The sequence below is a fragment of the Sminthopsis crassicaudata genome, chromosome 1, assembly GCF_048593235.1.
Source record: "Sminthopsis crassicaudata isolate SCR6 chromosome 1, ASM4859323v1, whole genome shotgun sequence".
Lineage (NCBI taxonomy): Eukaryota > Metazoa > Chordata > Mammalia > Dasyuromorphia > Dasyuridae > Sminthopsis > Sminthopsis crassicaudata.
In genome coordinates this window covers 52,727,905-52,871,136 of record NC_133617.1, presented here as the reverse complement: position 1 = coordinate 52,871,136, position 143,232 = coordinate 52,727,905, and the positions used below count along the sequence as shown (strand labels likewise).

At 47.0% G+C, this 143,232-nt stretch overlaps 1 protein-coding gene across 10 annotated transcripts; it reads left to right on the top strand.

The window, feature by feature from the left end:
- Window positions 1-33,222: 33,222 nt before the first annotated feature.
- TCF3 (transcription factor 3) lies at window positions 33,223-124,315 on the top strand. 10 transcript variants are annotated; one of them, XM_074303550.1, is made up of 20 exons: window positions 33,223-33,360; window positions 37,609-37,728; window positions 48,261-48,333; window positions 78,200-78,276; window positions 78,911-78,992; window positions 92,030-92,097; window positions 95,789-95,918; window positions 102,146-102,195; window positions 105,909-106,011; window positions 106,329-106,471; window positions 106,651-106,777; window positions 107,563-107,621; window positions 108,925-109,003; window positions 111,153-111,226; window positions 111,378-111,560; window positions 111,883-112,006; window positions 113,268-113,415; window positions 113,867-114,105; window positions 119,001-119,145; window positions 123,730-124,315. In XM_074303550.1, exons 2-19 carry the CDS (start codon window positions 37,657-37,659, stop codon window positions 119,141-119,143), a joined length of 1,974 nt encoding a protein of 657 aa, XP_074159651.1. In that variant the 5' UTR covers window positions 33,223-33,360; window positions 37,609-37,656; the 3' UTR covers window positions 119,144-119,145; window positions 123,730-124,315. The 10 variants fall into 10 exon arrangements, with proteins under 10 accessions (XP_074159651.1, XP_074159644.1, XP_074159663.1 ...); XM_074303543.1 differs by lacking the exon at window positions 33,223-33,360 and adding an exon at window positions 33,726-34,267; XM_074303562.1 differs by lacking the exons at window positions 33,223-33,360; window positions 113,867-114,105 and adding exons at window positions 34,166-34,267; window positions 116,734-116,960.
- The last annotated feature ends 18,917 nt before the right edge of the window (window positions 124,316-143,232 follow it).

Below are 143,232 nucleotides of genomic sequence, written 5' to 3'. Positions count from 1 at the left end.
TATATATAATTTTATTATTTATTAAAGAGGAAAGCAAATTTGCATACCAATGAGATGGATGTGCTTGTTTATTTTTACATGAAGAATTAACTCTTGGCAGAATATCTGATAACTTTTTCTGTTGCCAAATTTTTTGCAACCCCCACATTCAGTCACAACCCACAGTTTAAGAATCTTTGCATGAGGGAAATCATTTTTTCGCTGTCCTGGAAAGAACACTGGATCTAGAGTGAAAAGATCTGAGTTAAAATCTCAGTTCTGCTACTTACCACCTGTGTGACCTTTGGTATGTTAATTGCCTTCCCTAGGCATGTTTCCTCAATATGTAAAATAAGTGTTGGAGGAATGGTTGCCATTCACTCAAAGGACCTTCCCAGCTCTAAATTCTTTGATCCTATGAGGCATCATATGGGACACTAATTTCCTGGAGATCACACATCAAGTAAATGTTCAGATTTGGGGAGTCCATGTTTTATGGTCTTCCCAATATCCTATATCAAGGGTCAAGTAAGAAGTCCTATATTGTGAGATGTGAGAAGGTAATCTGCAAGTATGGATGACTTATTTATGCTAGAACATTCTATTCACTGGGATCCTTTAGGGTTTAGTAAAGTTATAAAGGAGGAGGAATGCTTCACCCAGAGTCCTGTCAGTTATAGATTTAGCCTCCAGGAACCACTGCTAGGCTCACAAGAGTTGGGATACTGAATACATTCTCTGTTAAATTAAGTTGAGTCTTGGGGAGCTGGATCTCTAATGAAAGAAGAGGCTAGGCTCCCGTTCTCCCACTCTTTGGTTTATTAAAAACATTTATTTATAGCGTAGGTTATCATTCGCATCTAGGATTCTGCCTCACAAAAAAAAGTTCTCAGTATCTGATCTAAATCAATTATGTGATAGGTATTTATTCTTATACACACACACACACACACACGCAAACACACACAAAATATAAAAGATTCACAAGATACATTGACAGAATAACTTAAAACATGATTCAATAACTTAACTTTTAACTGCTGTGATGATCTCCTGAGAGTCTGATACTTCAACTTCATCAGATTTTTCTTGTGTAGCATGAAATTTGTGGAAATAGAGAGAGAGGAATTGCACATGTTTAACATATATAGGATCACCCAACTCACTTCCAGTTGATCAATGATGGACAGAAATAACTACACCCAGAGAAGGAACACTGGGAAGTGAATGTAAACTGTTAGCACTACTGTCTATCTACCCAGGTTACTTATACCTTTGGAATCCAATACTTAATGTGCAACAAGAAAATTGGATTTACACACATATATTGTATCTAGGTTTTATTGTAACACATGTAAAATGTATGGAATTACCTGTCATCGGGGGGGAGGGAGTGGAGAGAGGGAGGGGATAATTTGGAAAAATGAATACAAGGGATAATATTATTTAAAAAAAACAAAAACATATAGGATCACTTGCCAATTGGGTGGGGGGAAGGGAGGAAAAAATTAGAACTCAGGGTTTTGTTGGGGTGAATGTCGAAAATTATCCATGTATATATTTTGAAAATAAAAAGCTATATTTAAAAAAAAAACTTCATCAGAACATAAAGCATTTTCAGGAATGTTCGTTATTTTCTGTTTTGTCATGGTACCGAATGATCTAGATAACACAAATAATATGTCTGCTGGTAAAACAGCCAGGCTTGGGCCAGTTCCCTTGTGGGGTATCTATCCTCCCCAAGGGCATTAGAAGGGTTGCTAAGGATTTCTCCCCTGCTGCTATTCAGCTTTGACCCCAATAGGAACCAGGACTCCCAAACCTCTTGAACTTACAAGGCTGCCTCCAAACTGACACAGCTCTATATGAGCAGATAGCAATTTACCTAAACTGTACCTAAGGAGACAGAGCAAACACAAAAGAGGATAGATAAAGCAGTTAATACTATGGACATAAATTCACCTAGTTAGGTCCCCCTGCACTAGCTGGACATAGTTGCCAAGAGGCTGAGTTGGATAAAGGCCGGCCTTTCATCACTCTTCCCTGGAAGTCTGAGTTCTGGGTTATCACCTGGAGAGTCAAAGAATTGGACACCAAGTGGGATGCTATCATTCAACTGGCACTGCTCCCATCCCCTGTTGTTGTCATAGGATGAACCTAGAAGAAGTGATTAAATAATTTTTTTTAAAAAAGCAGGATATCTGAGCTTTTCTGATTCAGCATTTAATCTTAGGTAGATTCCTTTCCCTCCCTGGGCCTTGGTTTCTCCATCCATACAAATGAATTGACTAATAGAGCATAAATTTAGAGCTGGAGGTTATCTCTATTAGTGTCTATCTCCATACTAGACTGAGTTCCTTAAGGTTAGGGACTGGAGCTTGGCTAAAATTTGCATTTCCCTCAGAGTATAATTCTCTGCAGGTAAGCATGATAATGATAATAATAATGACAAATAGAATTTATATAGAACTTTAAAGTCTGCTAAGTGCTTTACAAATATTCTCTTATTTGATCTTAGCAATTATCTTAGAATAAAGATGACAGTATAATTCCCATTTTATGAACAAGGAAATTGAGGCAACTGAGTTGCTTAGGATCATTTAGCTAATAAAAGTCTAAGGTGAGATTTAGACTGAAGTTTTTCTGATTCTTAACCACCACCATCCTTCTTCCCTCCCCGGGGCACTTTAAGGTTGTAAGGAGATGACATGTACAAGCAATTTGAAGAGGACAAAATGTCATTTCCCTGTAAATGAATTCATAAAAATACCTCAAGAAGTACAAAGCCCTGCCCCTATCAGTGCAAAGTGCCCCTATTATTATTTCAAGAATTACAAAGCAGCATGTAGATACAAAAGAATTATTCCTATTATAATTTTGGAGGGAAAAAAAAAAAACTTTGGAAAGCGTAGGTGCTTTCGGAAAGCAATGTGTAAATGTAAATACATTTTTAGTTCATTGTCTATATGTAAAAAGGGTTATTATGATGATGTCTACATGGCAGCTAGGTGATTCAGGGGATATAGCACTGAGCTTGGAGTCAGGAAGATCTAACTTCAGATTTGGCTTCAGACACTTACTGTGTGACTCTGGGCAAGTCATTGAACTTGTTTACCTCAGTTTCCACAACTATAAAATGGATATAATAATAGCACCTTCCTCCTAGGATTTTCATGAAGATTAAATGAGATAATATTTGTAAATTCCTTTGCAAAAGAAATGCTAACTATTATTATGATAATGATTTTAAGAAATACAAAGGGTCATACAATTATAAAGGGATTGTCCTGGGATGTGGTTATAATGCTGGTCTTGGAGTTGTAGTCCTGGCTTCCAATCCCCTGACAGGGTTTGGGGGAAAAACTATCTATTAACAAAAACTGCTGGGAAAGAATCTGGCATACACTAAGCACAGACCAATGTCTCACATTATCAATATAAGCTCAAAATTAATACATGATTTATGCATAAAAGGTGATGTCATAAGCAAATTTAGGGGAATATGGAAAAGAAATACCTGTCAAGCCAACGGATAAGGAAAGATTTTATGATTAAAAGAAGAGAGAAGGGGGATAACAGGACACAAAATGGATAATTTTTTTTATAATTTTTTTTCACAGTATATATGCATGAGTAATTTTTTATAATATTATCCCTTGTATTCATTTTTCCAAATTATCCCCTCCCTCCCTCTACTCCTTCCCCTTGATGACAGGCAATCCCATACATTTTACATGTGTTACAATATAACCTAGATACAATATATGTGTGTAAATACCATTTTCTTGTTGCACATTAAGTATTAGATTCCGAAGGTATAAGTAACCTGGGCAGATAGACAGTAGTGCTAAACAGTTTACATTCACTTCCCAGTGTTCCTTCTCTGGGTGTAGTTGTTTCTGTCCATCATTTATCCACTGAAAGTGAGTTGGATCTTCTTTATGTTGAAGATATCCACTTCTATCAGCATACATCCTCATACAGTATCATTGTTGAAGTGTATAATGATCTTCTGGTTCTGCTCGTTTCACTCAGCATCAGTTGATGTAAGTCTCTCCAAGCCTCTCTGTATTCCTCCTGCTGGTCATTTCTTAGAGAGCAATAATATTCCATAACATTCAAAATGGATAATTTTGATTACGTAAAAGTAGAAAGGTTTTACACAAACATAAAACCAAAATTAGAAGGAAAGCAGGAAACTTGGGGAGAAATTTTTACAAATATAGAGGTAATTGAATCAAATTTATCAAAATAAATGATCCCCAATTGAAAAATGGTCTAGTGATATAAATAGGTAGTTTTCAGGGAAAAAAAATCAAAGCTATTTATAATTATATAAAAATGCTTTTAATTAATAGAAAAGTAAATTAAGATAACTCTGAAGTTCTTACATGAACTGATGGTGAGTGAAATGAGCAGGACCAGGAGATCATTATATACTTCAACAACAATACTATATGATGAACAATTCTGATGGACGAGGCCATTTTCAACAATGAGATGAACCAAATCAGTTCCAATAGGGCAGTAATAAACTGAACCAGCTACGCCCAGCAAAAGAACTCTGGGAGACAACTATGAACCACTACATAGAATTCCCAATCCCTCTATTTTACAATATATATATATTGTATTTAACTTATACTTTAACATATGTAACATGTATTAGTCAACCTGCCATCTGGGGGGGGGAAGGAGGAGAAAAATTAGAACAAAAGGTTTGGCAATTGTCAATGCTATAAAATTACCCATGCATATATCTGGTAAATAAAAACTATATTTAAAAAAAGATAACTCTGAGGTAACATCTCACATATATCATGATTAACATGATAGAAAAGGAAAATGACAAATACTAGAAGGAATGTAGAAAAATAGATACAGTAATATACAGTTGTGAATTAATTCAACCATTCTGAAGAACAATTTGGAACTATATCCAACGTACTATAAAATTGTGCACACTTTTTGACCTAGCAATATCACTGCTTAGTCTGTATTCCACAAAGAGGTTAAAAAAAAAAAGGAAAATGGCCTCTATGTACAAAAATATTTATAGCAGTTCTTTAATAATGGCAAAGAATAGAAAATTGAGAGGATGCCCATCAATTGGGGGTTGGATAAACAAGTTGTGGTATATGGTTGTGAAGGAATACTATTGTGTTATAATCAAGGATAGAGATGGTTTCAGAAAAACTTGGGAAGATTCCTGTAAACTGACATAAAATGAGAAAAGTAGAACCAGAAGAATATTGTATATAGTAAAAGTAATATTGTAAAGAGGATGAAGCATGAATGACTTAATTACTCTAATCAGTACAGTTTTAAAGGACTCATGATGAAAAGTACTATCTGCCTCCAGAAAAGTAATGAACTCTGAGTGCAGATTGAAGCATATTTTTTAAACTTTCTTTATTTTCTTGCTTTTTTTTTTTTTTGCCACATGGCTAATATGAAAATGTGTTTTGCATGACTTCACATATGAAATGGGTATCATATTGCTTGCCTTCTCAAAGGGTGGGGGAGGGGATGGAGGGAGGGAGAGAAATTGGAACTCAAAATTTTAAAAATGAATGTTAAGAAAAAAATTTTTTAACTTGGCACTATCCCAGAAAAGAAAAGAAAAGGCCTGGATGAGAGCTCTGTGAATGAAGAGATATATACAAATAGGGTCATCATGATGAAAGCCCTAGATATAGTATGGGGCAAGGGGTGGATGATGGAGAACCCCAGGTTAAATATGATTTAATTTAATTCAATAAATATTTATTAACTACTTAGTTTCAAAGACTGTTAAAAACAACAACAACAACAAAAGTTCGGAGAGCTTTTAGTCTAACTCTTTATTTGACAAAAGAAGGAACTGGGGTCCAGAAAGGGAAAATTTTTTGCTCTTGTAGTTTAGGGGCAGAACCACTTCTTAGGCCCATTATGTAAACATGTTACTTTCCTAATCTGAGGCTCAGTTTCCCATCTGTTCATGTTCTACAGTCCCTATGATCACTGACATCCTGTGTTCTAAGGGTCCTCCCAGCTTTGATCTCTTGCATTCTAAGGACCCTCCCAGCTGTTATATTCCATGTTCTAAGGGCTCTTCTAGCCCTGACATTTTATCTTCTAAGGGCCCTCCCAGCTTTGACATTCTCTATTCTAAGGGCTTCCACAGCCCTGACATCCTGTGTTCTAAGAGCCCTTTTGGCCCTAGCATTCTATGTTCTAAGGGCCTTCCCAGCTCTGACATCTCTAAGAGCCCTCCCATCCCTGAAATCCTATGTTCTAAGGGCCTTCCCACCTCTGACACCCTAAGGCCCTCCTAGCTCTGATATCTTAGTGTTCCTGGTTATTCTATGTTCAGTTTTCCCCAGAAGAATCTAAAAAACATGAGGGGAAGAAGAGCTGGTCAGTGTTTAGACCCCAAACTGGGACCCTGGAGAAGGGAAGAGTTTGCTGGTGCAGGGCTTTTCTGATCCTCCCCTTTTCTCTCTCCTTTGTCCCAACTGAGGTGAGCTAGGCAATGGAGTTTATGCAGCCTAATTATAACCTGAGTACTGTGTGGTTAGCTCCCCACCCACAGGACCCAGCCCACTGCATGGGGGGAAGTGAGAGGGAGCATGGTTGGGGGGCATGGTTGGGGGGCATCTGGAGGGGGAACATGTTCCAGGGTAGGGGGAAACTCCTTTGTGCTTCTATGTAAATCATTTCTAGTTTCAGGACCTCAGTTTCCTTCTCTGTAAAAATGACAAGGATGCGGAAAGATGGTGTTTGAGGTCCCCATGATCCATAGAGGAGGGACCATCCATGCTGAAAGTTTCTCAAGCTAATGCTCCAAGGCACTGACTGTGCTCACCACTCCTTAGCACTGTCTGGGCTCCCCAGAAGCTAAGAGTTATAGTGGAAAGGCCTTTCGATTTGAGATTGATAATCCTAAATTTGAATCTTTGCTCTGTTGATTACTCATAGTGCAACCTTGGACAGATGATTTATTTTGTCTGGGTAACAGTTTCTTCATTTATAAATTTATGAGATCAGACCAAAGGAGTTCTACAGAATTTTCCAGCACTAAATTCTGTGATCATAGGGAAAGCTTTCCCAGGAATCTTTGGGGCAAAACCCAGACTTTTCAGTCTGATAGCTAACTCATTCCCTGATCTGGCCCAAATCTACCCTTTCAGTTTCTTCTGATTCCCTGTATCAGAGCCTCTTAACCTGGGTTCTGTGAACTGTTTTGGTGTTTGGTTTTTTTTTAATATTTTGAAAACTGTATTTCATCATAATTGGTTTACTTTGTATTTCTATATATTTGATTTTCTGCATTTTAAACATTTATTCTCAGAAAGAGTCCATAGATTTTACCAGACTGCTGAAGAGTTTCAGGGCACAAGAATGTTAAAAACAAACAAACAAACAAAAAACCTCCTGCTAAAATGACCTCTATTCTAGCCCCTTTAAATCCCTCCATAACTCCCTGCTCCTGGTCACTAGCCTTTGGTCCAGTACTGCAACATTGTATGGGCCAGATCAGATGAAACACCCTGCTCAATAGAACCAACCATGTTTTCCCCCTCCCTCTGAGTTGTACTCCTCCTCCTCCAACTCTTTCAGGAAGCCTTCCCTTGCTTCCCAGTCCCTACGAATCATTTCCATGGCTCCTGGGGAACAGCACTGTTCTTACACCCTTTGCCTCCCAATCTTTTGGTCATAGGGTTGAGTACAAGTGATAGGAGAGGGACTAAGGCTTGACAAGGGATACAGAATATGCTTCTGGGATAGTGCTGGATCATGCCATGGCTCATGAGAAGGCTTCCTAGTGGGAAGCTAAGCTAGACCTTTGAGCCCCAATAAAATGGAAGCTCCTTGAGAGTAAGAACTGATCCACTTTTGCTGTCTCTCTAGTGCCTGGTACAATACCTGGCATGCATTTGTTATTGTTGTTTAGTAATGTCCATCTCTTTATGACCCCTGGACTATACTGCCCATGGAGTTTTCTTGTCGAAAATACTGGAGTGATTTGCCATTTTCTTCTCCATTGAATTAAGACAAACCGATGTTAAGTGACAAAAGACATTTTCCCTCTCAGTTTTCCCAGATGTCAAATGGGAGAGATTAAACTGGATGATCAATCAACCAACCAAAAAGCATTTATTAAGCACCTACTATGTGCTTGGCAGAGGTATTGGCAATTCAGACAAAGAATGAAGAATCTCTGCTTTCAAAGGACTTGCTTTGTTCCTATGCCCATTTCCCCTCTGATTAGTGGATATTCTTACCCAGTAGATTTTCAAGAAATATTTTCTAGGGATTCTCATAATTCTCATAATTTTGTCTTTTTTTTTTTTTTTAAATTTTAGGCTGGGATTAAGTGACTTGCCCAGGGTCACACAGCTAGGAAGTGTTAAGTGTCTGAGGCCACATTTGAACTCTGGTCCTCCTGAATTCAAGGCTGGTGCTCTATCCACTGCGCCCCCTAAATTTTGTCTTCTTAATCCCTATCCCTTTTGCTTCCTAAAACAATAGCAAAAACAGCCCCAAAGAGGGTAGAAGGAAATCCCAAAAGTTGCTAACAAAATACGTCACTTCTTCCCCCCAAGCCATCCCCAAACAGAGAGATCATCTACAGATCTGAAACTCTCTGTGAACTTTTCTCCCCAGTAGAGAGGGGGTGGGGGATGTCCTCTCAGTGGAAACATTCACACCCACACTGCAGCCCTCATTTAGGGAGGTCCCCTTCAAGGGCATAGAGTCAATTCTCCCATAAGGACGAAAATACAGACAAGGAGGAAAATCACTGCATCTCAAAGATGGAAGATCCACTGGGTCTATCCAGTACAAACTGCATCTGAATGTGCAGTATCTCTGACAAAAGATTATTTATCCCTGCTTGTTGAACCTCCAGGAATGGAAAATTCACTCCCTTTCAGAGCAGCCTAAATATCAGGAGATATTAGGAGAAATCCTAATCTCCTTATTTTACAAGAGATAACTTTTTTTCCTAGCTCTAATTATTAGGCAAGTTGTTTTGTTTTGTTTTGTTTTGTTTTTAAACATCAGACTTACATCCATCCTTCCACAATTTCCACTCATTGCTCCTAGCATCACTCTCTGAGGATAAGCAGAAAAAGTCATTGTTGTCACTGTATAAATTGTCCCACTGATTCTTTTCAGTTCTATATATGATAAATCTCTTCAAATACTTGAGGACCCCTATCATGCCCCCACTGTCTCCTCCAGGCTTTAGTTCCTTTCAGTGATCATAGGATTATGAGGACTTCAAGAGACCCTAGGGGCCATCAAGTCCAGCCCTCATCATTATAGATGGGAAAACTGAGGCAAACAGGGTGAAACAACTTGCCCAGCTCCATACAGCTAATAAATATCCAAGGCGGCATTTGAACTCAGGTCTTCCTGCCTCCAGGGCCAACGTTCTATGCATTGTATCACTTAGCTGCTATTCTCTAGACATTTGTAAATGTCTTTCCTACAGGTATACCCAGAATAGAGTACAGCATTCTGGATGCCATTTGCACAGGGACGAAAACAGTGAGATTATTACCTCCCACTCTCTACCTTCAGGCTTCTTCTACTCATGAGGTTCAAATGTCTATAGCATTTCAGACCTGGAAAATATATGCAGATTGGCATCTGTTCTGCCATTTTTAAGCTCTAAGTGTGTCCTGGGACACTAAGAAGGACTTGCCTAAAATCTCATGATTAGTAGATATCAGAGGCTGCATGTGAATCGATCTTCTTGACTCTAAGGCTGACTTTTTCCATTCTATCCACATAGCTCTAATGAAAGGGCCATGGGATATAGACTAGAGAGTGTCAGATCCTGGAGGGACATTGAAACATAGAATGCTAGAGCTAAAAATATACAGACAGAGCATCAGAGCTCAAATGGTCAAAGGATTATAAAGTCATAAATTTAGACATGGAAATTATTATCTCTAAATTCCTTATCTTACAGGTGAGGAAACTGAGGCTCAAAGAACAGATTGGACTTTCCCTGCCGCACCCAACAAGTCAGGGTCAAAGCATGGTCTAGAACTCAGATCTTTGCTCCCAACCTGGTGCTCACCTGTCTGTACTTGAGCCTTATTCAAGCTTTGTCTACCAGGTCACTGCCATCCAATTAATGTCTTCCTTGGAGAAACAGGAGGGCAGAAGTGCCTGGTATGAGATTCGGAGTGGCCTGCCTCCATTCTTCCTGTTAAGCCACAGTAGTACTGCCAAGTGCCTCCTGGACCAGACTCCCTTCAACCTCCCAATCCTCTTCCAAGATCCCCCCAACTTTGGAGATTTTTCCAAGAGAACATTGACCTGACCAGCTGGAGGTCTCTCCCATAAGCCCCGGGGGGTTCCCCAGTACAGTCCCTGCCCCTAAAGAAGGTCAGTCAGGTAGAGAAGGTTTCAGCCTACAGGAAGCTCTAAGTCAATTTTTCTCACTCACTGGGAGGAAGACAGAAAATGAGTTCATCTCAGTGGAAAGCCACACATGCACATACCCCAACATTCAGGCATACATTTAGTCATTTGCATACTCCTCCACCAACACACATACCCCCCAAAACAAATGCAGATACCCACAAACATAGATTAGTCAACATTCTTTCACATCATACTCATATATTTATACACATCATCATGGTCATAATAACTAGCATTTATATATTGTCTAAAGGTTTGCAAAACACTTTATGTATATAATTTCTTTTTAAATTAGTTTTTTAATCCCCAAAATTTTACTTTCTCTCTCTCTTACCCTCTTCTCAAAAGAAAAAGGAAATTCCTATTACAATCATGTATAGTCAACAAACGAATTCCCACATTAGCATGTCCCAAAAAATAAAATAAAATTATGCCTCAATCTTGTATCCTGAGTCTATTTCTTCCTATCAGGAGATGAATATGTGTTTCATCATGAATATGTGTTTCATCTAGCTATTGCTAGATCAGAGTTCCCAAATCTTTCATAGCTGTTTGCAATGAAGGCTATTAAAATACTATCATTATTATATAAATTGTTTTCCTGATCTGCTCACCTTACTCTGCATCAGTTCATACATGTATCTTTAGTTTTCTTTGAAACCATCATTTCTTATAGAACAACAGTATTCTTTCATATTGATGTGTCATAGCTTGTTCAGTCATTCCCCAATTTATAGTCATATCCCTAAATTTCTAATTCTTTATCTCAGAAAAATTCCTGTTATTTTTGTATATCCTTAGAATTTGTTTTATTTAGAAGTGATCCTTCCTTAAACTTCCCTCCCTCTTATTCCCCCTTCTTCCCTTTCCTTCCTATTTCACCATTGATGGAAATATATTTCAATACTAATTTCTGTGTGAATTCTTCTGTTCTTTGACCAGTTCAGATGAGAATGAGGTTTAAGTATTATCTACTTCCCTAATCTCTTTCTTCTTATTCATATAGACTTCTATTTGTGCCCCTCGATTCTGTGAGATCATTTTCCCCTAACCGTCTCCCTTTCCCCCCTAGCTTTTCCTCCTCCCCTCCCTTTCCAGTCTTCTTTTAAAATCAAATCATTAAACCAGTTGCAGACTTTTTGTCAAACTGGACTCTCTCTATGACCCTTGATGATACCAGATTTCAGAGGAGATGTATATAATCTTCCAAACCTGTCCATAAGCTTTCAGTGCCTCCAGAGTACCCTGATGAAAGGTGCCCTAACTCAGAGCAAAGCCTGATTGATGATCCCATGGCCTGAGCTCTGCAAATTCTTGACCTGGATTTCAGTCCGAGCAATCTACCTAGGCACTTTCTCCTGATTGGAGCTTCAATATTTTTCTCCCCTAACTCTCACCTTTTTCTAACTTTCCTTTTACCATCAAGAGTACTACACCTTCTCAAGAACTCAAAGCACAAAATGTAGGTGTTATCCTTGACTTCTCATTTTTTCTCTCACTCCCCTTTCTATCTAATCATTGTCAAATTTTGTCATTTCCACCCTCATATCTTCTCTGTCTCTGTCTCTCTGTCTGTCTCTGTCTCTGTCTCCTCCTCCTCTTCTCTTCCTCCTCCTCCTCCTCCTCCTTCTCTCTCTCTGTCTCTGTCTCTCTCTCTCCCTCTCTCTGTCTCTCTCTTCCCCCCTCACTGTATGCAAATATATGATAGATATGTATATCTATCTATCTATCTATATATATATATATAGATATATATATATACACACACATACCTATCTATATCAATGTGTATATCCCATCTCTATTAACGGAGTGCAACCACTCGGATCCAATTCCTCATCTCCCCATGCCTGAATTATTGCAAAAGCCGCTGGTGGGTTTACCTGCTCCAAGTCTCTTCCTACTCTATTCCATCAGCTGTCAAATTTATCTTTCTAAAGCACAGGTCTGCTCATGTCAGCCCACCCCCCATTCAATAAACTCCTTCATTTCCCTGTTACCTCCAAGAGCAAATGTAAAATCCTCTGTATGATTTTTAAAGCTCTTTAATACCCTTTAATAGGCCTTTAATACCCTGCTCCTCTCTTACCTTGCCAGATTTCTCCCACCTTCTTCTTGGGATGCAGGGACGCAAACCTCTTCGATGTTCCTCACATAAAACACACTATCTCCAACTCTGAATAGTTTCCCTGCCCCTCCCCCATTCCTGGAATGTTCTCCCTCCTCATCTTCACTTCCTGGCTTCCCTGAAAAATCTCTCTTTCTGTGAGAAGCTTTTCCCAGTTCTAAGTGACACAGGAATTCGAATATCCGGTCGGGAGTCAGAAAGATCTAAGGTCGAATTCTGTCATGGCCACTTACTAAGTCAGTCATTTAACCTCTACCTACCTCATTTTCCTCAGTTGCAAAATGGGAATAACCTCTAGGGTTGCTAAGAGAATCAAATGACATAATTGTAAAATGCCAGTATCTGTGTACATCGTAGGCCCTATATAAATGTTAGCTATTATTATTACTATAGCCCTTTCCATAGTGCCTGGAACACGGTAGACACTATATTCATTCCCCTTTTCCTTAAACCCAGTCCCTTCCCTCTGAAACTACCCCCAATTTGTCCTATATATATCTTGTTTGTATGGTTTGTATATTATCTCTCTCATTGAACTGTGAGCTCCTTGGACAGGAGCTGGTTTTTGGCCTTTCTTTGTATCCCATGCTTAGCTCTGTGTCTGGCACATGGGAGGAGCTTAATGGATGTTAGCAGATTGATGGTAAGTGTAGTGCTTCTACTCTTCACCCCATCAGACATGGAGAAAGCTTGGATAGTTCAGAATTACAGAATCATAGGCTTTCCTTTGGTCTGGGATTCCTGCCCTGGTTATTCCTCTGTGGGCTTTCGATTGGACTGGAAACTAGAAACCGGAAGCCTTGCTCCACTCTTGGGGTCCAAGCCACACAGCTGCAGCTTGCTCCTGAACTTGTTTCTTCCTTGATACTCTTTTCCCACAGCCATCACCCCCACTTCAAGTCTTCATTATCTTCTCTACCAGTCTAGCAAAACAGCTTCATTATAGTTCTTCCTGCCTCCTCCTCTCTCCTCCCTAATCCAATCAGGCAGAACAATCTTTCTCACTTACAACCTAGTCTCGTTCTCCTCTGCTCAGAAATCTTCAGTGGCTCCTTACTGCCTCCTGAGTAAAGTTCAGACTTCTTTGCCTGCCATTTAAGGTCCTCTGAAATCTGACATTACTCTTCCTTTTCAGTCTTATCTCCCTTCACATCCTTCCACACACTGTTCACTCCAATCAGTTTTTATAATTCTCTCTCCCTATCTTCCAAAAAAGTTGATTCCCATGAGTGTAAACTGTTTGCACTATTGTCTTTTTTCCCAGGTTATTATTACCTTCTGAATCCAATTCTTCCTGTGCAACAAGAAATTCGGTTCTGCACACATATATTGTATCTAGGATATACTATAACACATTTAACATGTATGGGACTGCCTATCATCTAGGGGAGGGGGTAGAGGGAAGGAGGGGAAAATTCGGAACAGAAGGGAGTGCAAGGGATAATGTTGTAAAAAAAAAAATTACCCATGCATACATTCTATCAAAAAAAAATTATAATTATAAAATTTATAAAAATTTTTTTAAATATATCATATAATGATCAACTAGCTCTTCTCAACAGTACAGTGATCTAAAACAATTTCAATAGTCTTGGGATGGAAAATGCCATCTGCATCCTAGGAGAGAACTATGGAGATTGAATAAAGATTGAAGTACAAAAAAAAAAAAAAAAAAAGTTGATTCCCTAACTAAATCTTCCCCCTTAAATATCACATAACAATTTATTTAAGCTCTGTAATATATTTATCCAAGTTATATTGCACATGATTGTTATGTCCACTAGTGTTTATTTCCATATTAGATGGAAAGCTCCTTAAGTCAAGGGACCACAAATTATTTGAATTTTGCATTTCCCTAGAGAGTATAATACTCTGCAGCGGTAGGATAGGTACTTAATAACAATAACAGCTAACACTTGCACTTTAAAATTCACAAAACAATTTACAAATATTCTCTCATTTGATCCTCACAACCACCCTGTGAGATAGATGTTATTATCTCCATTTTGCAGTTAAGAAAACTGAGGCAGGCAGAGATTGAGTGATTTGTCTAGGGTCACATGGCTAGTAAGAGTTCGAGGCTATCTTTGAACTCAAGTCTTCCTGACTCTATCTAGGTTTGGTCCTTCATCTATCCACTGTGCGACCCAGATGCCTCTAAATAATAAACCTTTCTTGACAGGTGCTAATTAATTCTAAGATTCTTAATTTGAAGGTTCTTTGGTTTCATGATTTTGAGATCCTAAATCTGGGCTTCTATGAAAGGTTCACAGTATTCTTGCCCTCTTCTGCCTCTCCTTCATGGGTATGAAGGCCCTTCTGGAATCTCTGGCAAGGACCCCAGATCTTTCCATCCCAGCTCGATCCCAGGGGCCACTGGATTCAGCAGGGTAGGAGAAAGGGTAAAGAAGAAGAGCAAAGTCAGACACACAGGAAGAATCCCAGGGGAGCCCTCCCACTCAACTTGGACACAGTTTATTAAAATTAATCATTTCTCCAGCATTTGTTGTTGGTCAAGGGACTCTTCCCATTTCAGGGATAAAGGGGATCCAAGTTCCAGGCTGCTTCCTCCATACTCCCAAATGTTATACCGGAGAGAATAGTGCCCAAGTCCTCAGGGGTTCCATCCTCACTTTCACTTAGGTAACTCAGCTAGCCCTTCTAAATGCACAATTCAGCCAAGTTTCTACCCATGACCCAACCTCACAGTCCCCAAGGCTCATAATGAATTTACAATCCATACAGGGAGTATACATGTGAGCAAGACAATTCACTTAAGAAAATAATTCATAATTTTGAATTACATACAAGGATTGGTTAGAGTACAGGAATCCATCCAGAGAAGGGAGAGAGCCTTGAAGGTGATCAGAGTTAGGAAATAGGTGGGAACTTGAGCTGGATCTAGAAAGGTGAAGAAAAAAACATTTGGAAGAAAAATCACAAACTAAGGTGCAGATGGGGTAGTTAGATGAGAAGAGAGATGAGAGAAGTGGTTCAGCTGCAGCTGTAGGCGTGGGTAGAAGTGCAGGGCAAGTGGAGTTTGGAGCCAAATTACAGAGAATTTTGAATATCACTGCTGTTTAATTTCTCTGAGCCTCAATTGTCCCATCTGTGAAATGGATAGATAGAACTAAGCAGTAGAACTAAGCAGTCTCTAACATCCCTCCAAACTCCATGTAGGTTCTAGGTTTTAATGGCCCTTTCAACTGTGGCATTTTATGTTTTATATTCTAAGGTACCTCTCAGTGCTGACATTCTATGTTTTAAGGCTTGATGTTTTATGCTGATGTTATATAAGATCCCTTCCAACTCTTATAGTCTATTTTCTGTGTTCTAAGGTGCTCTCCCCAGCTATAACATTCTATGTTCTAAGGTCACTTCTAGCTCTGACATTCCAAGTACTTAGTTCTGAGGTCCCTCCTGGCTCCAGTGTGTGCCTTCATCCTATAGATGCTGGGAGCTACTGAAAGTTCTTGAGAAAGACACCGAATGTTCAAAGGATTCACCTGAGAGAGTTATAGGCTCTTCTTTCATCCTCGGCAATTCTCTCTGGCTTTGGCCCTATCTCTGTGTGCCTCTCTCATCTTTCAATCTCCCTCTGTTATTTCTCTGTCTCTCTCTCTCTCTGAGTGTGTCTCTCATCTCTGTCTTCCTCCCTCATCTCTCTGTCTCTATCTCCCTATCTCCATCTCTATTGTCTCTTTCTGTCTCTTGTCTCCCTTCCTCATCTCTCTCTGTCTCTGTCTCTATTTCTGTTGCATCTCTCATCTCCCAGCCTCCTTCCCTCCCCTCTTTGTCTCTATCTCCTTGTCTCCATCTCTGAGTGTCTCTTTCTGTCTCTCATCTCCCAGCCTCCCTCCCTCATCTCTCTCTCTCTGTCTCTGTCTCTGTCTCTGTGTGTCTCTTTCCCTGGCCCCTCTCCTCCCTCCCTACCCCACATGTGACTTGCCCAGTTCTGTCTCTATTCCCCTCGGTCCCCACCCCCAGGCTCATATTTGGTTTCTGTTTCCTGGCTAAAGTACTATCCCAGCTGTGATGGTTTGGAATGTGTGGATTTCAGAGAGGGAACGAGGAGGGCAGCCAGGGTGAGGTACGGCCCTGCTGGCCCTCAATGCCATCCTCTCCCCTCCCCCCTTTCCCCCTGGGCCTCCATCCTCCACCCCCTCCTCAGGACACTGGAGGAAGGTCTCTTGGCTTCCAGAGTTTGAAGGAACGGGATTCTCTCAAATTACAAAGACTCCAAGGTCCTCCTCCCCTGCCCCCTCCTCTCTCCAAAACACAGCTGTCTGTTTCCCCTTGCCCAGGGCCCCCATCCATGAGGCAACTTCTGGGGTCCTGCTCCCAAGCCTGAGACACAGGTCTGTGCACCTACCTGCCTGCCACCCCCACCCACCTACTGTTGCTCACCCGGACCACTGGTTCAGGTATGAGCCTGCTGTGGTTCCCACCCAGAATCCCAGACTAAAGGGCCCACTCTGTTCCTCACACATGTGGAAATCACTGCCCCTTACAAGCCTGGAAACCCAGCTAGCCATAAGGCCGTTCCTGCTTGCCCACAAGGGATCCCATCCCAGTACCGGCCTGCCATGGCTGCCACACACGGACGAACACCAGCACAGGCTCTGCAGCTCAAGGTTCTCCCTTAGATCCCGGCTGCTCTTTAGTCCTCGGTTGACCTGCGGCGAATCATGTCATCTCTGAAGCTGCTACCTTCTGTTGCTTGAGCCCACAAAAATACAGCAAAATCAACAACTCAGGTCATTCCCACTGGGAAACACTTTCTCTCCTCCCTGCTGGTGAAATGGGGAAAGACACTCATGGCCACTGTGCCCCACGTGCTCCCTCCTTACTTTCTTCCTTAAGACTCAGCTAAGAAGCTGCCTCCTCAGTGAAGCCTTCCCAGATCAACACACACACACACCGCATAACCTAAACACACATAAACATACACATATACCCCCCCATACACACTAGACATCCTACACACTCTCACATATTCCCTCTCACACACATCCACTACACACCCTCCACATACACAATACACCTACACTCCCACCCACTCTACCCACCCAAATCCTACACCCACACACATACATACCTCACACACACATTCCCTACACACACATACACACACACCCATCCCTACACTCCCAAACAGCCACACATATACCTACACATGCACACACACACACACACACACACACACATATAACTTCCTTAGCAATAAACTTTCTCTCTCTTCTGGATTATTTTGTATCCAATTTATTAATATGTACCTTGTATCCTCCCCAGGAAAAAATAAGTCTTCTAGGGCAGGGATATTTCTATTTTTTACTTTGTATCTCCTAAACCCTCCTCTGGAGACCAGCTCTTCTCCTCAAACTACAGAGTCTTTGCTACCTTTAATCCTGTTTTTTGAAATTCTCATTAGTTATAAATTATAACCTGTTTAGCACACTGCCTGACACATAACAGGCACTTAATAAATGCTTCTGGACTGGCTGCTCATACCTACCACAGGCCTCTGACCATTCTCAATGCTTCCTTCAGAGACCATTGTTTCATCTTAGAGTAGAACGTTAGTATTAAAAAGATAAACCTTTGCTTTCATGGGAAACTTGGAGTCATTAAAGGAGCCTTTTAGTTTCCCATAGGGAATCCAGATCACTCTCCTCCTATTAAATTCCAGGAACAACTCGTTATCTTTCTAGGCTGCCTTTTCCAGATATTCCAACTAATAGACAAATTCTATCCAAATGCATGTATCAGTGCATCTGGATATTGAATAACCTTCATCTACTTGGTCTTTCCTATGTGAATGGTCAGGTGAGGGATGACTTGTAGACATGCATAGTGCTCTAGCGGCACCCTGGTTATGTCGACAGAAAATGAAGCCTTCCCAGATCACAACACACACACACACACACACACACACACACACACACACACACACACACACATCATGTCTAGTGCATCCTGTGCACTAAACTGATGGAAGGCCCTGGACAAAAATCATACAGCATGAACAAGTATGGATGGATCATGATAAATGTCACTGGAGGGAACTTCCAAAAGAATGAGATCACAGCTCCATTTAAATATTCCCAAGCACATAACCCAGATATTTGGATGTGTCTGTGATTTCATCAATGGGACCACTCCCTCCAATAATTTCCAGTTGCTTGGCAGTTCTCTTTAACAAGAGATCCTTATCCAGCCATCTCTGCCCACCCTATGTGGATCTCATCCATGTGCTCTTGTGAATCCTCTCCTTGCTATTTCATGAATATCGGTGGGAAGACACATCTCAGTAATGATTGGCCCACCTCTTTCCAACTAGACATTTCTCTGACAACATCCTTTGCACTTTCTCCAAGATAATCAATTTCTTACTTTCAATACATTGCAGCATCTTCATGTGTACAATGTGTACCATACTATGATTTATTGGGTGAACCTCAATCAGTTCTTCAAAGAACATGAGCTTCTACAACTTGCAGCCCTAAAGCACTGAAAGAAGGATACTGATGTTTCAAAAACATTGGCCCTTTGTTTCAAAGAAAAGTATGAAGCAGGCACTTCATCAGTTTGCTAATAATAGACAATTGTTGATAAAAACACCAATCAACCCAGGCTTACCCTCTCTTCACCTGCAGAAATGCCTATTAACATTAGCTGTATTTCCCTACACAAGTCACTTAATCCCAATTGTCTCACCAAAAAATAACAACAAAAACAAAAAGAAAAAGAAATACCCACTAACCTATGACAAGAAAGGCAGCTAGGTGATCTAGTGAGGTTGATAGAGCTCTGCACCCAGATTTGGGAAGAACTGAGTTGCAATCCCACCTTGGATACTTCTTAATTGTGCAACTCTGGATAAATCATTTTTCCTGCCTCGGTTTCTTCAACAGTAAAAAATGAGGATAATAATAGCACCTCCCAATGTTGTTGTGAAAATCTAATGAGAGACGAAGTGCTTGGCACATTGTTATGTTCCTTAATAAATGTTTGTTTTCTTCTCTTCCCTTCTCCAATAATTGCTCACATAGAAGTACATACTGATTGTGCCTTATATACACACAGAAACATATATACTCACCTAGTGTCATTCTTAGATATGGTCACCCACAAATGCACCAAAATAAATATACAAAAACACAAATATATCTACCCATATAAATGAAAATGTACATTCACATACTCAGCCACATACATGTACATGCATGCATACACACAGTCACACACACAGAACACATACACACACACACACACACACACACACACACACACACACACACACACAGAGCTGGCCTGAGAAACACAAAGTCAGCCCTGGAACATTTCAGCAGCCTTAGCTTGGAATGTGTGACTCATTCAGTGACTGAATACAAATCTTCATTCTCCAACATATGCCCTGGCTCATCTCCCGGAGGGGCCACTGGGCACCCTCCCTCCTCCCGCCTCCACTGGCCGCCCTAGCCATTCAAAGCTTCCTCCTAATAATCATAACAGCGTTAGAAGGAGCACTGGTTAGAGAATGACAGGCTGTAGGAGTAAATCCTAGTTTAGTTATTTAGGTGCTGTGTGATCTGACACAAATCGCTCAGCCTCTCTGAGCCTTCTAGTTACAAAGAAGGTAGAGGGATCAGGCTAGATGAGTCTTATAATTCCTTCTGGCTTTAAACTTGGGCGCCTGTGGACCAATGAAGTGGCATTTATCTACAGCTTTAAAGTATTAAAAGCCCTTTATACACTTTATCTTTCTTGATCTTCAGAAGAATCCTGCCAGGTAGCCAAATTCTGGACCCCAAAAGCAGAGACAGTCTCTTGAACACACTGAAACTCTCTCTCCATCCCTGTAATTGACACCTGCAACAGCTCAAGATTCTGATACTTTGAGAGAGGTCCTTAAAGACCATTATTAAAAGATCAGAAGGGAGCTTTTGTTTTGTTGTTGGGATGGTGGGGGTTGAAGTTATTTTATTTATGTTTGACTCTCCTTAACCCCATTGGGTTTTTCTTGGTAGAGATACCAAAATGGTCTGCCATTTCCTTCTCCAGCTCATTTCACAGATGAAAAAATTGAGGCAAAGAGAATTAAGTGACTTGCCCAGAATCACATAGTAAGTATCTGAACTCATATTTGAACTCAGGAAGATGAGACCTGGATTCATTTATTCAGTCTGTATCTGGATCAGATATTGACCAGCTAGAGACTCAGTTTCTCCATCTATCAATAGGACCTAAAGGGAGCACCAACCTCACAAGACTGCTGTCAGAATCAAATAAAGTAAAGTACTATATAAATGTTAAGTATTATCATTATCATTAAAATAGGTGATTGATAAATGTGATGAATGAATGAACCACTCAGGCCACATACCTAGGCTGTAAGTAGTAGGAAATGGTAGCCTCTCTTCTTCCTGCTCCTTCATCACCTTCTAGTCATCTACAGCAAAACGTCCATAATTTTGACTCCAGTTATTTCACTGACCCTACCCAACCCAATAAAATTGTTCCTAAAGCAACCTAGGAATAGTAACTTTCAGGACAGATAAGGAAGATACTAATTATCAGGAGCCTCTATCCAGCCATCTGAGCATTTAGAGTTCCCATTACTATGGCCTTATAGAAGCCTCCCAACATTACTGTTTTGGAAGACAGATAGAAATCCTGTATCCAGTCATAATCTGCCCATTTTCGAGAAATGAACCTGGGCCTTGAAAGAGGGAAGATACTTGCCCAGGGATATAAAAATGTTTAGAGGAAAAGCTCAATTAGAAGGAATCTACATTCACTCTACCAGAAGTGCCAAAAACAGCCTGACCCAGATTAAAATGGAATCAGGAAATGTTTAACAAAATAAATACAAATGTAATACAACATAGCTAATATCAATCTGTGGTTTTTTCTAAGTCAATATGCAGCATAAGTAGTCTGCTTCTATTGGAGTTTGACATAGCTATGCTACAATAAATTTGGATTTGTTTCTGACCAAAGGCAGTGATCCTTCTTCCCCATAACAGCTAAGTTTATTCTAATGACATTTTTAGTAAATAGGAAGGTAACACAGTACGGTGGACAGAAGATCAGCCTTGGAGTCAGGAAGAAGGATCTGTGTTCAAATCCTACTCCCAGGTCTAATATGACCTGCTTATAAGGCTGCCTGCCTTCTCCAAGTAGGTTCCCAAACCCCTGAGGATGCTGGGCCTGACTGCTAATCTGCATTGTTTTAATAGGAACCAAAAAAAAAAAAAAAAAAGAATGAAAAGAAAAGAACATCACAGGCCATGTATTTCAACCCTCTGCAATCCAATCCAAAAGCAAATATTAAATGCCTACTGTGTGTGGGGCGCTGCGTAAGGGATAGGGTAAAAGGCTAAACAACTACAACAAACAAACTAGTCCCTGTTCTCCAAGATCTTCCAGCTCGCCTTGTACAGAGGAGGAAACTCAGGCTCAGAGAGGCAATAACTTGCTCATGATCACACAGAATTTTAGTGAAGAATCCACATCTCTGACCCTTTCTACTAGACTCAATTACTCAACAAGAAATTAGTAAACATCTACTGTACTCTAGGGACAAAACTGAAACAGTGACTACCTTCATAGAGTATATTTTTTAGTATAGGAGAACGACATATGCATTTGTGGTACTAGAAAGATAATAGGTAGGTGAGTGGATGGATGGATGGATGGGTGGGTGGGTGGATAGATAAATAAAAAATAGGCAGATGACTGATGTGGAAGGATAGAGAGATGATAGATAATAGGAAGGTTAATAAATTGAATAGATGGATAAATGGGTAGATAGATAATGCAAAGAGAGATAAAAGTAAGTGAATGAATGATATGGATAGAAAGAAGATAGATGACAATAGATAGATGATAGGTAAGAAGAATGGATGGATTGGTGAATGAATGGATAGGTAAGTATATAATAGATAAGTAGGTGGATGGATAAGTAGATGGATGAATACATATGGATGGAATGGATGATCAGTAATAGGTGGGTGAATGGATAGCTAATTAGCTAGATAGAAGGTCATTCTGGTGGGGAAGGCACTCGCATCTAAGGAAATAAGAAAAGGCTTCAAGTAGAAGGTGGCCTATGAGCTGAACTCTTGAAGGAAATAAGTTATAGTAATAAGAAGTTATATTAATAGGACATAACTTACCCCAATAGAAAGACTTGGGGACCTACAATGGGGATAAATAGCTCTCTCATTAGCAGGCAGTTAACATTAATAGAGAGGGAAGGCATTCTAAGCATAGAAGATGGCTAATGTGAAGGTAACAAAGAAAGAAAATGGAACTTCCAAATACAGGAAGGCCAGTTAGACAGTACCATAAAATAGGGAAGGGAATAATGTGTACCAATATATAATACTATACCAGGCTACCTTTCATGTCAAACCTTTCACACTGGGGAAAAAATAGGTTAAGATTCAAGTACCCAATTAAGCACCAAATAGTGTGTACAGACAGAGAAAGCTTACTATGGGCAGTCAAGGAGGGCTTCTCAGAGGAAATGGGAGAAGAAATGAAGGGAAGAGAAAAAACAAAGCTATATCTGGCCCAAGGCCACCAATCCCAAGCAGCCCAGCCCTTGGAGGCCATGCACAGGGAACTATGGAATCATGGGTCACCTGGTACAACCCACGTATAGTGGGAGCCTGAAACAGTGTGGGAAGCAGGCTTGAGCCAGCCAAGACTAACACCAGAAGCAACCTCAGCTTCATCCAGGCCATCAGAGTAATTAATTCTACAAATAACAATAACAGAAACAGAGAGCAATAATGACACTCTGTGTTTACAGAAACTGAGCTCCAGGAATGGAGTTGTATGCCCTTTGTATACAGAGATGACGCTACCAATCAGCAAGCCAGAGACCTGGATTATATCCCCAAAAGTGAGGAAAGGGGCCACGGAACCACATATGCTATCTCAGTCACCTCGTTCACATCCTTGCCAACACCTCTCCCAGTCATTTGAATTGTGATCTGTATCCTGGGAGAGCCAGGTCAGGGCTGAGTTTGGACTTGGGCAGTAGACTAAAACCCCATGATGGCCTTAGACTCAGCCAAGACCCCAGACTGATTCCTGACATCAGCACTGTACTAATCTCATACTAGGAGAGCCAGAAAGAGACTGAAGCTGGTTCTTTGCGATCCATCCTTTAACCTGTTTGCCACAGTTTCCTCACTTGTAAACTGGAGATAACAGCATTTAGCATATAAGGTTGTTGTGAAAATCAAATGAGGTACAGTATTTGTACAGTATTTGGCACATAATAGGGGCTTCAAAAATGCTTATTCCCTTCCCTCCCCCCATTCCTGCTGCAGAAACACCTGTACTTGCCTGTGGGTCTGAGAGTCATCTTCATGTTGGTCACAGTTGTTTTAACCCCAATCTAGCTTATTGTGTATAAGGCTCAAAACTTGAACAGGACATGAGTGAGTAGAGTGACCAAGGTGCTCCTGGTGCCCAGTTGCGTCACCATGGCAGGTGACATGGCCCCCAGCCCCCAACCCCTAAAGGACAAATATGACTCTCTAAAGGGTGTTTACATTGGGGACAGCTAAATGACACAGTGTAGTCCGAAAGACCTGAGTTCAAATCTGACCTCTGATATGGCTAGCTATGTGACCTTGGGCAAGTCACTTAACCCTAACTACCTCACCAAAATAATAATAGTAATAATAATTAAAAGAGTAGTTACATTTAGATTGGCACAGTCTCTGGGCTAGGCTTGGGTGGTCATACTCACGCCTTTGGGGCTAGGAAGAAGTGTTAGACCTGGAGGAAACTTGGCTTGGTTTGGTGGTCAGAAAAAGGGTGGCGGGAGGGGGGGGGGATCAGTCCAAGAGGAAGTCACTTAGGGCTATGTTGGCCCAAATAAGCCACTCCCCTTCTCTGTGCTTTTTGAACTTGGATAACCATTTTTGTTTGAAAGATAGGTAGAGATTCCTTGAAGCCTGGTTCCATCAAGCAGCCCACCCCTCCTTTCTCTGTGGGAGTGAGCAAGAAAAGTTCCTCATATCTCCTCATCTTAGTGGCTGGGGCTGAGCAGCTATAGCACTCCTGGAGATCTTGCCAAAGTCTGGAGGGATTGTACCAGGAACAATCACTCCCATATATGTGGCACTTTGAGATTTATAAAAAGCTTTCCTAACAACCTTATTAGGTATAATTTATCTGTTTTACAGATGAGAAAACTGAGGCTCAATGCAGGAAACTGATTTCCCCAGAGTCATACACTTCACATGTGTAGGAGCCAAGGATTGAATTCCATGTTTTTGACTGACTCCTAGATTAATCATAAGGGCAGGGACATCACCAATCAGTGGCAAAAGATAAATGAATTTAGAGCCAGAGGTATAAAGAAACATTTGGGTGAGTGTTGCTTTTTCTGGTCCAGAAGGGAATCCTGACTCCCAGCCATTCCCACCTCCCACCCATTCTCTCTCTCTTCACACAGCTCACAAGCAAAACAGTAACTTTAACCAAACTATCTTTCAGAAATCTTCCTCCAGATTTTTGCACTTGCTGTTTCATTCCTCTTTTCCTATTTCTGTTCCTTTACTTTCCTTCTATGCTTTCTTTCTCTCCACCCAGGCTCCCTGTAAATTAATTTCAGTCTGATCCTACTAAGGGTTCTGTGTTTCTGAGGCTCCCTGGAATAGAAGGAGAAGGGGTTGAAAGAAGGAGGAGATACTAAGCAGGAAATATGGAAGTTGGACCTCTGGTCACCATAAAAGGACCAAACTAAACAAAAGGGAGACCCCAATTCTGCTATACTGAATGACTATCTAAAGAGTATATCCTCTGGGGTATTGAGGGAAGAGACTACCTAGAGAGCCTGAGAACTGGGAGTGATGGAGTTATCAAATCATATGTTGTTAGACTCCCAAGATTCAAATTCCTCATTTTATATGTGGAGGAAACTGAAGCTTAGAAGAGTAAAAATCAGCGAAATGAAGCCACAAAATGAGTAAGTGGGATAAGTGTGTATTGGAGAGAACACAATCTTAGATCATATGATCATAGGACTTTAGAATTGGAAGGAACCTTCCAGCCACAATCCATTTTACAGATAGGGAAACTAAGATCCTACAGAAGAAATGTGAGTAATTAGCAGAGACAGGATTTGAACACAATTTGTCTTCTGACTACAAATTCAGTGCTCTTTGCCTGTCATCAATCCTATTTGAGTCCCACTGTCTTCTGGGTATCTGCCTACATCCCTGGAAGCAATCACCTTTCTCATTTTGTTGACTGCCTTACTGGGATCCAGGCTGGGTTTGGGCCAAGGGGCAGAGTAAGGTAACTGCAGTCATGGGCTTCTGACTCCTGGATCTTTTCCCTGAATTAGAAAAGGTCACTGAAATAGCCTCCTAGGCAGTTCATGGTAGTTATAGGACCATAGAGATCTCCCCATGCAACTCCTTCATTTTACTGATGGGGAAGCTGAGGCCCAGAATAAAGTTGCTCCAAGGGAACTCGGTTAATCAAGAACAGAGCTCTGGTCACTTCCTAACCCCTTATATTTCTACCACAAGCCCCCCAAGAGGTAGTACATACTTGGAGGAAAACTCTTGTCTCAAATGTGCCCATTTGGGGTTTTCTTGGCAAAGATATTAAAGTATTTTGCCATTTCCTTCTCCAGCTCATTTTACAGATGAGAAAATTGAGGCAAACAAATTTTGCACTCTATCAATTGACCACTTAGCTGCCCCAATTGACAGGCAGAATATTTACTGACAATAGAAGCCTCAAATACAAGGCCTTGGATCAAAATGAAATGAGGCGATATTCAGCAAAATAAAATGGATAATAACATTGTGTAACTAAGTCAATATGCCATCTGCAGGGATCTTACGTATGTACTGATGGCTTCTTTTCTGAGTTTAATACCACTGGAATAAATAGGCAGGGACTATGGTATAGAAAGTCTTTTGATTCATGCGTAAATTGGATTTAAGTGAGACAGGGCTGCCTGAAGTCATCAGCCTCACTCTCTCTTCTGAAGCCACCAGTGGCAGGACAGAGTCAAAATGCCTGGTGACGACTCAAGATGGAGTATCTCCAATGTCTAACCAAGCCCTAAATGCTCCACAGCACCCGCTTCCCCTATCTTTGTGGCCGCTAGAACAAATTGTTGTCCATGGGGGAAGCCTTTTCATGCCTGGAATAGACACCCCCCCAACTCACCCTAGGGTTTGAGACCCTTTGGTTACTCTCTTTGGTTCAGCCCCTCTGCCCAAACGGTTTACTGGGGCGTGGTCACTGTGTATGCTACAGCTTCTTGGAGCCACAGGTGAGAATTAGATGGATCAGATAGACATCAAAGGTGGAAAGCAGCCTTGTAAAAGACTTCACAGCCTTCACAAGAGAGGTACAAGTCTTCCCTGAAAGCACCCTACATCCCATAGAAAAAGAATACTTTGGAATGGAAGTTTGAATAGGTGGAGGCAATGCAGAAGACAAAGGCAGGATGGGATAGCTCAACCTAGTGTGGTACAAGCTAAGGCAGCACCACATAGGCAGAAGTAGAGTGGTAGAGGCAGAGGCAGAGACCAAAATGTTAGAAAAAGGTATTATGGTGTGGACAGGTATAGTGTGATGTGGATAAAGGCAGTGTGCTTGACACAGACAATGTCACATAGGGAGGAAGCTTATAGAGACTGCCTGGTATAGGCAGATACATTGTGATTTAGGCAGAGATAGATATGGACAGCTTGGTGGTGAAATGGATCAGGAAGACACGTTCCTGAGTTCAAATCCAGCTTCAGACACTTACTAGCTGTGTGTCTCTGCACAAGTCATTTAACCTTGCTTGCCTGAGTTTCCTCAACGATCAGGAAATAATAAACCACTACAGTGTCTTTGCCCAGAAAACTCCAGGAGTTTTCTCTAGGAGTCAGGAAGAGACTGAACAAAGCAGAGCGGCATAGACAGGCAGAGAAATGTAGGCACAGTTTGGTGCAGGTGAAAACGCCCTCCCTCTCACAGGGAGATCTGGTTTCTAAGCCCAGCTCTACCCTTAACCCTTTGTGTGACCTCCTTGGGCAAACCATTCTTGCTTTAGGCTTAGATTTCCTGGACAAGGGGCTTAAACTAGGTGATGATCCTAGCCTAAGAACCTAGCAAATAAAACACTGGAATCCTTCTTTACTCCCAAAGTCAAACCCACTCCATTTCCCTTGTGAGGATTTAGGGTGGAGTAGCCCGGTAGCAGTGACTCAGGGAAGAGTTGGGGGCCCTATCCTGGCACTGGAAAAACTGAGCTCCTGCTCAGGGGATCCTATTACATGAGGAATGGAAGTAGGGTATAAAAGGAAGTAGCTTCCTCCTTTTCACAAAAGAGAATCAACTCTGATGGCCATCCCTGTCTCTCTTCTGCTCCCCTCCAGTAACCAGCAGCTGTAATCAGGCTCAGTTCATGGACCCCAAGGAGTTGAAGTATATAATAAATTCAAGAGAGGCCTGTGACTGATCTTAGTGTTGTGCCATTCCAAAGCTATGATGCACCACCAGTCCCCAACAGAATTATGATCAGGGGTAACAGTGGTCAGGGATGTGAAGCCCTGAGCCTTAGCTTCAGAGCAGTTTGGACTGATAAACTTGAAAGTGACCTCCTTATTCAGTATTTGTTAAGCACTTATTTTGGAGGGGGGGGGCATTGCTGGGCACTGGACTAATGAAATGGAAGGTAAGAAACAAAAAACAAAAAAGACCTTGCTTAGAACTGGCCCTCAAGGAGCTTACATTCTAAAGGTGAATAAGAAGGTATATTGTGGACATGTCACCAGGGCAAGTTATGTAACATGAACATTCCCTGGTGGGATGTTTAGAGCATGTTTAGATTGCCTTTCATGCATGGAAGGCTCATCATCCCCCACCAGAATTGTGTTGATTGTCTCCTATGACTGACTTCCTTCTTTGACTTTTTTTCCCCACTGCTCCTTTTTGGACAATCTTTCTGTTGTGGTCTTTTAGTCAACTCTGTTATGCTCCATCCAGAGAGTAAAGATCTCAGTTTATCCAAAGTCATAGGAGAAAGATTCCAATTCATTACAGCCAGAAGGGGAAAATCCCAGTTCATTCACAGCTGGGATGCCATGAAGTAAACTGGTGAGAAGGGAAGGATTTCCTCCCCCTTCTCCCTCTCTTTTACTCCTAGCTCTGAAAAATGAGCCTGTCGAGAAGTGATATTTGTTTCTACGTTCTTTATTCCCCTCAATTTCGAGTGATCTTCATGGATTGGGAGTTTGAGCCATGAAGACTTTGGCCTAGACTTCAGATGAAAATGAGAACACAGCTACTCCAGCATGGAGACTCTGAGAAGCTTACTGGGACATGAGCCCTAATAGGGTTTTGGGGTTTTGTTTTAGTTTTAGTTTTTTTTTTTTAATACACATTGTTTTATGAATCATGTTGGGAGAGAAAAATCAGAGCAAATGGGGAAAAGCATGGGAGAGATTAAAAAAAAACAAAACAGAAAAAAGAAGTGAACATGGCATGTCTTGATTTACACTCAGTTTCCTTAGTCCTTTCTCTAGTTGCAAATGGCATTTTCTGTCCAAAGTCTATTGGACTACTTTGGATCACTGAAGCACTTGAGAAGAATTAAGCCTTTCATAGTTGATCATCGAACATTCTTGCTATTATTGTGTACAATGTATTCCTGGTTCTACTTGTTTTGCTCAACATCAGTTCATGTTAATCTTTCCAGGCCTTTCTATAATCAGCTTACTCATCATTTCTTATAGAACAATAATATTCTATTATCTTCATATATCAGAACTTGTTTAGCCATTGCCCAACTGACAGGCACCCGTTCCTTTTCCAATTCTTTGCTACCACAAAAATAGCTGCTATAGACATTTTTTGCACATGTGGGTCTTTTCAAAAAAAGGGCCTGCTTTATGATTTCCTTGGGATACAGACCCAGTAATGACACTATTGGATCAAAGGGTATGCACAGTTTTATAGCTTTTTTGGGCATAGTTCCATATTGTTTTCTAGAATGGTTAAATCATTTCACAACTCCACCAACAATGCCCTAAAAGAGTTTTTAGACTTGAACTGGGACTATGCTAAAATAAACTATGAGCCTAATTCCTTTTCCCTTCTCAGAGTCTATGGAGGTACAAAAGAGGAGGGGTCACCAACAAAATTCCATTTAAAAGCGCCTGTGGCCTCCTACAATAGAGGGAATAACATCAGCAGAGGCTAGAGCTAGCTAGCTAGCAACATGATAGATAGGTAGATAGATAGATAGATAGATAGATAGATAGATAGATAGATAGATAGATAGATAGATAGACAGATAAAGATGTAAATGTAAATCTCTTTGTATATACAAAGAAAATTAGGAAGGAGAAGGTTAAAGCTCCTGGGCAGGGGAATGAAGATGACCTGGAAAGGCCTCCTATAGAAGGTAAAATTTGAGTCTTGAAGGAAGCCAGAAAAACCAAAAATCAGAGACAAGAAAGGAGAATATTTCAAGCATGGGAGATACAAGGGATTACAAAGGCAAAATGTCAGGAGACAGAATGTTATATATACTAATATAATGTGAAGAACTACCAGCTGAGATTGTAGCTGACTTGGGAGCAGCCCACCCATACTGTCAGGGACACAGTTCTGAGTCTGGGGCCTGGTTGAAGGACATTGTATCATACCAGAACTGGAAGACATGTCAGAGATTATTCAGTTGAAATTTGGATGCTACCTCCTTTTTATGTAGGACAGCTAGATGGCACCATAGTGGATGTGCCTGGGTTGGAATCAGGAAGCCTCTTTCTGAGTTCAAATCTAACCTTCGATATTTACTATCTGTGTGAGTCTGGGTAAATCACTTTCACCGTATTTGCCTCATTTTCTTTATCTGTAAAATGATCTGGAGAAGGAAATGACAAATTGCTCCAGGATCTCTGCTAAGAAAACCTTAAATGGGGTCACGAAAAGTCAGACACAAGTGAACAATAACAAAAACGGTTTTTGTGAAGCCTTGTAGCTGCTTCCCATATTCTTATCTCTGCTACCCTCTCCCCATTCAGTTTCCCTACCATCATTCTCTTCCCTGTTTCCAACCTCCATTTTGAGAGAGTATAAGCTACTGGAGGGTAAGAACTGTTTCCTTTTTTCAACTTCATATCTCTAGCAAAGGCGTCTACCACAGGGCTTTACACATTTTGTTGTTGTTGTTCTCCAATTGTGTCTGATTCCTCCTGACCCCATTTGGGGGTTTTCTTGGCAAAGATATTGGAGTATTTTATGATGTCCTGATAGATGAGGAAACTGAGGCAAATAGGGTTAACTGGGGTTACCCAGGATCAAACAGATATTAAGTGTCTGAGACTGGATCTAAACTAATAAAGATAAATCTCCCTGATTTCAAGGCCAGTGCTTTATCTGCAAAATATATATATATTTAATAAGTATCTGCTTAATGGAATTGAATTTTACAAAGGAACAGAGAGAGAGGGGAGGGGAACTTGAGCAAGGTCACCCTGTATGATAGTGAGACAGCCAAGATCCTATCTACTGCCCCTCCTTTGCAATGCTGGGGCTTTAGGGGTGTCATTTTTGTCCAAAAAAGAAAACACATTTCCAAAGTCCAAAGATCTGATTGTTGATTCGAAGCAGATAGACAGCTAAATCTACTTTGTTGGGGTTTTTTGTCTCTCCTGTAGGGCGTTAGTTTGCTGAATAAAATGTATTTTTCTTAGCATCTCCAGTAGAGTCCCCAGAGAGAAACTATTAAACCTCCCAGTTCCCAGGAGTAGGAGGAGGCTAATAATGACGATAACAATAAATTACATTCATTTAAGATTTTATATTCAAATATGCAAACAGAGCCATGATCTTATAGATACCAGAGTTTCTGCCATTGACAGAGATTGCACCCTATCCACCAGCCCTATTGTAGTCTACCCTTTGACCATGTCCTCTGGAAAGTTCACCACGGGCCATCATTTATGGCAAATGCTGAAGATTTTCTCTGGTTTCTCCAGACATTTCAATGACTCTGTGATTTACAAAATGGGTTCACATAGACTAAGAGAATATTTCAATATGGCACATAGATTCAAAGCTGGGAAGAGCTATAGACAGGATGTCAGAGTTGGGAAGGCCCTTAGAACATTGGATGTCAGTTATCGGAGGGTCCTTCTAATACAGGATGTTAGAGCAAAGAGGGCTTTTAGATGGGGGGGGCTGTTTAATATCAGTACATAGATGTCAAAGATTATTTCATCTCATTTTGATTACACTAGTGAGGTAAGCAGGGTCACCATCTTGGGTAAGTTCCTTTCCTTCTCTGGTCCTCAGTTTCCCCATCTTTAAAAGTCAGACTGACGAATCACTGAGGTAATTTCCAGCTTTGGCATTGTATAATATAATTCTAGCTCTAATAATTCCTACTTTAAGTTCTAAGATTTCCTCTGGCATTGACATTTTATGCTCTAAGTTCTCTCCCAGTTATGACATTCTATTTATAACGTTCAGTAATTCATTCAATAAGCACAATCTATGTGCCAGGCATTGGGCTAAGATTTCATCCAATTCCAGCATTCTATATCCCGAGGTTCTTTTAAAATAGGGGCAACCTGGACACCTTAATCCATTGTGGAAAACACTTTGTAAACCTGAAAGTACAAATAAAATGTGCCCCGATTATTTTTCCTGCTCCGAAGTTTTAATTCCTCGATCTGGGAAGCTCCACAGGAGGCCAATCCCCACTTTAGATTCAAACAAAATTCAATTAACAAAGTTAGCCAGAGTTCCGGGATCACATGGGGGGAGGTAATGCCCTGGAAGAAGCCCTGGAGTGGAGGGCAGGACACTAGAGTCCTTATTCTGCCTTGGTCACTAACTCTCTCAGTGACCTGTGACCTCTGGCCCTCCCTGGGCCTCGCTCCTCTCCTCCTCCAATGGCTCCGGATCCCTCCCGGGGTTTAGGGAGTCCCCAGAGAGACAAACACAAAAGTAAAGTAGTTCTCGGAGGTTCATTCTCTTCCAACTAGCCGGTCTGCAACACCCACTCTCCCCAGGCAAATGGCTCCCCTTCCCTCCAGGGACACTTTGCAAATGAACCTAGGCCCTACCCCCTCCTCTAAGCAAAACCCAGAGCAAGGTAAAGCAGGCGACTCTGGAGTCTGGGTGCGGGAGGGAGACGAGAACCCAATAGCAGAAACAAAAAAGAAAAAAAAACCCAACCCACTAACCCACCCCCTAACCGCTTCTCGCGGCCTCTCGCTTCAGAAAGTCCGGCCTCCACAGTGGGCGCTGGGCAGAGCTGGGAGGGCGGAGCCCGGCCGGGCCGGGCCAGGGGAGGGGAGACGAGGGGAGGAGAAAAGAGGGGAGGGGAGAAAGGGAGGTGGAAAAGAGGAAAGGAGGCAGGACCCTGCAAAGGACTAGTCAATCGGCCTGCCAATCACGTTCGGCGCACCCTCTAGTTGGATGGTGCCCTGCGGGCTTATCATTCCATCTCCTGATCCTCCCTGTGTCGTCATGCCTCCTTCTTCCTCTCTCCCTCCCGCTTGCTAAATCCATACTCACACGTGCTCCTCCGCTAAGAAACATAGTCCTCTTCCCGCACTGCCTTCCCCCCCACACCCTGCCCCGGCCTTGCTCTCTTTTCCCCCTCCCGGGCCCCATAGAGTCTCTCCGGTGCTTCCCGGTCACCATCTCGATACTCTTTCCCCCCTTTCCCCTTCCAGGGAGCTCATGGCTGGAACGGGTTCAGAATCGGAGGGTCGGGGAACCAGCCGAATAACAGACACAAGGAGTTTTTAAAGAAGCCCAAAAGAGGGGTAGGGTGTCTTCTAAAAATCACTTATGGGTTGTTGTTGTTGGTTTGGGGGTTTTTTGCACTTGGGGGAGGGGAATTCTTCCTGCTCTTGCAGAATTCTCTCTCCTTTCCCGGGTAGATAGGGAAAGGACTCGTACCGCGCGCAGAGTTCGCGCCCTCCAAGGGCCCGGGGGCCGTCCACCCCGGAGCCCACTCTTAGTGCAGCCCGCCAGTCTGCTCGCGGGGCCGCTGGACAGCGACGGCGGAAGGATACGAAGGGGGTGGGAGGAGCGGGGGGGATCCGAGGCGGAGCGGTGACAATGTGGAAGGGGGAGGGGACGGAGACTGGGAGGGAGAGGTGGAGGTGGGGGCGGATGGGGGGTGGGGGGGGGGAAGGGTTGGAACATGTCTCCTGCCGCAGGAAGATGAAGTGGTTACAATTGTAGCGGAGCCCCGGGGTTCCGGAGGGCTCGGATGTGAGCGCGCGCCGGCGGCAGCGGCGGCGGCCAGGGCGGATACGTTGTAGCGGCGCTTGGAACGCGGCCCGGGAGCCCCGCGCGCCGCTGCCTCGCGGGGCCCAAGGCGCTCGCGAGCTACGGAGCAAGGGGGCGGCCGAGGGGCTGGGGGGGAAGGGGAACAGAGAAGGGGACGAAGCGCCCACGCGCGAGTCGTCGGAAAGCAGCCGGCCGCGGAGCCGCGGGGCGGCGGCGGGGGGCTCGGGGAAGCCCGCCCGGCCAGACCCCGCCGCTTTTGTCCACGCCGCCTCCGGGCCCGAGGAGCCGGGCTGGTGCAGGACCGGGCGGGCGGGCGGTGTTGGGGGGACGCCGCTGCCGCCGCCGCCTCCGTCTCCGCTGCTGTTTCATGCCCCCGACCCCCGCGACCCTGGCTCGAAGCTTCCCGCCCGCCGGATGCGATTTCTTACCGAGAAGGTAAACAGCCTGCGCCGGCTGGGGGGATGGGGGAACTGGCTGGAGATGGGGTGGGGGCGCGCCGCGCTGGGGGCTTCCTCGCCCCCCTCCCAAGGGCTTTGTGTAGACACCCCGGGCTGGAGCCGCGACAAAGTTGGGCTCAGTTCTGTTTCTAGGGGAGGAAGTTTGGGGGACGCATGGTGCTTTAGAGAGGTGAGGGGGGGTTGTGGGGCAGAACGCTCCCCCCTTCCCTGGGTCAGTCTTGCTGTCTGGTCCCCGTGGCTTCCTGGGGACTAGCTCTGGGGCACTGGTTGGGGGGAGGGGTGGAGGCGGCAGCTGGAGGGGACTCATTGTTCTGTTAGCCAAGTTTAAAGGGCCCGGAGGGAAAGGCTGGGTCTCTCCCCCCACCCTTTTTTATTTTTGAGGTGTGGAGGGAAAGAGTACTGGGTAGTCTGAAAGACCGATCCCCTGCCCCTTTTGCCCCGTGCTTCGCCCCCAAATGTGCTTACAGTTTGCTGAACTTTATAGACTGGGATGGGGGGTGATGGTAGGGGACGGGACGGGACGCTGCAACTTGGTCTGTTCTTCAAAGTTTGGTTGGCTTGGCTGGGGCTCGTGTTCTTTCTCCCTCGCCCTCCTCCCCTTCCCCCAGAGCCCCTAAGTGGGGCCTGCCCCTGGTGGAGTGAGTATGCAAGTGGGGCGGGGGGGGGGGGGAAGAGGCGGAATCCAAGAACTGGCATTTGCAGGCCCCGGCCCGGAGTTTGGGAACAGGCCGGGAAAGGGGGGGGCGGGGAAGCCCTTTTGTCTGAAGGCAAGAAGGTGCCTCTCCTAACTGGTGTCTCAGGTTGAAGTACATGGGGTGGGGGGTGAGAAGGGGGGGTGCGGGGGTGGGGAGGGGTACGGTGGAACATCTGCTCCGCGTTAACTCGGGGAAAGGCTTTCTCCGCTGGCATGCGGCGGCAAAACTGCTGTGAATGATTTCAGATTGAGGCATAACACGCCCCGGCCGCTCCGTGGGCTTCAAAGGGATCCCCACCGCCCGGGCTCCCCGTGCCCTGGCTGCGGGGAGGGTGGGGGCGAGGAGGGCGGAGGGAGGAAAGAGACTGGCAGCCGCTGTCTGAGCTCATCGATTTCACTTGTTTCCCCCCCTCCCCACTTTAGTTCCACCACCACCTCCGGGACCCCCCCTTTCCTTCGAGCTACTCCAAGTTAGCTACCTTTTGAGAGGGGGTTGGGGAGAAAAAAGTTATTCTCATTCATGAAGTTAGAGCTTTTTCTGGATTATGTGGAAAAGGTCATTTTCTCCTTTATATTTTGCTCCCGTGGTGGGGTGTTAATTTAAAAAGATATCTCTGGTGATTTTTTTCGGGGGGGGCCTGGTTTAGAGGCAATCCCCCCCAATTTTCATTTCCCTGAGCCTAAGAGTCAGGTGGATCGTTCTCCCCCCACACCACGCCCCCCTTCTCCGCCCCCACCCCTCACGCTACCCCCCCTCCTTCCCTTTCTTGTTTTTGAGCGGGTATCCGCCCCCGGGGGACCCTCGGAGAGAGTCGAGGACTGCCTGGCGAGGGAGGGGAGCAATTATTTCCTAAGTTACCTTAAATAAAAAATCTTTATTGGCTTTTGTTGTTTTCTAGGGGAGGCGCATATTCAACTCAACAAATATTTATTAAGCGCCGACTGTATGCTAGGTGCTGCTTTAGACTTACTTAAAATCCTCATGCGCCTTTTCCCCTCCCCCACCTAAGGGGGGGAGGAGCCGAGTTTTACTCGTTTGATTTTTTTTTTTTCAACTTTTTTTTTTTTCGGGATATGTGTGCGTGCGTGTGCGCGCGCTTGTGTGTTGTGCACTTCATTGAAATGCGTCCTGACATCTGGCGCTGGGGGCCGCTCCGAGAAGGGGGAGAAATTTTTATTTCTACCCCACCCCCCACATTTGAGTTCTGGCTATAGGTGTTAAGAGAGTTCCACTGCTCCTCTCTGTTCTCCCCACACCATCACCCCAGGGTCTGCCAGAGGAATACTGGAGTGGGAAGCAGCCTTAGTTGTCTTCTCTCCCTACCCCCCAATAATTCGGCTTCCCATTTCCAGAAGGAAAGCCTATGTCTACAATTCTTATTTTAGTTGGCCCTCTTTGCTTCTGGAATTTGGGGAATTAATTTAGTGGTGGCTGGGTGTCCCTGTATTGTTCAGTGCCTAGTGGGCTGCCCCTTTAAGAGGGGGAAGGGCCCGGCTGGCCCTTTAAGATCCCCCAAAGGCTATAACTGGCCCTACACCCTGGATGTCGAGTGGCCCATATTTTTCCTCCCTCTCCTTTTCTCATTGGTTGATTGTCTTCCCCCCCTTCACCCCCAGCAGAGCTGGGAGGCTGGCAGCCCCCAAAACAAACATCCGAGTGTGAACCTGAATGGGGAACTTGTTCGGCGCCCGGGGCGCCATGTGCACTGGCCCCCAGCCGGCCAGGGGCCCCTTTGAGATGGGGAAGGATTTGCCAGGGTTTTTAGCGTTTACAAAACATTCATCTGTCAACGCCCCCACCCTCCGGAGTTCAGCCTTCATTAAAAGCTCTCTGCTCTCTCTCTTTCTCTCCCTTCCCCCCCTTCCCCCTCTTTTTGTATCCCCCACTCCCTCGTCGATGTCTCTCCCCCCACTCTCTATCTTTTCCTCTGTATCTCTTCCTTTTCTGTGTCTCTTTTCTGTGGATTTTTGTCTCTCTAACCTCCCCCCTCCCCATAACACACACACATAACTTCTCTGGATTTGTGTTGCTTCCACGCGCTCCCCCAATTACCTGTGGGTCTGTGTCTCCCTCCTCCTTTTCTCTGTGGGTCTCTTTTCTTTTCCATTCTCTATGAGGTTCTCTTCCCCTCTCTTTTACTCTGTATATGTATCTTTCCCCTGTTCCTCAATGGGTCTTATCCCCCCCTCCCTTTTTTTCCCCCTATGGCTCTCTATCCTCCTCCTTTCTCTCTGAATTTGTCTCTCCCTCCCTCTTATCTCTGGGTGTGTATGTGTATCTGCCGTTCTCCTTGGCTCTCTTTCTCCCTCTTGTCTCTGGGTCTCTCATTTCTCCCCTCTTCTCTCCGTTCTCTCTCCCCTCTGTGTGTATGTCTCTCTCTTCCCTTCTGTGTGTGTTGTTCTCCTATCCTTCCCCCCTCCTCGTGTGTGGCCTTGATTCCCATTTCTGTCTCTGTGCATGTCATTCTCTCTCATACCCAATCTTTCTACCTCCTCTGTGTCTCTTAACTTCTCTCTCTCTTCCCCTTCACCTTACATTTGTGTACTTCTTTCCCCCTCATCTCATTCCTACCCAACACATGTGTATATCTCCTCCATTCCTTCCCCCCTCCCATCCCCCACAGTGTCTCCAGGCCCTCCGGAGCTGTTGCCGCTGTTGAGTCTGTGGGAGTATGAATCAGCAGCACAGGATGGCTGCAGTCGGGACAGACAAAGAACTCAGTGACTTGCTAGACTTCAGCATGGTAAGCAGTCTTTGGGGGCTGTTTTAAGGGCTGGAGGACCTGATTGTCCTGTGTCCCCTCCTCCCCCAACTTCTCAGGCTTCTGCTCCGGATCTGTGGAAGGGAAGGCCCCGAGGTTCTCACTGCCCCTTTTCACTTGTCAAAGGTAGAAACAGCCTCCTAATTCTGTACTCCCCCATCCCCTTGTTGGGAAGAAGGAAGAAATGGGGGCAAGTGGGTATGGCCTCCGTCAGTCCCCTATTTCCAGAGGGTCATGGGGAAGGGAAGATGCAGGGAATGAAAAGTCAACTTCTTGTGGAGAGAACTTAATTGGCCTCAACTCTGAACACATCACTCACTGGCCTCAATGCTGTTCTATCCAGTAAAGCCCTTAAGTGTCCTGTCCCCTGCAGGCCAAATATAGCTGAGTGTTTCTGTTCCCTCTCCTCAGAGGACACTCTTGACGGCCTCTTCTTGCCTTCCTCACCCACAGGCCTTCTGCAGACTACATTCACTTAAGGGTTCAAGAAGAAAAGTTCTTTATTCAAGAAACTCACATTCCTCCCTCAAACTTGCCTTGTCAGACTCCTCCAGATGCTATTAAACTTAGATCATGAGTAGATGAGTGTGTGTTCTGGGAGAGGAAGGATCCTCAGATATGGGAGAAACCTTAGAGAGATCTTCTAGTCTTTGTGTCCCTGTACCTCTTGGGAAACTCATGGATGGACTTCTCAGAATAAGGTTTTCAAAATGCAAAAATAAAGTACCTGGAATTATAATAGAAATCAGTTCTTCTAAAATACAGGTTATCCAAATTGTACTTTAAAAAAAAAAAAAAAAGTTTAGGGACACCGGGTCAATAACCTTAATTTTGGGGGGAAATGAGGCATAGAGAAAGGATCAGAGTCAGAACTGGGATCAAAACCCGTGTCTCTTCTCTGATTTCCCCAACCCACAAGGCTAGGCAGAGGCTGCCATTTCAAAAAGATAACATCTTCTGCATGAAGCTGTTCTCAGCCTCTCTTAATTCAGTGTCCTCCCTCTGTTGCTTATTTCCAGTATATCTGGCTTGCACAGAGCTGTTTCCTTGTTGTCTCCCCCTAGACTGAGAGCTCCTTTAGGACAGGGCCTGTCTTTTGCCTTTCTTGGTATTTCTAACACTTGATTCAATGTTTGGTGCACAACAATTGCCTAATCAGTGTTTATTGACAAATTGAGCAGTGTCTGAAAGGAGGCAAACCTAGTTGGAAGAGAGATGAGGTGGATGTTATGCTAGTGGGCTTTGATCTGAACTTAACTGCCATCTAATCCCCCAATCTTTTCTAGCCTCTTTCCCCCAGATTTTTATGATACTCTACTATCCCATTGATCCCTCCCACTGGCCACCACCTCATAGACGGCTGAGGGAAGCGTCAGGGAGACCTGGCTTAAGATCTTCATTTTTGGTATTTCCTTGCTCTGTGAACATGGGCAAATGACTTGTACTACCTTACCTTAGTTTCCCCATCTATAAAATAGGGCATAATAAACCCTAATTCACAGGGTTATTGGGAGATTTGAATGACAATTTCCATTATGAAGCTTTTGGAACATCTTAAAAACTATATAGATGAGGGAGCACTCAGATGATGCCATGGATAGAACACTGGCTCTGGAGTCAAGACGACCTGAGTTCAAATGTAGCCTCAAACACTAGCTATGTGATCCTAGACAAGCCATTTAACCCTGATTGCCTCTCCCCAAAAAAGCACACCATATAGATGTCAGGCATTTTTATTAGTAATAGTGCCAGTCAACTGACTTCAGCCCATCTGTAACAAAAGCAGTATGATGCTTGGAAAGATCACTGGAATCCAAAAATCAGGATTCAAATCCTACTTTCAGCTTACCCAGAGGACTTTGGACCAAGAGCTCACAATGGACAGAGCACTGGACCAGTCATCAGGTTGATCTAAATTGAATTTGTCCTCAGACTCTGAAATAGTGAGAACCTAGGCAAATTACTTCCTCTGTTTACCTTAATTTCCTAGCCTATAAAATGAAAAATAATAATAGCACCTACTTCCCAGAGACATCTGGGTGACACACTGGAAAAAATGTTGAGCCTAGAGTCAGAATCATCTTCCTGGGAGATCTTCAGTTCAAATTTGACCTCAGACTCTTATTGGCTGTATGATCCTGGGCTAGCCACTTCATCCTGTTTGCCTCAGCTTCCTTGTCTGTAAAATGATCTGGAAAAGGAAATGGCAAACCACTTTTTAATATCTTGCCCAGGAAGATCCCAAATGGGGTCATGAAGAGTCAGACATAATTGAAAATGACTGATGATCACCACCACCTCCTTTGGGAGGCTCAAGTGAGGTAATAAACATAAAATACTTGGCAAACTTTTGAAGGCTATATAAATGTTGCCTACTACTATATTCCTGGATCTAGGAACTTTCCTGAACCATGCTCTCCAAACTGCGCCCCCTTTTCTCTCTGCACAGGACTAAGGCAAGATCTGAACTTTGATCTTCTTGATTCTAGACTCAGTGAGTTGTTTTTTTTTTTCACTACATCAAGCTGCTACTCAAGGACTAATATTGGTATGGGTTGTCCCAGGCAGCTGGTAAAGGATCACAGAATAATCTGCCTGTTTACCAAGTAACATTTATTAAATGCCTACTATGTGCTAGACCAAGGGTTCTCAAATTACAGCACTTGGGCCAGATGCACCCGCTGAGGACTTTTATTTGGCCTTCCCATTTATGGCAAATGGGCTGAGGGGCGGAGACAGAGTGTGAGGTTTTGTTTTTACTATAGTCCGGCCCTCCCACAGTCTGAGGGACAGTGAACTGGCCCCCTGTTTAAAAAGTTTACGGACCACTGTGCTAGACACTCTGAAGCACAAAGCAAGCAAGAGCCAGTCCCTAACTTCAAGAAACTCTCAGTCCAATGGAAGAGACATTATAACCAATTGTGGATAAATAAGATACAATATAGACTAATAAATTGGAAATCATCAACAGAAGGAGGTAGTAAGGGGATCAGGAAAGGCTTCTTGCAGAAGGGAGCCAAGGAGGCCTGGAGGGGATGAGAGAAGGAGTGTTCCAGGCATGGAGGACAGCAAAATGTTGAGAGTTGAGAGATGCTGTATCTTGAGTAAAGACCAGCCAGCTAGTGTTATTGGATGGAAGAATGAATGCTAGGCAGAGGAAGGTGTTGGAAAGCTGAAAAGGTGGGAAAAGGGCCAGTTCTAGAGGGCTTTAAAGGGCAAGTAGAGGATTTCATGTTTGAACCTGGAAGCCAGAAAGGACCCCTAAAGTTGATCTTCTGACTGCCAGCTCAGGGTTCTTGCGTCTAAATCCCACTGCCCCTTTTTATACTGATTATCTCAGTATAACTTTGCCTCATTGTTTCTATAAGAAGTTGATCCAATGGGAGAAGTGAATAAAAGTACAAATTTTTATTAAGGAGGGCTTTTAAGTTTTCAAAACAAATGTATCCCATCTGATATCTTGATTAGTCCTAGAGAGTCCCTTGAAGAAGAGAGGGTTGTTTGTCCCCTTTAGAGATGAGAACAGAAATGACTTCTCTACAGATAAATAATGAATTGTTTCAGATCAGGGATCAGGACCCAGTACCCTAGCAATTCTGTTGCAGATAACATGGCATAAAGAATGGAAAGCTCAGCTGGGAATCAGAAAGACTTTTTCCTAGCTCTGACCCTAGGCAAGCCCTGTAACTTTTCTGAGCCTCAGTTCCTTATCTGAAATATTACAAGACCACAGAATGCATCATGTTCCAAGTTAGAAAGAAAAAGGAGCACAGAAACCATCTACTGTAGCCTTCCCATTTGCAGATGGGAAAACTTGAGTGTGAGAGAAGCTAGATAACTGGGCTCTCACCAGGCTTGTTGTTATGATTGCATGAGATAAATCATATAAAGTGATTTGCAAGGTAACTTAGGATAAAGTGCTAGACTTGGGAATCAGAAAGAACTTGGCCTCTGATACTATGTGGTGCTGATAAAGCATCTAAAGGTTTGCAAAGCATTGTACAAATATTATCTCATTTGAGCCTCATAACAACCCTAGGAGTTGGGTATTATTGTTATTCCATCTTATATATGAGGAAACTAAGGCCATCAGAGTTGAATTCCCTTGCCCAAGATCACTTAGCCACTAGGTTTCAAAGGCTGAATTTGAACTCAGATGTACTTGACTTCAGGCCCAAGACTCATTTCATTCACTAGGCCACTTACCTAGCTGCCAAAGGAAAATGGTGATACTTAGAAAACCTCCCCCTTGCTCCCCACAAAGTCCCAGGAGAGAATGAACACAAACCTCTCCAAGGCTTAACCATCAGCATTACTGAGGCATTCAGGGCAACTTGGTCATTCTTTGGTTGAGGAAACAAAGGAGTAATAATTGAACATGTAAAGCAAAGTCTTGCTTCCCAACTCGGGGTTCTTGCCTCTAAACCCCACTGCCTCTTTTTATGCTGGTTACCTCCACTATGCTTTATTGCTTTTATAAGAACCTCGAAGGCTTAGGTCATCTCCTTATTTTCATATCTTAGCACAGAGCTTACACATGGCTGATGCTCAAGCATTACTTTTTGAAAATTTACATTTTATAGAACAAGAGACTAATATTTGGGAAGGGTAAAACATGGAAGTGACTTGGCCAAGGTCACACAGCAAGTCAGTGGCAGAATTGGGAATAGAATCCAGGCCTCATTTCCCAGATTAAATCCAATTTAACCTAAAACACGGTTTAAAAAATCCATATAAACCACTCTCCTCTTCTCATAAAAAAAAAAAAAGACCTGCAGGGAGAACTAGCTCTACTTGGCCTCCGGAAAAGGCAAGCAGTATTTTTAAGGCAGTTTTTTTTTTTTTTTTTTTTTTTTTTTTTTTTTTTAATTTTTTTTTCTGTGCTTCAGTAATTTGGGTTTCTTTTCAGAGTTGTTTTGTCAAACTGAAATGTCCCTGGGCATCAGCCCATAACAAGCATGGGTGGCTGAGACCACAGGTTTGGAGCCCCTAACACTGGTCAGGTCCACTTCTTTTGCCCAGTTCTTCAAAACAATTGACCTAATTAATAAACCCCTCTGCCTGTTGGGTCAGGCCAGTAAAAGAAAGCTGGTGTGGATTCCTTGTCCTTGGTGAGTTAAAAACAGTGTAGTCTTATAGATTGTCAGAAACATGAGGGGAGCACAGAATGCATCATGTTCCAAGTTAGAAGGAAAAAGGAGCACAGAAACCATCTACTGTAGCCTTCCCATTTGCAGATGGGAAAACTTGAGTGTGAGAGAAGCTAGATAACTGGGCTCTCACCAGGCTTGTTGTTATGATTGCATGAGATAAATCATATAAAGTGATTTGCAAGGTAACTTAGGATAAAGTGCTAGACTTGGGAATCAGAAAGAAGTTGGCCTCTGATACTATGTGGCTCCAGGGAAATCACTTAACCTCTCTGATCCTCATTTTTAAAATGGTAATAATATGGTAACTATTCTTCTTAGTAACAAAACTGAGTCTTAGAAGACTATGTTGCTGACTCCCCTGGGGCTTAGGGTTTTTCCTGCTGAACCCAATTTCTAGTTATGTTATGATGTCAAAATTTGGGAGGTAAATATAGAGAGGTAGAGAGACAGACAGAGGTAAAGATGGCACTTAGCCCCATCCCTCTCCTCTTCTCTTCCTATACCCTAGAGCAGAGAAGGGGAAGGCTGGTAGGGGAGGGAGGTGGAGAGCTGTTTTTTGGTGTGTTTTTGTGTATATGTGCGCTCGAGAATGAGTGCGTGTGGCAGAAATGACACGTCAGCTGGGGGCCCCACAGCTCATCCCCTGCCACAAAGCTGAGAGGGAGAGGGGAAGGAAGAGCTCACGTGTCTGCCAGGAGGTTGGGGGAGGGATCCCAGAGTGGGGGGCCTGGGTGTCTTCCAGGACCGCCCCTAGGAGATGTGTGGGTGGGCAGAAGGTTATAAAACAGGTCTATAAATAGCAAGGGGGAGGAAGCCCCCAAAGCAGAAAGCAAAGCCAAAAAGAAGGGTTGTCAGTAAGACAAAACAGGAGACAGTGCTCAGTGAACTCAGGTTCATTCATTTGAGCTCCTTTTTGTGTCCTGACACCTCTGAGGCCCCAACTGCCAGACCTTTGCAGGGATGAAGTGGTCCACTGGGGACAGGCTTGACTTCAGAGTTAAGATTCCTCCTTCCAGTTGTGGCTCTACTATCTGCCTTGCCAAGTGACGCCCCTTCTCCAGCCTCATTTTCCCCATCTGTAAAACGGAGGCATAGTTAAGCTTCCTTCCAGTTTCAGCATTCTGTGGCTGAGCTATCCTAGACTGTAGGAAAATGGCTGATGCGCAGTAGTTTTGGTTTTGGTTTTGGTTTTTTAACTTTAGAGGGCTGTGCCCAAAATCATATGGAAAAGATAGTTGAGGAATCCCTGAACTGGAAGGCAGGAACCTTGATGGGAAATAACTTGATTAGTTTCCCACAGGGAGATAGTGATAGATTTAGAACCCAGGATGGCAGAGCTGGGAGGGCCCTTAGAACCCAGGAGCTGGAAAGAACATCAGAATAGTGAGTCAAGGGCAGGGGGAACCTGGGTCTATCAATTCTTGCTCTAGAACCCTTTTTTGTGCTATCCCTGAATCAGATAAGAATACCACTTATTTCATTTGGTCAGTCACTATTTCCTATTGTGCATAAGTCTATCCTGACAGTCCTGGGGGAGGATACCTCAATATGAAGCACTGTCCCTGCCCTCCCAGAGGGGAGCTTTAAGCTGAGTGGTTGGAGGAGTGATTAGAAATGTTTCAAGAAAAGAGCTCTCTCATCACGGGTCTGGGTTTTGCTAGAGAGGCCTGTAGGTGGTCAGATCCTGGTGGGTAGCTATAAAGCCAGAAAAGACTTGAGAGAGCATTGGGACCAGTGACTTTTCACCTTCTTTTGTGACCTGTACCCCATGGTTGTGAGCCTGATGAAACCTATAGATTGGATGCCTCAGAATAAGGTGCTTAAATGTATAAAATGAAATTCATAGGATTTAAAAAAATAAAAACCAAAACCAAGTATTTTGAAAGAGTTACCCCCCTCCAAAAAAAAATCCTACCATTTATAGAGCCCAGAATAAGAGCACCTGCTTTAGTCCACCCCCTTCTTCCCTTTATCTTTCATTTTATAGATTAGGACATTATGTCCAGGGTTGGGAAGGGATTTGTGAAAGATTCCCCCAGAGCCAGCATCGAGGCCAGAGTCAGACTGGAAGCTTCCTGCCTCCAAATTCTAGCACTCTTAACCACTGGACCACTCCTTGTTGTGTGATCCTGGGCAAATGACTTAACATTATCAAGTTTCTTTCATTTCCTGTAAAATAGGTGTTATGGGGAAAGTGCCTTGGGAAAACCTTAAAGCATTACAGAAAAATAATCCATGGGTCTTCTTGGAGGACTTGAAGTCATCTTTGAAGGCTGGGATAGAGACGGGCTGGAAGGTAGCCAATCCCAGCCAGGCTTCAAAGCAGGATGGTACCCTGAATAGCCCACAGAGGCTTGTGGGGCTTTACAGACTCCTAAAGAGAGGATGGAACCCAAGCATCTCCCTCTGCTAACCAGATCTTACAGGCTCACGATATCAAACTTCATCTCAGTTGCCCTTAGGAGAAAGAATGATGAGCATGGGGGTTAAAAAGAACTGGGTGCACATTCTGTCCCTGACATCGTGTAACTCCCTGCAATTCACTAGTCCTTTTCAGAGTTCTTTGTGAAATGAGAACAATAGAATGCCTTTATCAAGTACCTAAAACTCCTTAATGGTTAGATAGAGTCCATTGAATTAATCATGAGAATCACTTTGCTAGACTTTTTCTAATAAAAGTGGGAAAACCAAGGCTAGTCCTAGTGGGTCCAGGGCTGTCCATAGGGCTATTTTAGCTCTGCTTCTTACCGATACTGGCCATATGTGTGATCTTAGATAAATTATCCTTTTACTTCTACAAATTGTAGGCCTTTCTCCTGAATCTACAAGTTACAAAGAAAGGGACAATTTGGCTTTGACAGAGGGAAGTTTCTTTCCTTGATAGATCTTCCTATCCAGTGACAAACTAGGTCCAGACCCTCTCCCTTTTTCAGGAAGCAGAGTCCCCCTGTTTTCCAGCTGCTTTCAGGAAGAGGGTTCTCAGCCCCAGAGGGATAGACTGGTTTTTCTCTTTAGGATTTTTTTTTTAATCTTTTTTCAATCTTTGAGGAATTAAATACCCAGGCAGTTTTTTCAGGTAAGAAGACAGAATAAAGGGAACCAGACTAGTCCAGGTTTCATCTCTCTGCTAGGTTTCTATAGTAGCTTCCCATTTACCTCCCTAACTCTTCTGCCCAAATCCCTCTAGTGACTCTGAGAAGCCTCCAAGAGAAGGTGCAACATCTTTAGACTGGAGTTATTGGAGCTTATTTCCCTTCCCTTCCCTTCTCCATCTCCCCTACTTTAGTCCCAACCTCCTTTTCCAGTCATATCAGAAGACCTGGCTTCAAATCTCACCTGCAGCTCTATTGCTAGGATACCAGGTTCTTCCCTTCCCTGCAGCTGAGGTCCTTTCCAACTTGAGGTCCTCACTTCTTCCTTCCTCACTTCTTTATATGAACAAAAACTTGCATCTACCAGTCCAGTCTCCTCAATGCCCCTCCCTCCTCCATACACATATAATGAGGAAACTGAGGCTCAGGGAGATGGAAAGATTTTTGCCCAATGGCAAATGGGCAGGGAAGTAGATTGAAATCGTTCCTCACTGAACTATCCATTCCTTTCAGTGAAAAGTGCTGGGTGCTAAGAGAAATCTTAAAAATACGTAAAAATGACAGACTCAGAGTGGGAAGAGACCATCAGTGTCATCTGATTTAACAGGATTCCCTTCTCTTGTTTCCGATTTGCTTGAAAGATTTCTCCAGAGGAATCCTCACAAGGCCCAAGACAACCCATCCCAAGTTTGGATAGCTCTAAGTACTTGGTGGTTTTCCTACAAATAGAGCCTGGATATTCCTCTGTGGTTCCTGTCTATTTCTTTTACTTTCTGCCTTCTAGGGCCAAGCAAAACAAAAGGGATCCTTCTTTCTCATAGCAACCCTTCAGATATTCAAAAACTTCAAGGGCTGAATGTCCCCGTCTCCTTTAATTGGATCCTATGTGACATCATCTTCCCACTATCCTAGTTAGCCTCCTGGATGTATTCCACTTGGCTCATCTCCTTTCTGTATTTTGTTGTTCAGAACTGGGTCCGGTTTTCCAGGCAGAAGATTGAGGGCCTGGACAGCCCTCAGTCCTTTCTCAACCTGGTGTTTTTATCACAAAAACTGTATGATGGCCGTATCTGATGGTTGGTGCATGCTTGGAGACCACTAGCACTCCCTGATCTTTTTTAGGGGAACTATTTCTAGGCTATATCTTTCTTTTTGGGAGTGTGGCTAATTGATTGAATCTGGTTATAGGACTTTCCAGGTTTACCTTTTAAGTGTCACACAGCTAGGTAGCATAGTAGATAAAGCAATAGGCCCAGGATCAGGAAGACTTGAGTTCAAACTCAGCCTGGGTGACATTTGGCAAATCAGTTAACTTTAATGTGCCTTAGTTTTCTCATCTGTAAAATGGGGATCATCAAAATAGGACCTTAAGGTTGTAGAGAGGATCAAATGAGATATTTGTAAAAAGCACTTAGAACAGTGTCAGGCACATAGTGCATAATAAGTGCTTATAATATTTTTTATACACATTATTCCCATTATTGTTATAGATTAAAATGCTTAGATAACATATTGCTAAGAGCAGATAGTTTTGAAGCAATAGAGACTTCCTTTGAAATTGGAATTGACCCATTAATGACTTCTCTAGGTCCTATTATTCTGACTCTACCTCACTGATATTATTTAGTCCAAATCTGTCCATCTTGCCCATTAGTTGACTCAGGATTCATGATGCCTTGTTGAAGACCAGGAATGCTGTGATATTCCTCATTGGTCCAATAAACCTGTTCAGAAAAAAGGATATCACATTAGCCTGCCATGTCCTGTTCTTGATATACAGGAATTAAAGCCTCTTTACTGAGCATCTCGTTTTCCTCCAGTAGCTTTCCATGGCTCACATCTCTGAGCCAGGAGTGCAGGAGAAATTGAAGCCCCTTAAACTCAGCCATATTCCCCAGCATCTTTCACTTTATACAACCCTGGCCCTGGGAAAAAGACTCAAAGTCCTGGAACTAGTCCTGCTAGGACTGATTTTGCTAGGAAGCACCAGGCAAGTCTTTTCCTTGCTCTGGCTTCAGTTTTCCCACCTTTCAAATGAGAGGTTTAAATTCTAATTATCTGTAAGTATTTAGGGGCTTCAAGATTCAACATTATAGTTTTGTTTAAAGGTTCCACCCGAGGCTAAAAAAGTTTTTTGGATGTTTTACCTCTGATACCAAAAATTAGGTCCTGTCCTAATTGACAAAGTCTCACCCAAATTTTTTTCTTTTTTTCCCTCTCCATCCTCTATCTTTCTCTGTCCCTCTGTTTCTATCTCTCTATTTTCTAGATGTTCCCGCTGCCAGTAGCCAACGGAAAATCCAGGCCCACCACGTTGACCAGCACTCAATTTGGAGGCTCAGGTATCATGATTTTTTTTTTCCTTACTGTTCTGACAAATAATGAAATAAACCAAAATGTATGCTGTTCTCCCTTCCCCAACTTGGGCCTCTTGCTTGGAGTTAAGTAATGTCATCAGGTCTTGTCTTTTCCACCCTTTGGCCTCTATTTATCTGATGATTATCCCAGAAAGCCTGGGAGCTATCAACTCCTGATACCATTTTTTAACTTGAGGGGAGAAAAAGGAGAGATCAATGAAGAAGCAAAGTGAAAGCAAGGAAGCTTGTGGCTTCCCAATCAAGAAACTGGACCTTTCCTGGAAAATTGCTCCCCAGTTCAGTTTTGAATAAATGTTTCCCACTTGGTCCCCTGCTAAATGACCTTCAGATGTCTTTGCACAGGCTTTTCAAAAATTGCTCTTCAGAGTGGAGGGAGTTGACATGGAGGTTGGAGATTGTCCTAGGGACCTGTTTCTCGCTGCTCATAGATCAGGGATTTAATAGGAAAAGACACTAGTGGGATCTCTGAACCCCATTTTGTTTTGTTGCCATCATTATTGTGATAAGTTAAGGATCAAGATGATGAAGGCTGGAGTCCTGTGAAAGAATTGATTTCTCCCTACATTGTTTATAGATGGAGAAATGCCTATAATGTGTGGGCTTTGGGAGGTGGAGAATCTTGAGATGAAGAGTAGCTAATTCTACAGAGGATAGATAGACTTCAGAAGAAAAACACCTGGAAGTCGGACAAGGATGATGTAAAATCCTGTAGTAGATAAAGAAATTTGAATAGAGAAGCACTAAATAAGTAGAGTTGGCTAGAATTTCCTGTGGCCTGGGGGATTGGGGATAGAGATCTGGGGAGATCTAAGTGCACCTTAAGCCTAGAATGAGTCACTGTTAAGATATGTGTGCTTTAAATTTTTTTTATAAAACTAATATAATCTTAGGTTGAACCAGTAGGAATATAGTACATGTGAGGGATATCCTAAGCCTTGGTCAGACTTTCGGTGGAATATCATATTCAGGTTTAGACATCACACTTTAGAAGATATGTTGACAAGCTAGAGCTCATTGAACAGAGGAACTAATCACAGAGACACTGAAGCAGAATACTTATGTTCAAGGTTATTGTGTAAGAGATTCCTGAAGCAGGTAGGGAACTTGACAGAGCAACAGTAAGTGAACTTCAGTTTTCCCCAATAGCTAGAAGGTGATTAGGCTAGTTGATTTGATGTCCTAAGGACCCTCCCAGCTCTGACCTCCTGGGTTCTAAGGGCCCTCCCAGCTCTGACACTATGTGTTCTAAGGGCCCTCCCAGCCCTGACCTCCTGGGTTCTAAGGGCCCTCCCAGCTCTGACCTCCTGGGTTCTAGGGCCCTCCCAGCTCTGACCTCCTGAGTTCTAAGGGCCCTCCCAGCTCTGACCTCCTGGGTTCTAAGGCCCTCCCAGCTCTGACCTCCTGGGTTCTAAGGCCCTCCCAGCTCTGACCTCCTGGGTTCTAAGGCCCTCCCAGCTCTGACCTCCTGGGTTCTAAGGGCCCTCCCAGCTCTGACCTCCTGGGTTCTAAGGGCCCTCCCAGTCCTGACCTCCTGGGTTCTAAGGGCCCTCCCAGCCCTGATATCCTAGGTTCTAAGGGCCCTCCCAGCCCTGACCTCCTGGGTTCTAAGGGCCCTCCCAGCCCTGACCTCCTGGGTTCTAAGGGCCCTTCCAGCTCTGACCTCCTGGGTTCTAAGGGCCCTCCCAGCTCAGACATCTTGGGTTCTAAGGGCCCTCCCAGCCCTGACCTCCCGGGTTCTAAGGGCCCTCCCAGCTCTGACATCTTGGGTTCTAAGGACCCTCCCAGCTCTGACCTCCTGGGTTCTAGGGGCCCTTCCATCCTTGGCATCTTGTTCTAAGGGCCCTCCCAGCTCAGACATCTTGGGTTCTAAGGGCCCTCCTAGCTCAGACATCCTGGGTTCTAGGGGCCCTTGGCATCTTGTTCTAAGGGCCCTCCCAGCCCTGACCTCCTGGGTTCTAAGGGCCCTCCCAGCCCTGACCTCCTGGGTTCTAAGGGCCCTCCCAGCTCAGACATCTTGGGTTCTAAGGGCCCTCCCAGCTCAGACATCTTGGGTTCTAGGGGCCCTTGTCATCTTGTTCTAAGGGCCCTCCCTACTATAATATTTAGTGTTTAAGGCCCGTTCTAGGTCTGACATTCTATGTTTTAAGTTTCATTCCAATTCTGATACTAAGGGTTCTAAGCTTCTGGCTGTGGTAGGACACAGCTTTATCCTGCCCCTGTAATTGGTCTGGAGGGTTAAGTTGGCTGGATGGATTTGCTGTGCTGGTCCAGGCTGGGTGGAAGCTGTCGGGCCCCATTAGGAAACCATTAAGGCAACGTGTCCTCAGGGGAAGATGACCAGCTGGCCAGCCATTGGGAGAGTTGCACTTCAGCCTTGACTGCTAATAATTGATAATGTCCCTTTGGGAAGCCTAGCTTGCTACAAGAGAAACAGGACAGGATTGGAAGTCAAGACTTGAATTTGAATCCTTGTCCTGCTTCTTTTTTACCTGTGTAATTTTTAAACAAGCTGCTTGACCCCCTAATCTTCACTGTCCCATTTTTTTAAAGGTGAAATAAGTCCTCAGATCTTTGCAACTGGCTCACCCAGTCACATCAGTCTTGTGGCATAATTGTGATCATCCCCATTTTAGAGAAGAAGAAACTGATAGTCTCACCTCCCTAATCTGGTAGCTGTTGATTTGAGACTGCCATACTAACTGGGGAGGGAAGAGAGATCCCTAAGATCTTCTCTGAATCTTTTTTGTTCTTTGGGCTTATCTCATTCTCCCCATGGTAAATGATAACAGGATCCTCCCCTAGTCTTGACAGGTTTGAATTCTCAGATCCAAAGTCCTAAAATCAATCAGTGAACACTAAGAAAAGGAAGATGTTCCTATTCTTGAGGAGTTTATAGACTAACAGAGACAACTTGGAAGTCCCCAGAGGTGTAGGTTCTGTACAGTGTAAATGGGAGGTCATCTTAGTGGGGAAGGCGCCTGCTGAAGATGGCCTGAGACAGTCTGGTGCTCCAGGCCCATATGATCAGGCCGGTAACTTTTCCCTTTGCTGGGACTTCCTGTTGTATTTGCTCTGTTTCCTGAATTTCGCAGGGGTGTGTGATGAAGCGGTACGTGAAAGGCCTCCCTTTGATCAGGATGGGGCCTTTGGCTGAGTTCATAAAAATGCCTCTCTGTGGGCCTGCTCCCCACCAACTCTCACAGCTCCTCCCGGCAGGCCTCTTGTCCCCCCAAAGCCTTTTCCTCTTTATTCCCAGGGCCCTAGGTGGAAAATTTCTTGGCTTTGACACTTCCTGTAGACCTTTGTAAGAAGTCATAGAATGTCAGAGTCTGAAAAGGTTTAGAGCTGTGTAAGAGGAGCATAGATTTAGAGCTGGGAGACACCTTAAAGATAACTAAGAGGGGAAACTGAGGCCCAAAGACGGTTTTGACTTGTCCAAGATCTCATAGGTGGTGCAGAGTTGGGATGTAAACCAAGTTCTCTGTGCTTATTATTAAAAACAGGAATCCAAAAGCAGCAGCAGATTGAGTTGTTTATCCTCTTCTGTTTTCAGGGAAGGAAGGGTTAGGGAAATCACGGGCTGTTTGTGCTGCCTGGAGTAAGGGGTGTTCACCCTCTGCCAGGTAGTGTTCCTCCCTTCTCTTGAGCCTCTGCCAAAGTCTCTTAGCCAACCAGAGAAGCTCCGTCGTGCAGATGGAGATGAGGGAGTCATGGTGGCTGTCTTAGCAGCCCGTAGAAGAAGGGAGTTTCCCTCTGCATTTGGATATTGGCTAAAGGAAGAGAGGAGACTAGCCTTGGAGCTTCCCCTTGGGGTCAGGGCCTTCCATTTGCTGCTCCCCTTCCAACAGTCTGCACGGCCTCCAGTCTCAGCCAGTGGCTGCAGAAGCTCCATGATGGATGGTTCTGGGTGACATTTCCCTATCACCAGGGTAGCAAGGACGTATTTTGTTTAAGGGAGGGAAATGCAAGGCAGAGTGGGGTGGAATGGGAGAGCTCCAGGGCTACCCTGGGAGGGCTGCCATCAATCTTAGGCACAAAATACTGCTTTTCAAAATCATATCTTTTTTTACCACCACCCCCCCAAAGATACACGCACACACATACACACATTACCACTTCCCTGAAGCTGTAATCAAGCTATGAAAAGAATCTTTTTTAAGTCTTAGGGTCCTAGAATATCTGAATATTGGTGATTTTCTTAGAATGTTAAATAAGAATAATTTTAGAATATTAGTCTGCTCAGATTCTGCACTATTTTTATTTGGGAGGGGGGATTAGAAGAGGTAAAAGGTGTAAGGAAGGCTGCTAAGCAGGAGATGGGCTGCAGGTTGTTTGCATTTATCCCCTGGTCCCAGGTAATGCCTCTGTTTCTGTTCATTTTCATACTGACTTTTATACCTCTCCCCTTTAAGGTTTTTCCTCTAACCCCCAGGGTTCGTGGGCTTTTCTGGGTGCTGGGCCCCTTTGGCAGTCAGTCTGGGTTTCCCTATATACACAATGCCACAAAGGGCAGTTTTCCTCCTCAAGAGTTCAGTTTTTCTGACATCTATTTACTATCCTTTTAAGAACTACTTTAGAGCCAGGTAAACTGGGTAATGATCCGCATAAACCCCAGACCAGGTAAGAGCTCAGAACCAAAGGAATAATCTTAATAATCACAGCAACAGCTGCTTTTTGGTTCTTGGTGATCTCAGTTGATAATCCTGTAAAATTGGTTCAGTAGTAGGAAGTATTATCCCCATTTTACAGATAAACAAACCAAGGCCCAGGAGGGAAATGATGTGTACAAGATCACATGATTAATAAGTGACCAGGTAACAGTTCCTGGTGCTTGAACTATATGTTTTGGGCCATCATGTTCTTTCCACCGGACCCCTCAAGGCAGGAGAATTCAGAGAAGATTTAGAGGCTGAATTTCTCATGTTACCTGTTCCGTTGCGGACAGGGACTGTGCCTCAAAGGGCAGAGTTGTGCTTGTTGCCATTTTCTCCTGGCTCTGGTGGGGGTTGGACCAGGCCGGGCCATCAGTTCTAAGAGGAAATGCTAACTATTGTGTGTATATAATGACCGCTAACTGACTTGCCATTGACTCTGGGTTTGACTTATACTAAGTGACTGACCAAGTCACTTTCTCTGTCTGAGTCTCATGAAATGAGGGGAAATGGACTGCAGTTATCCCTTGGATATCTCAGGGAGTAGGGGTGTGGAGCCCTTTTGACTGGGAAATCTGCATAAGATTGTTTGGCCCTTCTTGTCAAAGAAGAAGTCTGAATTTTTTCTTTTTTTTTTAATGGGATGCTTACCTTATTCTAAAATTTAGGTTAATATTATATAATACTGTGCAGATCTTTTCTGAGTTTCTAAACGTTTATATGTTGTTTCTCTGGCCTTTGCATGTCGTTTGCAGCTTCCATAAAACTCTCCCCAAATTCCCATTTCATTTCTTGTGATAACTCGTGAGATATCAAAACCATGATGGGGAAAGTTGTGATTTGGAAGGGATAACTAACTGTTGTTGGCACAGATACTGTCTTCCAGTTCTGACATTAAAAGTTCTAAAGCCATTTCTGGTTCCAATATTCTGTGTTCTAAAGGCAAAAGTTGAAGTCTCAGCCCAAATCCTGGCATTGCAGCAAATTACAGAGGTCCTCCTTGGAGACTCAAAGGTGTCTCATAAAGTTCTTATTGTCTACTTTCTGAGGGCCCTCCCAGCTCTGACATCCCGGGTTCTAAGGGCCCTCCCAGCTCTGACATCCTGGGTTCTAAGGGCCCTCCCAGTCCTGACATCCCAGGTTCTAAGGGCCCTCCCAGCTCTGACCTCCTGGGTTCTAAGGGCCCTCCCAGTCCTGACATCCCAGGTTCTAAGGGCCCTCCCAGCTCTGACCTCCTGGGTTCTAAGGGCCCTCCCAGTCCTGACATCCCAGGTTCTAAGGGCCCTCCCAGCTCTGACCTCCTGGGTTCTAAGGGCCCTCCCAGCTCTGACCTCCCGGGTTCTAAGGGCCCTCTCAGCTCTGACCTCCCGGGTTCTAAGGGCCCTCTCAGCTCTGACCTCCTGGGTTCTAAGGACCCTCCCAGCTCTGACCTCCCAGGTTCTAAGGGCCCTCCCAGCCCTGACCTCCTGGGTTCTAAGGGCCCTCCCAGCTCTGACCTCCTGGGTTCTAAGGACCCTCCCAGCTCTGACCTCCTGGGTTCTAAGGGCCCTCTCAGCTCTGATCTCCCGAGTTCTAAGGGCCCTCTCATCCCTGACCTCCCGGGTTCTAAGGGCCCTCCCAGCTCTGACCTCCCGGGTTCTAAGGGCCCTCCCAGCTCTGACCTCCCGGGTTCTAAGGGCCCTCCCAGCTCTGACATCCTGGGTTCTAAGGGCCCTCCCAGCTCTGACATCCCGGGTTCTAAAAGCCCTCCCAGCCCTGACCTCCCGGGTTCTAAGGGCCCTCCCAGCTCTGACCTCCCGGGTTCTAAGGGCCCTCTCAGCCCTGACATTTTGGGTTCTAAGGCCAAGCAATGTTCCATCTGCTCCCAGAGTTCTTAAAACCCTATGATATAGACAGGGTTGGCTTTTGTTATTCCCACTTTACTGATTGAGAAACGGAGACCCAAAGGGTAAGCCACTTGCCAGGGCCACACAGAGTTCATAACAAAGCTGGAACTGGAATTGAAGTTTCCTGTCTCTTGGTAGAGGGCGTCACCCATTGTGGGCATTGTCTCCTGGGGCACCATGGAGACCTCTTCCTCACCCTCCCACTCTATTGCTGCTACCATAGTTTGATTCCAGAGATGGGAAGGAGAGGGAGGCTGAAACTGTATCTTTCTCCTTCCTCCCCCCTCCCAGATCTCTTTGAGAAAGAAGCTCCTTCTGTAGTGTCCTAATGTCCCTCCCTTCCCAAGACATCTCTGGGTCTGGCCCTTCCCCCCTGGGGATGGCACCTTATAAAATGTATTTTTCTTCTTCCCTCCTCCAACCTCTACTTCTCATTAATCCTGCCCTGGTAAATTGTTGCCCGAGGGAAACAGACTCCACCCATCCAAAGCAAGAGACAACTCTGGCTTTTTGTGTTCCTACAAGCCAGGCCTCCCACATCTGGGAGCAGCTGGGCCTGGTGGCTGCTCGGGGTGGGGCTCGCCCTGGGCCTCTGGCGGCCCCTTGGGTGAGAGCAGGGTTGCCTGTCCTTTGGGGTACATTCCCTTTGCAGAGCCCATACATAGCATAGCTCAAGGAAGAGATCCTTCCTCTGGGAAACCGGGTTACCCTGACTTACTTTGGCCTTACCTCTTCATCTCTCTAGAGGGACAGTGGAAAGAGTGTTGGGCTAATTATTTCACTTGGCTCCTTGATTTCCTCATCAATAACATGGAGATGATAATATTTACTGATTTGTTAGCTAGGTGAAATCAGCTTATCTCTAGTCTAGAGCCTAAATTTCCTCATCAGGTATTTGGTTGTTTTAAGAAAAATACTGGGTCATCCTTATAAAAATAGGAGCCATTACCTTCAGCAGACTCCCAAATCAGTTAAAATGGCCTCAGGCCTCTTGGGAAACCAGGGCATGTGTGAGGAGAATAAGGAAGGGGAATAAACATTTTTGAAGTGCCTTGTCATGTGCCAGGCCCTTTGCTAAGGACTTTTAACTCACTTGATTTGTGTAGTAGGTGTTACTATTATTCCCGTTTTACAGTTGAGAAAACTGAGGCAAATAAGTTGTTTGGCTATGGTCACACAACTAATAAATGCCTGAAGGCATCATTTGAACACAGGTCATCCTCTTACTTCTAACCACCTAAGGGATGTTCCAATTGTTTGGCACCTTTGTTACCGCACTAGTATTGATCTCCTTAGGTTTGTTGGTGTTCTGGGTCTGGGTTCCCCCTAAGGCTGGCCACGTGTTAGGAGATAGTATGGCATTGTGGGAAGAATATTGGGTTTGAAGTCAAGGGAGCTGGGTCCCAATCCAACCATTTTTACTCCCATCTGTACCATAGGTGATCTCAGATGTTTCAGTGATTGAGTCAGACCCTTTAGTTCCTGTTTTCAGCAAGGACTGATCTTTCTCTTCCTCCATCCCTTTGTCCCTTCCAGAGGCAACATCAACTGACCGCACCTCCCCTTTGGTGTTTGTCTTTTTTTTGCCGGCACCTCATCTCCTCTCTGAATACCCCAGAAAAGGGACACCAGATAGATCTCTCTCTCCATCTTTGCTCCTTTTCACAGACGAGGACATAGCTTACCCAAGCTCACTCATTGAGGATGGCAGAGCCAGTGCCACGCTATAGGTCTGATCTGTAGAACTAGCTTTGTAGATCTTCGTGGTCATTGAATCCCAAATCCTCCCATCATAGAAGCTCGACAGCCTGCAGCAGTCTGAGGTTTTCTTGGCAGAGATACTGGCGGGACTTGCCATTTCCTTCTCCAGTCCATTTTATAGATGAGGGCACTGAGGCAGACTGGGTGGAGTGACTTTTCCAGGGTGACACACCTAGTATGTGTTTAAGGCCAAACTGAACTCAGGAAGATGAGTCTTTCAGACTTTGGGCCCAGCATTCTATCCATTGTGCCACTTAAGCTGCCCCTCTGCCCCCAGAAATGGTGCATTTGTAAATTTCCCCTACTTCTCCATCCTCCCCTCAAACATTCTTCTGCTCTTTCTGGGAGTGATGTCCAAAAAAAAAATAAATAAAAAAAAATAAACCAGCTTGCCCTGATGTAAAGGTAGGAACTCTGTATCACTGAGGATGTTAGCACTGAAAGTCCACTCATTGAACACCCTAGGGGAAGATTTATGTGCTATAATTGGGAGTTTATTGGAAAGAAGGAAAGAACTTTGCTCTGTTGGCAGTCTTGAGAATTTGGTTTAAGAAAACTGTTTTAGGTCTGGAGGATATCTGGTTTTAAGGTTCTAAGATTTTAGGGTTTCTGAGGCACTGTAGGGATCTACAGGGATCTTGGAGTAAGGTTCTGGTGATGGTTCTAAGTAAGGTTTAATCTAAAACTTCATGATTCTGTGGCTTCTGGTCCCTTCCTCTTCATTTCACTGATCAGAGATCACCAAGATCTGCTGTTTCAAAGGCTGGTGAAAGCCCCCTTTCCATCAACATCTGCTCATAGTTGACCATAGTCACCTGTTGCACTCTGGCTGGCATTTGGCTTCTTTGTCATGGCAGTCCATTAGAGGATTGTTCTGACTCCCCCGGGACCCTTACCACCCCTTCACCTGAACACCCAGCCTCCTTTGGGAAGGGTCATGGATCCCTTTCTCAGAATGTTTTTTAATCCATAAAATAAAATCCATATGACTTCTGAGGAATCAGTTATATTGTAATACACTTCTCAGGTTCAGTATCCCACCTAAACGATAAGCAAAGAAAGTAGGACTTGAGAGGCTCCGTGATTTGGGTCCCAGAGCCACTAGATGTTCAACCCGAGTCCAGAATCCTGATCTCCTTTCTCTGCCTCCGAGTCTAGCTTATGAGGACCTGCGATGTGGGTTGTTCATAGGACAGTGGGAAGAGTCAGGCTGTGAGTTCTTCCAACTCAAACTTATGGGATTCTTGTGACTCAGGAGAGTCATAGAAGGTATATGATCAGGACGAGAAAATGACCTGAACTGCACTTGAGATAGTTCTGGTGGCTTTTTCAAGGAATTAATAGGAAGAGGCAGGAAGAGAAGAGCCAGATTTGGAAGTAGTTCCTCAAAACCAGTCCCTCCCAGCTTCCTCTAGCAACTCCCTCTTCCCTTTCCCTTTTGTTCAGTCCCCCCCTTTTTTCTATTGATGCCTTTTGGTTTTTTATGACACCCTAGTGTCCCCAGTATTCTATTCCATTCCCTCCAAGAGAGCATCCACATAACAAATAGTTGTTAAAGGGGAAAAAAGAGAAGGGGAAGAAGGGTAGAAATCGGGATGATTGATCATCAAAGAAGCCAGAAAATCTGTGCACTATACAACCCTGCACGGGGTGCAGTGGCAGTGACCTTTCCTAGCTCTTTGAATCCCTCCTTGCCATATTCTTCACCTTGGGTTGTCTTGGTGACTCTGTTTCCACAGCTGTGGTCACTGGGCCTGCTCTGCATCAGTTCATGGAGCTCTTTTCGGGTTTTTCACTCTTCATCCCATTAGTCATCTCTTAGAGAACAGTGTAGTCCATGACATTCTTAGACTAGTCATGTATTTAACCCTTCCCCCAATTGATGGACAGCCTTTTTTTTTTTTTTTTTTTAATATCCTTCCGCCTGTCCCAGGACTATTGCTTTGTGTATAGCCTTTTTTGGGTAACAGTTCCTGGGGCTGTGAGTCATGGGCAAATAGGGCCTGAGGCACTGGGGGGTGGCACTTAAGAGCTTTTAACTCAGCCCTAGTTTCTGAACCCATTGTTTCAACAGGATAATGGTATTACTTCCTGAGGCCAAGGCTGTCTCCCAGCCCCCTCTATTTAAAAAAAAAAACAAAAAAAAAAACACCCTTAACAACTTGCTTTTTCTTCCAAGTATCATATTATGATCAGAACCCTGGTGCCGGTGAGCTCCAGAACTACTGTGGGACTAGTTAGCTGGAAGGAGCGACAGGGGAAGAGCTGGTCTTCCAGCAGAAGTCCGGATTGGCAGGCAGGGCCAGAGGCTCAGGGAGCTTGCTGCTGCCTTTGTCACGCATTTCAGCCCTCATCTTCTACCCTCCCACTGGGCAGTGCCATGGAAATAGTGGCTGGAACCTCCTGCCCGAGGGAGCAACCGAGGTCCATCCTAGGAGCTGGTAAGCCCAGCACCCAGTGCTCAGGCTCCGAAAGAGAGGGGAGTACGGGCATGGACGGGGGAGGAGGTCTGGGTGGGTCTGGCAGGTGTCTTTCTCCACTGATGCCTCTTCATGCCCTGCTGTGTGCCCCGTGGCTGATAGTTGTATTGTGATTCCCTCCTGCTGCTTTTCACCTGTGTGGTCTGGGGGAAAGACTTCACCTCCAGAAGCCTCAGCTTCCTCATTTGTAGAGTTGGGGGTGCTTGCTAAATGACCTCTGAGGTCTTTTCCAGCTCTGAATCCTACAAGTAGTGGGATGGGCCACGTGGGACCAGCCATGCTTTCTCACCGGTCCTTCTGTGGACAGTGACTTAGTAAGTGTAAATGGTCTGGTCCCCTTGGAGGCTCTCGGGCGCTATGGTGATGGGAAGAAATATTCTCATTCAGTCATTCAGACAGCTAAATATTATGAAGTGCTAGTGTCCATGAGGGAGACAGAGAAGTGATATGTCCCTGCTCTTCAGGAGCCTCCAGTCTAGTCAGAGAGAAGGTGCATGAAGAAGCAACTCCAATGCAATCTGTGGATACAGAGGAGAGAGAGGTTGCTTCTGGCTGGGGGAAGAGGAGGAGCACTGGTGCTGACCTTCACTAGAGCTCATCTGGCCCAAGGGGGGCAGCCAGGGGGGGCTTGGCTCTCAGGCCTGGCTGGAGCACGTGCAATTCTAGAGCCTTGGATAAACCCCCAAAGAACCTGCTTTCTCCTACTGTGTAAATCTTCAAGCTCCCTCTAGACTTGGCTGGTGATTTTGAAGCTTGAAAAACAGAGACCCCGGGTAAGAAAGTGTCTGACCAGATTCATACAGCCAGGAAAGGGCAGAGCAGGAATTGAGACCTGATACTTCTGGCTACCAAAGCCAGCCTATTTTTCTGGGTGTCACCAGGTTAGAGAGGGGAAGGTAGCATTGGAGAGGGAACAGCATCATAGGAAAGTCTGGAGCCATAGGGAAGGATGTGGCTTCTTTCTCGACAGGTTGACACTGAATTTGGTTGTAATCTCTAGGTAGGGACATGATAGAATGGAGAAGCTTGTTTCCCTAATTGGAAGTAGTCTTCATGTCTGTCTGTCTGAAAAAAAGCTTCCAAAAAGCAAGGCACTGGGAGCTTCAAGCAAAGGACCGAACACAGTGGAGAATCTGCATTGTGATAGAGCCTTCCATTGTGTAATATGAGTGTTTTCCAGGGTTGGGTGTGGGCAGGTAGGGAGAGAGGTGGAAGCATTCTAGGGCCCCATTAAGGTGGAACTGAATAGTAAGGAGACAGCTCTGTGTGAATGGAAGTGGTGTGAGGAGGAGAGTGGAAGGCTTGGAGATGAGTAGGCAGGTGTGAAATGCAAGTCACTAGTACTAGATGCGATCGTGACCATGGGGAAAGCGCCTCTCTCCAGGCTGATATTTTTTCTAAGAAGGATGCCCTGTCATCTGCTGTTCACACGCGGTCTTCATGCTTCAGATTCTGGCAATTCCTTTAACTGCTTGTGGAAAGAACAATGGATTTGTGGAGATACCGTTACGATTTAAATGCTAAGTCTGCTCCCTGCTTCTTAGGTGGCTTTAGAGCGGTCCCTTTCCCAGCGCCTCAGTTTCCCCTGTTATGAAATGAAGGGGTCAGCCTGGATGACCTCTAAGGGCTTTTCAGCTCTCCTTCCTTCCTGTCCTTTTCCGAACTTATAGCTGTGACCAGGGAAAGCTGTCCAAAAGTGTCATGGGGTTGCCTTGGTGGATGCCCATTGCTGGAGATCTTTTGGCAAAGTGTGACTCCCCCTGAGTCACGGGATGCTTTAGAGAGGCTTCCTTATCAGCTATGGGTTGGCGTGGGTTTCCTACCACCAGATTCAGGGATGCCATGAACCCCCCCACCTCCCAGCGGGACATAGAGCCGAGGGCTCAAGGTCAATAATATTCTTTTGCCGTCCACGCTATAAGATGAGCCTCTGAGTCTTTCACCTGAGATGTTGGAGTCTTGCCTTTTCCAGCCTCTACAGCTCTCTTAGGGGTTACAGCCTGCCTGAGTGCCTGTACTTTTCCAGGTGGAGAGTTCACATAGCACTGAACTTGGGGAGTACTTGTTGTCTTTGTATCTCCGGGGTCAGAGCAGATCAACTAGGAGTGGGAGAGGCAAAAGTCCAGCACGTGACTACCTGACGGGGTCTCCCCATTCCAGGATCTCACCCAGGGAGCCATTCCTAGGGAGGGGTGAAAGCCCAGGACCGTGAGGAACTGGAGGGCATTGGAGGTGAAGAGAATCCTTAGCGTTGGAGATTTGTACAGGGCAGCAGTGTTCGTGGATGTCACTGAGGCAGGTGATTGAATCATACATCCACTGCCCTCTTGGAGATTTCAGGCCCATCTGGGCTGTTCTCTGAAGCCCTCCACAGTCTACTTTGGAGCTGAGACAGAACTTGAAGATTGTCCATTTTTCAGATGGAAAAATTGAGGTCCAGAGAATGAAAGGAGCTTTGATGGCATGATGCAGCCAGAAGCAGGACCAGGTTTCTCAGTGTGTACCAAGTGGGCCAGTCACTTGACTTCGGAAATGTTCTCTTAACTTCTTTTGTGGTCCTGATGGCAGTCCTAAGAAGCAGGTTACCAATTTCTAGATGGGGAAAGTGAGACCTAAAAAAAGGAAGTTACATGGTCTCACATTCAAACTAGAATCCATGTCTCTAGCCTCTCAAGTCAGGCCTCTTTCTTCCCATACCCAGGCCGTCCCCAGGGGCTTATTGATTCTGCCGAGACCCCAGGATGAGGAGAGCTGGGAACCTTTGTTTGGGAAAGATTGGGGTGGGAGCAAGAGAGAGAGCAAATGGAGCTCCCTTTGAAGTTTGTCCCCAACTCCCATCTGGGCTGGGCTAGGCTGGGCTTTGATGTGGAGAAGGATTCTGAGCATGGGGGTTGGGGGTGAGGGTCTTCAGAGCCGAGGCACAAAGCTCTGGGCTTCATAAATAATAAGGAAAAAAGGAGGGGATTCCCCAGTGAAGTTGAAGCCTCCCTGTGGGGGCTGGGGAAAGAGGCTCACCTCCAGCCTTTTGTTGTCTGCTTCCCTTCCCCCCCATCCCTCTGACCAGCCAGACACTGAAGATGGCAGAGCTCCTGGGACCTTAGTGTCCTGGAAGTAGGGCCTCGGATCTACTGTGTTGGAGCTGAGAGTACTTTATTCAGAGCCTAGAATATCAGACTGGGCAGGCCTTTAGATTTGTAATAAAAATTTTTGACCTCCTGTAAGTGTTCATATCCACAGCAGCTGTGACTACTCTAGCCAACAATGACCTCTTCCTCTCCAGTCCTGCTTAGTGCCTGACAAGGCAGGGCCCTGGTAGGTGTTCTGTAAGAAATGACTGAGGAGCTGTTGGGAAAGTTCTGGCCCTGGCTTTGTTCCTCTACAAAATGTGGGGCTGAGAGTCCCTGCTGTGGCACATCAGGAGGTGATGCTCAGAGGGAAGCATTTACGTTGGGGTAGTGTTTGTGTATTCTCTCGTCCCCGTTTCTGGAAAATTGGGGGGGGGTGGAGTGGGACAGAGGGTCTACCATTAGGACTCGTATCTAGTTGTTCTTCGTGAGTGGGGAGCTAAGTTATCCTATACTGTGGACATTATGATTCCTGCCTCCCTGCATCCCCAAGTCCTCATTTGGGCAGGGAATTGTGGGGCCCTAGAGAGCAGGTCTGGTTTCTCTGTTCCAGTCACATAAGGATTATTGGGGGATCGGGAGGCCAGTTAGTCCCTCCTCCATCATTTGCAAGCCCTGTTCAAGATTTTATATAATCAATGGCCTTCCTGATTCCAGAAGTGTTTGGCAGCCTCAGAAATAGGTCACATCTGTCCTTCACAAGCTGCTCGATGGCCAAATAATAGAGTTCAAGCCAGGCTGAGGAAAAGAGTGAAAAGCTCATGTGTGTCAAAGGGGACTTCTTGGCCACCCATGCACTTCTCCAGAGACAGACTGAGCCATGCCAGGGATGCTGGTGGGAGACAGGGGACGGGGAAGGTCTGTAGTTTGCAGGATGGACAAGTCTGGATGCTGGGTTTAGTCTGAGAAGTGATAGGACAAGTGAGGTATTTTTATTAGAAGGGATCACCTTCCCAGTTAGAATTTGGGGATGAAGTGTCCTCTTAAAGCTTAGAACAGTAGGCTCACGAGACTTAGAGCTGGTTAGGGCTTTATAAAAAGTTTGCCAAGGGGAAAACTGAAGTTCTCTGAGGGCCAGTGAGGGGCTGGGCCAGGGTTTGGCCCTTTCCTAGTCTAGGTTCTTCTTCTTACTTTACACTGGAACTCCATGAATCTCTCGATTAAGAATTACTTCCCCTCTCTGGGCCAAAATGTCCTTACCTATAAAATGTATTTGTCAGATACCATGATCTTTATTTCTAGTTCTATCTAACATTCTATGAATCTTTCAAACTAGCCTCAAAAGTGTAATCCAGTGTTGTAGAAAGAATTCTGAATTTGGCATCAGGTGGGGCTTGTTTAGTCTTTTTCAGACTGTCTAGTTGACTCCATTTGGGGTTTTCTTGGCCCAGGTACTGGAACGATTTGCCATCTCCTCTTCACCTCATTTTACAGATGAGGAAACTGAGGGAAGCAGGGTGAAGTGATTTCCCCAGCATCACACAGCTTGTCAGTGTCTGAGCGAGATTTGAACTCAGGAAGATGAGCCTTCCTGTTTCCAAACCCAGCTCTCTTCAGTGTTCCACTTTGCTGCCCTGAAAGTCAAGCCCTGGATTCAAAATCTGCCTCCTTAAGACCTTCCTTCTCTCTGAGCCTTGGGTTTTGTTTGTTTGTTTGTTTTTTCTATAAAATGAGAGGTTTGGATCATGTGCCCTTGGAGATCCCTGTCAGCTCTAGAGGTCTGGTCCCAAGAAATGTCTTAGTGACATCTAGCCAGCCTTCTGGCTTCCTTCAAGCAGGCAGGTAGCAAAAGAATTGTGTTTTTCTTAAAGCGGAGGGCCCCTTCCCCAAAGTACACTCCTCCCTTCTCCCTCTTCCCTCCTCACCCAAATACCCTCTACCCCACTGCGTTGACTGTGACCACTGAGACTAGGTTAGAGCAAGGCACAGCCCCTTGAAGGCTCAGCTGCAGCCACAGGAAGTTGTTCAGGAAAGCTCCCCCCCCCCACCTTGTGGGGGGCATAGGACAGGCTTGGCTGTCTTAGATGCTTTTTCCTGGGGAACTGACTCACCCTCCCAGTCTCTTGTGTTTAGCCTCTTATGTTCCTCTCCCTCCCATTCTTGTCCCTGGTGACAGCACCAATCCCTTGTTTACCTCTCTCTTATGCCCACCCCCAACCCCCATCATCCCCCTCTGCCTTCCGCCCAGCCCTCCCTTCCCAACAAGGCGGTGAGCTGTTTTTTCCTCTCCCTTGGAGGAAGTATACAATGGCACAATGAATTGTTGGGAATAATGAGACAATCTGATGGTGTGGAAATCCCCCTGCCTTCATCCCCACCTCCCAGATCCCCTTCCCCAAGTAAGTCACAAATATTTACCCAAGTAAACAGGAGGAGGTTATGAGGTAAGAGGCTGTATGAGCCAAGAGGCCTTCGATGGGGTGATGGGGACGCCTGGGCTGAAGCTCTCATTTGGGGGACCTTCCCAGAGACAGAGACACCCAAAGATACTGTTAGACTATCTTCTCCCACCCCAGAATTCTAAGCCCCCTCCCTCTCTCTCTCCAATGGCTCCTGGGGCAAAGGAAATATAGGGCATCACGAAGAGAGCCAGATCTGGAAGTCAGAACCTAATTCTGCAACTTTACCAGCAGAGACAGTGTGGCCTGGTGGGAAGAGTCCTGGACTTTTAGTCAAGAAATTTGTGTTTAAATCATGCCTCAGACATTTAGCCAGCTGTGTGATGCCAGGAAAATCATTCAATGACCTCAGTTTCCCCATCTATAAACGCCCTATGTACTTCACTAAAAGTTGTACTATATTACACTAGGTTAGTCATTCACATGCCTTTTAATATATAAATACCAGTTATTTTTACTGCATGTGTGACCTTATATGTCCCTTTGCTTCTGAGCAGACTAAAACCTCAGTTTCCTCCTCCAGATTCCTTTTCACCTCAGTTTCTTATGTGAAGGAGAAGGCAGCCCCCTTGGGTTTAGCCTCAACCAGCCAAAAACAGCTACTAGAAGGACCTCCCTGGGCTTCCCCTATAACCAGGTCAGAAGAAAGGAGGGAAAGTCCTTGGTCTTCCCTCAGGGGGCATGCCCTCAGCCAATCACAAACCTGGACCCAACTCTTGCTTCTCATCTAGGTGTGAGGTGTTGGGGAGGAGAGAGAAAAGCATTTGATCAGTGATTCCCACATCCCTGCATCCTTGCTTCCCCACTTTAGATATTTCTACACGGAATTGTGGGGTGCTAGAAAGAGAGGTTTGCTGATTCGGTTCAGGTCATTCAGTGAGTAGTGGGGGAGCTGGGAGGCTGGCTGGTTCCTCCTTTGTAACCTTCAGGGATATCCCATCCAAGAGAAGCTGCAGCCTCTGGCTGGTACCTGGCTTGCAGTACAGAGGTCTTAGGGCCTCTAAGAATTGGTAGCCATACTTTCCCAACTTCCTGGACAGGAAAGAGAATTCCTCTGTCATCATTTGGTCACAGTGAGATGGTCATCCAAGGCATTTTTTAGTGTGTCCTACGGGACTGAGAGAAGGCTGCAGAAAACTGTTGAGGAGAGAAGGCAGGCATGTGACCATGTAAAGGACCTGGGCCTAGAGTCCAGGGGACTGGGTTTGTAGCCCATCTTCTCATTGATTTGATTGGGTAACCTCGGACAGGACTCTTTCTGCTACTTTAATCCATTTCCACAACTGTGAAATACAAAGGAAGAAGACCTGCCTTCCAGGGTTGTGATGAGGCTCAAGTGAGAAAGTATCCTTACACCACCAAGTGTTACATGGCTATTCTTATCATTATTAGGTTCTAAGGGCCCTCCCAGCTCTGACCTCCTGGGTTCTAAGGGCCCTCCCAGCCCTGACCTCCCGGGTTCTAAGGGCCCTCCCAGCTCTGACCTCCTGGGTTCTAAGGGCCCTCCCAGCCCTGACATTCTCTGTCCTAAGATCCCTTCCAGCTTTGGTATCCTGTCCTAAGGTCCTTTCTGATGCTGACATTGTGGTTCTAAGGGCCCTCCCAAAGGATTACAGTGGGAGTGGGGGAGTTAGGACGTTTTATAAATGGTAAATGGGCACAGAAACTAGAGCTGCTGCTGTTTCCAAACTCATTTCCCAACCATGACTTCATTGACTCTTCACTTACAATATACTGGGGGGAAGGTGGGGCTTTTTAGACCTATTATATAGCCAAACAAACTGAGGCCCGGAGACTGGGGTTCTTGTTCTGGGATAGGTGGCCTGCCTAGGCTGGCAGCCTGTTACCTGTCTCCCTGGCGAAGGCCTCACTCCAAGCCGTGCCCTCAGCACCTAGGGGATCAGTGGGCCCCATGTGGGCCCACGCCCCACCCTCTCCCTCGTGCTGGGGCTACCCCACCCTCCTGGGCCCTGGGCCCCAGGCCACCTTGCCTCACCGGGCTGGGGTGGGGCAGGATGGCGGAATCCCAGAACAAAGCGGCTCATTCTCCAGGGGAGTGGGCTGGAGGCGGCTCTCCTCCTTCCCCAGGATTACTCAGAGGCAGCAAGGTACCCTGGATAGGACAGGGAGCTGAGGCCAGAGAGGGGGGAGTGATAACTCAGTGACATACATAGAAAGCCATCCGTCACTTAGAACCCCGCTCCTCCCCTTTCCCCTCCTCATCTTAACCATCCTGTCCTTGAGCCAACAACGACCACCGAGGTCATGGTGTAGACAAAGAAGTTGGGGGCCTGGTTCTGAATCCTGATGTGCCTTTGGGGGAGTTCCCCTCTTAAGGACTCAGGCTCTCTCCTCTGTAAAAGGGGGAGCTAGAGTAGGGTCTCCAGAGTCCTTCCAACTCTGAACCTTTGATCTTTGGCGACCTGAAGCCACCAGCTTTACAAGCTCTAGACTTTCTCCTTAGGGGTCCCTGAATGACCTCAGTTCCCATTCTAGCCCAAACTCTTACTCCAAAAAAGTGACCCAACAAAGCAGGGAACTCTTTTCTACTGATTAGTGAAGGGCTGGGGACCGAGGCCAAGAAGAGAAACCCCCCACCAAGTTTTTCCCACTTGCCTTCTGGGAAAAGGCAAATGAAGCTTTTTATATTCCTAAAGAGTGGGTGTTGTGACCTTGCTGGGAGGGGCCTCTAAGGATCAAATGTCCCAGTGAAAAGCACATAAAACAACATTAGAACTAGGAGACACTTAGAATCAGTCAACATTTATTAAGTACTTACAAGTGTGCCAGGCTCTGTGCTGAATATTGGCAATTCAAAAAGAAACAAAAGACAGAGCCTGCCCTCCTTGAGCTTAGTCTCTTGGGGAGATGACATGTAAACAAATGTATAGGAAGCGAGCTGTAAACAGAATAAACTGGAAATTAGTGGAAGGAAGGAGCTGAAGAATGGACTGGACTGGGGAGAGACTCCAAGCAGACAGACCCACTTGCAGACTGAGGCTCTGAACTATGGCAGGGTCAGAAGAGAGAGGGTTTGTGTTGGAGAGATGCACCAAGGACAAGGCCCCACAAGGCAGAACATTGGAGCTAGGTGGGCTTTGTGAGTGGGGAATGTTAGAGCTGGAAGGGACCTTGGAGCACAAGATTTTAAGGGCCTACCTAATACTCAATAAGATGGGAAAACCTGAAATCCAGCAAGGTGAGCAACTTGCCAGTCACACAGGTAGCAGGTGTTTTGGAGAGAGGCTGGAATACTTGGGTTCAAATCCCAACTGCCCGTGACCATCACTTAACTGTCCGAGCCTCATGCCCTTGTTTCTGAAAGGAGGGAGCTTGAGGTGTCTGTATCTGAGCTCTGCTTCTTTGGCCGGTAAGGATTTATCAATTACTCATCAGGGCCATTCACTCAGGTATTGGGTCATCATAGTCCATGTGAAGACTGATGTGTCTCCTTGTCATGTCTCGTGATTTTCTGTAAATCATCTGGTGTTCACATTCCTCATTTGTTCCTGATCACCTTTTGATATTCTAAGAAAATTCACCGTCCGCAGTTTTGGTTCATCGTTTGGCCGTTGGCGAGTATGTAGATTGTCACTGATTTGTTGTACTGACAAAAACTCCTAACGTCTTAAAAAAGCCGTAAGGTCAGTAGTGTAGAGTCAGATAATGCTGCTACAGATATTAGAACAGATATTCTTTCTCCCTTCCCCTTTGACTGGAGTAAATTCCCATTAATGGCATGATTAACTGGGGGAGAGCTACTTAATTATTTTTATCACTTGTGTTCTAGCAGGGATCTCCTCTTCCTCTTTATATGCATGTGTCCGATAGCAGGTTTTCCCCTTTCCCTTCTATGTGACTTTGCTAGCAGGGGCTCCTCTTGCCCTCCCAATAGTACCCTGAGAGCTCAGCTTTTCCTAAAGCGCTATCCACATTGGTGTTTCATCCTTTTTCTTTTTGCTTCTTTGGTCCATGTGAAGTGAGAATTGTTTTAGTTTGTGCTTCTTTTGCTATTAGGAAAGATGAACATTTTTAGGTGATTGTTTTTAATTTGTAGATATTTTGGAAGATGCATTAACGACTTTTGTTTTTATATCAGTGTCACCTGCTAGCTAGCCTCTCATCTCTACCCTAATAGAAACCCAGAAATCTATGACATAAGTCAAGTTGTTACCTTGACAGTGGAAATGTAGCCTTCCTCAGGGCCCGAGGACCAGAACCATTCCTTCTTTCCTTTTTCTCTTTGTCTTGTTTATCTTCTTTGTATTGTGTGGAATCATCAGCCTTGCTTTGTGGGATTTCTTCTGTCTAGGATCACAAAGTAAACCAGAGCTGGAAAAGATTTCAGAACATGAGATGTTAGGACCAACAAAGACCTTAGAATACAGATTGTCAGAACTAGGAAGTATGTGAGAACACAGAAAATCATGGATGAAGAGGCCCTTAGAACACAATGTCAAGGCTGGAATGACCCTCAGAAGATGGAATATCTTGAAAAGGCCCTTAAGACATCAGATGGCAGAGAATCTTAAACTTTCTCAAGACGCCTTTTTGCCCAATAAATTTTTATGTGACCCTGAGATATATAGGTATATAAAATAGATGCACAAATCAAACATTTATTAATGTTAATTAATTATATCATTATTTTTTATCAATAAGTTAATAATCATTCATTTTCATGACCCTATATGGGGTCAGTTGTGATAATTTAAGAAGCTTTGTTCTGGAACCTAGAATGTCAGAGCTGGGAGGGCTCTTAGGACACAGAATGTTGGAAAAGTAAGGGATCAGCTTTACAAGGCACATTGCTAGGTTACCAAATCTCACAAAGCACCTGAGTTTTGTCATGTCTTGGACCATCTAAGCCTTGCTGTAGAAGTTCAAAATAAGAAAGTTCCTGACCAGGAGAGTAGAAGCTGGAGAGAGGGGAGAATGATATTTATAGCCATGCGTCACAATCATGGTGTTCCCGTGGAATGTCAGTTGCTGGGCATCCTGAGGGACTTTTCAGGAGCTGGCAGGGTTGCTTGGTTGAAGTCCCCAGGCTGGACCCCACCCCTGAAGTCACCCTCTGACCCCAAGGCAGGACACAGGAGCCTTTTGTCCACCGACCGGTTTCCTCACCTAGCTGGTGGAGGCGAGCCTGTCAGCCTACAGCTGGGGGATGCCACAGGGGTGATGCAACTGGTCCACAGGAGCCAAAGACAACAACAGAGAGAAGCATCATTTGTGTCAGTGCTTGTTTATGTCCTTCTTGGCGCTGGCCTCTGTCCCCGTGCCCCAGATTACATGTGGGAGAGGGGAGATCCAGGTCTCTCTTAGTGAGCCCAGGGTGGAAGGAGGTAGTCCTGGGAGCCAAAGAAACAGTCTTCTAGCTTGAACATAGTTTGGGCAGCACCTCAAGGAGCCTTTTACCAGGACAGGAAACTCTGGGTCTGTATGAAATTGTGGCCAGACACTCCAAATTATAGGCTAGAGCAGAGCATCATGATGAGCAAATCCATTTTTGAGGTTATAGAATGGAACCCGTTAGCTTCCCAAGGCAATGTGGTATGCCAGATAGAACCCTGACTGAAAACTGGGAAATCTGAGTGTGTCAGTGCCCCACATGACCTGAGAAAACCACTTTTCATCTCAGAGCCTTTGTTTACCAATCTGTAATGTCAGAGGATTGGATTAAATGATCTCTGAGGTCTTTTCCAGCTGTGACATCCTAAGTTCTAGAAGCCTTCCTAGTTCTGACATCAGGTGTTCTAAGGGCCTTCTCTCACCCCTGACAGTCTCTGTTCTAAGGGCCCTCCTAGCTCTAGATAATCTACAGTCTAATGCCTCTCTTTAACTTTTCTTTACCTTCCATGTCATATTCATTTCTCTTAATAATATTTTATTTTCCAAATACATGTAAAGATAGTTTTCAAAATTCATTTTTGTAAGATTTTGAACTTGTTTCCCCAAGACAGCAAGTAATCTGATATCAGTTATTACATACGTGTACAGTCATTTTAATCATATCTCCATATTAGTTATTTTGTGAAAGAAAAATCAGAAGAGAATGGGAAAAACCACTAGGAAAAAAAAAAAGTTGAAAATAGTATGCTTTGATTTGCATTCTATATCCATTGTTCCTTCTTTGGATGTGGATGGCATTTTCCATCATAAGCCTATGAGAACTTTCTTATGATCAAAGTGTTGCCGTATACTATGTTCTGTTCTGTTCACTTCATTCAGCTTTAGTTCATGTAAATCTTTCTAAGTTTTTCTGAGATCAGCCTGTTCATTATTTTTACAGAACAAAAGAATTCTCTATTACATTCATAAGCCACAACTTATTCAGCATCCCCTAAATTTCCAGTTCCCTAGAGCTTTTGCACATATAGGGGCTTTTCCCGGTTACGATCTGTTTGGGATACCGACCTAGTAGTAACACTGCTGGTTCAAAGGCTATATGCAATGTTATTAATCCTATGGACATAGTTCCAAATTCCCCTCCAGCATGGTTGGATCAGTTCATGACTCCACCAACAATGCATCAGTGTCCCAGTTTTTCCACATCCCCTTCAAACAATTATCATCATCTTCTCCTGTCATCTTAGCCAATTTGAGAGGTTCCACGATCAATTTTAAGGAAAGAACATCAGTTAAATATTCTTCCATTGTTTTTTGTTGCAAGCGTTTTTCAAGTTTGATGTCTCAGAATGGATTGTGAAAGGGAAAGAAAATAACTGATAGCCCACCTGGTCATCTCCACTATTATGCTCAACGTGAATCATCGTCTATTTCCTTTTTCCAGTTCTCACCACACTTAAAATCTGTTGGAAAGGAAACACTGTCCGTGTTATTCTTCGTCCAAGAACGATACTATTCTCTTGGCTCTAGCAGGTAGTTTTTGACATGTCTGTTTCTAACATGCCATGGTTCAATGGTGCTACATGGTTATGTCCAAGCTAGATCTCCCTTTAAAATGCTTTGCCGAGCTGTTTAATGAGCACAGTGAATAGTGCTACAAAATAGCAACTGTTGTGTACGGAGCCACTAAAGAGCTTACAGAGTGCTTCCCTGCCGTCTCTATGGAGTCTCACCCCAGCCCTCCAAAAAAGCCAGCCAGGTGTCGTCACCATTTTACAGGTGAGGAAATTGCCTCATCTTCCCAATTAGGGGTGGCTGGTGGCCAGCTCAAATGAGATGGACATAAAAATGCTTTGAATAGTCCCGGCCCTCTGAAACTGGCATAACTGCACAATGGGTTAATTAATTAGCACTGGGACAAGATTGAGACCACACCTAATTAAGCCTAAGTGAGGGCAGCATTCTTCTGGTCGAGGGGGCACAAATCTGTTTTTTCCCCTTTTGTTTCCGTCAGCCAGCTCCCTTCCCTCCCTGGGCCTCTAGTTCTCCGGATAAAGTGAGAAGCCAGAAATACAGAATTTTTTTAGGCCTTTTCTAGCTCTTGACTGAGCCCAAATACCAAAACAACACCCTTTGGGTGGAGGAACAATTACAGCTTTATTTTTATTAATCTCTTGCTGAAATTCAGTATTTTATAATCTTCAATTACTTCAAACCCATATTCTGAAAAGGGGTCCGTGGACTTCAGCAGACTGACGAGAGCATCCAGGACAGGAAGAGGGTGTAAAGAGCCCGAGTTAGCCCCCGAGCTCCCGGAAGGCAGGCCCATTCCAGGCTCCGGGCTGATGTTTCACCAGGCTCACCTGAGAGGAAGCAACAATGTTTAAATGTGTGATTGTAGCAAGGGGAAGAGGGGCTTTGTAAGAAAGCCCTGCCCTGTCTTCTCCGAGGGCCACCCCTAGGAAAGCTGGTAGGCTGAATGTTATCTGGGACACCTGGGCATAACGTCCCTGCCCCCCCTTCTCTCCCCCTCCCCCACCCCGCCCTGTCCTCCCTCTAGAACCCTGGATCCTCTCAGGGAGGGAGGCACCTCCCAGGAACTCGGCTGTGGGGTGGAAGCCTGGGGGCTCCACCTGCCACTTCTAGCAATGTGGAGCTCTCTGGCTGCCACCTTACTGCCCCTAGTGTGCAAGGCTTAAGGTCATCCTCTCTTCTCAGGATGGGGGTAGGCTGCCCTTGTTTTCTCTCCCCAACCCCCATGCTCCTCAGCAGAGCTTCTGATTTCTTGCTCTTGTTCTCACACCATTGACCCCAGGGCTAGACACTTGAGAGAGGGAAGAGAGGACGATTGGGAAGGCATTTCAGATCTGCTGAAGTTTTATAGGCTTGATGAGGTGTCCTCCAGAGGCAGGGAGGAGAGGTGCTTAGCCTCTCCTCCGACAGTTTTTCAGGCCTGGGGCTGGGCAGAGAAAGCTGTCTGTGTCTGGCAGGAGTTCAAAGACCTAGATGTGGAGTTACGACCCACTTGTCCCGTCTTTGCTACTTACTTTCTGGATGATCTTGAACAAGTCTTATCTCTGGGCCTCAGTTTCCATATCTATAAAATAGGAAGGTTGCACTAGATCAGCTCTAAATCCTCTGGTCCTAAAGTGTTTAATTTCAAATCCTCCTTGAGGGGCAGGGGGGAGCAGAGAGCTGCCGCCTTGGGTAGTCAGAGCAGCAAGTGGGCTTATTTGCTGACTTTGTCAGGAAACTTCTACTGGGCTTTCCACAAGCCCCTGTGTATGATCCAGGAATCTGCAGGAGAAGTTGGAGGTGAGAATGATCCTAGAGGAGAACATTCAATGCCTTGCACAGTGTCTGTTGTTCCTACATGAAAGGAGCTGAGAGCGACCAGAACTTTCAGGTTCTTTTCTCTCCAGAAAGAGCCAGTGCTAGGAGAGACCTTAAACTGAAGGACTGAAGGGCTCAAGATTGATCTTCTGTGAGTGATGGGCCCTGCCCTTGGGGGAATCTGGGAATATGTGCAGAATAAATATGAGTGAGTTCATGGGTGAGAGAGGGAAGGCCTCTGGTGTGTGTATGAGGGAGGGGAGGTTACTTGAAGGCATCCCAGGCATGGAGAAAGGCTCTGATGTGGGAGATAGGGTGATAGGGGAGCAACAATAAGTCTCATTTGGCTGAAGGGGAGGGAGTGATGTCTATAAATCAAGCTGGAAAGGTTGATTGAAGCCAGGTTGTAAAGGGCTCTAAATGCCAAATGGAGGAATTTGGATTCAATCCTAGAGGTCATAGGGAGCCACTGGAATTAATAGAGGGAGGACAACTTCAGACTTGGACAAATGTGCAGAGGATGAATGAGGGAAGGGGAGAGACCGGTATTGGCAAGCTAGTGTCACATCCAGACAGGAAGTGATGAGAGCTCGATCTAGGGCCTTGGGAGGGCAGAGAAGGGGACAGAGAACACAGGGTGTCATCCCTCGGATGGATCCTGGAAAACAGAACAACATGAAGTATCTGGAGTGGAAGAGCATTTAGAGCAAAGGCTGTCAGGGGCTCTAGAATATGGAACATCAAAGTCCGGCTCCTTTCTTCTAAAGAGGAGACAAGGAGAGCCCCTGCGCTGCTGCTTGAATGGCAGGATGGTACGATTTGGGCCTCCAGCGGCTATGGGCAGCCGGGGAGACGCTGGCCAAAGGTCCGTCCTCACACAGGTCTCTGACACTGACCTGGACAGGTTTGGCTGGTCAGCGAGGTGGCTCGTAGCCAGGCCGAAGTGGACCTTGACGCCGGCAGGAGAGGCATTTGCTCATCTGGCATCTAGGAAAGCTTAAAAAGAAAAGTTGATTGCTCTGTAAATGTGTTCTTTATTCCCTTCTTGTCTGCTCGCCCCCTTCCTTAAACTAGAAGCTGCCAGCTTAGGTACCAGGGACTCCTAGAGCCCTGTCAGTCCACAGGGAGAGCCCAGCGGGCATCCTGGCCAACCTGATGAAGTGAGAAGCCTTGAAACCAGTCCCCAGACTGAGCTAGACCCATTCTTTATACCAAGTCTGGGCTGGGCTGTGCCAATCCAAGGATTATCATATATCAGCTCTCCTTAGTGCTGGCATTAAGAAAAAAAATGAAAAAAAAAATTCCACTCTGACAGCTACATCTTATTCTATTAGTACATTTTAATTAGAACATGAGCAAGAAACGCATTATGAATATTCATGACCTGAGTTATTAAAATGCATAATTAATCTGTGGGGGTTTTGATTTTAATAACTGTATTAATGGGAGTGGGGGGAGGAAGTCCCTATTTTTGTACCATCTGAATAGGAAGGGAGGCCCGCTGGGTTTGAAAAGAGGGTCTTTTTTTTTTTTTTTTTTCTCCTTAAAATGCAAGTTGGGTCCTTGCCTCCCAGGACTGGTTCAAGCTGGTAGCACCTGCGGCAGGTGAGGAGATGAGGGACGGGCCGCCATCTTGCTCAGGCTGACAGCTAGCCTCCAGCACAAGGCCCAGCTCCGGTCCGCAGACTTGGCCTGGATCCATAACCAGGTTGCTGCCCCCCCCTCGTTCTCTGAGGAAGGGCTGGAGGAAGCAGGCTGGAGCGGGGCCGAAGGACTGGGAAACCAAAGGCCTGGGAACTGCAGGCAGAGACAGCGGTCAGGAAGTGGAGGGAAGGTGGAGAATCTGAGAGTCAGAAGTCCAGGTTCTATCTGGGGCCGGCACTGGCGAGGGGGCTCCTGGGGGCTGAAGCCGGCTTGCAGAGCAGGGAGCAAAGGCTTTGTCTTCCCCTCCGATGGGTGTTTGCTGGGTTTCTGAGGATGAATGCTTTAGAAAACACATAAGCAAAGCAAAAGTTGATTGTGGGAAGTCAGCGGTGGGAGAATTGGCAGCGTCCCCCAGTACCCGCGGTATTATTAGCGCCCCATCCTGCTCCGCACCATAATCACATTGGAAATTTTTGATTAGAAAACAAAATCTAAATGAGAAGTATGAATATTCATTAGGTGTGGAGATTAATATGCATAATTATGCAAATTAGACAGCAATTAAACACCAATTCTCTGGGGAAATGATTAACACAAAGGCACCGAAATAGAAGGATGTAATTTGAAAGAAGTTTCTGGTGAAATGAGCAGTGAGCAGCGCTGGGGAGACAGATCCAGTGTGTTTGCTGTGATAATCGGCTGCCAGGGGAGGAGAGGGCAGGGAGCTTTCTCTCCTTCCCCCGAAGCCCTGCAGAAGCTCTGACCCGGATGAAGGATGAGGATCAGGAAGGCTGCGCAGAGGGCCTGAGGCCCCAGGCAGGGATCACAGGGCGACCCGGCATGAGGTGTGCCTTGGTGACCCTCTGCAAATCCCTTTCCTACTCGGAGACTCCATTTCTCCATCTCTGAAATGGGCATATAATTCCCAGGCCATCACCTTAAGGGCTGGGGCTACATCTCCAAATGAAAAGGAAAGGGACTGGTGTTTGTGACCGTGACCCTGCAGCTAGAACGTCTCTGGCAGCTCAGGCCCTTCTGCAGGCAGCCGTTAGCCTGTGTGCCGTGATAACAAGGGTTTGTCTCCCAGCGGGTCGGGACCCCTCAGACTGTTTCAGCTCCAACTTTGTGACCCCACCAGGGCTGGGAAGTGGGGGGCGGGAAAGCGTCGGGCTCAGAATCAGAGAGATCTTCTCCTTTGCGTCCCTAAAACAGTCCCTCTCCCCTCTCCCGAGGTCTCATTCTGATGTTCCCCCTCGGAACAAGGAGCGTCTCTTGTTCTCTGTGCTCAGGCTCCTTCCTGCCCTAGAATTATAAAGGTGTCCTCCGGCCGAGGATGGGGGAGAAGGGGGCGGTCGGGGGAAAAAGGAATAAAAATTCTCCGTAGGGTCCTGTCCTGTGTCAGCCTCCTGCTTATCTTTGCTGAGTGCTGGGTGTGGTGAATGGTGGAGGGAGGCCTGGGGCCTGAAAGCAGATTCTGAGTTAGCCGGGGAGAGCATGCTGTCCTCCCTCCAGTGTATGTGTGCACACGCACCCAGCAACTTCTCTCTCCCCCCCTTCCTCCCTCCCGCTTTCTTTTTCTCCTTCTCTCTCTTTCTTTTCCTTCTTCCCTTTTCCTTCCATTCTTTTTTTCCCCCTTTCCTTTTTCTTCCCTCTGTGCTTTCACATTGCTCCACATCACAAAGACTACAATATGGGAGCTGAAACAACAGGGGCCCATTTTTCTGGCACTGGTGTAAGCTGCCCCACCCCACTCCCAGCAGGGGCAAAAACTCAAACTCTCCGGCTCAACTGATGAAAATGGGTATTGTCATCAGGTAGCCTAAGTTTGGGTCCGAGCTCTGTTGCTGAAGGATCTGGATTTCAGTTTCCTCATCTCTAAAATGGGGGCAATAAATGGCACTTGTGACCTCCTTGGTAAGTTGTAAGGGAATCTCTTTATAAAGAACTGTGAGAGTGTCACCTGGCAAGTATTTAAGCCTCAGTATGCTCATCTGTGAAATAGAATAAGCCTTGCCAAACTTGCCAAACTTACTAGGCTTTTGCAGTCAAAACTTCTTGAAATCTGTTCAGCACTATAGAAATAAAAGATGAGTTGAACTTCAGGGTTCTCATCTATGAAATGTAGAGATTAATCCCTGGTAAGGTTTTTAGAAGCATAGGTTATATGGTATTTTCAAAAGTTGTGCAAATGTAAGCCATCAATTTTTTTCTATATTTGATATTTTTTTATTTTTACATTATTTTCATTTCTAAATATATTCTTCCTTGAGAACTATACCCCATAATGAAACAAGAAAAAAAATTTAGAAAAGGAGGGAAAGCTGTAAAACTTATCAACTTCTCAAGAAAATTTTATACTAGGTGGGATATTCCTTACCCATAGTCTCCACTTCTGCAAAGAAAGAAAATTGATGTCTCTCTTTGGTATTAAATATGATCATTATAGTTTTACTCAGTTCAGTTGATTTGGGGAATTGGGGGGGTTGTTGTATTTTGCATTTCCTTTGTGATCTTTTTGTGTGTGGGTTTTTTTTTCTCCCTAGTTCTGCTTATTTGATTGCATCAAGTTCATAGAAATCTTCCTGTGATTTTCTAGCCTTCATACTCATTACTGTATAGTAATATTTCATTATATCCCAACAAGTTGTTTAGCCATTTCCCAGTAGTTGGGCATGTACCTTGTTTCCATTTCTTTGCTATCATAAAAAAAGGGAAGTTGATAATTTAAATTCAGTTTTTTAAAATATTATAAATCTGTGTTAAGCCCTATGCCAGGCTCTACAGTTACAAAAACAAAAAAGATAATAGTTGTCTTCAAGGAACTTATGGTCTATTGGGAAGATACAACAATTATACAAATAAATAAAGTACCAGGAAAATGGAGGGGTGGAAGCTGAAAGTTATGCCTTAAATGGAAAAAAAAAATTCACTTGAGGCAGAATAGTTTGGGTGACCTCATAGGGGTGATTGAGAGAAAGTATGGATTCTGAGGAATGATTGGTGATCCAGTTTGGCTGGAACTCTATGGAACAACTAGCTCTACTTCTTATTTATTAAGCATGTGGTGAAAGGGAGTTGGGGGTGGACTCTACCATATTAACAGGTAGATGTGGGAAGGCAGTGCCTAAAGTAAGACTTTGATGGTAGAATCTTTGATACTGAAAATAACCCCTTTCTAACTTTTTTCTTTTCCTTTGGTAGGTTTGGAGGAGAGAACAGGCTCTGGGTCATGGGGAACATCAGGAGATCAAATCAATTCCTCATTCGACCAAGGAAGGGTAAGGCCCTTATTTGATGTGACTCAGTTTCTCAGTACTACTGACTTCCATGTCAGTAAGCTTTCTCTTATCCTACCTCTGAAAGAGTATGAACTGAAGACTCCTCTACATCCCCAACCCTCTTCAGGCTATAATGGTTTGTTCATAGCTTCCTGGCTCCTCTCGACTCAGCTGTTCTCCTCTGTAATCTGTAACAACCCATCTGGAGGGTGGTCCTAATTCTAGCCCAGCTTTTTGAGCTTTTTTCAGTCCCAAACTGAACACATCCTAGGAAGTGGACAATCACTCTTCTTCCTCCATTCTACCTCCTTCCTTCCAAAAGAAGAAAAAGATGCTAAAAGGTGCTCTGTGACTTTATTCAATGTCACTCAGCAAATCTATGGCAGGTTTTAAGATTAGCTCAGTTTTCTTTTAGCCTTACCTCTCCATATATTCCTTCAAAAATAGAACATCTTTTTTTAAAAAGCTGGGAAGAGTTAACATGGTGAAACCAGATGGACAGTCTGGTTAAGTGCCTGGTCGCTCCCAGCTTTCTCCAAGTGACTCTGGGGCAGGAATTTGATGTAGGGACCTTTAGTCCGTGTGAATCTCATGTAATCTTCTGTCTCTCCTACCCTTGTCTTCCCCAATCCAGGCTTACAGTGAAGGTTCTCACTACACAGAGCCCTCTCACAATAGCATATCTTCAACATCATTCCTGGGATCTGGACTTGTAGGTGAGTGCTCTTTCAGAGGGTGGCTGGCTGGGACTGGGAGTTGATCTACTTTGGGACATTGGGGATAGCCCCTAATTAGGAGTGAGAGTCTCCATCCCAAGTTCTTTTTCAGAAATGTCTTTTTTTTTTTTTTTTTTTTTAAATTTCCTTCCTGACTTGTGAAGGGATCAATCATTCATTCAACCAACATTTGCAGGCACATGCTCTAAGCCATGGAGGGTGGGAGCAGCAACAAACAAAGATGAATGAATCTCTATCAAGTCCTACCTAGAATTTTCAAAGTGGAACCCTCTGACTTATAGGCCTATGATTAACCCCAATCATTCATTCGTTAATATTTATTAAATGTCTGTCCTTTTTAAAATACTGCGCTGGACACTGGGGGAAACACAAAGTTAAAACAAGACATAGTCCTTGAATGCTCGTGGAATCTGTACCAGCCTACACATGCTAACTGTACTGTAGGAGGTACAAATAAAGCGCTGTTTGAAGTTTAAGGGGGCTTAATCTAATCAGAAAAGGCTTCCTGGAGGAGGTAACATTGAAGGTGGCCTTTAAAGGGTAAGTAGGAATTCAGTAAATGCAGATAGGGGACCGGTATTTAAGGCATAGGAAATGCAGAGCCAAAATAATTGGAGAAACTCATGGATGGGTTGAGCCAAAATAATAAAAATGACAGTACTACCTAAATTATTATGCCTAAAACCTATTCAGTACTACATCAAATCCCAAAAGATTTATAGATTTAGGGAAAATGATAAAAGACTCCAAGGCTCCCCATCTAGACCGAGTTCCACATCCTCCTTGTTAGCAGAGAGAAGTGGAGATGGGGCATCAGTTTGGGGCCAGTTGCACTAGACACTCTACTGGGGATTGAATCCAGGAGTCCTATCTCCCAAGCCTGGGTTTGACCTAACAATTCAGAGGCTTGGGCCAGGATTAAATTATCTTCCACTGGAAAAGTGACCGGAAGTCATGCTCAAGGGCCATTGCGTGGCCTTTCTCTGTGTCTTGCTCACCTTCCCCTCTTCTTCCTTCCCTTGCTAGTGTGGTCTTTGTGATTTCACTGGGCATTAGTCGTTGTTAGAGATGGAAGGGAGGGAATGAACACTTATTTGGCACCTACTATGAGTCAAACACTGTTAAGAACTATATAAATATTATCTCATTTGATCCTCACAACAGCTCGGCAAGGTAGATGCCATTATGAGCCCCAGTTTACAAATAAGGACACTGGGACAAACCAGTTAAGTGACTTGTCCAAGGTTACACAGCTAGGAAGTCTCTGAGGTCAAATTTGCCGCCAGCTCCTTCTGTTGAGGATGTGCTCACAGGGATATTTTGTGTGGTGATACATTGTGATAATTGTGTGGTGGGTTGGACTAAACAAAGATTTTGTATCAACCAGAATTATCCCAAAGTGTAACGGGAACTCCGGAGATAGTGAGGTAGATCTCCTTTCACTGGAGGTGTTCATGTGAAAATTGGATGACCGTTTGTTGGGCAAAGGACCGTTCCCCAGGGACAAATCAAATTAGATGATCACTGAGGGTCGATGTAATCCACTAATAGAGTCAGCTACAGATTCTGATTTCTCCTTCCTTGGTCCTGGGAGCCCCACTGAGAGACCAATTCCATTCCTGAGTTTTACCCAAGGTGGGGAAGTGGGGGGCACAGTGAGTGTGCCTGTGTAACTGGGGTCCTGTAGTTGGAAAGAGTTAATCCTGGGTAGGGACAGGTTTGACAGAGTGCCTCGGGACTGGCACGCTGCTCTCAGGGTTTCCCCGTCAGAATGCAGCCCCCATGGGCTTTTCACTCACCCCTCCTAGAGTGGGAACCACACTTGCCCCACCTCTGTCCCCTCACATGTGGCTCCGTCCCTTTTCCATAGGTGTACGGTCATTAATTGTGTCTTCTCAGACAAAGCTGTTTCCAAAGGACCATTGAACATTAGAGCTTAGAGGGTCTTTAGAATACAAGATGTCAGAGCGAGGAGGAACCCTTAGAACATGGAATGTCAGAGCTGAGAGAGCCCTTAGAACCCAGAATGTCAGACTTAGGAAGACCCTTAGAACATTGGGTGTTAGAGCTATGTGAAAAGAAGAACAGCTCTTGAGCTGGACAACCTGGATTCAAATCATCTTCTTGGACAAATCACTTTAATCTCTGTGGGCCTCAGTTTACTCATCTGTCAAATAAGAGGGTTGGACAATTTGGGCCCAGAAGTCCCTTTACATCATCAATCTTATTATCCTATAATCTCTTATTTTAAAGATAAGGTAACTGAGGCACAGAAAGAGCATTGACTTTCCCCTGCAGAGCTGCACTTAGGCCCTTTTCAGTCAGGCAGTTTTAGGGTTCCTTCACCCTGGGCCTGAGTCCTAAGGTAGAACCATTAATTGGGTCCAAACAAGAGCTGAGCCCAAAGGGGCCCCTGGGAAAGCAGTGGCTGCTCCTGCTTGATGGCAACCAAGCTCCCGGGAGGCCCCCTTGAGGGAGTGTATTAATAAGTATAATATAATAATAATAATCACATCTAACAACACCATCCGTTCTGCCCCTCCTGGGAAGAGCTGGGGACTTGTGGCGTCAGCACAGGATTGAAGGCCTCTCCGGGGACTCAGACATAGAGGTCAAGCCTTGAAGAACCATAGCCCAGCCCCAGGATCAGGGTTCCCGAACCCTCTTGGGCCTGGTTTTGTTCTCTGATGCAATATTTGATAGGATCCCTTCCTGTTCATGCAGCTCTTATACATCCATTCCCCCATCTGCCTCTCATTACCCATTCCTGTCCTACAGCAGGGGAAACTGAGGTCTGCAGAAGGAGAAAAGAATGTTACAACACATTTCAAGTGCCTGTAATGGCAAACTGAGGGCTCTTGTGTCATGGTCCGAGGCACTTGTTTGTCACAGCACTCCTCTTGGGCCCCCTGGGACAGATATTCACTATTCCTGGGCTGCCCTGAGCCCTGTGTTTTCTGGAAACAGCCCTTTCATCAGAGCCAGGAGACATAGGTTCCAACTCAGGCTCTCATTGTTAGGCAAAGGAAAAGATCTCCAAAGTTTCAAAGGATTTAAGCCTTGTGGGACCTTGGAAATCTTTTAAACCAAACTCTCTCCCCCTATTTACAAATAAGGAAATTGAGACTCATAGCTGGGGGGAGTGGCTCAGCAGAGGTCACCCTGGGGAGTGTAAGGCTGAGCCAGTGCTCAGCAGCTCAAGATTATGGGTCTAAGTGGGCAGTGGATAGACCGTGGGCCTGAGTTCAAATATGGTCTCACACTTAGTATTTCCTAGCTGTGTGATCGCGGACAAGTCCAATTGTTTCACCAAAAAAATAAAATGGGTCTAATGCTACCTGCCCCACAGGGTCACTGTTAGAAATTCAGACCCCTATAAAAAGTGAGCGCTTTGGTCCTAACTGAGGTCCCTTCAAGGCTGCTTTTACTACCATTGTTTTCAGTCATGCTTGACTCTGAGTGACCCCATTTGTGGTTTTCCTGGCAAGGATACTGGAATGATTTGCTGTGTTCCTTGTCTAGCTCATTTTACAGATAGAAAACTGAGGCGTGAAGTGACTTGCCCAGGATCACATAGCTAGCTGTGTCTGAAACTGGATTTGAACTCAGGGAGAGGAATTTTCCTAACTAGATCTGGCATTCTATCCATTGTTCCACCCAGCAGCCTTACTCTGATGACATGATCACCCATTTTATTGTCATCTTCCTGGTTCCTATTAGGGCAAACAGAGGGGGATTGCATCTTCCCTCTGGACTCCCTCTAAGGATCCCCTAAGATCCCTTAGGTCTGCTTTCTTCCAGGAGTCCTGTTGGGAAATCTCAGGGTAGAATATTTAGAAAAGAGCAGTGTATGGGACATACTTAATGCAAGGGACTGATTACGGAGGTGCCAGCTCTGGATTGCAGGTTAAATTGAATTAGATTCTGGGAGAGAGTAAAACCTCAGTGCTTCTTTGACAAGAATATTACTTCCCAAGCTCATGTACAGCCCCATGAGAGCGAGCCCTGATGGTATCCCCATTTCAGAGATGCCCCGCACAGAAAGGGCAGTGCTTTGCTCAGGACAATTCAGCTTGTCTTTTTAAGGCCATAATGTGAACCAAGGGGAGCTTGGTGGAGGCTTGGTAGGTCAGGGCTGTCTCCTAGGACTAGCAGAACCCTAAGTGTTGCCTTCTTCCCCTCCATCCCGCTCCAGATTTCATCCCTACCCGGGGTAATTGGGCTTGAGCTGGTGACATCTCCAATACCTGCCCTCATATGGGCACACACTCTGGCTTACAGAAACCTTGCTCTCACGAACCCTGGACTATTCCCAAATGCAGCCTGACCCAAACCCACGTGTGCACGCACTGGGGCGGGAATTTTCCTTCAGGGAAAGAAAAAATAAATAAAAAACCGAATCCTTGAAATCTGTCACCCTGATGGCGTCCCCTCCCCAGCAGCGGCAGGAGGGTAGGGGATGGGGAGGAGGGAATGGGACGCTTTAAACAGCAGGGAAACTGATAAACCATAACAGATTTCTTTCTAGTTAATTATTTCTAGTAATTAGCTTCTTTTCAGAGGCAGGTTTCTAATCTTGTGTGTATTGTGCACAGCAACGAATGGGGTGCGTCCTGGACAATGGCTTAATCTGCCCGTGGAGCCTTGGTTGTCAATAGTCACATCTTTACATCCTTTTAAAAAAAAAATTTATTAAGGAGAGTGGCTATTTCTATCTGAGTGTGAGTCTCAGGCCCTCCCTCCCTCCCCCAGCAGGGCACCAGCTAATCGAATCCCTAAGCCCCTCCAAGCCTTTGCCGGCGCCACCTTTATAGGCCTGGGGGCTCCCTGGAGGGCTCAGCCCAACCCCTGGTGTACAAGTTCAGCTTGTTGGAGTTCAGAACCCTTGGGAGCAGAAAGGGGAGAAAGGAGGAGCTTCGAGAGGCCCTCGTGGATGGAGCCATCGGAGGCTATCCGTGTGTGGTGTCCCCTCCCTCCTTCCCCTGGGCCCCTGGAGCCTTGGTCACACCTGCTCTCCTGCGGAGATACAGCAGCAGACACAATCCACAGTCTCACTCCGCCCTGACTTTCTTAAGACTGAGACAAGGGGAGTGGGAGAGAAGACCAGAAAAGGAGAATCACAGAGGTTGGATTTAGAATCAGGAGGGACAAGGGACATTGAGATCACGCTCCTGCAGTTGATGGAGAAGGAAAAGGAAGTCTAGAGAAGTGGGGGCCCGGCTACAGCATCTGGCCTCTGGTTCCAAATCCGCTGCTCTGTCCACTACACTGTGTCCACTAGCCAGCCAAACTGCAGCTTGTTTGGGAGTGTTTTCTTGTCATCCCAGACTGCCCAATACCAAAATCCATCTCCACACGGCGGAAAGAACTCAGGAATAAGATTAGCATCTGCTGTGTATATCCCCATTCTTCAGTTGAGGAAACTGAGGCAAACAGTTTAAGTGACTTACCCAAATAGTAAATTGAAGTTACATTTGAACTCAGGTCTTCCTGGCTTCAGGCCTAGCACTCTCTCCACTGCTTCATCTAGTAGCCTGACAGTCAGAAGAGCCAGCTTCCAGTTCTGATTATGCCTCTGGCTCACTGTAGGACTGAGTAAGGGGGCAGCTAGGTGATGCAGTCCTTAGAGCTCTGGGCCTGACCTCAGGAAGCCTTACTTACTAGCTGAGTGACCTTGCCTCAGTTTCTCCATCTGTAAAATGAAGTGGAGAAGAAAATAGCAAACCACGCCAGTATCTTGGCCAAGAAAATGCCAAATGGAGGTCATGAAGACTTGTATACAACTGAGTAGATCTCTTCCCCTCTCTGGGTTTCCTCATCTGTAATATGTCTGGGCCCGGAGTCTTTACGGTGCCTCCCTCTTGGAACATCTGCATTTCTCTCTCCCAGAGCTGGTTCATGGGACCATAAATTGATTCCTTGTTGGAAGGAACTTCAGAAACCATTCAGGTCTCTTCTTGCTCCCTTATTTTTATGGTGGAAGAAGCTGAAGTGCAGATAGATTAAGTAAGTCACTAGCAGGGCAATGTTCTTCGTGTTGTACACCTCAGCCTTTCTAAGGCATGGGTTACTGTTCTAGAGGGATACTCCGTCTTCTGATGGATGATGATGGTTTTCCTCATTCCAGGGAGTCAGGCTACTGAGGTATTCCCATTCTGTGGGGGGTCTGTAGAACTTTAGAAGTCAGGAGGAGACCATCGTGGTGACAGTGTAGGAGAGAACGTTGCATTTGGGGTCAGAAGCCCTGGATTCAATTTCTGTCTGTATCCATCTTCTCTGAGACATACTCATCTAGAGGGGAAGGGACAAGGTGCCCTTTTGGTCCAGCTCCAAGAGTCTGTTTGAACTTTGCCACTAATTAATTACTTGTGTGACTTCGGTCTCTTCCCTGGACCTAGTTTTTTACTTCAGAAAATGAAAGAGTGGTTGAAAAGACCTTCCTGCCTCCTTTTCCCCTTTTTGTGTGATTTTCCTTGTTAAAATGTAAGCTACTTGAAGGCAGACTTCTTGAATTTATTTCTTGTAGTAAGCAGAACCCCAGCGCTTACCACAGTTACCTTAATAGCAGGTTTTTAACAAATGCTCTCTCCACCCAGCCAGCCAACAAATGCTCTATCTAGCTCCTTATCTTTAGCCAGGTGTTACAGTGGAGAGAGCACCAGGCCTAAAGTCGGGAAGTTCAGATCTTTCCCCAGACACTTTATTACTTGTATGATCCTAGGCATATGACCCTGACACATTATTTGCCTGTTTCCTCATGTAGGAAGTGAACTGGAAAGGAAATGGTAAACCACTCCAATGTCTCTGCCAAAGACGCTTGGTTACATAGGGAGTCACCAAAAGGGTCACAAGAATTGGATGTGACTAAAATGGCTCGACTACAAAAGTCCTTTTCTCCTTCCTTCTACCTAGGAGCTCTCCTAGCTCTTATCTCTTACGTTTACATATTATTTTGTATATTATATAGTATTACGTTTAAATATATCTTACACTTCTGTGCTCAGCAACTCCGAAGAAATAGCCAAGCCACATGTGGTCATTTATGAAGTGCCTCGCTGCATACCGGCTGTGGTGGAAGGCTGCAGTGGTGACAGGGAATGTCTCATGGTGACTGAGATCAGGAAGAATTTTCTTGTATGTCTTTTTTTTTTTTTTTTTATACTAGGACATAAAAGAGTATCCCATTGTGGGGAGGTCCGTTTAGAGGAGAATTATTGCTTCACAGAACCTTTCCCTGCCTCCCCCTGGCTGGGACCCTCTGAAAGCACAGAACCACAGACTGTCAGAGCTGAAGGGGTTTTGAAACCTAGAACACAGAATTTTAAGTTTGGAGAGGCTCTGAGTCACAGAATGTCAGTTGGCAGGGACCATTGAGCATAGACACAGACAGTTCAGCATTAGATAGCTTAGGGTTACCAGGGTTCAGACGGACCCACACGCACCTAACCATGTGATGCTCATGTGTCTCGGTTTCCTCATCCCTAAAAATGGGGATAATATTTGGACAAAGTAAGCTGTGAAGGTGGTAGACAAAACCGTAAGGTTGCAGACGTAGACAAAGCTCTGTAGAAATGCAGTTTATTGTACCCTGTGGTACAAGGGACAATCAAAGGTCCTGGTTAGATTCCTCTTCTGACACTTAACCCTTATGGACCTCTGTTTCCTTATCTGTTAAAAGGGGAGAGGGTGAGAGAGATGGGGCTCAGAAGACCCTCAAGGTCCTCTCAGCTCTAATCTCCTGAGTCTCCTTCGTGGCTTTTCTTCTCCTTCTGCATCCAATCCGCACACCTTCCATTTTAAAGATGGAGCCACGGAACGAGGATTGGAATTTTGTTCCTTTGACTCCCAGATGCTAGTCTCTCCCCTTTACTAAGAGGGTGGGGGCTGGGATTGGCTTTTAGACAAAGGCCATATCAGTGGGAGCAGTTTATGGGTGCCAGAGCCTTGTATCTGGGCGCACGCACCAAGCCCAACACCCCACCCAGGAGCCAGGCTGAGCTCAGGTTCAGGGTACAGAGCTGTGCGGTGAGGCCGGAGCGGCGGAGTGTGTACAACCTCGGGTCAGCAGGAATCATAAACCGAGTTCCCAGCAGTCCATTCTGCACCCCACAACCCACCCCCACTTCCCCCAGCCACTTAAAAATGCAAATCTGCCCAGTCAGTTCTAAACACTCCATCGACTTCCAGCTTTCGAAACGGTAAAAACAAATTTGCTTCCCACACGGTATCAGGGGGGGTGTTGTTGCTGAAGAAGTAGGGGATCGTTCTTCTCCCCTCCCCCTCCCTCCTGCCACCCCTGGCTAAGGCCCAGGACTATAGACTCTTGGGAATAGAGATAAGATAAGGCCCCTGATGGCTTTATTTCTTTATTATTTTACTTGGGTTTGGTCTTTACTTCCTGATGGAGGCAGCTCTGTACCCTCCACAAAGTGCCCCTGATGGTCGGGGGCCGGGGTGGCTAGACTGGAGACGGAGCAGAATAGTAGGTAGGTGGGTAGGTAAAACCAACGAAAAACCTCACAGCTAATCGCACTGTGTGATAATGAATTGGGGGGAGGGGTGTGCAGTCCTATGGTTTCGCTGGTATAAAGAAGTCCCGGGTGGGAAACACCCTGCACCAGGGCAGATTGGCCCTCAGCTGGGAGCTCTGCCTCAGTTGTCTGAGATGGAATCCTAGCACGGACATCGGAGTCTCTGGTGGCCTCTGGTGACCTATTTGATAAGGTTGATTAAAGGCTGCCTGGTATCTCAGTGGGTAGAGCAGCAGCCTGGACTCAAAAAGATCTCAGTTCAGATATAACCTCAGAGGCTTACTCTGTATGACCCTGGGCAGGTCAGTGGAACCCCTATCCGTCTCAGTTCTTCATCTGTGAAATGGGTGCGCACTAGAGAAAGAAATGGCTAATCACTGGCATCTTTGCCAAGGATCCCACGTCACATAAAATCGTACCCGATTGAACAACTACAAATTAAGGTTTAAAGAACAGGAACATCTTGCCCAAATTAATCATTCAAGCTTATGGACTGGCACTGATGGACTTGATGTTCAGATCTGGAAAAGCGTTTTACAAACCTTAAAATGCAGGAAAATAGGAGTTTTCTTTGGCATATTTTGACTAAGAGGGCAAGATGCTCTCCCCAATGTCACACTGTCCAAGCAGCCGCTTTGCGCATTACTTAGAAGGCAGAGACGGCTCTGTCCGATGAATTCGTCAGCCTCTCCAGGAGAAGTTTTACCTTCTTTGTTCCTCCCAGTCTGAATCCCAGCTCCAGCTGTCTCCGGTCCCTCCTCTTGCTTGTCCTAAGGGGAGGAAGGAGACTTCTCTGCCTCGCTGTACACTGCTGTGGATGTGGCTCAGACCCCGCATCCAGGGGCCCAGGGTCAGTGTGGTATGAGAGAGGGGGGAGATGGGGAGGGAGCCCTGCTGCTTCACAGCTTTGGGGGATCGCCCAATCCTTCTGGGCCCCTCTCATTTTCTCCCTCATCTCCATAAAATTATCCTTCTCCCACTGGGAAGGGCTTAGCACTGGAAAGACAGGATGTTTGGCTGCCTTGTGAGGTCGTGAGCTTCCTGTCATTAAAAGTGATCGGGTAGAAGCTGAGTGACCCCTTTTAGGGCTGTTTTAGAGGGATTCCTTGGCTATGAGCAGCACTCCTATCCATGCCTTCCTGTGCTCTGTGAGGTAGACATCTCTGACAGCCCATTTTGCTATTCGGGGTCCTCAGGCCCCCGTGTTTGTCTGGGGTTCATCAGAGACCACAGCCTCTTCCTTTTTTCTGGGTGGGAGCTTGTGGCTCCCTGAGCCCGGCCTAAGGTGACCACCCTGTAGCCAGCCAGCCATTTCCCTTTCCTCCAGCCCCCAGGGCCACAGCTGGCTGAGCTGTCCCCTGTCCCCCCCCCCCCCCAGAGTCAGCCAGAGCTGGCCGCTTAGGGCTGTTTTTGCAGCAGTTTCTGACATCCGTCACCCTCCGAACTAGGAAAGACCATTCCCCTGGTGCCCTTGGATAATTGACTGGGAAATGAGCCCTGGTTTCTCAGGCTCTGAGACACTCTGGTTTCCAGAGCCTCTGCCTTCCTCTATGGTGACACACCTGGGCATTCAGGAGAAGAGTTCAGAATAGACATGGGAGAAATAGGAGCCACTCCCCTTCTCTCGCCTCCTGTGCCTCTCTTCTCTCTGCTCCTGCCTGTCCTGGCCACCTTCCCTTTCTCCTAAACTTCCTCTCTTCTTCCACCTCTCAGCTTCCCTTCCTCCCACATCTCCCTCTCTACTCTCACAAGCTCTTCTCTTCCCCTTTTCCTTCTTAGCACCATCCCTCCCGCAATTTTCTGAAGTTCATTCAAACTGAAAAAGAGAGAGGAAACCATGTGGTATAGATTGAAAACAGGAGTCCTGGCCTCCCTGTGAGTAAGGGGGAGGGCTCCTCCTCCTCCCCCTCAGACGCCATCCAGCACCCGGAGACTAGCTGTCAGTCCAGTGCCTCCCACCCCAGGGGCCCCAGCCAGTAAAAGGCTGGTTGTGTCTTCGGGGTACAGTACAGGAGCTCAGTCATTGGGGATCTCCCTCCCCCCGCCGAGGCAGGTGGAATGGCTTTTAGTAGCCTGGTAGCCACCCGTCTCCTAGGAAAAACCCAACAAAAACTTGCCCAGTAAGAGCTCATCCAGGTTTTACTTTAAGTCCTTCAGAGAGGAGTGACCCACGGCCCTCCAGGTTAGCCCATTACACGTTGACAGGGCTGATTGTTAGGGAGACAGCTGAAATGTGCTGCTTTCAGCTTCTTCCCATTGCTTCTGGCCTTGCCTCCAGGGTCAAGTCTTTTCTGTCTTCCATGTGACAGCTGTCATCCCCCTTCTTTTCCATGGGAAGCCTCTCCAGTTCCTTCCATTGATCCTCCTGTGGCCCCATCCCAGACCACTTCTCTTGCTTTTCTCCCTCAGGACAATTCCTAGCTACAATGTGGTAACCCAGAAAAGTCTGCCTAGGGCAGAAGGCCTATTACCTCCCTGATCCTGGATGCCTCCTTCCTTCCTTAGCATAGACGAAAGCTGCATTAACTTTTGTTTGTTATTTTTGCGTAAAGCTTTTTTATTTTTCAAAATACATGCAAAGATAGTTTTCAACATTCACCCTTGAAAAACTTTGTGTTCCTTGTTTTTCTCCCTCACTCCCCTCCTCCCCCCTTCCCCCAGACAACGAGTAATCCAACATAGGTTAAACATGTGCAGTTCTTCTAAAGATTATTTCCATATTTATCGTGCTGCACAAGCAAAGTCAAATCAAAAAGGGGGGGGAATGAGAGAAAAAAACAAGCAAGCAAAACAACAACAAAGGTGAAAATACTATGTCAAGATCCACATTGGGTACCCATAGTCCTCTCTCTGGGGCATTAAATTTTTGTTCTACCATATCACACCACCGACTCGTTGAACTTAGAGACTGCTGAACTCCCTGACCTTTGACATTAATCACCTCTTCTCTGCCTTGGCTTTCATTTCTGTGTCATGCCTTTTAAAACTATTTCAGTTGGTGACTCTCCTTGTTGTCCACACGGGTCTTTTAAACACCCCTTTCCTTCTCCCTTGAGTTATCTTTTTCCATATCTTGCCAAAGAATTTCATTCTCTATTTTCTCCTCCATCCCTTATTCGTCTACTTTCTTCCCCTGCAGAATTTTAGTCTACGTTGGAACTAGACTTTCACATAACCTCCTAAAACCTGCTGTTCTCATATCGAGGTGCCGAGAGGTGGCTCCCAGTTTTTCATGTTACTTGTTATTACAAACTCTTACGATAGAGTGGGCTCATCCTCTCATGCGCTGGGGTCCCAGGGACCAGTTCTTTGTGAATCAGAATCTGGCCCAAAATCCCAGTTCCCTCTTTTAGTTCCTCCACCTTTTGAAGAATGAAATTCTCATAAGGAGAACCAAGAAATTATTAGCCACCCTGCTTTGGGTTCTCCTAAAGTTCCAAGTAATTCAAGTCCCTCCATCACTGCTTTCTGTGTCAAGCTTGCAGTCAGGTTCCTAACCTCAAATCTTCCCTGCATCCGTGCCGATATAAGGGTGATTTGGGTGGCTTTGCCTCTGTCGGTCCTCACCTAACAGTTCTCCATATTATTGCCGGCATTTGGATTCTGGATATCCTTACTCGAGTGTATCTTATTGTACAATGTTCCTTTTCCTCTATGAGCCCCATCCTGTTCCTCCTTACCTGTCCCATTCCTTCTGAATAAGGTAATTGTGTGTGTGTGTGTGTGTGTGTGTGTTCTGATCTATTGCTTCTGATTTCCTGCTTTGGTTTGTATTTTGAGATAATAGGTTGCCATGACCACAAGTCCTCATTGACAAGTTTGAAAAGAGAAGGAGGTGGGTGCATGGGGATAAAGTAGGACCCCAGCTGGGACTGCCTTTCCTCCATCTTCTCCAGCTCATACTTTAAAAGACAGAGCTTGTTGTAGAGCTGAGGGAGTCCTTAGAACATAGAATATTGACCTTGAAGGGCCCTTAGAACGCAGATTGCCAGAGCAGGGAGGGCCTGTAGAGCACAGGATGTCAAAGCTGGGAGGACCCTTAGGCAACAATGTCAGATCTGGGAGGATCCTTAGACCACAGGATGTCAGGGCTGGGATGTGGAAGAAGACTTCAGTTATCTTGTCCACACAGGTGAGGATATTGAGGAGCAGAGATTTGCAGTAACTCAGGAGAGAATCAGTAGTAAATCTGAGATCAGAGAGTCTCCTGACTCCCATCATAAGGTGACACCTACTTCTTACCTTAGACTTGAGAAAATGGAGTAAAAGCCATTGATGTAACAGTGAAGAAACAGAAACCAGCCTCTGATGCTCCCTTAGGGTGGGAGGATCTCTCACCAGATGAGTCCTTATTCTGATCACAAGCCATAGAACTAGGAAGGGCGCGCTCTCCCTAGTCTCTGTAGCCACTATCCTGCCTCGCCATGACCAGTGGCCTAGTCCCTTCTGCCATTATTCACCAGGATATTGCTTCCTTTCCTCTAGGGAAGAACAGCGAGAGAGCTTCATATTCAGCCTTTGGGAGAGACCCTGGGATGCCTGGACTCAGCCAGGTGAGTAACAGGAGAAGAGACGATAGATCCAAGTGGTTTGTCTGATGGGTATGGAGAGAGGCCTTCTCTTCGGGGACAGGCTGCCCAGAGCCTTGCAGAGCACAGGATGAGAGGAAAATAATTTGAAAATTGGGGTCCGGGCTCATGAGCTGGGCTGTTACCTTTATTCCCTCCCCCCCAAGCCTCAGGGCTGTCATGCTGGGGGAGCTGAAGCAGGTGGTGGCTTGGGACGGTCTGAGGGGAAGTGTCCAGCAGAGAACCTCTTGCCCAGCCTCCTTCCTCTTGGGGCCTGTCATCTTCAGTTTCCCAACCACCAGAAACAGCCTGGATTAAGATTTTCCAGGACTTTGGGGAAGGGGAGGAGGACAATAACTCCTATTTTCTGGATTCTTCTCAAGAACTGAGCAGTCCAATATGGAGCTTGAAAGAACCAAGGGAGTGGGGGTGAGAGGGTCACTGGGGGACTAGAGAGCTGCTCTAGCTTGGACAAGGAGGATGAGTTTGCCAGATTTCTAAAATGGCCTCCTCAAAGCAGTCTGCACACATGGAAGATAGAATGTGATTGTGGGAAGGGTATTAGCTCATGTACTGGGAAGAACTTATCAGTGGACATAGGATGTCAGAGCCGGGAGGGAATCTTAGAACAGAGCACATCAGAGCTGGGAGCATCCTTAGAACGCAGGACGTCAGGGCTGGGAGGGTGTTGAAGTGAGAAGAAACCTTACCAGAGAGGACCAAATATTAGAACTGAAAATGGCCACTGAGCAGTGAAGGGGAAGACAGGATTCTTGGAGATTTGAAAGTGGGCGGAGGAGGGGGGAGGGGAGGAGGGCTTGACCAAGCAGCAGCGGCCAGTGGCCCCTCCTCGGGCTTTTCCTCCTTGCCCAGCCTTCCTCCCCGTCTGCTGGGCTCTGTGCAGGGTGTGGTTTGGGGTAGCTCTTTCTCTCCCTCTTTCCCTTTTTTTAAAAAGCCCATGTTTTAATTTTGCACAAATTTGTCATAATTTCCTCTTCTCTGAAGGGAGAATGTTTCCTTTTGCTACACCAGCTGCGCTGGCTCCGGGGCCGGCCGTGGTGAATTTAATTTACCACCGAAGCTGTGAAAATAGCAGCGGGACAGGTGCCAAAGGCCCACGAGGGGGGATTTTTTATTTTTAATGTTGTCATTTGGCAGAGGTTTGAATTTGGGGGCTGGGGAAGGATTGGATAGCAGGGAGATCTCCCTCCCCCCCAAAAAAAGGGCTGGGAAAGTGCCTTGGTCCCACTTCAGAAGCTGGACCCGTGGGCTTTCACATTCATGATCTTTTGCATTTGCCCAGATCATTATTCATATCATTTGTAGTAGCAACAAAAATAATAGCAATAATTCTTATTTTAAGGCTTAGCAGATAGCCTGCCTTTCACCTATCCTCACATTGTGACCCAGCCCAACTCACCCCCTCAGTGCTCTGGGCAGCTAAGACTCCAAGTTTCTTTTCTTCTCCCCCCCCCCCATTGCATGTAAAAATAGTTTAACCTTCTTTTTTTGAAATTTTGAACTCCAAATTCTCTCCCTCCCTCCCTCCGTTGAGAAGGCGAGCACTTTGACATAGCGCGTACATGTGTACTAAGACAGTAAGTTTCAGAGAAGTTGCCTGCCGGCATTGGTAGAAGGAACAGCCTCGCTCTGGAGTTCCTGGACTTAATAAAAAGTCCCTATCCCTAACAATCATACTGATAAGTATAGGAGGTGGGGCAAAGAGGAATCGAGCACTAGGCTGGGTCCCAATGACCTGAGTTCCAGTCCTCACCCCCTTCCCCAAATGGCCTGGGGGCAGGTCAGTGTAGAGCCTCAGCAACTCCCGAGGATCAGTGAGAAGAGACCCCCAAACGTGGAGTTAGAGTGTCTGCTGCCATCTTGGCCCTTCCGGATAAAGGGGGCACTTGTGTGACCTTGGGTCTCAATTCCCTCATCCTTAAGATGTGGGGTTGGATCAGACAGCCTCGGGGGTCCCTTCTTGTTCTAGAGCTTTGAGCAAGGATTATAGACGGCACTGTGGGAGGGGGCTCCCACACTGGGAGTTCTCGTTGAATGAAATTAGGAATCTTACGGGTTCCTGTAACGAGGCAGGCAGCAGCATGGCTTATTGCAGAGAGCCAGACGCCCCACCCCGTTCCCTCCTCCTGCTTGGGAACACAGCTCTGCTGCTTTTAGTGCCTCTGTGGTCTCTCTCTGGAGCCTCAGTTTGCCCATCTATAAAATAGGGAAGCTGAACCAAATCAGGGATCCTTCGCTTCTTTTGATTGACAGATTCCTTTGGCGTCAGTCAGCCTGGTGAAACCCATGGACCTTTTCTCAGGATCATGCTTTTCAGTGCATAAAATAAAATAATAGTAGGCTTCATTTCTATACAGCAGTTTAAGGATTATAATAAAATGCCATCTTATTATTTCATTTCCTTGGAGGGAGCCAAGGCAAGTATTTAATATTCTGTAAGTGCTCATGCCGACTTTAAAGTGATGTGAGAGGGTTTATTATTACTATACACCCCATCCTGAGGATGAAAAAACTGAGACTTGGGGGAGAATTGTAATTTGCCCTGGCTCCCGTTTCCGTATCCTTTCCAGTGTTCCCACCTACGTTGTTTCTTTCGAATGCTGGTGAAAATGGTGTCCTCCCCTTCTGAACTATTGCCCCGGCAGAACCCAGAACATTCAAGTGACTGACCAAGACTACTCGGCGATGAAGTGATGAAGCCTCCTGCCCTTGGTTCAGGCTTAGGAGCGTTCCCAAGCAACATCTGCTACTTCCCTTCCTGGGAGTCCAGTGACACCTCTAGGGTCCTTTTCCTTTTGGGGAGGCTGTTCCGTGACATTGAGCACAATTTGATCTCCACTTGTACTATCCCCCAGGGTCTGGAATCCGGCCTCAGGGTGCCTCCCTGGGGGCCTCGGGCCTTTTTAGCTTTTTAGCTTGTAGCATTAGAACTGCTCATTTCAGCTCACATGGTGTTCTCTTCAAGTTGTTATTCAGTCATTTTCAATTGGGCCCGACTCTTCCTGGTTCCATTTGGGACGTTTTGCAAAGACACTGGGGTGGTTTGCGATTTCCTTCTCCAGCTCATTTTACAGATGAGGAAACTGAGGCGAGCCACGTGAAGTGATTTGCCCACACTAGAGTACTAGTGAGTTCTGAGGATGGATTTCGATTCATCCTGACTCCAGGCTTAGCTAGCTCTGTGTGTACTCAGCCACTTTAAACTGAAGGAAACCGTGCTGCTGAGGAGGCCCCCGGCGTAGGACGGCAGAGATCCTCAGAGCTGCAAATGGACTGAGGGGGGCTGGTGCTAGGGCTTCCCCAGCTTTCTTTCTTGCTCACAGGACCACATCCTTCTTAGTTAGGGAGCATCATGGCCCTCTGGGGAGGCTTGTCAATTTGTGAGAAAGAAAAGCCTCTCGTTTTCTAGATGAGAAGGGGGTCCTCCAAGAGCAGTCACTGAATCGCAGGCAGAGACCCTGCTTGGCAGTCGGGCGTCCCTCACTCTCCAGCTCCTCCCCCAGGAGCCCAGGCTCAGTTGAGGCAGTTTGTGTAGGCGTGGCAGGTGGGCTTTGCCATGGTCCTCAACTGGGCCAGCAAGACTGGACTGGGGAAAAGGGGTGGGGGCGCGGGGGTCTTGGCGTCTCTGAGAGCTTACGGCTCTTGTTCCTTGTAGGCTGGCTTCCTGCCCAGTGAGCTGGGAATCAACAGCCCGAGCACGCTGTCCCCCACAGGGGTCAAGGGAGGCTCGCAGTATTACTCGTATCCCAACAACCCTCGACGGAGGGCGGCCGACAGCAACCTTGGTGAGTGGTATTGGGGGGCACGGGTGAGTTCTCTTACTCTATAACCTTTCCTGAGTTCTGCGTAGCCCAGAGTTGTTCTGGGGTGGGGGAGGAAAGAACAGTCTCTTTGAGGAAGATGTTAGAGACTGGAGGGTTAGGGTGGGACCAGACCTGAGATCTCATTGTACGAGAGACTTCTGGTTAAAAAACAAAACAAAGCAAAGCCCCCTCTACCTGCTGGGGTCGTCTACACCTTCTCTGCAACTTTAACTTTTAGGACTTCTTCTAGCATTCCCTAGGGTCAAGTTAAATGACTTGCCAGTGTCACAACATCAGGCTGTTGTCCAAGGTGGATTTTGAACGCAGGCTTTTCTGGCCCCGCAGTTAACTAATTTTTCTCCCTCCTTCTCCCCCTTCCCTACACGGCAAGTAATTCAATATAGGATGTGCCATTTTATCACGCTTCACAGGAAAAAACAGGCAAGCTAACAACAACATCAAAGTAAAACTACCGTGCTGTGAGCCACATTCAGTCCCCACAGTCCTTTCTCTGGATGCAGATGACTCTCCTTGCCTGAATCACCTTTTGAACTGGCTCTTGGAAGGGGGAGATAAAGAGGGAGGGCAGCCAGGTTTGAGGAGCGGGCAGGACAGAGGTTCGGAGGTGGGAGATGAGGCTCCTGCGTGAGGCACAGCATGGTATCCCTGGATCGCAGAGGATGTGGAGGGGATAATTAAGGCAGATTGCGAGAGATTTCAATGCCCCTTGGATGCTGAAGGTCGTAGAGGTGGTCTGGCTGGCTTTAGGAGAATCGCTTTGTGTAGCAGTAGGCGAGCAGATTCAAAGGCTAGTTTGGACGTGCTAAGATGAGTAGTGAGGAGGGAGACACGACAAGATCGGCCGTCCGATGTGTGCGGTGAGGAAGAAGAGTAGGTGATGACCTGAGTGACTGTAAAATGAGGTGACAGTACTGCTGATGTCCCAGGGTTACCATGGAGATTCAGCGAAATCACTGTGCAGAGGCTCTGTTACTTGTTATTGGGATTGTTGTTAGTACTTTTTACCGATATATTCCTTCCAGAAAACCATTCTTTAAAAGAAAGAACATAAAGTAAAAGATGAGGTGGAAAAGGCAGTTTGACAAAAACTAACCGGCAACAGCTTTCTCTCAGTTCCTGCCTGTGCCAGGAAGCGTGCTGGATGCCAATACACATAAAAATAAAATGATTCCTGCCCTCCAAAAGGTTTTCTTTAATCATGGGAGACAACAGGTAATAACACACACATTACAGGGTAATTGTGAGGAGGAAGGCAGAAGCAACTGGGAGGAAGCAGGAAAAGTTTCGTGGCAAAGGCGGAACTTGAGGCAAGTGTATGCAGGGATTCACACCCATTGTCCCTCTGCAAAAAAGGGAGGAATCATGTGCTCATGCTCAGCCTAATTATAGCACACTCGCTTTTGATGGTTTTTTCCTTTTAGTCTTTAATTTATTGATGGTAACAGCTGACATTTATACAGATTTACAAAGTATTTTTTGAATACAGGTACAGACCTGTAAGACCCCCACAACAGTTCTCAGAGTTAGGTATTACAGGTGATGTTGGCTTCCATTCTGTTGTTGTTCTTGACCCCATTGGGAGTTTTCTTTTTTTTCTGTTGTTTTTTTTTTCCTGAGGCTGGGGTTAAGTGACTTGCCCAGGGTCACACAGCCAGGAAGTGTTAAGTGTCTGAGACCAGATTTGAACTCGGGTCCTCCTGAATTCAAGGCTGGTGCTCTCTCCACCGCGCCCCCTAGCTGCCCCATTGGGAGTTTTCTTGGCAAAGATACTGGAGGGCTTTGCCATTTCCTTCTCCAGTCCATTTGACAGATGAGGAAACTGAGACAAACAGCAAGTGACTCGTCCTTGTCCCCACCATGTGCCAGTCTCTGGGACAGAGATGAAGGTATCTCTTTGCTTTCAGCAGACACTCGTTAGCACCTAACTGAGACATGGTCCCTGCCCTCCTGAGGCTTACATTCTAACAGGGGAGACACAGACCAATGTACTGCAGCTTCCAGTACGCTCCCCGGGTGCTCCGATACGTTGGAGACATGGCTGACTCTAGAGTCAGGAGCGCCTGCCTCTGTCTGTGCGCCTCAGACCCGGATAGACAGTGGAATGGAAAAGTTTTTACCACTTTACCACGTGCCAGGTAATCAAGATGCAGATAGAAAAGCAGCCGGACTCACCTTCCAGGAATCTGCATTCTAATTAGGGGTTGTGGTGGTGGTGCAGAAGGTCCAGGAGACCTTTGGGTGGGAGACAAAGCCTGGGGGCTCAGAGGGTGAGAGGGCAGGATCCCTTAGGGATCTTAGGGGCAATACCAGGGTAGATGATAAGACTTCCATCTTGAAGAGGAGTAATCTCTGCCGCCAGCCCTGTCCCCAGTCAGTGAGGCTTACAAAGTGGTAGCTGGCTGAATGGCCAGAGGGAAGCAGGCCTCTGGGGTAGGGCCATCCAAATCCAGCACCGGGGGGGAATGAGCAATGGGGGCTGGGGAAAGACTCCCCTCAGTCATTACTGCTGATATGTTATCAAACAGCCCTTGCCATTTGTTTTTGCTAAGAGGAATTCCCATGCAAGGAGCTCCCCGTGCGCATGGAATTACAGATCCTTTGCATATTTGAGACTGGCAAGTAATTTTGGCAGAAATGGAGTTATCAAATGCCCCAAAAGCTGAGGAGGGAGAGATGACCTTCAGGTCACAGGTTGGGGATGGCTTGGGGATGATGTCCCTTAAGGGATGGTGGTGACCCAGGCTGCTACAAAAAGAAGGGGTCTCAGGCATGATGGGGAGCTCCAGTCTGGGACACTGGCCAGCCCGTGACCCCGGTGAGGCTGACTCCCCCAAACCTCACAATCTGTGTCCCCAAGAGCCCGGAGCTCCCGTGTTTTTCACACGGCCCTGCTGTATCTTTGTGTGCTGGCTGACCGGTGGCGGCCAGCAGCTCCTCACCAATCAGACAGGGCCGTGGGGCGGCCGGCCTGTTTTAGGCCACGTTTTTGGCCCCCCTTGGTTCCCTCTCCCTCCTTTAAACGTAAGGCCAGTCCTCCTATGCTGACTGCCGGCTCCCTTGTCCAGCTATGGCAACAGTGACTCTTAACTGCCAAGAGATGCTTATCAGCAGAGCCATAAACGTTCTTTCTCAGAACACTCTGATCTTGCCTACTGCCCTGCCTTCCTGCCTGCCTGGATACCCCACACCCGAGGGGAAGATTCACTTCAACAACAGCCCAGGAGTCCTTCAGATGGGGGCTTCCTTACCCCGCCCCTCTTAGCAGCAGCTTGGGGAGGAGACTGAGGGTGGTTGTCCTCCTTCAGCAGGTGGGAAATCGGGGTCCAGTTTGGGGAAGCATTTTTGCTAACGGTCTCACCCAGGCAGTGAGTGTGAGTCCTGGCTCCCTAAAAAATCTGAGCAGAAGGGAACATCTAGTCCCACTCAGATGTGAAGAGGATTCTCCTCCAGGGGTAGAAAGCTCAATAGTGCATTGAAGAGATCACTGTCTAAATGGGGACAGTAATGGTACCGCCTACAAAAGTTGTGGTGAGAATCAGTTAAGATAATCATTCTATAAAGCCCTTTTCAGACCTTCCAACACTGTATAAACAAAGCTATCTCTGGCCTTCTCCTCGAATTGCCAGAAGACATAGGTTATCTATCCTGTAGGTGTCCTCCATGAAATCTGATGGCTCTCCCACCTCTTTGGGATAAGGAATTTGCCTTTAGGAGATTCTTATAAAAAACCAATGAGTTGGAATCCATAGTGGATTGGGGGCTGTCTTGGGAGATGGTGGATTCCCTGTCCCCTATCGGGATTGACCCCCTGCTGGAACCAGCAAGTTGTAGGTGCTCCAGCTACGTTGTACAGAGGTTTCCTGTTCCCAGACAGGTTGGACGAGATGCCTTGTGCATGAGCCCCTTGCTGACTCTCAAGATCTCTGCCTCTAACCTCTTGGAGCTAGTTTCCTAATCTGTAAAATGAGGAATTCGGATCAATGACCTCAGGTCATTGGACAGCTCCCTTCCATTGAGCTAAAGAATGTATCCCACCATCAATAACCCCCCCCCATTATTGGGGCCAAAAAGAGCAGTCTAATGAATCCTCCTCTCGGGAGATAGAAATCATGTGGGATATCCTGCCGCCCCCCAAGCCCAGGCTGAGCACCCCCAGTTCCTCTATCTGGTTAAAGTCCCCTCCCATCCATCGTTCCTTCCCAGAGAGTCCCAGAGAGTCCCGTTTCACCTTCCCCCAACGTGGGAGTCCGCACTACCTATGAGTCCAAATCCCATCCTAGGTGAATGACCCTGAGAAATGGGGCCAATAAGCAGCACCTACCTCGGAGGGTTAACATGAGGCTCCCTGAGTGAGAAATTATGTAAAGTGCGCTACTCCCCAACCTTCCAGCTCTCTATAGCTATTAGCTGTTGTTCTTTTTCCTAGTAACCTCCCGCCCAGCCCGGCCCAGCCCAGGGGATGAGGGAAGCACGTGAAGCTGGGACAGGTGTGTCCCAGAGGCCCCGGGTTATCAGGTGCTGCCCTGCGGGCGCAGTTCCCGGGGCTGGTGGAGTCTTTTCTGTTCCTCCCTCCCGGGGAGTGTTCCCGGGAAGCCACCCCTCTCTGAAATTACTTCTCTGCTAAATTTGCATTCCTGTCTCCCAGAGAGATGGCCAAATCAGTTCATTCTCCAGCAGCAAAGGGACCAAGTTGTGAAACAGCTCTCCCCCTCCCCACACCCCTAAAATGTGCTTGGAGCCCGGGTTTGGGGGAGGGCCTGAGAAAAGGTAGGTCCCCCCTCTCCTTTCCTGACCTTGTGTACTTCCTCTGGCACTGGGTGTGTTCTCATTGCTCTTAGAGTAGTAGCAAAGCTTCCATTCCTAAGGATGCTGTCTCCTCCAAGTCCTAATGACAGTAATAACATTAATAGAGTTCCCCTTAAGGTGTGCAGTGTCCTTTTGTTTTCCTCTTTCATTTTTTATTAAAGCTTTTTATTTTCAAAACATTTGCATAGATAATTTTCTACATTGACGCTTACAAAACTTTGTGTTCCAAAGTAATCCAGTATATGTTAAACGTGTGTGATTCTTCTATACGTATTTCCACAATTATCGTGGTAGTGTGCAGAGCATCTTACCAGTATTATCTCATTGAATCCTCCCAATGAACCCTGAGAGAGAGGGGCTGTTCCTGCCCCATTTTGCAGATGAGGAAAATGAGACAGGCAGAGGTTTAGTGGCTTGCCTAGTTCAGAGCCTGGAGTGTGAGATGAGCATTACCACCTGCGTTTTTATAGATGAGCAAACTGAGTCTCGTGGTCGGTCTCAGCGCCGCCCGCAGGAGCCCGGCCGTGACTGTGCCCTTGCCGCAGCCGCCGTGAGACCCCCCTCGGAGCCCAGGACTTTCCTCCCGCTCTCCCAGCCCCGAACATGAAGCCGGTCTACACCGCGGGCCCCCGAGTGCTTGTTGAACAGCTGGGCATCTGGGGTCGCTTTGCCTTGTCATTGTGGCTTCAGAGGCACCAGGCCACCTTGTCATCCCAGAGACCCAAGTTCAGATCCCTCCTCTGGCACTTATTGTGTCTCTTCTCTGGCATCGTTACCTCGATAAAGTGAGGGTCCTCGGGAAGTCCTCTCGATCCTAACCCGTCCGCGTTCAGGAGATAGGGGCCCTGATGCCCCTTATCTCCCCCACCCATGCTCTCTGCTGCCCACCTTCTGCCGGCCCTGTGGCTGGGGAAGGAGGAGGCGCCTCGGACTGGGCTTCTGGGGAGCTCCCGGTCTGGCTCCGGAGATAGCCGTGATGGTGATGGTGATACTCCCTTTTCTGGAGCACTTTATCCTGCAAGCAAATAGCACGGTCCCCATTTTTATATGTCATCAAGCTATGTCGCTGCCTGGTTTTACACAGCTGGGGGAGCTCGAACCGAATGCTTTGTAAGCCCCCAAATAATTAGAAGATGACGGAGGCTTATGTATAGCACAGGGTGATGTAATGACCAGTGACTTCGTGCCAGGAGGGGGGTCTTGGGCTGGGAGCTGAAGGGCAGAGCCAGGAAGGGGAAGGTGTTCCAGCCCATGGTTGGTAGACACTGACAGAGGGGTCTGAAATCCTATTTGGTCTGCATGAGCAAAGGTTAACATTTCCTGTGGTTTCATGGTTTTGTGTTTGTTTTCTCTTTCTCCTTCTCCCGCCTCCGTCTGACTAGATGGGCAACCTAAGAAGGTGCGCAAGGTGCCTCCAGGACTCCCCTCCTCGGTGAGTAGGCTCGGTGGATATGGGGAGGAGATCACAGGATGTGGGTATCTGTGTTGGGGGAGGGAGGCCCTGCCACCGTTCTCCCACCCAGGAGATCCCCCACGTTGTCAGCACAAGGGGGTGGGCTTCAGGGCCTTGTCTAAGTGAGCAAAGGTCAAAATGGAATATTAGCACAATAACCCTATCAAGGAATCAATGCCATGTAGAGCGTCCGCCTAGAACATCAGAATTTGGTGGGAAAGGCCCCTAGAACCCAGGATGTCAGAGTCCTTAGGATGCATAATACGAAATATTAGAGCTAAGGCCTTAGCTCTAATCGCCCATCCCATTTTACAGATGAGAAAACTCTAGAGTAGTAGCATCTTCATGGAGATGCGCTCCAGCTTCACATCTGGCCATAAGAGAGCCTCTCCTTGTCTTCCCAGAGGGGGATCAGTTCTCTGAGCTCTGGTCGGTTCAGCTGTCCCTGGGGCCGGGGCCTCCCTCACTGGTGACAGGGGCCTGGTGACAGGGGAGCAAGGATAAGTTCTCGGTGGATTACCTTGCCATGACTTGCCCATCCTTCCTCCGAAGCACTTTAAGAGAGGATGGCTCGGTTTGTGTGACATGTGCCAGGGATGCTTTAAAAGGCCACTTTCTGTTCAGATTCCCGTGTGTGTGTGCTGTACTCATATGAACATTCACATGGGGGAGAAAACTCCCTCCACTCTGCTCTTCTTGCTCCCTCTGGCCCCTCCCCGCCACCCACCAGGGCCTGCACACATCAAAGCTAGAATTCAAGAGTCCTGGCCCCAGGTAGACAACTGTCTCAGCTTTCAGGACCGGAGGGGGCCTCCATCTTCACCTGACGACTGATTGGGGGAAGGTGGGCTGACGGGCTTGGGGTTCGATCCTGACTGTCCCCTCTCATCCTCTGACTGCGAGCAGCAGCCAGTCCCCTGTGTGTAAAAGGAAGGGGGACGACTCCGCCGCCTTGTAGCTCAGACGGTCCGTGAGCCCCATTCTGGGGTTCCTGTCGAATCTTGTTATGTTTCCACTGTTTGCACGCGCACACACACACACACACACAGCTCGAGTCAGAGAGAAATGACTTGTCAAGGTGACGGAGCAAGTCCTGGGCACGGCTAGGTAGGACACTAATCAGTGCCTCTCACTGCCCCTCCAGAGTCAAAGAGGATCTGAGACTCTCCTGGCTGGGAGTGTCCCCCACCATTTCATCTAATGCAGTTTCAGTCCCGGGGGGGGGGGGGTCGAGCCCCGGAGAAAGGAAGCGTTCTTGTCCCAGCGCCGAAGGGCCGGCTCGTTATTTGGGGAGAGAAGTGGGGCTGGGCCGGGTGGGAAGCGGGCTAAGGCACCAACAGAAGGATTATGGAGAGTGGGAGGGGAGAATGTGCTAGGGAGAGTGGACGGGGCCTGGCCCGACTCCTCCACCCCCACGGATACCCTTCTCCCCCACCCCTGCCCACTGGAATTTGGAAGGAGGGGAGGAAGGAAGCATTGATGGTGCAGGAGAGGGGCTCTCCCCTGTCTCCCCCACATCTGTACATCAAGGAGCTTCCCAATAGCCCCACACACACACACACACACACACACACACACACACACACACACACACACACACTCACACTCACTCTCCTCCCCTCCCCGATCCCCCACCACCCCTCCCTTGCAGCACAGCTGCATGAAGCCTTGGCGGGGGGCCAGGGCCCGACAGATGGCACAGAGCTCTTAGACAGGCTCGGCTCTCCCAGCTCCCGCTATTTAATCAAATTATAGAAAAAGTCAATTTGCTGGATTCTTGTTCATTGTAGCCCTTCTCATTCCCTTCATTTCTGGGCTCCCTGGCGCCACATATTTCCCCGCGCCACTCCCTGCCAGAGAAAGAAGCTTCGCTCCCCCCGTCCACCCGACCTGGCCCAGGTCTTTGTGCCACCTACCTGAGGTCTCTCCTTCCCCTCTTACACCCAGGCATTGTTTCTCCCCTTGCAAGCCACCCTGGAGAGCTGCCTAATTTTAAAGCCACGCAGACTATCGGGGCTGGGCGGGCCTTAGAGCAGAGAATGTCAGAGCCCGGAAAGTCCTTGGGACAGAGGGAGTCCTAGCTCAGAGCTCTGGATGGCAGGACTGCAGAGAGCTGCCACAGTCTCCTAGCCCGGTCTCCCATTCTACAGAGGGACAAGTTGAACCTGAAGAGATCCGGTGGGACCACCTCCGGCCCAGATAGTCAGAGTCAGCTCAGGCCCGGGCTTCCTGACCCCCCCCAGGCCAGTGCAGCGTCCAGCGAGAACGGTGGTGGGCTAAGTCAAGGACTGGGAGAGCCTGGTCCTGGTTCCCAGTGGACCTAAGACGTCGATGGGGAAAGGACTTTTTAGAGAAAAGTTGCCCTTCTGATTCATCGGGGCAGGGATCCCGGGCCCGCTCCGCAGAGTTGGAGTTCCGAAGTCCCCCAGGCACAGCCCCAGCTGGCCACGGCTCTCTTGACCCCATCGCTCCCCTGGCCCTAACCCAGGCTCGCTTCCTCTCCGCATCTGGCCCAGCCCAAGGGGGAGTCCCGGGCCAGAGGCTGGCCAGTTCACTTTCACAGCCTCCGTTGGAGGAGGAAGGAGAGAGAAACTTTGTGAATGGCTGCGCTGGAGCTCCCTTCTGAGGGGAGGGATGGGGGTTCCTAGGTCCCAGACGGACCCGCAGCGTTTCTAAGGAAGAAGGCTAGATCCTCAAAAGGAGAGGGGAGAAAAGAAATCCCGTTCCCTTTCCAGAGGCCATCCCCAAACACACACGCACTGTTAGCTCGCCCTTGCTGGGGCCTCTAAAACCTAAGTTACCATCTGCTGAAAATGTAACTGAATCTCGGTGGAAGGGATCTGGCCGCCCCAGCCCCCCGCCCACAGCAGAAGGAGGCCCGGGGAGGGGGCACTCCCATTCTCCCAAACTGGAGGGGCCGGGAGGTGGGGGAGGGGCGGGGAGCGAAGCAAGGAGCCTGGCCCCGCCCAGGGCGCCGCCCCTGGTCCCCACCTAGGCTTTTCCAGGCCTGGGAGAGCCTCCTGCCGAGCCAGGGCATTTTATGGGTCTGTCTTCCTGACTTCTCCGGCAGACCACAAAGGAAGCCCAGGAGAAGGAGGCCCTCCTGGGACCTAGGGCCGAGCAGCCCCGCCTGCCTCCCTTTTCTTTCTCCTTCCCCTCAGGTTAAGCTCAAAGGGAGCTTAAGAGAGTGCCCCCTGTTTGCACGGGCACTTTTCACCCCCCCCAGTGAGGTATCGCCCTCAAACCCAGAGATGCTGCGGATGCTCTGACCCTTTTTGCAGCAGAAACACTGCAGACCGGGGAGGAGGGCGGGGAGCTCCCCTCGCCCCCAGGGAACTGTGGTACCAGGACTAGACCCCGGCGTCCTCCCTAAGTCTGCATCACGGGGCCGTCTCTTTTCCGGCCTCCCTTCCATATTTCTTTGTTTTCTTTCCATCTTCCTTCCTGCTCCCGGCCCTTCCCTATTCTTTTCTAAGGCCCTTTCCCAACAGTCTTCCCAGACTCTTGGGGGACTTTTAGAAAAACTGAAAATCTTCCAGAAAGGGCAAATGGCTCGTCTGCTGTCGTAAGAAGCGCCCGAGATTCCAGCTCCACTCCTGCGGTCCCCGGGACGGCTCGCCGCCCAGTAGCCCTGCCTCCCGCGGGGCTGGCGTTGGGCACTTCCCCTTTTGACTGACTCTCTTGCTCGGCAGGTGTATCCCTCCAACTCAGGTGATGACTATAGCCGAGACCCCACGGGATACCCTTCCTCCAAACCTGCCAGTACTGTGTACCCTGCAGCCTTCTACATGCCAGGTATGGTTCATGGGGTAGAACAGTGGGAAGAGGGAAGTGCCCTTGTTTCCTACAGAGGCCCGGGTGGGGTCGGGTGGGCCGCCGTCTGGACTTTTCTGCCTGGAGATCGGGGCTGGCACTTAGAGGGAGAGGTCTTTGGGACTAGCCAGCCGTCAGGCCGGGCAGTCAGAGTCCGTCCAGCACCAGGGTTCGGTCTGGTGCTGTGTGGAGACGGCGAATGGAAAGTGTTGGGAGAGGAGCGTCTGGGACCACCTTGTGTCCCCGGAACCTTAATTCTCCGCGTTCTTGCCTTGACTTGGACCCTGGCCTCCCTCCAGATGGACTACACAACTCAGCGGACCTGTGGAGCCCGTCGGGCACCATGAACCAGTCCAGCTACGCCCCCCCCATGCTGGGCAGCTCCTCCTCCCCTCTCCCTCAGAGCGGCGGCTTCAGTAACTTACACCAGCATGAACGCATGGTAAGAGAGCCCCTTACAAGGACCCCCCTCCCGTTAGGGAGAGGTCGTGGTCCCTGCCCTCAGCGAGACCCGGCGTCCGGAGGTGGGGAAGCGTAGCCCCTCCCGGGTCCAGATTCGGAAGCTGCCCCCACGCCATCTGACCTCTCCTTCTCTCTCCGCTTCTGCGGGGTCTCCCTAAGAACTACCAGATGCATTCGGGGGAAGTAAATGGTGGAATCCCATCAGTGTCCGGATTCTCCTCCGCCACCACTCCCTACGGTGTCTCCAGCCACACACCGCCAATCAGCGGGACAGAGAGCATCATGGGTACGTACCACTCAGCTGCCACCGTGGGATTCCTCTCCCTTCGTGGCTCTCCCGTCCCCATCCTCGGCTGATCCAGGAAGGGACAGGACGTTTTAAATGTCTGGTGCCAGGGACATCTAGTCCCCGCTGGCTCACTGAGGGATCCTAGCTTCTTTAAGGGTCGGTAGGATAGAGGAAGCACACTGGGCCTGGTGTCGAGGGACCCGACTCCCTCTCCTCTCTGTCCTGGCTATCTGAGAGTGGACAGTGCGGTCGCTTCATGTCTCTGAGATGTCACAAGACTCCCAGCCCTGACTCCCGGGTTCTAAGCCCCCTCCCAGCCCTGACCTCCCGGGTTCTAAGGGCCCTCCCAGCCCTGACCTCCCGGGTTCTAAGGACCCTCCCAGCCCTGACCTCCCGGGTTCTAAGGGCCCTCCCAGCCCTGACCTCCCGGGTTCTAAGGGCCCTCCCAGCCCTGACCTCCTGGGTTCTAAGGGCCCTCCCAGCTCTGACCTCCTGGGTTCTAAGGGCCCTCCCAGCCCTGACCTCCTGGGTTCTAAGGGCCCTCCCAGCCCTGACCTCCCGGGTTCTAAGGGCCCTCCCAGCTCTGACCTCCCGGGTTCTAAGCCCCTTCCCAGCCCTGACTCCCGGGTTCTAAGCCCCCTCCCAGCCCTGGCCTCCCCTCTCCCCTCCATATTCCATGTTCCGAGGCACTTTCCAGCACTTGAGACTCCGCGGGTTGGTTGGAATGAGGCTCCCGTGGGGGGGGGTGAGAGTGACCGTGCCCTTTTCTCCCTCCGCCCTAGGTAACAGAGGGACTACGGCTGGGAGCTCCGGAGACGCACTTGGGAAGGCATTGGCTTCGGTAAGACCTGCTGCTCCTGCCAGTTTGTCTCTCCCCGGGATAGCGACGGGCAGACTGGGGAATGCAAGAGGCAGATTTGCCTGTGGCCGAGCAGTTACTTCGGGCCTCCCCTTACCCCCAGAAGGGCACCGAGGCTCCCCTCCCTCGGGTGGGCCGGGAGAGTGCTCCCAGGGGAGCCGGCCAGAGTTTCCTCCATTTGTTAGGGGGGGGGTGGGGGAGGGGCCTGAGAGAGCAGGCCCCTCGCGTGTGTCTCCTTTCACTCTTGTTCTCTTGGGCCCTCCGGCCAGTATTCCCTGCCCCAGTTCCCAGAGCCCACTGACCGAGAGAGGAGACAGTGGCGGAAGCTCGCGCTCCTGCTGCCCCCGCCTGGGGCTGGGAGCCCCTGTTCCCAGCAGCTCACTCAGGCTGCCCTTGAGCTCTGCCACTTTGTAGGTAGTCCCGTTTCCTTCTCCCCTCATCACGGCTCCCCCCAGCCTCACCACAGTCATCCCTAGGTGGCTGAAACTGAGAACACCGGGTGTATGTGCCAGGAAGCGAAAGGCATGGTGGGAACGGTGTCACTGGGGGCCTCACGTCGATGACCGTGCCCAAACCTCCCTCACCGTCCTCTCCCCCGGGCCGCCACCTCCCCCCGCCCAGATTTCTCCGCACTTGGCCCGAACACCGCCATTCTTGCCTCCATATGAGCAAAATACGGATGGGGTCAGGGAGGCTTGAGGTGCCATCGGGGCCGCTCACAGCATTCTCCAGAGCCGTTCTCCAGCTGAAGAAACTGAGTCACCTAGGGAGTCAGGATTTGAACTCTGGCCGGTTCCCGGAGCCTCACCCGGGAGCGTCCTTCGGGCCCCTGCTCGGTGGGCCGGGGAGACCCTCGGGCGGGGGTACAGGGGCCGGTCAGTGCTCCCGGGGACTTGCTCCTGGCAGGGCCTCCCCGGCCCCGGGGCCCTGCTCCAGTGTGAGCGCGGGCGGCCGCTCCCAGCTCAGTGGGGCCGGGGCCTGAGAGGTCCACAGAAGAACCCCGGGGGTCCCGCTGGGAGCATGCAGACCTCCCCCACGGTGCAGCGTCCCTGTTCTTCGCCCACAGTAATTGTGGGAGGGGGCAGTTGGAGCTGTGACCTTCCCAGTAGTGAGTGGGCACCCCGATGGGACCTCGGGCGCCCCCGCGCACCGGGCTGGACCGGCCGGCGGCGAGCTGCTCCCTGCTTCCTCCCGCCCGGCACTGGGAGGAATGACGGCCCCGGCTGATCGTCTCTCCGCTTCGGGCACCTCCTGAACCCCGCGTGTCTTCTCTCTCTCCCTCCAGATCTATTCCCCAGACCACTCAAGCAATAACTTTCCTTCTAACCCCTCGACCCCGGTGGGTTCCCCTCAGGGACTTGCAGGTATGTGTTGGGGGGGGGGGCGGGGGGGGCGGGGGGGGGACCGGCAGACTCTGCCCTCGGTCACCCCGGGCGCACGGGCGCGCTGAGGGGTTCTGGGTCCTCCCGGTCTTGTCCGAGGCTCAGACACTGGAGCCTTTGCCATTTCCTTCCCAGCTCATTCTACAGATAGGGAAACTGAGGCAGACAGGGTCCCAAAGCCAAGCTTTGTCCTGGGCCCGGCGCTGTGCCGCTGTCAGAGAGGGGCTGCGGGGAAGTCGCCCCCGGAACGCGGGGTCCTGTTCTCACCTGCCCGGCACGGGGGGGCGCCGGAGCCGGGTTCCTGACCCGCTCCGGGACCCGCGGGGCCGGCTGTGGGCAGCAGGTGTGTCCCTGCGCCCCGGCCCCGGACCGAGCCAGGCGTGGGGGGCAGCCCGCCGACCAGCAGGTCTAGCTTCTGGCCCCAGGAAGGTGCGGGGCCTCGGGCACGGCCGGAAGCATCCTGGGGCAGGGGCACTCCCTGCCCCCGCCACACCTGGGCCCCGCCCCCTCCCCGTACACGTGGCTCCCCGGGGGGTCTTTCCACATGCCGGGGAAGCGGGCAGGGCTTCCGGCGCCAGCCCATTCCCGCAGAGCCGGGACAAGGGACTCAATGGGGGACGTGACTCCAGGGGTCCTGAGGAGCGTGTCCCTACTCCCGCCGCCAACTCGCGTCCCTGTGAGGGTGGCCACGGAGCGGGCGGCTCCTCTCCCGGCTCCCTCGGCCGCCCATTTTTATTTTTCACTTTGAAACAAGTTGGAAGAGCGGGCCCCTCCCCCTCCCCCATAAAGTGCTCCCCCATGTAGGGTCAGGGGCCGCCCCCCCTTGTATTGGTGCCCCAGTGATCAGCAGGATCAGGCGCATGGGAGACTTTGAGGCCGTTGTTGCTTCCTTCGTTGGCTCCTCTGTGCCGTGTCCGGGCTCAGAGCCGCACTGTGGGACACAGGACGGCCGCTGACCTTCGAGGGAAGGAGGCGGGAAGAGGGCCGGGCGGGGGGGGGGGGGGCCGACTGACTTGTCGGGGGAGCACTTCAGCACGGGGCAGCGCTGGGGTGAGACCCCCCCTGACTTTAACCTCGGAACACGGGAGGCCTGTGCGTGGTCATTCGCTGCCACACGCGCTCATAAAGGTCCCCACAGACCGTTTCCCTCTCCACCCCCTCCCCCGCCTCTCCATCCCCCTCCCCCACTCTCCATCCCTCCACCTCCATCCCCCATTCTCCATCCCCCCTCCCCCACTCTCCATCCCCCCTCCCCCACTCTCCATCCCCCTCCCTCTCCACCCCCTCCCCCACTCTCCATCCCCCTCCCTCTCCACCCCCTCCCCCACTCTCCGTCCCCCCCTCCCCCAGCCCCCACCTCTCCCACACACACATAGCCCCCAGAGCTCCCTCGGAGGTGTGCGCTCGGCCGTCAGCTGGGGACAGGGGGAAGTGAAATCTCTGGGTTTCTGGAAGGGCTGGCAGTTAAGTTAAAAATACTCCGGGCCGTAGGTGGGGTCCTGTCTCTCCTTCGGGCCCTCGCTCCCGCTGCAAACCTTGCTGACTCTCACTTCGCTAAACGGCCCTCCCGGGCCCCCAGAGCCCCGGGAGGGGAGGCGGGGCGCCAGCTTATCTCAGAGCGGGGCTTCTAGCATCAGGTCCCGGATCGGGAGCGAGACCCCCAAGTGGCCGCGGGCACCGTGTGAGCCCGGCCTCCTGGCGCTGCCCGCTCGGCCGCCGGTGCCCCCCAGCTCTTCCAGGCCCCTCCTGCTCCTTCCCGGCCCCACTTCCTCCTCAGTGGAGACACGGCTCCGGGGATCGGGAGAAGCCTGGGTGGGGAGCACTTCGGGAGAAGGAGCAAGCGGTCCCCAGTTCCCCCAAAGGCCCTGAGCACTCACAGGGCTCCCCTGAATTGTGTTTGTGTATGGTGCCCCCCTGTGGCGTGAGCCGGCGCTGCAGCATCTCAAGGTCACGGAGATAAACAGTGATTGTGTACTCCCCATCCCATCCCCCCACTCTCCTCAGAACAGCTCCGGCCTAGGAGTGAGTGCTCCCGGGAGGAGGGGGGGGGGCGTGGAGGCGTTTGTGGGGGGCGCGGGGCCCCCCCGGTGCGGGCGAGACCCGGGCCCTGACCCCGAGCCCTGTGTTCCAGGCACATCCCAGTGGCCCCGAACAGGAGCACCCGGTGCCTTATCTCCCAGCTACGAAGGGACCCTGCACAACTTGGTGAGTGGGAAAGGGCCGCAGGCGGGAGCCTGGGGAACGACCCCCCCGGAGCCACAGAGCGGGCGCCGTAGGGGGAAGTCGGGGCACGCTGCCCTCAGCTGGGGGGGGCGAAGGGAAACTCCTAACCCTGCCCCTCCCTCACCCCCACCAGCAAAACAAGATGGAGGATCACTTAGACGAAGCCATCCACGTGCTGAGGAGCCACGCCGTGGGGCAGACGGGAGACATGCACGGCATTCTGGGGGGCGCGCCGGGGCACGGGGGCGCCGTGGGCGCCCTGGGCCAGGCCTTCTCCACCTCCGTCATGCCTCTGGTGGGGCGGCACTCCAGCTTGGTGAGTGGGGGGCGTGCCCTGGGAGGGGGCTCTCGGGCCGGGGCCACCTCCAGACCTTCCCCCTCACCCCCTCCACGCGGTAAAGGGCGCGAGTTCAAGCAACGGGGAGAGGCCCTGGCAGGGCCTCCGGGACTTGAACTCGGATCTTCTCGCCCAGCCCCTGGGCCCGGCTGGGGCCTTTAGCCTCTTCCCAGGTTGGGGGGCCACGCCTTCCACCCCTGCTCCATCTGGACGGGGTCCCCCGGTCCTCACACCGGCCAGAGCATTGGTGGCGGGGAGGGGGCCGGAGGGTCCTGGGCCCATTCCTGCCACTGTCCTGTAGGTCGGGGGCGGTCACACTGAGGACGGCCTCCCCAGCAACTCCAGCCTCCTCCACAACCACGTGTCGCTGCCCTCCCAGCCCGGCTCGCTCCCCGACCTCACGCGGCAGCAGGACGCCTACAGCGGTAAGACCCGGGGCGGGGGGGGGGGGCACTCCTGCCTCCCGGGGCAGCCATTCTCGCCAGCGGGAGGCGCTCCCCGCCGTGGGGGGGGGGGGGGGGGGCAGGGCGCGTACCGGCCAGAGGACTTGTGGTCACCAAACACCGGGGAGCTCGAGGGGTCCGGGAAGGGGCTCCGGCAGAAGAGATGACCTGTTTCTTGAAGAGAACAGGAGCTCTGCGGGGTGGAAATGAGGGGGCATTCTGGGTATGGGGACAGACACTGAAGGGGAACGGCGTCGCAGAGGAACAGTGAGAGGCCGGCTTGGCTGACGCAGAGCCACGGCGGGGAATAGGGCAGAAAAGCTTGGGAAAGCCCGTGGGGCTGTAGAGGCCGGAGCCTCCGGGTGGAGGAGGTGATGGGAGCCAGTGTTCCAGAGAGGCGCGCTGCAGGGAATCGGGGGCGTTAGGGGCGACGGCGGGGCCACGTTGTCCCCTCGAGAGATAAGGAACTTTGCCAGAGAGAGAGTTCAAGGGGAAAGGTCACCGTGGAGCGTGAGGTCTCTTCAGGACAGCCAGTTCAGACGGCCGGGGGCTGTCGGCGACCTGCGGCTAAACGCGGGAGCGGGAGTGTGGACGTGGGGTCCTCGGCACAGGGCCGTGACCGGGCCCGGGAAAGCTGGGGGGCGAGGACGGCACCCGCGGTGAGGGCGTGACGTATGTCAGGGGGAGGCCGGCCGGGCCGCGGGGTGACAGAGAAGTGTCGGGGCTCGGCTGTGCCCGGCGCCGCGGGGGCTGAGGTCGGGGCCAGATTTGGCAGTTTAACCGTCGGTGGCTTCCGAGTCAGTCAGAAGCCAGTGCCAAAGGATTTGAAAGGGAGAGGAGAAGAAAGGGAATTTGGCTGAGGAAAAAGAAGAGTAGTTCGGGGGGCAGCGTAAGCGGGCGGTGAGGCTCTGCCAGGGGGCACTGGGAGGGCAGCTTGAGGGAGCAGCGTTTGGGCCACTGAGACCCTCCGTCTTCCCTGGCCGTCCCCACACCGGAATGCTCTCCGCCCCATCTCCGCCCGCTAGAAACCTGGTGCTTACAAAGGGCCTTTGCCAGGCCCTCTTCCCGGCGCTTGCCCCGGCTCCTTCCCGCGGGCCGTGAGCTCGGGCCGGACTCCGCTGCCTCTCGGGCCGCGCTCGGCCTGGAGGGGGAGCCGGCCCTGCTGGCGCCCAAGCGGGAGCGCTTGTGTCTGGGCGGGGAGGACACCGCTCTCTTCTCTCCTGGGCCCCGCCCCACACTGCAGGCTTGACGTCGGGGCTGGGGAGAGCCGGCGCTTCCTCGGGAACTAGTGAAATCAAGAGGGAGGAGAAGGAGGACGAGGAGAACACGTCCGTGGCGGACAACTCGGAGGAGGAGAAGAAGGAGATGAAGCCGTCTCGGACCAGAACAAGGTGCCCCCTGGGAGCCGGCCCCCGCGTGACTCCCCGCCCTTCCTTCCCAGTCCTCGAGGCCCACGTGGGAGGGAGGCGGCGCCCTGGACCGGGGCCAGGACCGCGCGGACCCCGGCCCTCCCCCGCTCTGGGGCTCCCCCAGGCCCCAGACCCTCTGCCCTTCCCCAGGCCCGGGGCGGAAGAAGCCGTGTAGGCCCTGCGTCCCTGGCTGCCCGCCCAGTGCCCTCAGGCCCGCGCGCACACATTCCCGCACAGGGGGGCCCCGGTTACCTGCACAGGTGCTCTCACCTTCACACGCACACGCACACACACACTCCCGTGGCAAGGCGGCAGGAGGCACTCGGGAGTGGGGAGCACGCAGGAGCAGCGAGCTGGGTGCCAGGACAGGATGCCCAGAGGGCACCCACGGAGAGTGTTCCCTGTCTCGTTCTCTCATTTCGGAACCCCCTAGTCAAGATGAGGATGAGGAGGACGAACTTCTCCCCCCAGAGCAGAAAGCGGAGAGAGAGAAGGAGAGGCGGGTGGCCAATAACGCCCGCGAGCGCCTCCGTGTCCGCGACATCAACGAGGCCTTTAAAGAGCTCGGCCGCATGTGCCAACTCCACCTTAACAGTGAAAAACCGCAGACCAAACTTCTAATTCTCCACCAGGCCGTGTCGGTTATTTTGAACCTGGAACAGCAAGTGCGAGGTCAGTGAGAGGCCCGCGGCGCTGGGGGGGCCCGCGTTGGGACGGAGCCGGCCGGCGTGGGCTGTCTGTCTGTCTGTCTGTCCGTCCGTCTGGCTGTCTGTCTGTCTCGCGGCTCCTGGGCCCGCCCCGGGGGCCTCCCCAGCCCCTCCATTGCTTCCCGTCTCTCCTTCCCCGACGCACCCCCTCCCGCTCCCAGGTCTGCTTCTCTCCCTGTCTTCCCTCACCAAGTTGTGTGCAAACACACCACACTCACACAGACCCCTGAGAGCTCACCGTCCCCTCCCCCCGCTGCCACAGGGGCCGGGCCAGCCCCGGGAGTGGGCCCGCATTTAAAGCCTCCTCACTCGTTGGGCTTAAGGCGCAGCCCCGGGCCCTCGGGGGCCTCTGCAGCCGGTGCTAGGTCAGGGTCCCCCGTTGTCTCTCCCCCGGCCCCTTCCGGAGCTCGGGATTGACCTGAAGGCGGCTCCGCTTCCTTCTGCTGGGGAAGGCGGGCCGCGGAGACCATGGAACGTCCCCCGCCCATCACTGGCAGGACCCAAGTAGGGCTCACGGCCATGACACCGAGGGCGAGTCTCCTAGGCGGGCTCTTTCTGGAGTTCGCTTTGGCCCCTGCTGGCCCGTCCAGATCTTGTTCCTACTCCGGGAGGTGCCGCTGTTCTCCCCCCCACTGACTCCTCAGAGGGTCCGCACCCCCCGGGTTTTAAAGCCCGCCCCTGAGCTGGTACCTCCAGCAGAGATGGTCAGAGAGAACTCAGAGGTCACCTCATCTGAAAATCTCCCCCACCCCCACTTTACAGAGGGGGAAACTGAGGTGCAAAGCGGGGACGGGATCCGTCCAGAGTCACAGAGCTAGGCTTTAAACTCTGTCCTGTGACTTGAAATCGAATTATATGCTGTTGCCTCTCTCAAGCATCATTATGCCCATTTTAGAGATGGAGGAAACTGAGGCACCGACAGGTGAAATTGCTTGAAAATAAGCATCAGAACCAGGATTTGAACCCAAAGCTCTTGACTGTAGAGTTCTTTCCACCACCTCCATATCCCCTCTTGGAGCAGATTACGTCTGTCTCTCTTCCCCTGCCTTTCAAGTCTGGAACTTATGCGCTTCCTCATTAACCCCTTCCTTTCCTTTTGGGTTCTGCTCCCTCCCCCAAAAACAGTTAAGTCCCTTCTGCCGCATTAACTCTTTCTTCCCTGCAGCACTTTTGCTGGGACTGGAATGTCGGGCCAGGGGCCTGAGCCTCCTCCCCTCCCCCGCCTGCCCTCCGCTGTCCCATCATGGCATCTGGACTTTACTCGTGCCTCTCTCGTTTTGTAATATTTTGCGTCTTGTTGCAATGTGTGTTTGATAATCCTGCCCCCCCCCGCTCATTCACCCTCTTTCTCGCATCCTCTCCTCTCCCCCTCTCTTTTTCCTTTCTCCCCGTTGATTTCTTTCCAATCTCCCACAGACAGTCCCCAGCCGACCCCCCGGGGGCCCACTCCCTACCTTGTACTTGCTGATGGAGACGGAGCCCGGGTCGGGGCAGGATCGCAGTTGAGGGCCAGGCATCCAAACCCAAATTCTCTTCCAAACAAGGACGGGGGAGAGGGGGGAGGATCAGTCCGGGCAGGGGCGAGTCACCGTCAGCCATGATCATTTTGGTCTTCTGCTCTTGTCCTATTTTATACCTGTTTCCCAAGAGGGCAAAGGTCTGAGCTCAGGTGCTGGCCAGAGGCAGGCAGGGCCCCGTCTGCCAGAAGCTAGAAGCATCTGGCCCAAGACGCTGCAGGCCTCGCAGGTCCCCGGGCTCGGAAGCCCCAGATCCCCGGTGCTGGATTCTGGGCCGCTGGGCCCGGTGTCCCAGCGTACGCAGGCGCCGTCCCGCCGACGGGGGAAGCGCCCCTTGTGGGTGGCGGGCCACGTTCCGTGGCCGACTCCCCTTCCGCGTGCCCGACCCTGTGCCTGCCCCGGGCTCTCTGGGCCCGTGTTTGGATGAAACGCGGGTCCTCTAATGATTATCAGTCATTCCTGTAAATAATACGATGATGAGCACCCTTTCTCCAGCCCTCGTAAGGGAGCCCCCGGACAGAGCCGGCGAGCTGCTAGGCAGGGCCCCCGGTGCCCTCCTTCAGCTCGTGGGGGCCGCGCTGTGGGAGGCGGAAGTCCCCGAGGAAGGGGTGGTTGGCTCCGTTTGATAGGAGTGAGTCCTAGCAAGAGTTTTGCTCTGGGAGGGAAAAGTTGTCCAGGAAAAGCTGGGAAGCAGGCTTAGGAGGCTGCACCCCCCGCTTTATTAAGGGGAGCCCCTGCCAGACGCTCGTGATCACTCAGGCCGAGCTGGAAAGGAAGGGGCCGAAGCCTCCCCGCCTCTTGCCTCGTTGCCACGGGCTCCCACCCGCGGCTCACTCACCCACACGTACAGACGCACACAGACGGGCACACGTGGCACACAGGCCTGGGCGGGCCCAGGGCCCACACTGCTCCCGAAGCCCCAGGCTGGAGTCTCCGGGCCCACCGCTAGTCCCCGTCCCCGGCCCCGCCAGGCGACCGCACCGTAGCCGGCTCCGAGGCAGGCTGCGGGCGGGCCAGCGTCTCCCCCTCAGAGAGCCTGCCCTCCCTGACTAATGCCTCTGGTGCTGTGAACCCAGCAGTACCGACGAGGCCCTTTCACTGGAAGAGAAGGATCTGAGGGACCGGGAGAGGAGGATGGCCAATAACGCCAGGGAGAGGGTGCGCGTGCGGGACATAAACGAGGCGTTCAAAGAGCTGGGACGCATGTGTCAGATGCACTTAAAATCGGACAAAGCACAGACCAAACTGATCATCCTTCAGCAAGCCGTGCAGGTCATTCTGGGCCTCGAACAGCAAGTGCGAGGTACGGTCCGCGGCGGTGCCGCCCCTCGCCTCCGGAGCCCTCCTTGCCCAGCAGCGCCCACCGCCCGTGTCCGTGTGTCCGTGTGGGAGTGTGTGTCTGTGTGTGTGCGCGCTGCTCCCTCGGGCTCACCCTCCTCGCCAGCCCGCCGGGCACAGGCCCCCCCGAGCCTCCTGTTTCCTCCTCGTCCCCTCGGGATCATCCACTCCCCTGCTTGAGTCACCGCCCTCGGTCGGGACTCGGCCCCGCTCCTTCTCCTCAACTCCGAGCTCAGACTTCTTTGTCTGTGTCTGTGCCAGGGAGTGCGCCCAGGCTCGGGGCGAAAATAGTGAACTCGCCCCCTCCTCCCCGCCCCCGACCTCCGCCACATACTCCTGCCCTTCCCCACAGCTCCCCGATCTCTGTCCGGTCTCTCCCCGGCCCTTCTCGTCAGCCAGCAGGCGCTGTTAAACAAGACTCTGTGCCAGCCTGATGTCAGAAATACAGAGTCTGTCCTCGGGGGAGGGGCCGCTGGCAGAAAGGGGCAAAGGCTCCTTGCAGGAGGTGGGACTTAGGGGGGGTTGAGGAGAATGTCCAGAGGCAGGAGGTGGACGCTCTGAGTGTGGGAAGTCAGGAGGCCAGAGTCAGGCTTGAAAGCTCCACAGCAGCTTCTGAGACAGGCCTGAGTCAAAAAACTTTGGGGGCTTCCTAACGCATCCGGGATCAGATAAAGACGGAAGGCCCCCGTGACAATTCACATCGCGGACTACTCAGTATTGCAATGAGACCGGCTCAATGGCTTCTCCTTGAACAAGTCTCTCCCCTCCTGTAAATCTCCTCATCTATAAAACGAGGCAACTGGACTATCGGGGCTTCTCCAGCTTTTTTCCCTCGCACCCCCTTTTTGTCCAGTAGTTTATGTGGCCCCGCATATATATGCATATATAAAATAGTGTAAAACTCAAACATTTACTGATAATAAATCATAACTGCATGACTCCCACGTTCAGTGAGGAGACCCCCAGTGGGGGACTGGGTGAGCCCTGGGATCCCTTCTGTCTCAAGTGAAGGTCCTCAGCCCTCACACCTCTGTGCTCTCCCAGGCCCCTGGTCCCTGTAGCCGGAGGTGCTCCCTCCGGCCCTTAGGAGGTGCTCCCTCCGGCTCTTGGTCTTCCTTCGCTTCCTGTCTCTCCTGGAGCTCCCTCTTCCATGAAATCTCTTCTGATCCCCTCAGCTGTTACGTCTGCTCTCTCCCTTCCCCTTCCCCTGCACAAGTAGTCCCTGAGCTGCGTTTCTCTGCTCCCTATCTGTCTGTGTATGTACACCCTCTCCCCAGTAGAAATCTAAGCTCCCTGGGGCCATTCTTGGGGGCTTCCCTCTTTGTCACCCCGTGAGTACTTGATTCATGGTGTCCTGTCAAGAGTAACAGAGGCTGACCTGAAGTGAATTTGAACATCTTTCCTGAGGCTTTTCCAGACTAAACGGCCCCCAAGCCCCCTGGCCGCATTCCTTCCAGCCTGTCCCTGGCCTTCCTCAGATGTGTTCCCCAAAGGGAGTCAGGCCACGCCCCGTGATACAGGAGAAGGCTGGTGTTTGGGGAGTGATGGTTGGGACCCCAGCGCTGCCTTCTGTTCCCTATGTGTCTTCAAGGCCTCCGTGAGCTTGTCCAAGAGGAGAGGTTAGGCTTGGTGATCTCCAGGGGCGCAGCTCCAGCTTATGATTCTTGGGCCAGATAATCACTTCCATCTCTTCCCCCCACCACCCCAGGCTAACTCTAACTCCTTAATTCTACGGGGCAGAATTTTTAGGCTCTGGGAGATGGGAGGAGATGATTTGGATCAGAGAGAAGGAGAATAACAGATTCCTCTAGGTCCCCTTCCCTTTTTCCTTCCTTGCTACCCTCCTTTTAGAGGCAGGGCCCCCAGCCCTGCCTGTCTCCAGCTTATTCCTTCCTGTTCTCACTTTCCATCCACTCGTCGGTCTCGGCCTGCCAAGCTCTTGGCTCCTGCTGCCTCCTCAGGCATCTCCCCATTGGGTCTGTGTTCTTGCCCCCTGTCTCAACAGAGCGCAATCTGAACCCCAAAGCTGCCTGCTTGAAGCGTCGGGAAGAAGAGAAAGTGTCCGGAGTGGTCGGTGATCCTCAGATGGCACTTTCAGCTGGTCATCCAGGCCTGGGCGATGGTCATAACCCCGTTGGACACATGTAAAGGTATGGCGCCTTTCCTCTCTCCTCGAGCTTCTGTTGGGGGAAGTTCCACAGTTTGTCGAATTAGCCACTTGGGGTTCGAGTGTTTATTTGAGAGCTGCTGTGTGAGACTTAAGCACCAGGGTCAAGCTCCCCAAAAGCCTGGAGCACTGAACCAAATCTGCTGAGCTGGAATTAATAGGGACGAATGGGAAAAGCTGTGTACTTGGGTGCAAGAAATCAGCTTCCTGAGTACCAGAAGGGAGTGACATGGTGCACACTTTGGGGGAAAAAACAAACCTGGGAATAAGTTCAAACGGACTGCAGGAGTGTGATTCAGCCCTGCGTGTGCGTGTGCCTACGTGCCGTGTGCCGTGTGTGAGCATGGCGTGTGTTCTTTGTGTGGGCTGAGTTTGTATGCATGCACGTGCCCAAGTGTGTGGGCCTAGGTGGGTGTGGATATAAGCCCAAAAGGCCGCTTTAAGGTCTACTAGCAATAGGGAGGTGATGGGTCCACCCATCTCACCCTGTCCACTCCTGTGATACCTCGGTCACCACCTTTAGAGATTTGATGGCCGGAATGTCCATAGGAGGCTGACCAGCTTGGTGGTAGGCCTCGAGTAAGGTCACATAGGGCTCATTGGAAGGAACTAAGAGTAGGGAAGAGAAGATTCAGGGCACATGAATCTTTCCAGTATCGGAAAAGCAGGCAGGGATAAAGCACCAGGAACAATAAGCAGAATTTTCAAGGCATTTTTAAGCTTGACATTGGGGGCAACTTCCTAACAATTCAAGTTATCTAGTAGTAGAACAGGCTGCCTCAGGAAGTCATGAGTTCCCTGGTTCTTATGGGGGGTCTCAAGCAGAGACTGAATGACTGCTGGTCCAGGATGAAAAGGGAAAATCCAGAGTCCCTTCCAATTTGAATTCTGTGGTTTTGCTTGGGCCCTTTTGTGAGTCATCCCCGCAGCCAGCCAGCCAGCAGCCCCAGCCTGTGAGCAACCTTGCCTTGCTCTGCTCCCAGTGGGAGGGGACAGCTAGCCCACTAATCAGCCTTGCTAGCCTGTCCAGATTCTAGCCTCACTTTGGGTACTGACAATAAGAGTACCTGGTCTGCTCGTGAGGCTAAGGAGAACAAACCATTTATTCTTACAAAGACTTTGAAGTCAGCATGAAGGAATTCTTAATCCCCCCACACACCTTGCATTTATCGTACTGATTCCCTGATAATGAATAATAAGTGTTTCATCTGACTCCTCATATCTGGAAACCCCGCCACCCAGAAATCCTTAGGGCAGCCAAAATAGTGGGCAAAAGGCGGTGTATTAAAGTGCAGACGCTCACAAGAGAAAACCAGATCTTCACAGTGAGGTATAATCAGGTAGGTGAGTTTGTTCCCAACTCCACAGTCAACTGAGAAAGGAGGTATGGGAGAAATATGCTAGAAATAGTTAATTTGATAACAGTCCGAGGTAGGAGGCAGAAGAATATAGAAGGGGGAGTACCAGTTTTATATTTGAAAAGCTCTTTAGAGATATCTGATAGGATCTTCACAAAAATCAGTTATTGTCCCCATCTTATAGATGAGGAATCTGAGGGCAAGGGACTTAACAGCTCTGAGAGCTAAGCATACATGAGAACTCAAAAAGATGCTCATTTGGGTCCATTCAGTAGAGGAACATCCCCATAGCCTGCAAAGTAACTGATGCGCCAGGCCCGGAGTCAGAAAGACCCAACTTCAAATCTGGCCACAGACATTTACTGTATGAGCCTGGGCAAGGCACTTGGCTTCTGTGTGCCTCAGTCTCCCCATCTGCAGAATGGAGGGCGCTTACCCTCAGGGGGGCCGTGAGGATCAGATGAGATAAAACTTGTAAAGCACAACATAAAGGCTTCCTGTCGGTGATGTAATTTTTGTGCCATTCAGGAAAGACTAAGCTGTGTTCAGTTGTTTGTGATCCTGAGGTAAAGAAGTGTAATTAATCGACAGACTAGCATTTATTAAGTGCCTGCTGTGTACCAGGCAAAGACCCAAAGGAGGTAGTTCTGGTCCCCAAGAGATTTGTCTGGTATAATGGAACATGATTTTCTTCTTGAAATTGTCTCCTGACCCCTTACTGAGGACTGATACTCGGTAGTGTTGTATTAGAAGGAGCATCGCCTCTGGGTCATGACACAGTCATTTAATGCCATGAACAAGCCACTGAAGCTTTCTCAGCCTCAGTTTCCCCATCAGTAAAATATGACCTCTAATAGCCCTTCTGAGAGTTTAGGCTGCCTTACCCAAACCTTTAGTGTTCGTGATTATCTGTATCTACCCACCCCCTGCAGATAACTGAGAATAGTCTGTATGTGGTAAGAGATAACACACCATCATTTCAAAACATGGCCCCAGAAAGCACCTGGGTCTTACACATCCTTGTGGTATGTAGAGCAGCACCCAGCCCCTTAGAGCAACAGCCTGCAGCTCCTACCGGGGTGTGCCTCTTCCTCCCGCAGGGACGGGAAGCCTTGTTTGTTTGATCAGCTGCTGGATGGATACTCGAGGGGCCCCTCTCCTTCAGAGCCCCCAGATTTTCTTTGTAATTACCAACCATTTGCTTGCACCCCCAAAAGAACTCTGGCCTCCCCTAGAAGAGCTCTCCCAGATTGAGAACAAGGAAATAAGTTTAGTTTGTAGAAAGAATGGATTGAGGGTAATGTCGGTATTAGAAGCCAGCAACTGAACTGGGCTGAGCTGAGCTGTCTCTGACTCTGGACAATAGTGGCAATAACCCCTCATCTGGAACACTCTCCAGTTAGCAAACTCCTTTTTTTTCTCAGTGACTCTCCTAGGAAGGAGGTGCAAGTGTTTGAATCCATGCCTTAGAGATGAGGAAGCAGAGGCTTGAAGAAGTGAAAGAATGCACATGGGCTCCCATCTATTAAACACCAGAACCAGGACTCAGATTTGACTCCTCCTGTTCCATCCGTGCTACTAGCTTCCATTTTCTTAGCAGGGATAGACAGAATGAGCCATAGTTGTTTGGTTGTATCTGGCTCTTTGTGACCCCATCTGGGGTTTTCTTGGCAAAGATCCTGGAATGATTGACCATTTCCTTCTCCAGCAGGAAACTGAGGCAAATGGGATTAATTGGTTTACCCAGGACCACACCATTTTCTTGCCATTTCCTCTCCTGCTCCTCTTGTAGATCTCTGTAACAAGTGATTGTGCTGCCACCACTTTGTCTTCCATAACAGTTCATTGCCTCATATTCTACTTTTGGACAGCTCCAACTGTTGGGAAGTTTTTGGTTTTTTTTAGTTGAGTCAAAAATCTGCTCATAGAGGAGCACACGTACATACTCATCCCTTCTCCCTTCCCTCTCTGGTCTGAATTTGTGACCTCACGATTGTCAAGATCAAACTCAGCAGAAATTGGGCAATTGAAACCTGTTGGGCTCTTTTTTGTACCCATTGCCCATGACACAGCCAGCTCTTGCTCTGGGTCCAAAACAAAGCCAGCTCTGTCCCAATACTCCTACCTCCATCCCCGCTACCACTGTCCCCTGAGGCATCCTGTGCTCCTGGATCATTTTCTGGGAGGACAGGTTAGCTCCACCTCTGGCCACCCCCAGAGGCCCCATACTAAAGGCTAGAGCCAAGAGGGTTGGGGCTGATGAGCCATAGTACAGAGAGGAAATGGAAATGGTTATGTCCATCACATAACCCAGAAGTCCAGTTGCTTTAGTTTCTGCTGTAGGATCCCATGCACGTGCAAACCTCTCTCATAGGGCTCCAACTCTAAAGTTAGAAGGAGTCACAGAGGTTATCTGGTCCAGTACCTTCCCACCCACCCTCGCCCTTCAAGGAAGACAGTTGAGACCCAGGGAAGTTAAATAATTTGTCCAGCTTTGCAAGAATTCAGGTCCTCCCACACTGCCTCACGTCTAAGACCCTTCCCAGCCCTGATTTTTCTACATTCTCGAAGATTACAGAACTCCAGGGTTGGGAGGAACCTCCCAGGTCATGTAGCCATGCCTTATCAAAGAGTCTCTCTGCAGCAATCCCAACGGACACATCCCGGACACGGATGGCTACTTAGCCATCTGGCCTTGGCTTATAGACCCCCGAGGAAGACGAGCCCACTTCCTCCCAGGGTGGTCCCTTCCACCTGTGGAGAGTTCGGCACATTGGGGAACTTTGCCTTATGTGGAGTCTGCATTTGCCTTTTAGTAACCTCTTTCTACTCCCAATACACGGGTACCATGTTAGAATTTTGTTTCCCTTTATGTGATTCTTAAACAGCCTACATTCAGGACCCTTCACCATTCTGCCACATCTGTGAAGGAAGAGGCTTAGAACCAAAGACTTCTCAGGTCCCCTCAGAGCCCCTTCTGGTTGCCTCGCTTCAGGCTCCCTCCAACTTATCGATGGCTTCCAGCTCTGAACGCCGTTCTCCGACCGTTCTGACAGGGTTGTCGTTCTTCAGCTCTGACAGCTATGCCCGAAAGTCCTTCCCAGCTCAGAGATTCCATGTTGTAAAGACTTCCCAATGCTGTTATTTGAACTTTATGGCATGCCAGTTTCCCATCTCACTGGGCTCTTGGCCCCTTCCTTCTCTCCTAGGTCCGCCACCCCAGGAAGCCTTGTGACTCACCCATCTTCCTAAAACAAAATCCTGGCCCTTCTCCTGCCGACGCCTGTCCCTGAGAGGGGAGACCCTGGCACACGCCGTAAGGAGCAATGTTTTGGTTTTGGTTTTGGTTTTGATTTTTTTAAAGAAAAGGGGGAAAAAGAAAAGAAGGAAAGAAAATAAACACTTCATCAAAAAAATTGCCTTAAGTATAAAGAATGGAAGAGTCAATACATATCACTCAGTTAAGAAGGGGAGACGCTGTGTTAAACTTGGCTTGTTCACAAACAGCCAGCAGCAAATTGTGCCTAAGCCTCATATTTCTGTTTGCTGTTTTTTTTTTTTTTTAAAGGAGAGTAAAAGAACATTAGTTATGAGATTTTTTATGTAGAAGAAAATAGCGATGCCTTTGGGATTTTTTTTTTTTTAAAGCTTCTTTTGCGTATGTTTTGTAAGCGACAAATTTTTTTGTATAAAAAAAAAACAAGTCTTGTGTCCCATGCTTTTCTGCTGCTGTTTCTATAGTTAAATGTTGCCTCTCTACGATCAACCAGATTATTAAAAGTTGTATTAAAAAGAGACTGGGTTAAAAAGCAAGGTTGACTCCTCGGGAAGCCGCTCAGTGTGAATGGAGCCATGCGGGTGTTTCTCGGTTTCATCTTGTTTTTGTTTTTGTTTTGTTTTGTTTTTTCTGTTTGGGCTTGATTTTTTTTTTTCCCCAGTGGTTTTATTTAGGGGACTTTTTTCTGTTATTTTAAAAAATCTGTTCCCAGGCTCCCTTCTGCTCTCCCCTCCCCGCCTACCCCCGCTGTCCAAGTCTTGTGTTCCCTTCATCTTACATATATCTTCCATAGAGAGTTCATGGATTGAACACACCTTGTTGCTCTGAGCCACCTCAGATTGGGAGGAAGTGGGCTCTCCCTGCTCCCTCCCCTGGATTCCCAGAGGTTAAGTTCCTGAGGCTGCCTAGTCCCTGGTTTCTTCGTAGGGAGTCTTTCAGGACTAGACGGGGCTGGGAGGGGGGATCACAAACATTGCTGCTCTTTCTCTCTCCCTCCTTCCTTTCCCACCAAAAAGTATGAACTAGTGGAGTCTTCCCTGTATCCCTTCCCGTCTGCCTCCAACTGCCTCTCTCCCCCATCCCACCTCTACCCTGTCCTGGCCTGTGTGTCCTACGACAGCTCGTTTATGTCACTAAGCATTTCTGACCCATGGGGCAGAAAAGGAAGAGGCTGCATCAGGGGTAGTTTCCCTAAACCAATGAAATCATAGAACCGGCCCCATCCAGAGGCCATTTCGGTCATTTTCATGTTGACTAGTCATCATGTGCTTTAGGGAAGACTTAAAGAGACCTGGCTCTTTTGGTGTATTTGGGTTGGGGAGAAAAGAATCTTGGAAGATACCCCCATCCCCACCACCGTGAAGAAGGAGCCCTTGCCTGGCCCAGCCCGCCATGGCATGTGATTCCATGTGAAGGGAAAGTGCCTGAGGCACACCTCATCTCCTGGGGCTGACCCTGCTTGGTCACCTGCTGAAAACACCCCAAAGATTATGTCCAACCTACATAGCCTTCCTCCTCCCCCTGTCACACACACACTCATAACCCTCATTCCCTGACAGCCAAGAGCCCAGAAGCCACACACACACACTCACAAAAACCAGGAGGACCACCCCACGTCCTCGGGTCCCAGGAATGCCAAACCTCAACTCGGTTCAGTTCCTAGAATGGGGCTTTACTTTCTGGATCAGGTCAGACCCCGTAGAAATCCATCAAGAGACAAGTTTGGCTATTCAAGAACTAATGAATCACCATGAAATATGCCCAAAGATAGTGTCTCCCTGTTGAGTGACAGAGAACTGCATTGGGCTGCTCCCTGAGAGTGGGACTTGTTGGGTCTGTGATGTGACCCTGTAATACTAAGACCTTCCCCATTTTGGACCCCCCCCACATACCCACCCTTGTCCAAAGAGAAAGAATTCTTAGTGTGTCCCATGGCCAGGGTGGCCGTACCTACAGGCCCAGACAGAAGAGGAGTCCCTCATATCCCTTCTTAGGCTTTCTTTTCTGGGTCAAGGCGGGGCACACATATCTGTCCTGTGGTCAGGAAAGGAGGGGCTTGGCCCTGTTGTATGAAGGAAAAGCCAGTTCTCACCCTCTATTTTCAAGGATTCTTGTCTGAGGCAGACAGCTGCCGCTACCTCCTGTGTGAGCCAAGAAAGAATGAGCAAGCCCACCGCTCCTTCCCTTTTGGGTACCTTGGAGAGCAGCCCAGGCATAGAAGTAAGCTACTCCTTAAGGAAGGAACCAACCTTCCATTTTCATCTCAACTCCCAAGAGTCAGGGCTCTTGTCTGGGAGTGAGTGCCCTGCTTGGTCCCAGTGGCGGTCAAGGGATCAGACGCTAGCAGATGGGGAGATAGAAGGGAGCTCAGAAGCCCCGTGCTTTACAGGTGAAGGAACTGATGCCCAGAAAAATGACTTGCCCAACATCATATGACTAGTAACAAGCAAGCATCCCCTTGGAATTTCCATGGCTTGCCATCAAGAGGAGAGCTGATAGGGTTAGTCTAAGCCTGTCTCCACCAGGTGATAAGGGAGCACAGGTCACTCAGCAGGTGCAGGAGAATGTTTTGGGCTAAACTATGGGAAAGGAGTTGAAGGTCTTGGTGGAGCAGGGAAAGGAGAGAGGATCAGTAATTCCCTCACCACCTGTGGGCTTGGCAAGCAGGGAGATGCAGGCATCTCCTCCATTTTCACAGAGTTAGAACAAGAGGCTCCCATTTCACAGGGCCAGAGAAAATGCCATCCATCTGCCAGGGTCTCCCAATTTAACCTCACTCCTTGAGAACCCTCCCACCCACCTGTGAGCTGCACCTCCCTCTTGGGCGGGCTGCCCTCAACATTCCTCATTTTTCAGTGGGTCAGGACAAAGTGGATAATCCCCCTTCAAGCCCTACCTCTTTTCTTCCCTCCCTAGTCAGGCAGTGGAGACCATCAGCAGAGAACAAAACTTCCCCCATTTCTGCCCCTTACCCCCACCCCACCCCCATACACACCCTTTCCCCATCCAGCCACTCAACCCATGAACTCTTGGGAACCCTGAGTCCCAGGAGAGAAACTGGGGAGGGGAGGAAGACTGAGAAACCAGTGGGATTTCTTCTTGGCTTTGTTTGTGGGGTTCCCTCCTCATAATCTTTTGATGGGGAAGAGGAGCATGTATTTTTGTTTTTTGGGGGGTCCTATTTGGACCCTAGTTATGGTGTTGATGTTGCCTGCCAGATGTGCTTCATGACTGAGGAACCTTGTGCTTAAATCAGATAACACATTATAGTTTCAAACTATTTGCTATATGTGTGTGTATGCATATATGTGTGTATATATACATGTATGCATACACACACGTATATTCCTAACCCAGAAAAAAGGAAAAAAAAGTGGGGTGGGGTGGGGAGGGGAATTCACAATTAGGGGGAAATTGTGTCTCTGAGTGCCTCAAGATGACTGGTTTTTGTTTTGTTTCTCATTTAAAAAAAAAAAAAAAGTAATTTTATACAAGTGTCAAAACAGCTGGCTGGATTATTTGGAATTTTTAAATAATCCTAACTTTTTTAAGTAGATTTTGAGAACTGTCTTGTATATAACAGTAATGTAGCAATAAATGTGACATTTTATAATAATATCCCTTCCCCTCCCCTCCTTCATATCTGTCTCTCAGATGTTGTATACCTATGAATGAAAATTTTAAAAAAAAAAAAAAAGTTGTAATAAAGGTTCTACCTTGTACTTAAAAAAAAAAAAGTCCTTGTGTCCCCTTGGAGGCTGATGTTCTATTGATTTGTGCTAATTAGGGGATTAGGGGGCTCTGAAGCTTCAACAAGCACCCCAGTTGTGGTCAAGTTTGTGCAGAGAGCCATAGCTGCATGGCGGAGGAGAAAGTGGCAAGCACCAGTGGCCACTGAAGCTGGCTATTGCTGTTCCAACTTGTTCTGCACCCAGGTCATGTCCTGTACCTCCACACCCAACTACTTCTGGAGAAATTAAAAGGCCATCAAATTGGGAACTGGAAGAAACTTTTGAGACCCCATCATACATTCTCTCACTTTACAGAGGAGGAAACAGCAACTCAAAGTTAGGAAAATTACTTGCCTAGGGTCACACCAGTCCTAAATATATCTCCAAGTAGAGATTTGTTTTTCTGACTCAATATCTAGGACTTCCCATTGCCTCACAATAGCAGGGGTTATTGGAGAAGAAATAGAGGACATTTTTCACAATCTTTTTTCAGAAAAGCTTTTTGATACATTTTGTTTTATTTTAGAGGATTTATAGGAAGAGGAAAGTTTTCAATCTTTTTTTTTAATTGATTTTCATATATTTTATTGTTACTGTATATTGATTGCTGTATATATGTCTCTCTTGCTCCCTACACATCTAGTCATTCCTAATATAATGAGTGTCTGCATACTTGCTATGCTTGGAACAAAGATTTCTTGAAGGGGGATGGAGGAGAAAGAAGGAAAAGAGGGAAGAAGAAGGAGAGAAGGGGAGGGAGGGAGAAAGGGGGAAGAGAGAAGTAATTCAGGAAAATCAAGCATGTTATAACTATCTACTAGTATATGCAATTTTCTGCACCTGTACTTCTCCACTGATGAACATTTTTCTTTTTCTATTTTATTATCAATCAATAGTATTTTATTTTTCCAAATACATGTAAAGAGAATTTTCAGCATTCATTATTGTAAGACTTTGTGTTCTGTGTTCTGTTTATTCCCTCCCTCTTTCCCTTACTGAATTTTTTCAAGAAGAATGTGGATAGTTTGTTTAGGATAGTTTCAAATCCATTCCTATATTGCTTTCCTGACAATAGAAGTTTCCTTGATTTAAAGATGGACATTGGGACAGCTAGGGGGCGCAGTGGAGAGAGCACCAGCCCTGAATTCAGGAGGATCTGAGTTCAAATCTGGTCTCAGACATTTAACACTTCCTAGCTGTGTGACTCAGGGCAAAGTCACTTACCCCAGCTTCAAAAAAAAAAAAAAAGAGGGACATTGAAGTCCAGATAGAGTGAAGTCACACATGAGAAATTTTTCTCCCAAAAGCATTTATTAATTTTTTTCAAAAATACATGCAAAGATAGTTTTCAACATTCACCTTTGTAAAACCTTGTGTTACAAAATTGTTTACCTCCCTTTCCCTTACCCCCTTCCTTTAAACAATATAGTTTAAACATGTACAATTCTTCTATACATATTTCCACGTTTGTTATGCTGCACAAGAAACCAGACTAAAAGAGGAAAGAATGAGAAAAGAAAGGAAAAAAAAGACGCAAACAACAACAACAAAGATGAAAAAAGGATGTGATCCACATTCAGTCCCCATAGTCCTCTCTGGGTGCAGATGGCTCTCAGATCTATTGGAATTGTCCTGAATCACCCCATTGTTGAAAAAAGCCAAGTCCATTAGGAGTGATCATCGCATAATCTTGCTGTTGCTGTGTACAATGTTTTCTTGGTTCTAGTCACTTCACTCACCATCAGTTCATGTCAGTCTCTCCAGACCTGGCTAATTCTATCTTCTCCACTCCTGTTTCAAGTGCTAGAGGAAGTCACACAACAGTTCAGCCTGGAACCATACAAATGGACATTATCTAATCACCGCTGTACCTCAGTCCTTATAGTCTTTCCTGGTTTCCTCTCTTCTACTTTCCTTAGAAACTTGTTCTATCCTCAAGACACCCACCATTACCCCTCACCTTATCCTCTCAACTGAAGACCATTCAGATTTGACAGAGAAAATGGAATCCATCCGTTTCAAGCTTCTCCTCCCCAATTCTTTAATTCCCTCGGAATTCCCCTTTCTTTCCCATTTGCTCCAGGCTTAAAAGAAGAGGTGAACTTTCCTGCCAAGTCCCACCCTTCTACTTGTGTCCTTCGTAAAGGACATCCGTTCTTTATACACACACACACACACACACACTTTATTTTTTATAACCTCTAGGTATGGAAAGAGGTGGAGTTGACAGTTCGACAAACTAGTTTCTTTATAATTTTACTGTGTTGAATAAACCTTGGAACTACAGAAAAGCTGACCGCTGCTGTAGTATCAGCCAAGAGAGGGGAGCTTGAGCTAAGTTACATCCGAGACTTGAGATGGGGCTCAAATGACATAAATGGTCCAAAGCAATAATGTTGTCTCCTTCCCTGTGTTCATTCATTCTCCAGATCAGTGAATATTTCTTTCCTTCCAGGCTTTTTCAAATTGGTAGCTTGTCCAAGATGGGCTGTCTGGGTAATCTTTGGTAATTTCATCAACTACTAGGATGGTAGGTTGAGTAGAGTGTCACCTGCTGGGCAAAATGATAACTACATCCCCCTTTCTGTTTGATGATAAATTAATAGTCTTTCTGTAGACCAAGAGAAGGCAGGTCAAAAGCTGGTGTAGGTTGTCAGTGTTACTTCATTAACAAAAGGGAAATAGAGACTCATAGATGATTGAGAGTTCTGACTCCCAATCTGAAAAGTGCCCTGTACGTGTTCTTAGCTCTGGAGCTGAGGCAATATGGCATAATGGATAGAACCTTGAACTTGTCAAAAGGTATCAAGGTGTCCATATATGTCCATCATTGCTATCTAGTCCAGTATCCTCTACCCCATGTTACAGAAGAGAGACGGGAGATCCAAGACAGGTTTGGTGATAAGTCCAAAGACAAGGGGAGAACTAAATTCTGGTGCTCTGACTCCAAATCCATGGAAATGGGATAGTAGTGAAAAATCACCAGATTTCAATCCCAACTCTTACTTCTTAGCTATGTGACATCACTTGACTTCTCTGGCAATTCAGCAAGCATGTATTAAGTACCTACTGCATGGAAGGAGCCATGCTAGATGTTGGGATACAAAAGCAGTCTTTTTCTTTAGAGTGCTTACACTTTAAAATACTAATGTTTATTTGCTGCTTTCTTAGTTATATCACATCCGCCTCTAAATCTATTCTTCCCTGCACAACAGACTATTTCTTGTAAGAAAAATTTTCAGAATCAGTTCAGGGCACAGAGGGAGGAGAATACTACAACAGCTGATAACGTTCCATCTTGCCAGCTTGGTAGGACCTGACAAGAGCTTGCTCTCTCCTGGAATCACCTTTAGGACCCCAGATCACCCCCAGGCCCTGATAAGACAGCTGAAGAGGATTTTAGCGGAAGTTAAAGTTAATACACAAAATATGCTCATTAAACATTTAAATAGACCTGCTCCATCCAATAGAATGTAAGCTTTTCCATAGCTAGACTGTTTGGTTTGGTTTTTGTCCTTGTATTAATAACACAGTGAGCAGCGTTAAATAGTTGTTCAATTAAAGCTCACTGTGAATAGAGTGCCAACCCTGGAGTCGGGAGAACCAGAGTTCAAATCCAACCTCAGACATGACCTTGAGCAAGTCATCCCTGTTTGCCTATTTGCCTTTGCAAGGATGTCCACATTGATAATGAGGTTGACATCGGCATTGCCAGAGCTAGCTCGGCGTTTGGGAGGCTCTGAAAAGAAGTATGGGAGAGGAGAGGTATTAGACTGACTAACAAACTGAAGGTCTACAGAGCCATTGTGATCTCATTGTTGTAGCTTGTGAAATCTGGACAATATGGCAGCACCAGGCCAGGAAACTGAATAGCTTCCATTTGAATTGCTTTAGGAAGATTCTGGAGATCTGGCAGGATAAGACACCAGAAACTGAAGACCTTGTTCAAACTAAAAAGCCAAGCATTCCAACTCTACTGCAGAAAGCACAATTCTGTGGGACTGACCACATTGTTCGAATGTTAAATGTACACTTGCCAGATTATACATGACAGGTGCTCACAAGGTGGTCAGAAAAGGTGATACAAGGACAACGAAGGTCTCTTTTAATAACTTTATAACTTGGGAGACACTTGGCACTGCACCGCCTAGCATGGCATGCCTTATCAGGGAAGGTGCTGTACTCTATGAGCAAAGCAAAATTGAATCCACCCAAAAGAAATGTAAGATGTGCAAAATTAGAGAAACTACCCCAAATGTTCATAGGGACTATTTGTGTCCAACCTGTGGCAGAGCACTTGGAGCTCTGATTGGACTGATCAGCTACAGTCAGACATGCTGTTAACTCGACTCTAGCATGGCGATATCATTTTGGTCCTCTTTGAGAATGAAGGACAACAACTAATTGACTCAGTTTCCTCTTCTATAAAATGAGCTGGAGAAAGAAATAGCAAACCACTCCAATATCTTTCCCAACCCAGGTAGGGTCACAGAGAGTCAGTCATGACTGAAATGTCATAACAAGACTCATGAATCAATTGGAGCAGGAAAATAGAAATCTCAAGCCCCTGATATGAATCAGCCACTGTAGATATATGGATAATAGTTAGGATTTATATAGTGTTTTAAGATTCGCAAAGCATTTTATAGATATTATCTCATTTGATCCACAAAACAACTCCGGAATATAGATGATATTATTCCTCTTCATTTCATAGAGGAGAAAGTAAAGCAAATATGTTTAGTGACTTGCCCAGGTTCACAATCTACTAAATATGTGAGGTCAAACTTGAACTCACACCTTCCTATCTCCAAGTTCAGCATATTATCCATTGAGCCACCTAGCTGTCCTAGAGGTAGACATTGTGTTTAGTCTTAAGGTTCTTATTAGGGGAGGCAAAAAGAAAGACACTGGGATATCTACTTCTTGTTGGACAAAATGAATTAAGCAGGGTCACTGGCAAAGAGACCTGCCATTTGAGAATTCATGAAATGTGTCCTCATATCATAGCAGCACTCTGTTCTTCCCAACCATCTCTATGTCATCCTTGTTCTCCAGTTTGTTCTCCTCCATCCAATATCAAAGGTATCAACCTTGGGACCCTGGACTCTGCTCAGTGAGTATTTTACCTTATCTGTCTGGTCTCAAGCCATCATTGCTATCTCTAACTATACAATTATTATGATTAATAACCAAATTTATCCCACATCATAAAACAAGTCTCATGTTAAAGATGACAAGAAAAGGAAAATGACAAATGATGGAGGGGCTGCAGGAAAACAGCCGCTGTTAGTGGAGCTGTGAATTGGTCTAGCCATTATGGAAAGCAAATTGCAACTATGTCCAAAAGGTCACTAAGCTGCATATCCTTTGATCCAACAATAAAACTACTGGCCTATTCCTCAAAAAGAGCAAAGAAAGAAGAAAAAGACTCATATATGCAATAAATAAATAACTGTTCTGCTTGTAGTTGCAGAAAATTAGAGCCTAATAGAGTAATAAAGTACCCATCAGAAAAGAAAAAAATTTTTAGAGTACCCATCAGTTAGGGAATAATTGAACAAGTTATGGTTTATAAATAAATTGGAATATTCTTATGCTGTAGGAAATAATGGTTTATTTCAGAGAAATTCAATAAACTCATGAACTGATGCAGTGACATGAGCAAAAATGAATAATTTATACAAAAACAGCATTATAAAGAAAAACAAATTTGAAAGATCTAAGAACTTTGATCAATAAAGTAATTAATCCCAGTTCCAGAGGGCCAAATCCTGACAGAAAGAACATAGGCTCAAGATATGGGATGAGACATATTTTTGGATATAGCCATTATGGAAATTTGTTTGAACTGCAGATATTTTACTTTTCTCTTTTCTCAATAGAGAGAGTGGGAAAGAATATACAGGCTAATTGAAATTTTTTAAAATAAAATTTAAAAAACCATTCTAATGTCTGTGTACCTCCAATATACTAGTTTGTTCATTTAAAAATAAATAGCATCTGCCTTAAAACGCTGGATCAGATGAACTGTTTCAGGAATTGTTTCTCTTACAATTCTGACCATTCTTAACTTATCAGTTCACTCTGTCCCATATAAAACGACAGCACCTTAAAGGCATATATTAATATAAGTATAAATATTTAGGCTAGTACCACCAGGTCTTGATGACACCACTCTGTTTATAATCAGTTTCCTTTGCCAGATATTCATTAGACATTCTATTAATAATTCTTTCCAGGCATTGAATGCAAGTTCAGTGGCTTATAGTAGTTATCTCTGTACAAGTGATTTGGAGCTTTATATCCAACTCTAGTCTTTCCCGAGTTTCAGTCCCCCATTCTCCAGTTGCTTATTGGACATTTCAAGCTGGTTGTCCCAGAGCCATCTTAAACTCAGCATTTCTAAACCTGAACTCATTCTTTTTTCCCTCTTGCAAATCTCCCCTCTTCCAAACTTCTCTTTCTATCAAAGCACCCTGGTCCTCCCAGTCTCCCAAATGTATATAACCTTTGCAGTATCCTTGATCTTTTATCCCTTTCCACTTTATAGATCCCTTTTTGTTCCTTTTTTTTTTTTTTTTTTTTTTGACGCTGGGATTAAGTGACTTGCCCAGGGTCACACAGCTAGGAAGTGTAAAGTGTCTGAGACCAGATTTGAACTCGGGTCCTCCTGAATTCAGGGCTGGTGCTCGATCCACTGCGCCCCCTAGCTGCCCCCTACTTTATATATCCCAACAGCTGCTAAATCTTTCTACTTCTACATCCTCATCTGAACTTGTCTATCTACGCAGCTCTAAGTGCAGCCCCAATCAGTTCTTCCCTAGATTGACACAGTGACCTCCCAATGGGTCTCCTTACCTCAAGCCTCTCAACACTTGCACCAAAGTTATTTTCCTCAAGCCCAAATCTGGGCTGTAGGAATCCCCTTGCGGTTTACTATTGCCTCTAAGATTAAAGTGTAAACTTCTCCATTTAGGTTTTAAAACTCTTATACAGGGCCCCCCAATTTATCATTCCTGTCTCCATGGATATTACTCACCCATCCCACACTCTGCAACTTGCCACACTGGCATTCTCTCTGTTCCTTACATATGACATTCCATCTTCCATCTCTGCAGATCTGCACTGGCCACCCCATGCCTGCCATGGAAGGATCCCTCCTAACCTTTCACATCCTAGAGTATTTCTCTTCCTTTAAGATAAGAGTATCATTCTATATGAAACCTTTCCTGATTCTCTCCCCTGCAACTACTCTCCTCTTACCACCACTGCCTTCTATTTAATTACTTTGTATATAATTTGTATTTATTTACTTTATATTTTTGTTCTCACTCTATAGATAGTTACAATAGTAGACTGGCCACTGATTCTGTTACTTATGGACATTTTTAAAAGTATTTGTTAAAGAAAACAATCTTTAAAATAAACAAATTTAAGTATAAAATATAAAATATTTTAAAAACTATCTTTAAGCCTGGAAAGACATGAACTGATGCTGAGTGAAATGAGCAGGACCAGGAGATCATTATATACTTCAACAACAATACTACATGATGATCAATTCTGATGTTCGTGTACATCTTGAACAATGAGATGAACCAAATCAGTTCCAATAGAGCAGTAATGAACTGAACCAGCTACACCCAGCAAAAGAACTCTAGGAGATGACTATGAACCACTACATAGAATTCCCAATCCCTCTAATTTTGTCTGCCTGCATTTTGGATTTCCTTCACAGGTGCACTATTGCAAAGTCCGATTCTTTTTGTACAGCAAAACAACTGTTTGGACATGTATACATATATTGTACTTAATTTATACTTTAACATATTTAACATGTATTGGTCAGCTGCCATCTGGGGAGGGGGGGGAATTAGAACAAAAGATTTGGCAATTGTCAATGTTGTAAAATTACTCATGCATATATCTGGTAAATAAAAACTATTAAAAATTTTTTTAAATTTTAAACTATCTTGAAAATAAACATAAATAAATATGAAATATTTTTAAAAGAAAAAACTATCTTTAAAATAAAAATAATTAAAACATAAAATATTTTAAACTATCTTAAAGTAAAAATAAATAAATATAAAATACTAAAAAGAAAAGAAAACTATCTTTAAAATAAATATAAAATATTTAAAAAAGAAAACTATCTTTAAAATAAAAATAATATAAAATATTTTTAAAACTCTTTAAAATAACAATAAACAAATATAAAATATTAAGAAAGAAAAAGCTATCTTTAAAATAAAAATAAATAAATATTAAATATTTAAAAAAATAAAACTACCTTTAAAATAAAAAAAGAAAGAAAGGATTTTAAAAAACATTTGTTGTAGTTTTTATGTAGAACAGCCTGTGGAACCTGCTTTCTGAAGAGTTAGGGTAATGTATAATGGAAGAATCTTGAAGATGCTTTAGAGCATATATAGCCATTCAATACCTTCTTTGATCTATGTATGAACGTGTGATGATTAGCCACGTAAAAACCAAACTGAAATTGTATTGAGAAGTCACTGGTGAGATAATGGTTCTGTGTGGGATGTAAAAGACCCTTACCCAAATTGACTACTCAGAAACCATTCGAAGTAGAAAGCAGAAAACTTGTTTATTATAGCTTCTCATGAGAGATGGGCAGTCTGGCAGTGAGAGATAAAGGGAAGTGAAAGTATTCACAGCAGGACAGCTGAAGAAGCAGTGAATAAATGCAGCTTTTATAGATTTTGTTACAAGAGATTACATCACAAATAAGAGAAAATGGAGGGGGGGGGTTATCTACTTGGTTATTGCTGTCCAGAGAGATTGAATGGAAGGTTTCTGGCTTAGGCCTTCAGGCTTTAGGTAATGGAACTGACAGTGGTCAAGCTAATATTGATAAATGTTAAACACTGATAAATGTCACTAACTAATGTTAAGTAAATATATCTGCATATGCAGGGCACAGGGAAATAACAAAAAGGGGGGAATTCCTACAATATTGACCTTGTAAGTTCTTCATCTTTCCATCTCGCACAATCCCATATAATTTGTAAATGATGTTTATCATATTTCTATGAAAAACTTACAAACCGTTCAAAATCAGCCAACATAGCTACACATTGTTTATCAAGCTCATCATCTGGATCATCTCTCTCTACTACATTGCAACCTTCTTTCTGAAGAGTCATCATTTTAATAGCATCCTCTGTATGCAGTATCTTTGATAGGGACCATTGAACTATTCTGATTACTAATGTAATTATACAAGGCAGACATAGGGGCAACAGGATAATACCACTGATTGCAATAAGTCCATACCATAAAAACTGCTTCCACCAACTGTCTTGGAAAGTTATCACAGAACAGATTGGCATTGGGCAGACATAAAAATACAAAAACAAACAATCTAGGGAAATTGAGGCACAACATTACACACTCTCCTTCTGAATATTTGAATTATTGAATTACCTCCCCCTAGATACCTGAGAGGTCTTAGCACCATAATTTTGACCAACCCAATGTGAAGCAAATAAATCCAAATAAAACTAGAAAATGCAAGGACTTATGGCAAGGGTAAGTCTCTCCCTGACAACCCCAGAGTTATCAGCAGTACAAAGGCCTTCATCTCAGCCAGAGAATCCAGTTTGAGATGGACAGTTCACTGTGTTAGGTGGTTTGCAGTCATTTGTGCATTTAACCCAGCCTCTGCTTATATAGGGAATAGCAGTGCTCAAGACAGTCATGCTGCCCATACTAGGAGGGGCACCCCAAGTCTGTCAGGGACTCCAGAGAAGGGAAAGAGTGGGGCCTGGAGTAGGTCCACCTGTCTCTGCTCAGAAGAACAGGAGCTGCTACTAGGATCCAGAAAGGATTTCTGAGCAGAATATGCAGTTAGTCCATGAGAGCAGGCAAACACTGAACTTTAGAGGCCTGATCTCAAACTGCAATGTCCTTTGAGAATGCTGAGATACCAATTAAGAAACTGGAATTATAGGGCTGGAGACTGCCAGTCCCAAGACAGGTAACTCTATCTTGGAGATTTCCTAAAAGCAAGCAATCAGATAATAGTCTGGCAGAGCAATTCCAACAGAATAAGGGATTTCAAAGCTAAAGCATCAAGTAATCATCCCACATATAAAGTTCCTATACATCCATAACAGCAATAGTTGCACAATTTTACAATTTCCATCCCAAATCTTAAGTACACAGTAATACAGTTAAAATTTTAACAATAATTCACCAATCACTTTCCCACTCCCCCCATATCAGTCCAAATTACACCAAGAGCAGGGGTGATAGTCTCACTCTAAGCTGCTTCAGGCTGAGAATGGTTACAGGCTCTCAGTCCATGCAGGGGGTGGGGGTGGCGCACTGACAGCTACCAAAGCTTCTGATGGGCCAATCCATGCCCCAGAAGAAATTCTGTAATCTGTAATTTGACCAAAATCTAGAATAACAACAACAACAACAAATCTAACAAAGGTTAGAACAATCTGAGATAGAAAGACTTAGTTCACAAGACTGCTGCAAAATGTGAAGAGCCAGCAGCTTCCATGTGAAGAGAGAAGTTTGCTTCACAGGATAGGCAAACAGCTTTCAGATATATTCCCAATAAATAAAACAGCATCTAGGTTTCATAGACCATTGTTAATTGTCCTCTTATCATTTAGAAACTTAAAAACAAAAACAAAAAACAAATATCCAGTAACAAACAGACAGATGATCAGGTTTGTTAGGGTCTTACTATACTTATTTGCCTAAGCATTTAGTATATAATGATTACATATAACAAGATTGGAAACAGCAAGGTATGACATAATTGGAGTGAATTAACAATTTCTATTGACCATTGCTCTGATTATAGAAATCAGTCACAGGAGGAAAAAAAAAATGCAGGGACATAACTATAACATAACATAAGCAATCAAAACTGATCCCTAAGCTCATAGTCTTAACCCAGTTTTACTCCAGATAATCGTCCCACTAACTGTCAGAGGGTGGAGCTTTAAAACTCCCAAAAAGTATTAACTATAAACCTAAAAAAAATTTTATCTCCAATAATAAATCCCATTAACCAAAGTTTCAGATAAATCCCAAAGTTATTTACCATCACCTTATATTGATAACAGTAAGAAATTTATCCCAGAAAGTTCACACAATTCTTATATACCCAAGTAGATATTTCATAAATTGAACATTATACCAATCATTTTGTTTTTAAAATACCAATACACAGAAAAATCCCAAATTACATATTGTTCATAACAAAAACATTTTCAAAAGGAAAAATGCAAGAACTGTTATTCTTGGAGTCTTTTTAAATAATGGCATCAATACAGTTAATTAAAACTTCCTATTTTCACATAAAAGAATCTGAAAAGTTCTTAAAAACATCAATTAAACTTTTTGAAATAACCCTTTCAAACTATAGATCGCATTTATGATCATATTCCTTAAACAAGAAAACTATTATGTATCTAAAGAAACAAATATTCATCTTGTAAGAGCAGCCTGTCCCTTTAAAAGATTGCATTGCTTTCTTCAGCAAAAGGAACCACCTTTCCACTGCTGCCTTTTCCTTACCTCACTTCGAAAGAAGCAGCCTCAAGGAATGAAGGGAAAGTCAGCTAAATCTTTACCCTTGAAGAAAGAAAAAAATTATTTTCTACAAAGAAATCCTTCTCAGGATTTAGCCAATCAGTTTGGTTTTTTTTTTACTTTCTCCCAATATCAAGTTTCTTCCCAAGTCTACCAGGCTTCCCAACTTTCTCTTTCATTTTTGCTACATACTTTTCCTTCTGTTTCTCTTACCAGCATTATCTCCCTAGAAATACATCCTGTCTCTGTTCTCTCTGTGACTACCCTTCCCAACTAGTTCCTTCTTTTTTTTTTACACTAATTCTTTCTTGAAATCATTCAAACTCTCAATTTGCTCCTACTAATCAATCCTTCTTAAATCACCTTCATTCTTTTTCCTTCAAAATTTTTAAGATTTTCACAGCACAACGAATAGCTAAATAACTCCATAAAATCCATATATATGCTCAGCAAAGCTGACAATTTTTTTTTTACAAGTTACCCAATACTTCTAGAAAGTAACATACAATCGAAGATATAAACACAACTTCCTCTAGGGTAAACTACTGGCATTTTGTTTAATACCTATATTTTAATTTGAAGTCCAACCAAATTTTTTTTAAAAAGTTTTTCTCTTCAATTGTAAAGGCCTCAATATTCAAACAATTCTTAATATTTTATACTCAAAATAAATCTAGCATATGCAAGGCAACAGTAAAATTATTTCCCCCAATTTCAAAATTATAGTACCTTGTTAAAATATAGTAAGTTTCCCAAATTCTTAATCAAATGTTGCAGACAAATAATTACCAAATCTGCCACCCAAGTTTACCCCTCTTAAACTTTCTGTTCTCTAATTCCATGAAAGCAAACTTGCTAATAATGATTTTTCTTTCTTCTCCTGGGACAATTTTTTAGAAGCATGCCTAGTTTTCTCACAGTTCCAACAGGTCAGAGGGCCCCTGTGTTCGGCTATTACCCCTCTTACTCTATTTTTATTCCACCCTTTTCCCTGTCCTTTTAAAGTCTGAATTAGCACTTTGAATCTCTTTTCTCTTTCCCAATCTCTCTTCACATATACCTTCATTGCTTCTTTCAGTAATTCCCAATTGACTTATTATTCCATCCTTCCAATTTTTGCAATTTCTTATTTATGTCTGGCCATGAATTGGAGATATAATTTATTTAATTTATTAGACATGCTACCATCGTGTTAAGTTTCCAATTTTAACACACATACCAATTTAAGGTTATTTTACAATTAACCAGTACTTTGGTTTGTGAAATTTCCTAAAATCTACCTAAATATTCCATTCAAACTTTTCTTTAGTAAGTCAGGAGAATTAAGTGCCAATTTTTTTTGCTTCATTTTATCTTGAGATTCTTCCTGGCATGATTCTGCAAATTCAAGTTCTGATAACAAACTTATGAATTCCTTGCTTACAGGAGTTTTTAAAGTGATAACATACTGCTCTTCCGTTTTCTCAAAACTTTCCAAACTTTCAAATCCCTTTCAATCTGTTTTTCTCATTCCTACATGCTTAAAATTTCTCATTTCACTATATTAGATATATTTCCCCCTTTTCTCCCTCTTTCCCACAAAGCTGCTGCAGTCAGCCAGAGGCAGAAGGAGAGAAAGAGAAAAATATTTTCTTTTCTTGCACTTTCCTAATCTTGAGAACCAAAATTAGCTCCCAAATTACTTTACCATGATCAAAGACCAATATATTCTGAGCCTCTGAAAGAATTACTACTCTGAATGAATTCCAGTTACAACAATTCAGTCTGAAATTTTTCTAAGCCTGTGACACAGAGACTGAATTCTTATCTCTTATAAGCTTGCTAACTTTTAACACAGAACATAGGATGCAAAGCAGACATACACACTCAGACACATGTAGAACTCTTTTCACCTTTTACATACAGATTTAAGTCTGATATACTCAAATAGTCCTAGGAGCACCTCTCAGTTTTCTTCCCTTTATATGTACTAAATTCATCCCAGTCTTTAATTTGACTTCCATAATGGTTGTCGACTGGAATTCCCTGACTAAGGTCCTGATATTGATTCTTGGACTGTTTATGTCCCATTTTTCAACCTGGCCCCCAAACCAGGTATCAGCGGAGGTCACCCTCACACCAGCAGTCACCCGAGAGCTTCCTCAAGAAAGTCCGTTATTACTGGGGTCAACAGCAGTCCCCACCAAAAACAAATTTAGGAAGGCTAATCCCTTGAGCTCCCTCGACCCAGCCAATAAACCCCCAGACTCCCGAAAGCCTTATCTCGAGTTACACGTGTAAGTCTTTAAGACTCTACTTAGCAGATCATCAGAACTCTGTTTCCTTCTAGTCTTCAATTCTACTTTCCACTGATTACCTCTGCTTCGGGTCGTTGTTTAAGAGGACAGGGAGGCTGCACATTCAGAGCCAGAGACCATAGAGAAAACTACTTTGTGGATGCACTTGTCCCCATTCAGGGTGAACAGCCATCTCCCCCAAAGACCCCTGATCCCGGATGAGCCCCCAAATGTGTGGGACCCTTACCCAAATTGACTAATTAGAGAACATTCAAAGTAGAAAGTAGAAAACTTGTTTATTATAGCTTCTCATGAGAGGAGGGCAGTCCAGTGAGAGATAAAGAGAAGTGAAAGTACTTACAACAGGACAGCAGAAGAATCAGTGAATATACACAGCTTTTATAGATTTTGTTACAAGAGATTACATCACAGGTAAGAGTGCATTGAGAATGGGTGGGCATCTAATTGGTTGTTGCTGTCCAGAAAGATTGGAATGGAAGGTTTCTGGCTTAGGCTTTCAGGCTTTAGATAATCGAACCAATAGTGGTCAAGCTAATAGACTAAATACCAAAAAATGTCAAATATTGATAAATGTCAAATGTTGATAAATGTCACTGACTAATGTTAAGTAAATATGTCTGCATATGCAGGACAGAGGGAAATAACAAAAAGGGGGGGAGAGAATTCATACAATACTTACCTTGTAAGTTTTTCATTTTTCCATCTCACACAGTTCCTTTCTATTTAAGTGACTTCTTCTTTCCTGATGTCATTCAGTGAGAGAAGAGAAATGATACTTTGGGGACAAAGACTTCAAACCTCCCCCCTCTGAAGCCAATGTACTTTCTGGCCTCATTCTCTCATAGGAAAACTAGTTAAATCTCCCTCTTAGCATTCTAAGGATACCCCTTTGGAATTCAGGTCTCTATCTAATGTTATTGATTTGACTCCACATTTCAGTGTGGTGCTTCCCCCACCATTGACCTCCAATTACAAACATGCTAGTTTCATTTAACCAACACCATATTATACTTGTCCTAAACCATCTCAGCTTTAGGGGAGGGTGGGATCAAACTTAACACCATCTCATTGGTCATTTCACAGTAGCACTAGTCCCACCAAATTCATGTCCAAATGCAATGATTCCATTACTTACCTACTACTAGATTGGGTCCTGAAAATTGCTCCTCAATTCCCAGGGCCTCAAAGTTAGACTGTTGACTATACAGTCTGACATGGATTCCACTCCCAGATCCCCCTCATGCTGAAGAGGGGACCCCAGAACTCTGAAAATCCTTGAAGAAGAAAATCTCCTTCAATTCTGCCTCAATAAGAGACTCTGTCCCAAGTCTTTTTTCTCTTAAATGAATTTAAGTTTTAACTGCTTGAGGGGGGAATGAAGCAGGTTGTGGTCCTTTTAAGAAACTGTACTTTCTATTGATTTGTGATTCCTTTCAGTTATTCCCAGCCCCGATTGCATTATCAGTCCAGGATGCCAGGGCCTTTGATTCACAAATCCTGGTCAAAAGCATCCCTTTGAATTCCAATAGGAGATCCGGCTTGTCCCAGCCCCCATTCTGATGATCTGCTTGGGTTTCCCAATCCCCACCAAGACAAGCAATATAATGAGCTTCTATTAATTAAGATCTTTGCAGATAGATCTTGGCAGTTCCCTTTACTACCAGGTCTTTCTGCCCACTGAGAACTGCATCAATGCAAAACTCCATTTTCCATAGATCTATCCACTGGAATAATATTCTTTTCCAGTGCCATCCTCTCTTTATCTTCACTTCTTTCCCTAACCAGACTTTATGCTTCCAATCCCCATAATAAACCTCTTTTATT

What these genes read in the sequence shown, in the direction of transcription:
- TCF3 (XM_074303550.1), top strand. Translation starts at nt 37,657, where the DNA reads ATGAATCAGCAGCACAGGATGGCTGCAGTCGGGACAGACAAAGAACTC. An exon ending in CACTCAATTTGGAGGCTCAG is followed by an intron (nt 48,334 to 78,199) that starts GTATCATGATTT and finishes TTCCTTTGGTAG; the next exon opens with GTTTGGAGGAGAGAACAGGC. An exon ending in CCTCATTCGACCAAGGAAGG is followed by an intron (nt 78,277 to 78,910) that starts GTAAGGCCCTTA and finishes TCCCCAATCCAG; the next exon opens with GCTTACAGTGAAGGTTCTCA.